Here is a 144179-nt window from a genome sequence, read left to right as displayed (position 1 = left end):
ACCTTTAGAAAATTCCATTTTAATATCATTCTGTTAAGATATTTGATAAGTTTGAAGCTAATAAACATTGCATATAAGCAACTGCATTAGTGTAGAAGCTATGGCAAGCATTAGATGGATGAAGAAATCAAATCCTAAGTTAATTAAAGAGTTGTCAACCTAGCACTTTGTTCACTTGAAAACATATGGAAAAATATTTTATATAATTTCTAAATAATGAAACATCATAATTTCTTAAAGTAGTAAGCTAAAGTAACTTATGTGTTAACAATTTTCTTCCAAATCCCTGTTTTGTGAATATCCAACTTTCACAGCTTAACAAAGTAAAAATTGAAATATAATTATTTGAATTGCTGGGATATATATATATATATATATATATATATATATATATATATATATATATATATGTAGGGGTGCATGAGTGTGTAATGCCAGGAAGACATATGTAATTATTATATTACACACTCATGCACCCCTACATATATATATATGTACATATATATATATATATGAATTAGGAATGCTCAAATGAATTTTCTCAGAAAAGTGAAACTCATTTGTGGGGACAGAGTCCCAGACAGCAGTTTCCAGGCTTTCAGCCTCACATGGAAAGATGCTGGCTTGGGTAGTAGATGGTCATCAGCTGTAACCAGTTAGCCATTGGCCTCTGATATAACTGCCGTAGCTGGCAAGCACGGAGAGTACAGACTGCAGCTAGCAAGTGCAGTTAGCAAGGAGTTGGTTGGCAGAGAAGCAGATGGCAGACTGCAGATGGTGTGGCTCCTGCTTCCTGTATCTCTAGTCCAGCCGCCAGCGAGAATATAGCGGTATGAACCCCGTATCTGTTGCTCTGTTGGTGTTTCTTTTTGGCCTCACCTAATCCTGCAGTCCGGTATGGGGAGTGGGAGCTGAGACCCAGCAAGACATCATTACTGCCTTATAGGTTAATGAAATGCTATATTTTGACTACATATTTTCTTTCTTTTTTTAAAGGAACTTTTCGAAGTTCTTGTAATACTACCGTGTTTCCCTGAAAATAAGACCGGATCTTATATTAAGTTTTGCTCCAAAAGACGCATTAGGGCGAAAAATCATGCCAGGGTTTATTTTCCGGTTAGGTCTTATTTTGGGGGAGTAGTGGACGTAGAAGCAGCAAGAATAGCAATATTAAATAAGGAATCTCTGTTTAAGAATAAAGTGAGCAGAAGTAAGCTAAAAAAAAAGAAAAAAAAAAAGAAAAAATGGTTGGCAGAGATAATGTGGAGAGATTTCATCAGTGAATGAGCAAACAATATTAACCATCTGTGGGAACCTACCTGATAACACTTGAAGTTTGGCCAGGTGTTAGTATTGGAAAAAGTTGGTAGTTGTCTGGTCAGAAAGGAAGCTAGTAAAATGGGGAAAGAGTTTGTACTTTCTATAGGATAAAGACCAATCGATCTCTACTGCACAAAATTTAATTATAGAACTATTGACAATGATAATTTGCATTACTATTGTATTATTAAACCTTAAACTCTGACCATAGAGAATTATCAAATATTCTCGCCAACTGAAAGTCAAAGAGCAGAATTCTATAAAACCAGCAATATTAGAAAGCTTAATATACAGTGCCAGCACTCCATCAAAAGCAGCAAAACAAATTTATTTTGCCTATTTCCAAGTCTAGCAATAAAAAGGGTTAAAAAGAATTAGTTTATATTCTCAAAAAGTTGTTTCCTCCCCCTTACACTCATTTGAGCATTCCTAATTCATTTTTTTTCTTTGAATGAGAAATAATATATAACAAAAGCAGTTACAAAGGAAACATTCATTTTCCCCCTAGAGAGTTATCAAGCTCTGGTTAAAGCTACATCTAGTCATTACAGTGCATAGCAACAAAAGCAGTAGTAGCAGGTGTCAGTATGAATTTAAATTAGATGAAATGTTCCCTAGGACTACAGGAGGTCTTCTCTACCAGTTTCTTGTGTGTGCATATGAGATACTCACAAGACCAAGTGCTGCAGCTCAGTCTAGCCATTTATGTCTTTCTATTTTACTAGAGTGTTCATGTCCTCTCAATATACTAGTCTTTTTACTCGACTGGTTTATGATAAAACCAACTACAGAAATCTAGGATGTGTGTTCTGAAAGATGATAAATAGAACAAAACAAACAACCTGTTCCTTAAACCAGTTCTAGAAAGTTTGGTGATCACATAAGCATGGTTTGTTTTTCATTTGTTGTGCATTATTTCTTTGAGAGAAATTTAGTAACATGGGATAATATTAATAATCATACAACAGTTTTAAGTTAAAAACTTGAAAACTATGTTATCACTCCCAATCACATGTTCCCCTTTCCCAGGAAGAATATTTGCACATTACTCTCTTTGGCATATGATTTGCAACACCATACTACAGAGAAAATATTACTCTCCACCTCATTGTCAGGTTGACCATGTGATTTGTTTTGTTAGTAAAAAGTGAGTGGAAGCAATGTACACCAGTGACCAGCAAAGAGCTGTTACATGTTTTCACTTCTCTCTTATAATTCATCAGGCTAATATACCTTATGTGTATGTGTGTGTACACAGATATATGTGCATATAAATCAAGTTAATTAATTAAGTTATCTATAATAAAGCATTGTTATACTTTAATAGCTTTTTAAATTATTATTTTTTCAATTACAGTTGACATTCAGTATATTATATTAGTTTCAGGTGAACAGCGTAGTGGTTAGACATTTATATAACTTACAAAGTGATCGCCCAAAATGTCTTGCACCCATGACACAATATATATCACTTACATTATCACTGACTATATTCTTTAAACTGTACTCTACATTCCCGTGACTATTTTGTAACTGACAATTTCTAATTCTTAATCCCTTTACCTTTTTACCCAGGCCCACTCCATACCTCTCCCATCTAGCAATTATTAGTTCTCTATGATTATGAGTTTGTTCCTGTTATGTTTGCTTATTTTGTTTTTTACATTCCACATATAAGTGAGATCATATGGTATTTGTCTTTTTATGTCTGACTTATTTCACTTAGCATAACACTCTTTAGGTGCATCCATGTTGTAGTAAAGAGTAAGCTGTCCTTCTTTTTTATGGCTGAGTAATATTCCATGGTTTATACATACCACTTCTTTACCCATTCATCTTCTGATTGAATTATTTAAGTCATTTACATTTAAAGTAATTATTGATAAGTATGTAGTTATTACCATTTTATTAATTGTTTTTTCATTGTTTTTGTAGTTTTTCTCCGTTTTTTCTTCTTGCTCTCTTCTCCTGTATGTTGATGACTTTCTGTAGTGTTGATTTTGGATTCCTTTCTTTTTATTCCTTGTACCTCTCTTGTAGAGTTTTTATTTGTGGTAACCATGTACTTCATATATACCAAGCTATATTTATAGCAGTCCATTTTAAGTTGATGGTCATCTAAGTTCCAACATATTCTAAAATAAATACCATTTTTACTTCCCCCAACATGTTTATGTTTTTGTCATTATATTTTATTTATTTTATGTGTGTTTGTATGTATCTCTTAATTTACTGGATTACACATGATTTTCCTACTTTTGGCTTTTAACCTTTGTACTAGATTTAATGTTGGTTGATCCAATGCGTTTATTATGTATTTTTCTTTGTCAGTGAGAATCTATTATTTGGTATATTTTCTTATTCATATATATATATATATATATATATATATATATATATATATGTATATTTTTTTCTTATTCATATATATGTTATATATGTGTATATATATATATATATATATATATATATATATACATATATGTATACACATATATATACTTTTTCTTTTTCTTTCTCTTCTTCTTCAAAAAAGGTCATTTTAACCTTTTTTTTGTAATATTGGTTTGGTGGTGAGGCACTACAGCTTTTCTTTGTCTGGGAAGCTCTTTATCTCTCCATCAATTCTAAATGATAGCCTTCTTGGGTAAAGTAATCTTGGTTGTAGGTCCTTGCTTTTCATCACTTTGAATATTTCTTGCCAATACATCCTGGCCTGCAAAGATTTTGTTGAGAAATCAGCTGACAATCTTATGGGAGCTCCCTTGTAGGTAACTAACTGCTTTTCTCTTGCTGCTTTTAGCACTCTCTCTTTGTCTTTAACCTTTGGTATTTTAATTATGGTGTAGGCCTGTTTGAGTTTATCTTTTGGGGGACTCTCTTAGCTTCCTGGACTTATATGTCTATTTCCTTCACCAGGTTAAAGAAGTATTAAGTTATTATTTCTTCAAATAAATTTTCAATTTCTTGCTCTCCCTCTTCTCCTTCTGGTACACCCATCATGTGAGTATTGGTACACCTGATGTTGTCCCAGAGGCCCCTTAAACACTCCTTATTTATTTATTTATTTATTTATTTATTTATTTATTTGGCTGGGGATTCTTTTTACTGGTTTGATTGGGTGTTTTCTGCTACCTTATCCTCCAAATCTCTAATTGGATCCTCTTCTTCATCTAATCTGTTTAGTCCTTCTAGTTTTTCATCATTTCAGTTATATTATTCTTTATTTCTGAATGGTTCCTCTTTTTGTTTTGTATCACCATTTTCATGTTTCGTATCTCTTTGTTGAAGTTCTCATATCATTGAGCATCCTTATAAGCAGTGTTTCAACTGTGCATTGATAGATTGTTTGCTTCCATCTTGTTTAGTTCTTTTTCTGGAGTTTTGATTGCTCTTTCATTTGGGACATGTTTCTTTATCTCCTCATTTTGGTTACCTCCTTATGTTTGTTTCTATGTATTAGGTAAATGTGCTATGTCTCCCAGTGTGGGCAGAGTGACCTTATGTAGTAGGTTTCCTGGGGAGCACAGCCTCCCTGTTCACCTGAGCTGGGTTCTCGAGTGGTATCCTTTTTTGTGGGTTGTGTGAGCTCTCCTGTGGTAATTGAGCTCTTCTATTGTAGTTCATAGCTGTTGACATGTCACTGTGTGAGGTTGACTGGCTGTGATGACTTGCTGTGACTGCAGTGGACAAGCTGTTTTGTGGGGGCTGACCCCACAGAAAGCAATTCTCTTTAGAGGGTCTCTGGTGCCTGCTGAGTTCAGTCTTTGTATGTGTCATGTCTGGTGCTAATTGGAGGTGTTCTGGTTTGGTCTTAAACCAGTCATCAAGTTTGTTGTTTCTGGGGCCTCTTGGAAGGGGCTCCAGAGCAGGCCAAGCTCACATGCTGTCTATGTCTGCCCAGAGATTTGCCTGGTAGAAATTACAAAGTTATCTGTGGTTATTGGACGCCTGTGCTGGACTTGGAGATGCTTGGGAGAAGCTGCCACTGGTGCCAGGCTTGGAGCCACTGAGCAAGAGGTCGAAGGCACACCAACGCCAGCCTCTGCTTGTTAGAGTTGGTGTACCTTTGAGAAATTTTCAGAAAGTCCACAGAATGAGCCCACATTGTTGCATGTGTGGATTAGCCTTTGAAAGAGGTTTGGGCTGGGAGCTTGAATTGGGTAGGGTGGGGTATCAGTGTATCATCACATCAGGGTGGGATGACTGCATGTTAGCTAGGTTAATGGAGACTTAGATTTGGCACCCACCTGTGCCTGCAAGCTGTGTGGGGGTAGGACTTAACAAAGGACCAGTGGTGCCTGCCAGCCATTTAGTTCCAAAGAGAGCTTCCCCTTCAGCCCTTATCCTAAAGCCAGACAATTCAGTTCTTTCCCATATGACCATGGCACTTTTCTAGTCACTGACCCTTCAATGGAGCCTAGGGCAGTGTGAGTGAGTGAATCTTTGCTCGGGCCTTTTAAGAGTATGTCTGGTTCTACAGAAGCCCTCCATCTATCTGGACTGTGTCCCTGCTGATTTTCCCAGCCAGTTGTTGTGGGGATTCCTCTTCCTGGCACTGAATCCCAAGACTGGGGAGCCTGGTGTGGAGCTGGGACCATTCACTCCTCAGTGGGACCTCCATAGCTGAGACATGTCTCCTGATTCTTAATTGCCACATGTAGGTGTGGGTCAGCTCATTTCATATCTCCCCAAATCAGTCCTGACATGGCTTCCTCTTTGTATTCTGAGTTATGGGAGCTCTGTTCAGCTAGTCTTCAGGGTGATTCTAGTGATGCTCAGGGTGGTTGTTCTATAATTTAGTTGTAATTTTGGTGTGGTGGTGAAATGAGGTGAGCATAGAGTTTACTTACTCTATCACCTTGAATGGAAGTATAATTTAATAGTCTTTTACTTTGATGTGATTGTATTAAAAACATATTGCATTATGTCAGACTTTTAGAAAACCAGTAAGTTCAAAGTGCAAAGTGCAGTACTAATGAAAACAACAACCAAAAATAAAGTTGTGAGACAGTGAGTTTCTGAATAACTAGAAAATATCTACACAAAACAACCAATAGGATTCAGAAAGGCACAAAAGAGAACCAGTTTTATTTAAAAGTTATTTGTTCGTTCTGTGTTTTACTAAGTTAGGAAGACTTAGTAAAATCTTTATTGTGGTACCGCATGAATTTTTAATACACGGAATCTTAGTAGTTAAAGTGTACATAGAGTTGAAGTGTACAATCATCTGTGGGTAATCACCTTTCTAACAGTCTGGCCATGTGGTCATTCAAATGTTATCTGGAAAAAAAAAAAGCATTAATAATATTAATATATATGTTGTTATATTTGTCCTTAGAAAAGATTAAGAAACTTAAACTCATGTACCTTTGTTATCTCTGGGTGTTGGGAGTATATGCATTTCATGTTTTTTCTATGTTTTAAATAGTTTTCTAATTTCCTTAAATAAGTTTTATTTTTCTTTCTTTTTTTTCAAAAATGAATTAAGAAAGAATGAAAATAAATTAGGCAAAGAGAAAGAAAAGTGAAATGAGAAAGAAAGAAAGAGAAAGAAAGAGGAAGGAAGGAAGGAGGGAAGGAAGGAAGGAAGGAAGGAAGGAAGGAAGGAAGGAAGGAAGGAAGGAAACAAGGACAAAACAGAGAAGGAGAAGAAAAGGAGGGAGGAGGGAGGAAGACCATTCTTGTACTGAATTGAAAATTTCCTCTTTTAAAATTATGTTTACCAGTCATCTTGAACAACACAGAAAAGTGAAGTCTATAATGACCATAAAGATTCTATGAATACTTAGCTATGGCAGTCATTATGACTCCTCTTAGATTTATCTTTTCCAAGTTAATAATAACTTTGTCTTTTTTTAAAAATCTATCCTTGCATTTATTTCTAAAATGTTCCATGTAGTGATGGTAAAAACTCCAGGATTATCAAATGGGCTATTTTTCTACTATGCAATTTCTTAAAAAGAGAAAATAAACTCATGTATATGTTTAAAAGACGTGTGGATTAGTTTACACACACCCAAATCAATTATCTAAACCTTGTAGGAATTTATTTTTTATTTATTTATTTATTTAGTTATTTAGTTATTTTTTAGAAACCTGGTCTTCCTGTGACATTTAATTCTGTCAAATATTATTTTATTTTCAGGACAATATTTTTATGAAAAGGCAGGTGATAGAAATAATTATTTATGTAATACAATTTTATAAACTATGTATGAAAAGCAAGTAATTATACGTGAATAATAAGCAAAACCATCTGAAAGCTCTCTGTTTAATTGACATTTATGAAGAAAAAATAAAAACAACTATTAAGTCATTTCAAGATTTATGGATTTACTTTTAAAAAATTATGTGGAAAATTTGAGTTAATCTGTGTTCTGATTAAGAGTGGAACTGATAAAATTTACACATACATGTGAAACTCAATCATGACTTCACTATTAGCAAGTATCCTAAGGCTGTGATGATGTAAGAAAACTTGGTTTAATTAAACATATTGTTAATGCTGTTGATGGTGGATAAGAAAGAATGATGCTATTCAATTAATGTGCGGGTGATCCTCTATAGATCCTGACAAATCCACTGATTGTTCTTATCAAAATAATGCAATGGGTATTAATGACATTACCTACTACTCTATAAATCTAACTTATATAGAACATCGTATCAGTGACAACTAAATTTTAGATAATGCATTTCTTTAATGTGGGTCATTTTCATGAGTGTATGTACTCTTTGTACTTATTTGTTTTTACACTTAGTTCATATGACAGAGTTGATTTTCAGTATTTCTTTTGCACTAATTTAAGTCTTCCATCTGAGAAAGAATCAGCTAGAATAGCTACAGCCAATGCTGTTGACAATAAAATTATCTTTCCTGAAATAACAGGAATTAGATATAGGAGTTGATTATATAATTTATTGGATATTATACCCTCTTTTAAGGGTTTTATCTTAAATCATACAAAGTACATTTTGACACAAATTTTAAGTTTCTAATTATATTTAAAAGAACTTTCTTTTAAAATTTGTGTTCCTTAAAGTGTTTCTTTCTTGTCACTTTTCCCCATCTTTTTTTTGTATTTGCTGATATTTTAATTTTATCCGGACAAGACATATAGCAACATTAAGTTCAATTTTGTGAAAATCACTAGTTTAAGGAAAATGTGATCATCTATAAGTGAGGGATGTCAACCGAAATATCCCATGGATTATCAAATCCCTTAACATTAATGATTCATTTGCATACACAAACAAGACAAAATCATTACCTAATAGTAATGATAATAGTAGTAGTAGTAATAATAATAATAATAACAATAATAATTTGTATTTATTAAGCTCTTACTATGTAGGATGTACTATTCTAAGTCCTTTACATGTGTGAATTTATTAAAACAATTATCTGGCAACAGATTGGATCTAAGAAAGTCTGAACCATTTTTGTCCATATTTGTTCTATTATTTGAGGCCAACAGGTCAAGCAGATGAAGTTACTCATCTGTCATGGATTTTTATATTTGGGCAACACTAACACCTTAAAGATTGTCTGGATCAGTTGTATGATACAATTCAACAATCCATTTCAAGTTAAGGTGCAGCATATTGGCTTTTCCAATTCCAACATTTGTTTGTCTATTAATACTTGAGTCAGTGTTCTTTTTTGAGTTGACCACAAAATATATAAATACCGCAATCATCACTGATTTTAGATAAAGAGTAGAAAAGTTAACTCTCTTTTTCTATTTCTGGATTTTATTCAGTCCTCACATATACACAAGTATACACATTCACAAACATGTTTAGGATGCAGAGATTTGTTCTGAACCCTCTGGAACAGGTTTGCTTACCCAGCAAGCACTCACGCACCTCTTTCACTTCCAGCAATTGAGATGTTGTTAATTCCTTAAGCTAATTCAAATATTGATAATTTCAGCACTGTCAGGAGACAATTGAAGATATGACAGATCACATCAGCAAATCATATGTAGCTAAAAGAAATACTTGTATCTCAGACAACTATTTGTATCTCAAAAAAATAAAAGCTCTGAGCTCCAAAGAGATCAATTCTTTTTTTTATTCTAGCAAAAAAATATAAAAGTGTGTCATTTATAACAAAGATTGTGATATCAGTCTAATCAAAACTTCCATTGCCATGGTACATATATGTACTACAATTTAAATGCATGTTTTGGTTATTTTTTAAATTATTTAGATTTACAGTAATCCCTCCTGATCCAGTTTCATTTCCTGTGGTTTTAGTTACCTGTGGTCAACTGCAGTTTGAAAATATTAAATGGAAACTTCCAGAAATAAACAATTCATAACTTTTCAATTGCACACCATTCTGAGTAGTGTGATGAGATCTTGTTTCATCCATCTCCATGGCACCTGGGACATGAATCATCTCTTTGTCCAGCATCTCCACACTTTGTATGCTACCCACCTTCTAGTCATTTAGTAGCCCTCTCAGCTATCAGATCAACTGTGGCTGTATTGCTGTGTTCGTGTTCAAGAAACCCTTATTTTACTGAATAACAGCCCTGGAGCACAAGAGCAGTGATGTTGGCAATTGAGCTATGCCAAAGAGTAGCTGTAAAGTGCTTTCTTTAAGTGAAAAGGGTGAAAGTTCTCAATAAGGAAATAAAAGATCTTACATGCTGAGCTTGCTAAGATCTATAGTAAGAATGAATGTTCTAGCCATAAAATTGTGTAGAAGGAAAAAGAAATCCATACTTGTTTTGGTGTCGTACCTTAAATGCAAAGGTTACGGCCACAGTGCATAAGTGTTTAGTTAAGATGGAAAATGTATTAAACGTGTGGATGGAAAGCATGAACAGAAAATGTGGTCCAATTGATGGCAATATATTGCAGCAGAAAATACTGAGCCTATGAAAGACTTCAGTAAGGGAACCCCTGAAATGTGTGACACTTAGGAGACCATTACTTCAAGCACATGATGGCTACACAGATTCAGGAATTGGTTTCGACTGAAAAATATAAAAATTACTGGAGGAAAACAGAGACCACATTCACAGAACTTGTATTAAAGTATATTGTCAGAATTGTTTACTTTTACTATTAGTTATTGTTGTTAGAACCTCATTGTGCCTAATACATAAATTAAACTTTATCATGGGTATATATGTATAGAAAAAAATATGGTTTATATAGGGTACAGTACTCTGTGTGGTCTCAGGCATCCACTCGGGTCTTGAAGTGTACCCACCGCAGATAACGGAGGGAGGGGGGGGGCTGCTGTATTTCCATGAATTTCAGTAGTATGATATTCTCTTTTCAACAAATCTGAGAGTACAATTTTCTTTTACAGTTAATTGTTATTCTTCCCGAGAAGAGAAATAATTTGGAAAATAATACAGAATAGGATTATTTTGCTAATTTTAATGCAGACGGTGCTTTATGATCCTGGGGATCAATGCTGAACTTCATTGCTCCATCAGTAGTGCAAAGCGTCACTTTAAACCAGTAGTTTTATCTAATTCTTTACCCATGTTATGAAACAATATTTTTTGTGCTTGAAATTTTCATAGAATGTCAAGTCTGCATTTCATAGATTGTCAAGTCTGAAAACTTCTTAAGATTACACTTTAAAAAAAAATCTATCATAATGTATTCATTCATCATTTGGGGATACATACATACATATATACATGCATACAGTTACCATAGGTAGTTCTATTAAGGCAGATGTTACCTTGAAGATAATGAACTTCTTTGATATTTAAAGAGACTGCTGCTTTTATTGGTAATTGAAATGGGACTTTAGCTTATATGATTAGGGTAAGCTATTCAAAGACTAGAGTGAAATTTATCATGTTAATCTTAAACTCAACAAATCATATTGTCAATTTTTATTTTTTGTATAAAACAGTCATTAGAGCATCTCTATGTTATGTACAGTACATGTTTATAAATAAAATTAGACGTAAGAGTTTAAAAATTATATATATACATATATATACATATATGTATATATATGTTCTTAATGATGCCAAACCCATTTAATTCTAATTTTAAATGCATTTATCAGCTGTATAGTAAATGTGAATATTTTTTTCTCTACTTTCTCTTGCCTTAGGATCCTCTGCTTTCAGATTCTCCTTATATCCAAAGATCTCAGTATCATTTGAATAAACTTCTATGAAAGGAAGACAAAAAAATGAAATAATTTAAATTAGGACTAATAAAAATGAATTTGATTGCAGAGGTATTTGTATTTTAAAAAGATATTCCTTATGGAAATGTTTATCTTAAAGAGGACCCATAATGAAGGTATGTCATAATTTTTTAATTAAAAAAAGGTTAAATTATAATATATAATTGACATATAATCTTGTATTAGTTTCAGGTGTACAACACAGTGATTTTTTTTTAATTAAAATTTATTGGGGTGACAATTGTTAGTAAAGTTACATAGATTTCAGGTTTACAATTCTGTATTACATCATCTATAAATCCCATGTGTGTTCACCACCCAGAGTCAGTTCTCCTTCCATCGCCATAATTTGACAACAAAGTGATTTGATATAACAAAATAATCACTACAATATAGCCAGTTAACATTCACGACCACACAGTTACAATTTTTTTCTTGTAATGACTTTAAGATCTATTCTCTTAGTAACTTGCAATCATATAGTACATTATTATTAACTGTAGTCATCATGCTATACATTACATCACCATGACTTATTTATTTAATAACTGGAAGTATACCTTTTGACCATCTTCACCCATTTTGTCTGCCCACCTCTGGTAACTACTAATCTCTTTCAAAAATCTATGAGTTCATTTTTTTTATTTTTTTTTTTAAGATTCCACATATAAGTGAGATCATATGGTATTTGTCTTTCTCGGTCTCATTTATTTCACTTAGCATGATGCCCTCAAGGTGTATCCATGTTGTCACAAGTGTGTGGCGTCTTTCGATTAGAGCTATTTTATAGGACAGCCTGAACTTCAATTGTAATAAGAAATTGCCACTCTCAACAAAGCCAATGCTAGCATCGTGTGAGGCTGTGTTTATGTAAAGGCAAATCATTCCTGAAATAAATACTTTGATATGTGTGGGAAGTTATATCTTAATAAGAAAGGACGTGGCATTTAACCACTTAAGTCATTCTGGCCCCAACAGATTTTTCCAGTTTTCTTCTTTTAGATGCATCATGGAATAAGAAAAAAGTTGGTTTGTATGTCAGTTTTTATGCCAGTACCATATCGTTATGATTACTATAGTTTTGTAGTATAATTTGAAAACAGGAAGTGTAATGGCTTCAGCTCCATTCTTCTTTCTCAAGATTGTTTTGACTATTTGCAGTCTTTTGTGATTCCATGTAAGTTTTAGGATTGTTTTTATTGTTTTAAAAATTTCTTTGAAAATGGCTATTATCAAAAAGATAAGAAATAAGTGATGGAAAAGACATAGAGAAAAAAAGAAAACCTCATGTAGTGTTGGTAGAAATGTACATTGTTACAGCCACTATGGAAAACAGTCCTCAAGAAAATAAAAATATAACTAACATAAGATCCAGCAACTCCACTTCTGGGTATATATCTCAAAGAAATGAAATCACTATCTAGAAGAGAGATCTGCTCTTCTATGTTCATTACAGAATTATTCACAATAGCTAAGACAATCTGTGTACTGACAGATGAATGGATAAATAAAATGTGGAATTCAATATATATATTTGTATATTATTCAGCCATAAAAAAAGGAGGAGAAAGAAAGAAAATCTAGTTGTTTGCAACAATATGGATCGATCTTGAGAGTATTGTGATGAGTGAAATAAATCAGACAGAGAAAGACAAATACGGTATGATCTCACTTAAATGTTGAATATAAGAAAAGCCACACTCATAGAAACAGAGAGTAGAATATTGGTTACCAGAGGCTGGAAGTGGGAGAAAATGAGCAATGTTGGTCAAAGGGTACAAATTTCCAGTTATAAGATGAAGAAATTCTGGGGATCTAATATTCAATATGGTATTATAACTAACAATACTGTATTACATATATATAATACTAAAAATTTACTAAGAGAGTAGCTCTTAATTGTACTCATTTCACACAGAATATATGAGGTAATGAATGTGTTAACTAACTTGTTGTGGTGATCACTTTGCAACATATACATGTGTGAAATCATTATGTCATACACCTTAAATTTATACCAAGTTATATGTTAATTATATCTTAATATATCTGGAAAAAAGTAAGCCATGACAAAATGCTGATCAGAAGACATATGTGAGTATGTGCATGGGGAAGGACATGAAGAGGTAGGTTGTCAACTCTCGAGATTCAGTTTGGGGTAAAAGGGTAGAGATTCAGCAATTTCAGAGAGTACCCTCCAGTATAAGAACCTGTAGGTCATCTGTCCTGAACAGAGGAGTGGCATAATGAATCTTGTATTTTACACAGATATATCTGACTGCTGTAGGAAATAATGGGAAAGTCAGTGGAGCAGAGGGACATTTTGAGTGGCTCTGGGCATGCTAGACCAAGCTAAGTCTCAGACCTCATGCTGACCCCCGAAGAGCTCCCTAGACATTTACATCCAACGTTGGGGTTGACTCAAGGACTCACTAGGGCAGAGGCCAGGAGCAAGAAATCACCAACTATATCTGCTGAAAAGTGGTAAATGCCATGAGAAAAGTATCTGGGAAAATCTATTAAATATCACAGAATCCAATCTATTCAGGTAATTGATGATAAACTTGAGACCAAGGTAGCAGGCATAAGGTAAGCAGGGCTAGCCTTATACCTATTTGGAAAGGGTATTTACTCTCTGTGACTTTAGGGATGCTGCAAAAAACAAATTCTCCAAAAACCTTGCTCCAGAATTCCTAAAATTTCAGTTAGATACTTATATCTCTGTAGTAAACAGTGTCTTTTCTACAGTCCACTGTTCCAATTGAAATGTATCTAAAAGGTATCATGTGAAGCTTACAATCTCTTTATGGTGAATAAATGTATGAACACATAGGAAATTCAATCAGAATTTAAAAAAATAAAAAATGAAAGAAATTGAGCCCTAAAACATGTAAGGATCTTCACCATATATGGTGAAGTAGGACAAAAATATTAAAGTATTGGAGAGTCAATGAACTAACTTTGATCGTTGCTTCCCTCACAAATGTATAAGGGCTGGCCAAAACACAGAATAAAATCTTGAACTGTACATAGTAAACAAAAAAACAAAAAAACAACCAAACAAAAAAAAAAAACTTTACAAATATGAGCAGAAGCAACAAATTGTTTGCCAATTGATTGAAAAATCTCCATAGTGAAAATATTTAACAAAGTATCCTTTTTTCATTTTAAGGAAAAATATAATGACTGGTATTGATTAAGCAGATCAGTTATATGCTAGTTACTGTTCTAAAGTTATATATATGCTTATGTGGATATATATATATATGCCAAAAAATGTATACATGTGGACATTGGTCAATGTTGCTCAAGCAGTAGTTTGCTGTAATCAGAAGTGTCTGGATGCTGATGGTAACCACTTTGAGCACCTCTTGTAATTGCAGAAGTCAAACGTGACTTGTATTCATCTTTTGTTATTGGTATATACTGAGTATTACAATTTTAATAGTGTTTTTTTTCCTTTCTTAAAATACGTATACATTTTTTGGCTATATATATATATATGGTTGTTATTAGGATATATAGAATTAGGTTGAGTAGTGCCATGGTGGGGTTGTAGACTATGACACCTGTTATTCAGCCCATGTGGGCAATTGAAGAGTATGCTAGCATCTTTCGTAACTGGGTTTGGTTGAGTCCTCCTCAGCCTCCAATTAGAATGGATAAGATAGATATGGTGAGTAGGACGTCTAAGTTGTTGATTGAATGTGAAATTTGGCTATATGTATACACATATATACATATAGATATGTATATATGTGTGTGTGTGTGTATATATATATATATATATATATAATAAATCTTTATCACAAAACAGTGAGTTATATATTACCATAGTAATTTAATAGATGTAGAATCTGAAACACAAAAAGATTAAATTATTTACCCAAGAGTACACAGCATTATCTGATTTATGAGGATTTGAGCCCAAGCGATTTCATTCCAGAGTCTATTAATTTAAAACTACAAAGGACATCTTAAAAGAACAACATAGTATTTTCTTGACTGCAAGTATAGAAACTTGTTATTTCTTGTTAAAATAATTACTAAATTTTATATAAGGATGATCTTAGAGTGTAATTATAAATAATATGGTCACAGTAAAATCTCACGCACACACACAAAAAAAACCTTCCATTTCTATCTCCCATGGAAATACGTGTAAAATTATTAAAAAATGATCATTTCACTGGGGGAAGGGGGCAGGTGCAGTAAAAGAGCTTCACAACTACGTCTGTCTGTAGTCTACACAGCAGATTGCAGTGGGATGATGAGTAAGTTATTATATATTTTTTATTAGTTTCAGGTGAGTTATTATACTTTTCAATGGCTCATTTTCACCTGTGAAATGTGTAATAATACCCATCTTCAATATTTTGTGAAAGAGGAATAATATTTGTATAACAGCTGGCATTTAGTAGACAAACAATGATGAATGCTTACATCAATGAAAAGCAACCAACAAAATTGGTTTTTGTCCTCCTTTTAAAGTGGAAATAAGGCTACATTGGAAATGGGGATTTCAGTTTCCAGCATTAGTTTTTTGACGACAGAGTAGAATATCTACTGTGGACTCTCCCTAGAGGAAAGCCTATAAAATACTTACAAAGTTAAAGGCTCTAATAATGGAGAAAGGGAACAAAGAGCCTCAAATAGAAAATATGCCTTCATGTTCTCGGCACATTTTGAATTATAGTAGACCCCAAGGAAAACAACACTGATCTATTGAAAGCACTATGTTAAGGCTTTATGACCAGTCTGGGTAAAGCTCTATTGGCCCTGCATACAATGTAAATTTAATACCACCATTTGTTTTGTGTATTTTAGTTGGTAGAAAACAATAAGGATCTCTGACTATAAGAGAGATGAGTTTCTTGGCGGTAAGAATCCTTATTATCAACTCAAAATAAAATAGCAATTTCCCATGAAGCAATCACACATTAGGGAGAAAACCACTGTTTCAAATTATGTCACAGGAGTAAAATAGTGGTTCTAGGAAGCTTCTAAAGTCATCATTCAGAATGAAAGCTTTACAATTACTTGAATTGTCTATAGCTTGTATAGACTTGTAGAATAGCAAAATATTTTCAAAGTGCTGATCACACCCAAAAGTTGCATATATATACTCAGACGTATTAGAGTTGGGATATAGGAGAACAAAATTGTGTGCTGCTTGCATTTAAATCTTCTATATTTGTTGTAGAAAAGAAACAACCATATGGATCTTATATCAAAACACTAGTCCTTGAAGACTACCATTTGCATTTGCAAATCCTTTTTAATTTAAAATAAACAGAGACGATGGTCTGTGTTTATGTTAAGTATCCATGTCTGTCTGAATTAATTTTCTCTGATTCTGATTTAAAAAACGAGCAGTACACATTTTGTTGTTTTAAAAAAGAAGAAAGACAAAAGGTGTAGAGAAAGAAAGTGCATAGAACTCTAAAGGTGTGACTTTTAGAAAAGCATATTGATTTAGGGAATGGCAATATGGACTAGAATGAAAAATGGTTCAATCCCTAGTACACGAATTTGATATCTAACAAAATTTCATGTTGCTTTTTTTTTGTTTGTTTGTTTGATCTGGCAATCCCATCTCTTGGAAACTATCACCAAAATGCACAAGGACAAATGTACAAGGCTATTCATTGAAATAATGATGGTCACAGCAAAAGACTGAAAATAACATAATTTTGATAAATATGAAACTGGTTGTTAAATTATAGCAAATACACACAAAGGAGTAAGTACTGTACAGCTGAAAAATGGAGTAAGAATTTCCTATATACTACTTAAGGGTGACCACCTGTATATATTGACAAGGTAATAAAAAGAAAAGTAGAGAAATAATCTTATTTATAATTCATAATTTACCATCTTTAACAATGTATTTATAAAATCCGATAATATTTCTTAAAAATGTTAATATTTTGGCTGTGTCACTATTATGATGCTGAGAATAGTATTTCATAAAGATTTTCTAAATTTTGTTGCACAATGAGAATTTAAACTTGAGGAAAAAAAACTTACAAGATTCATTTTACATGTCTTCCTACGTTTTATTGGATAGATGTGATTTTCATCTTAAAATTGCATTAAAACTTATAAAATTCAAATTCTAATGTTTATGTACACTTTACACTTATATTTTACTTTCCACTATTATTCCCTTAAACTCTATGCTTTATCTCTGCCCCACAAGATAAATTCCGGTTTTGTAAGGAAATGCCATATATACTGGCAAATTTCATTATATAAACAGCCCTTATGAGAAATGCATTTCACCAATCTTTTATAATTTTTCAATTGTAACTGTCAACAAGATCACAATGTACCATCTCTCAGTTTGTCCAACCATGTAAATGCTTGTTACTGTTTATTGATTATATGAAGCAGTTTTGGTTTTTTTATTGTTTTGGCAAACAACATAGTCTATAAACTGTAATGGACCATGAATTTGTTTCTAAATTAAGCTCCATTAGCAATTGGAGACTATATATATATATATATATAATAGACTACTATACATATATTTTTGAAAATAATATATATATTTCAATAAGTTTTATTTTCTTTCATATAATATATGTACTGAAATAAACATGTAGCTAACAAATATTCCAAATTCAAGCTTCTTTGAAATTGTTCTTGGTATCCATTTGTTTCAGGGGGAACATACACACTTCAGTGTGTAGAGAAATTATGAAAAATGAAAATGACATTTTCTAATCACTAACCAAGCAATCTTTACTGCCTTCCTTCTGAAGCTGTCCACTAGCTAGAACTGTAATAAGGGGAATGACGTTGATCACATAAACTTGACCAGAGTGGACAGAAAAAGGACATCCTGAAGGCATATAAAACCTTTATTCTGAATTGCTAACTATTCCTTACATATTGTCAAAATCAACAATTAATACTTAATCATTCATTTTTTTTTTTTCAAATGAATGGTTACATTCTCCTAGGTTAGCAAATCATCTCAGATGTTTTTATAATTTCCACTCTACTGCTGTATTTAATATTACCTTGGCCATGACTGAATTTTTGATGGCTGGGAGGAAATTTAATTAAGCAACCATGGTCACAGTTACACCAATTCCAAAATATTATTTTAAAAATGTGTATTGTTTTCAAAATAAACGTGTTCCAGCTTTATATAAACAAACCATTCAAACATAAAGTTCAGCTTTGGATGACTGACATAATTAGCTCATAGGGAAAGGAAACTAGCATGAGACAAAATATTGTGTTTCTAATTAGGCATTAGTTGTAACCCTTTTGAGTGCGCAGTTCCTCTCCCACACAGGCATTTGGATGTGCTATTTAATTTGGTTTTGCTGATGCAATGAGAGATTTTATTAATTCTGAACTAAGTCCGCTGGTAGCCAGAAATACACATGTGAGAATATCTGGCTGGCTATTATAGAGGTTCAGCTCGTACTAAATCCAAGGTGAGACCATAAAATCTTTTGTTCTAATGAGTGGTGGTATCCACTAGCACGCCCCACAATGTGGTCCACTTGTTAAGCAATGAACATTGTGATCCCTTAACACACTGCTTCTTCCTGACATATCCCATCAATTCAATAGTGTTCAGTATAAGAGATCACTTCTGTCAGGATGTGAAAAACAGCACCATCAATCCTTTCGTAACTGAAACATTAATTTTTCCATCCACAGAATTTACTCTGAAAATGAGGTCAACAAACACAGTGTGCCTCTTTTTCATTTTTAGAGATCAGTGAGGGGAGCTGGTCTTCCCAAGAGTTTGACCTGTGCAACAGTAAAAAAGGTCAAATACACGGTGATGGAAGGAGAACTGACTCTGGGTGGTGAACACACAATGTGATATATAGATGATGTATTATAGAATTGTACACTTGAAACCTATGCAATTTTGCTAACTATTGTCACCCCAGTAAAGTAATTAAAAAAAAGAAAAAAAGCAGACCATAATTTCAAAGATTCTGCAACACTAAATGTGGCCCATCAGAAATTCTGTGATCTAGTAAGAATTTTAAGAGGCTTGCATTTCTAGTACATGATGAGTGACTTTTGATATTGTGGGGGAAAGGAGAAAAGAGGTAAACATAATATTATCTTAAGGCTAAGGAAATCTGAGAATTCAATGTGATATTTAATAAAAGAAACAATGTTTCTTAACATGAAATTAAACTACTGCCGCAATGCTAACTCATAATAACACCTTTTTCTTTGAAATTTGCATATGTGTGTGCATCTGGACAGGCGCATCAGGTTCAGAAAAATACCATAGGAAGAATAGAAAGGCTGGCCAGCCTTAGTTACTGGCTTTATGGTTGACTGAATAGTCCTTACCTCTAAAATTCACTTATGTGAGCTTTTATATCTTTGGATTGTCTTGGGAGCAGGAAGGAATGAATCCTAAAGTGAGAATAATTCTTGTGGTAGTGAATTAATTTTCAAAAATAAGTTAGAAATATGCCTTGGAGTGATTGAAGAATGAGAAGTTCAGAAATTAGGGGGAAAAGAACAAATCATAAATCTCGGTTGTAAGGAGTAGCACCCTGCTGGTAAGGGTTTAGGTTTAGTGTGTGTGTAGATTTGGACTACTGAATCAGTAGGTCTATCATTGGTTTTCAAATTATCTCTCTCTATTTCAAAATCCCCTTTAGTTATTTTTGACAGTTCAGTATATGCATTTGCAATATGTGTTTTAATAGAATTGTGTCTAATTAACCAAGAGTGTTGTAAAAGGAAGTTTTGATGTCCTTGCATCACTTGGCGCCTAAAACAAGTGTCCATGAGATGAACATCATGTCAGGTGGATATAAGTCCCATAGTTACAGAGAGAAATCTGATTTTAAAAAAAACACACAAAAAAAACCCACAAAAACAAACAAACAAACAAACAAAAATGTCCAAGGCAGAGCTGAGAGCAGAGAGAAGGGACATGACAGAAGTAGTCATAATACAGGCAACTCTAGAGTGTACTTGAAGCAAACTAGTCCATTAAAAGGGAATACTTGCATAAGAAAAAAATTTTGAGGGCAAGGCAGCTATTTCTTTTTTGTCTAGTGATTACATTTGAGGGGGAGTAGAGTTTGCTTCCCCAAACTATGCCTCTTTTGGATATTGATTATTTTAAGCTGGTTATTTTCAAGAAACAAAAGACTCAGGAAAAACAAACAAACAAACAAACAAAAAAACACTCTGATGTTTCTCCTAACTGTCTAAAAGGAATTTAGATAGAGGACCTGCTCCAAGAAGGAACATATCATCATAGATAACTATAGTTTAATATGAACTAGGGTGTGATAGGTAGAGAGGAACCTAGCTACTCTCCTTTGATCAAAGTCCTCTCTGTGTCCCATTGTTGAAGGTGTGGCAGCAAGAATTTACTTACAAACACTTGCGTTTTTTATCTCCATGTGAATTGCCTTCCTGTCCTTTGAAGTTCCAAACCACAATCCCAACCTCTCCTTCTTCTTAGCATGGCATTGGAGCCTCAGCTGACCAATGAGTCCTTGGATTTCATATCCCACGGCACCCCCACATGTACCTATGTATTGAATTTGGTTAACTTTCTCCTGTTAATTTGTGTTAATTTGATTAATATTTCAGCCAGAAGAGTTTAGAAAGGTCGGATGAAAATTATTATTATTATTTTATTATTATTATTATTATTATTATTATTATTATTATTTTTATTTTGTCTCCTACACATGTTTGGTGTTGAAGCAACTGTTGTTTTATTATTTCCTCATAGGAAAACTCAGTTCAGGATTTCACCACTATAGATACTGTCTCAGTAGAGGAATGAGAAAGAATGCTTGTTGAGAGCTATAAACAATGATAATTTTCTCCATAGCCTCTCCACTTCCATTATGGTGCTTTCTGTGAGGCTTCTACCAAAGATCAATGTCTCCACTCACGCACAGTGAAGAGACACAGAGCTGTTTTATATGTGAAATTAAATTGCCTTCTTTTTTTAAACTCATTTGCTTATTTTTGTTGTTATCAGATAATGTGTTAGCAAAATGCTACAATATTGAAATGTCAATATTCGTTTATAGAGTTTGTGGCGATGCTTTAAATGGACCCAAGCAGCACAGAATTATTTGTATACAAAATGCTCATTACTTAATCAGACTCACAAATTTGAGAGAACATTTAATCAATTAGGTTTATTTGAGTCACTAGCAGTTTATAAGATTCTTTGATAATACAAAATGCAGAATAAATAATAATGCATATATTAGACATTTTTCAAATCAAACTTTGAAATCACTTTTTCTTTCACAGTGAACATGCAACTAATGACAAACAAAGTAGTGGGCCATATTCTCTTTCTAAAGACAATTTAAAAAGTGATGCATCATAAGTTGTACAAAAGGATTCTTCTTTCTAAAAATCTTGTATCATTTTAATTTTGCTGAGTAGATAGATGCAAAGTATCATATATATGAAGTTTCTTAAATAATGCTCTCTAAATACATTAAACTGAAATACCATAATTGTGACTATGTTGTGAAATATTCATGTGATGATTTTACCCACTTCATGTGCACCAATTAAATAAAATGTAATATTCCTGATGCTGAAGGGAAATGAGAAATCAATACTCTCAAAATTCCCTTTAGAAATGAATAATGATAAACAATTTTATTTCATAGACATTAACAACAGGATACCATAACAGGAATCATTATTTCATCATTTAAAGTACTCCAATACTGGGATATATTTTAGAAACAGGCTATATAGATATTGTTAAATAAACTCACTATTGCTTTCAAGCAGAGATTCTCAAAAAGAGCATTTTCAATGCTCTAGCCCCTCATCCAACTTTTCCTTCAGAGTTCTGAGACTTAGACAAGATGTGATTACAGGAAGGGGAGGTGAAAATAGATGGGAGATATTTCAGAATGAGAGGCAAAATCAGATAGTGAATACCCTTTGAATAATGTTATTTTAATATTAAATACTTCAGAAAGCTAAATTATATCCAATACAACTTTGCTATAGGGAATTTAAGAATAATGAAAAGTATTTCAGAGGTACTTTCAAGATGTAAAAAAATGTAATGAATAAGAATGAAGTGGGGAAAAAACATAGGCTCGTAGGAAAATATAAAAGAATAAGTTGATGTAAGAATAAAAATACCATTATTATATCATCGTCAGCAGCAGCAGCATCATTATGACAATATCTTCATAATAATGTCAATGGTCAATTTTTGGAATAAAAACAGGAAAAAAATACTGGAAGATAACAATATATCAGCACAAGGATGACTAGAATAAATGTTTTATAAGGTCCTTTATTATATTAAGGAGGGACAATTAATATTGATTAAATACAGAGTTTGCTAGGTTAAGTATGGATGATAAACAGTTTTATAACAATTGTTCCTGTAACTTTCTGTTTAAGAACTTCCAAGCTCAACCACCTTCTAGACTAGTTATTTACTCTTTCTTTTTCCTGGAATGCTCTTTTAGGCTCCCTTCCTCCCTTCATTGAGGTATTTGTTGAAAGGTCCCTTTCTCAACGGGCCTTCCTAAATACATTATGGAGAATACTGAGTTACATCATTCTATTTTCCATTCTATTTCTTTTACATTTTTGCTATAGTATGATCTTTTCTACTTATTTTGATATATTTTATTTGTATGCATGTCTTCATGCATTTAATTTTTAAAATTCTGTTATGTATGTTTATATATGTGCATGCATTTTTAATTTAAGTTCTACGAATGTCCTTTACTAGTTCATTAGTATTACGTTTTATCAGTGTGTTCATCTCTAATACCTAGAAGAGTGTGCATTCATTTTAAGCACTCAATGTATTTTTGTGAGTGAATGAATAAATGAATCAATAAACTACTTCAGAAGTAAGACATTTCTCTGAATCAACATTAATTTCTGCATTTGCTTTTCTGATATATATATATATATATATATATATATATATATATATCAAGCTATAAAATTATGTATATATTTATAAAATACATAATTATTGTATATATTTTTCCCTTAGGACAAACTGCAATAACAAAATACCATAACCTCAGTGGCTTAAATGACATACATTAATTTCTTACAGTTTTGGAAACTGATATTTCCAAGAAGAAGGGTGTTAGCAGGTTCATTGTCCGCTGAGGAATCTCTTCACTGTTTACAGATGGCCACCTTTCTGCTGTATCTTCTTCTGCAGCGAGAGAGAGCTAGCACGCTAGCTAGCTCTCTACTCTGTTCTTATAAAGGTACTGATCCCCTCATGAGAACTACCCAAACCTGACCTCATCTAAACCTAGTTACCTCCCAAAGGCCCCACTTCCAAATACCATTACATTGAAGATTAGGATATATATATATATGTATATATATGAAATATATTAGGATATATATATATATATATATATATATATATATAAGAAGATATATATCTATAGATATATCTATATAGATATAGATATATAGATATATAGATATATATATAGATATATATCCATCCCCATCTCCTCTCTCATGATTTCTACTTATTGTAGAATTCATAAATTCCATTGCCTTATAGATCCTACTTGATGCCTTCTCTCTGTGTGCCTCTCAGTTTTTGTATCCCTCAGCATCTCTGTTTCCTGTCCTCTCCATTTGGTCCAGAGCTGAGACTAAAAGAGTCATAAGTCAGACTGTAACCTATGTGATGAGCTGATGTTCTGAGAACTCTTCTTATACAATCCTGTCCTGGAACTAGATTTCTAAGAGTGAATGTGAAGGGGGAAAAAGGACAAAAGTTAAAAATAACAAGAAGATTTAAAATTTATGAATCATAATGCATTAAACAATTGTCATTCAGAATTGTTATTTGTAATCAGGCCTTCATTGCTGGCAATCACACAAAATTTTACAGTCCATTTCTTCTAGATGACAATCTTATATCTCTTACTCTATGTACAAACCTCCAAAGTTACCACCTGCTTAATCTCAGGGGACTCTATGTTCTGATTATCTATCGCTGCATAATAAATTACCACACAATATAAGGCTTAAAATAAAATATGCCCTCTGATCACAAGTTAATTATAGTACCCTTCCATGAAAAATGAATGAAAAATTGTCCAATCCCAAGGCATGAAAAACCTTGTTCCATGAAGACTTGGCTTGAGGTCCAAGATTTCCTCATCTAACCTATTTCAAGTGAGAATGATGCCCCTTGAGGATGGTTCTTCAGACGAACACACATGTACATCATCCTTCCAAATCTGTCTCACAATCTGAAGACCAGTGACCTACAGGGAAATGTTATCTATCAAAACACACCCCAACATACAACAACATGACAGACATAAGGTAACCACAGAAGAAACTCCTGTTCACATGGGGGGAAAAGGATGGGAGACACTGAGAATTCACAGTGTCATAGCAATTTTGAAGTCAAACCAAAGACATGATGCCAGTTCCTTGATTAGTATCTAGATATGCTCCTTACAAATGATTCTCTAGAGTTCGTGTATGTCTCTTTCTCTGAATTATTCTTGCATTTGTATGAGAAAACATCCATGTTGGCAACTTGAAAGCTGTCTCTCTTTCTGCCGATGGTAATTTGGCAGCCCGCAGTCTTTTTCTTATTTTGCACCATTTCTACATTCTTAATCCAAACATGCAGTACTAAAAAACTCCCTGGGTAGCCTGTGTACCAATATATAATTAAATCTGTAGACTAAAATCACAACCACATTGTTTCCCAGGCCTTCTCTACTTGGGTTATTGATAAGGGTGATGTGCGGAATGTCCTTAAGATTCTTAGAGACTATTCTTAGATGGTACATGAGGTATCATCTTTCATATTTCTGAAGTCTGAATAAAAGGCTGACAGACATTCCTTTGATATCTCTTTTTATGAGGCCATGTTCTACTGAGAGTGACCTGGATTTGTGTCATAAACCCATCTCTTAATCTGATCATCTGTTGCTGTACGTATTGGGGATAGGAACTAACCTTATATTTGAAACCAGCTAGTCCTTATTCTTTTAACTTTTCTCTAAATTATTCTTAAAAATATATCAGTCCCTTCCTTAGTTCACATCTCTTTCTTTGTATTTTGTTATATGTGGTTAAGAGAAATAATTTGAGATTAGTTTCTGTAGAAATCTCCAAGTCATATCCAATAATTTGATAGGTAAAATTTATATACACCACAGCACAGGCAACAGTTTTGCTACATGCCATTGCGTATCATTAGTGATCTTTTTTCTAGCCTTCAATAACACTTTTCTAACTTTTTAAAAAGTTATTTCCATAGTTGTCTACTGACTGTTCCAAAGGCAATACCACAAGTTTAGTGTTTGGTTATTGCATCACATCATTTCTTATACTAAAATCCGTTCCAGTTATATATCTTTATATGAAAATGACACCACCAAACATAGTGGGCTTCAAAACCAACAGTTATTTATTTTGTTTATAAATATGTGTCTTGGGGCTATCTAGTTGGAAACAGGCTGGCTTTGTTCCATAGGGCAATAGTGAACCAACTTGTACTGGACGATATACTTTCAAGTTACCTCACAAAATATCAAGTTAGTCAACAGACTTTAACAGTAATTAAGGATCCCAATGAGACATCCTCCATATGGGAAAACAACAACAACAACAACAACAATGCAACACCAGCAATTAATTATACATTTGGACCAATTCCAAAATGTTTCATCCTTGTTTTACATTCCCAGGACATTGTTTTCAAAATGGGATCTGCATCTCTCTCTCAGCTCAGCTGCTTTATGAGATAAGAAGTGAACAAAAATGAGGAGAGGGCTCATTCAAGGCGCCTGACACACTTAAGTACTTCAATGCAGAATTCCCCCCATTCAAAACATGTGAGTAAGGATTTTCTAAATGAGATGTTTTTAAGCTGAATTCATGGAATGATAGATTCTGTTAAATATCTGAAATTATATGGAATGATACACATAATCAGTTTTCTTGGATGTAAATCCATAGAAAATGTCTTTCTCCTAAGTAAATTCAGTGAGTTAATACGTAACTAATGGCCTGCTTCCACTACACCCACATATTTTTTTCTAGACTCTTCCCTGCTTTTTAATGTTAATATTCTCTTCCCTAGATATGTACCCACTTTTCAACCTAACACACTCATTGAATTGGCTTTCCTTCTTTCTATCCACCTAAATAAATTCCACTTACATTTAAATCCCAGTAATGTTGTTCTCAGTTACCGTACCATAATTCTTCTATTGTCCTTGGGGTTTGATGCCATATTTTACTGCCTCCATTATTTTTGTTATTTAACTAGTATGTGCATATATAACTGGTACAATAAAAACATTGGGTAAATGTCTGTTGAATGAATGAATTGATGGATATATTTTCTTCCTGACTAAATTATAAGCACATGGTTAGAGAACATTAAATGTTGTTAGATTAAATAAAAGTAAATTAATGGATTGTGTGTAACTGTGTGTGTGTGTGTGTGTGTGTGTGTGTGTGTATGAGAAAGAGAGAGAGAGAGAGAGAGAGAGAGAGAGAGAGAGAATAAACAGACAGAAAGAAGAGTCTCTTTGTGAACTGGTAGATGTAATTTAAATTTCTAAATGACCAGCTTTATCTTAGAAAGAACATCATTGTGTTTTTTCTTTTCTAACAATTTTAGATAAGAAAATGTTCATATGCAAAACCTGTTATCCTTTGATTATTACAATTTTAAATGTTAATCGTAATTTTCTGGTAACCTTTATGTCTAATTTATTAGAAATTCTTTATTTCCCTGTCTCTTTTCCTGATTTGTATTTCAGAATATGATCATTTCTTATTCCTAAAGTTGATCATGTTAATATTATGCCTGAACATTAACCTTTAAGTAGCTAAGCGTTTTTCAGTATTTATTTTAGTTCCTAAATGCAAATGATTATCTTAGCTCAGGTTGCTATACCAAAATTTCATACACTGGTGACTTGAACAATAGACATTTATCTCTCACAGCTCTAGAGGCTGGGAATTACGAGATCAAGGTGTCAATTTATTCATTTTCCAGTGAGAGCCCTCTTCCTGGCTTAAAGATGGCCATCTTCTCCCTGTATCTTCACATGACAAAGAGAGCTGAGAACTCTGGTCTCTTCTTATATAAAAGGACACTAATCAGATCATGGGGACTGTACTTTCATAACCTCAACTAAATTGAATCATCCAAACATCTTATCTCCTAATGCCATCATCAATTTGGGGAGTAGGGCTTCAACATATGAATTTTGTGAAGGCACAATCATTCAGTGCATAACAATTATTTACGTTTATTTATAGTGTAGGGAGTTATTCATTGAAGAATAAGTCGCATGAAGGAAAGTTGACTGTTTAGAGCAGGGGTGTCAAAACTGCGGCCCGCGGGCCAACTGCGGTCCGCAATCCGTTGTTAATTAGCCCGCAGCAAATTTCAAAAATATATTTAGTTTACTTAAATAAACCAGGTGAGGCAATATGTACTTCACCTCAAGTGAGTGGCCCAGCTGTTTGTGTATTTTACCGCATATGGCCCTTGGTGAAAAACATTTTAAAAAGTTTGGACACCCCTGGTTTAGAGGGTAAAACATGGGTCTGATAGTTAACATCATTGTTAGCTCAGCCATAAATGAGCTTTGGGAGCTATATCATCTGTGCAGATTTGAAGAGGTGAGTCAGGTGCCTCAACTCTCTGAAGTAGTGGCAGTGATGACTGTTTCATTGCTCTTGGAAGTTGGCTGCGCTCAAGCTCTCCTTAAAACTCTTCTTGCTGTACTGATTCCACCTGTCAACAGGTGGCTCCCATCACTGGTCAAAGGCTCTCTATGTCAATATTGGTGGCCCTTTAAAGGAAACTGGAACCTTTCCTTCCTCACTTTTTCCTTTGTTTCACAACTGAACTTGAGAGTGTTAGAGCCCAATCTTCTGTATCTGCTGCTTGTGGACCTGATCTTAATCAGGGAACACCTAAAGCCAGAAATGTTGATAATATCACGTGATAAAAGTGATATGTAGACAGCTGAGATTCTGAGAATGTGACCAAGAAGTAAGAGTATTTCTACACCAGTTAGGACAATGTAAAGATAAGATTACTTCTTTGAAAGTTATTTGTAGGGTCTGGTGGTGTCTATGAGCACTGTACCTCTCCATACTGGGTACAGAGCAAGCCTTCACTATTTTGTTGGTAGGGTTGTAGCTGTTGTTTCTGAATGGATGAATAAAAGCAATTGCACAAGATACTTTTTTGAGTAATAATAAAATGTATGCATGTATAGTATATGCATAGTGTTTGATAGGATAAGGGGATAATTCATCAGTTACAATGATTTTACATCTAACTCTGTTGAGCTATGACTGACAGTATGTAATTGCTCTAAAAAAATAACAAAAAAAAGTAACAAAGATTGCTCTACTAAAAATAACTTAAAAAAATACAGAGTGTCTTCTTGTTGCCCTAAAGGTCGTACTACTTTCCTGTGGGTTAGTCAAATATCTTAATCCTTTTAAACACACTATATGTCTTATATTTAATAATATCAAAACTTTTGACTGTAGGGTTTACATTTGATTTTGCCAAACGACTGACAATTGTTAAGGTAATTTGTAATTCCAATCCATTAGTCTAATGGATTGCAGTTGCTGTAAACAGTGGGCCTGTAATGTATTGATAATGAAGTCTAATAACATATAAAATATAAAGATAAATAAACTGAAAAATGACTCTCTCTCTCTCTCTCTCTCTCTCTCTATATATATATATATATATATATATATATATATATATATATATATATGTCACATAAATTGGTTATCTTTTTTTATTAAAATCTAATATATATATATTTTTTTTTTCATTATAATCATATTAATCATGCATGGCCAACAGAACTTTTAGAACATTGACTCCTAATAAACATGAATAATTGCATTATAAAATATTAACAGAAGTCACTAGAGTGATGTTTTGTTTTAGAAGTCATGTTTAATCAATATTTTTTATTTCCTTCCTTTCAATTCTAACTTTTATGAATCTGATAATCACTCACCTTTGCTTATTTACTACTCCATTTGTCATGACAGATTTTGTTTCCCCAAAGCATGTCATGCTACCAAATTTTTGAAGCTTTCTTAGTAGAGCCAGTAAGAACAATTTATATGTTTTGTATGAACCAGATTTTTATGACCTGAACACCGGAGTCCCTTCCATTGGTAGAGGAATAAAGAGGAAATAAATGCAAAGTATAAAATCCACCAGTTCTAGCCCCCAATGGGGCTATTCCATTTATAAAAGAGCTCAAATAAACGGTAAATGTTAGATTTACTCATCAGAAACTGATCTCCTTAAAATAATATTTCCCTCTTCTTTTATAAAACTTAGTGCCACCCCAATTGTTAAAATGTATTGCATAATATCAGATAACTGAAAGTATCTTTGTCTTCTTCATGTTTATTGAATGTATATATTATCTCCATTGTGTATTCTAAGTTTGCATATTCTCAGTTTTCATGCTAAACAAATATTCATCAATGTCAATTAATAACATGATTTGTCTTGTTTATGAAGAAGAAATGTGCTACCCTGGATGTTTACAAATATACATGGAGGTAGAGATAGAGATGAGAGAGAGAGGAGAGGAGAAAGAGAAGTCAAGGGAGAAAAGAGAAAGGAAAAAGAAGGGAAAATGGGGCAAAGTAAACGAAGAAGGGAGATGGGAGGGAGAGAAAAGAAAGGATGAGGAATACAGACTTTGAGATATAGAAGGTATTTACGTATACATTCTTCCTAGAGATTTACATAGACACACACACACACACACACACACACACACACACACACACACCACAGTAGATTCCTGGAACAGAGAAGAATATGTGAGAAAATAGGTCTAACAAAGTCTAACACAGGAATAGAGCTTTAGCAGCATCTACCTTCCTTAAAGCAATATAACTGGGAAGGTGAGATAGGATAGTTGGAAAGATATGAGATGTCTGTATCTCTGGAAGTGCCAGGTGACAATATATAAGATTTTAGCAGGTGCACGTAACCCGCTCAGAAACATACATTTATGGTGACATGATGACTCCAAGGCAGACTGCTTAAGAGAGGCCTTAGAAGTCTGAGCACTAGGAGAATTAAAGCCAATTAGAGAAATATATCCTAAGCACCACCTGAGGTGCAGGTTACTGAGGAAGGCATGTAAACCAGGGCATAGGGCTTCTGTGACCCTATGGCTTGGAGACGTTGCTTGGCACCACTGGACCAGCTTCCCTCCTCAGGCAGCGACAGAGGGGCTGCACATTTGTTGAGACTTAGCACTCATCCTGGAGAAGGAAGACCTGTAGCTTTGGGGACAGCAGAGCTATGTGGTAGCCAGGAGCAGGGGTGGCTGAAATGGCAAGAGCAACAAGGAAAGGAGCTCAGGTGAGTCAACTTGGCAATTTGTTTGGCTAGAGTACTGGTGATCCCAGTAGAGGTCTTTACTTGTAGCAGCCCTTGGGTGTTAATGAGACTGACCCCTTTCACCCCTCATCTTCCATAGAAACCAGAAATGAGCTTGTCATTGGCGTACAGTTTCCAGGGAAGGGACACAATGAGGGTGAGGTGGGTCCTTATTCACCTTCCTACCTGGGTCTCCCCTGGTTCTAGAGACCAGAAGAGAAAGAGCCCATTGAGCAGAGCAGAAGTAATCCACAGTGTGCCTCTAACTTTTTTCAAGGGCAAATATTTGGAAGACATGGGTAAACACTAGGGATACTCAAGAAGAAAGGATTTAAGGCTGGAGTTTGGCTGAATCCATGCCTAACTTTCTTCACTCTGAAGTTTACGTGCACTCACTCACTACAGCAGGTACAAGGTCACCAGAGAAGAAAGTTCTGATGATTTGCTTCATTTCTTTTTAAAATTTAGTTTAATATATTTTTATCGACATAATTGGCATATGATGTCTTATTAGTTTCAGGTGTACATCAAAGTGATTCAATATGTATATACATTATGAAATGATTCTCATAATAAGTCTAGTTAGTGTCTGTTAGCATACAATATTATTGACTGTATTTCCTATCCTGTACATTACATCCTCATGATTTATTTATTTTATAACTGGAGATTTGTACCTGTTAATCCCCTTCACCTATTTCACCATCCCCTGAAACATCACATGTGTACTAGTTCTCTCTTAAAGCAGGTTGGTGATTAATATAATCCCTGACTTATTTTACAAAGATAGCACTACACATGTGCCACCCCTATCCTCAAGATGACCCCAAAACCAATAATTTTCTGTCTATGGAAATGAAGTAATAAAAGTGTGGCTACCAGAGCCCTTTACAAAGTGAGAGTTCCTTCAGTAAGGAAGATCCGGTGCTTAGACCAAATATGAACAAACAGAGAACTGACCGATCAACCCTGACAGATTAGAATTCCTTTGTGCTTTCTCTTGTCCCTTGTCCCTATATCATAACTGGCCAAGTTCCCAAACCCTCCAATCAAAACTTGCTCCACCAGCACTACCACATGCCACCTAGTTCTCCCCAACCCTTAAAACTTGTGCAGACCCCATGTGGGAGAACATATCTGAGCAATGCCTCCTGGCTCTTGTGGGTCGGCTCAGCAATAAAAGGATCTTCCTTTTTGTTTGGGTTATCTCTTCATGAGGTGTGTAAATGTCTAATGACTATGTCGTTTCATATACCTGAAATTAATAATAAACTAAAATAAAATGATAAAAAATGCAATCCACAAAAAAGCTGATATGATAGTTTTGGTTGCTATGCAGATAGGCTACAAGCTCTTGCTCAGTAAGACCCTCAACACCTCCTCCCTCTGGTAATTACCAATTTGTTTCCTCTCTGTATGAGTCTGTTTCTGTTTTGCTTTGTCTGTTCATTTGTTTTGTTTATTAAGATTCCACTTCATAACTGAAACCACATGTGATTTGTCTTTATCTGTTACCTTATTTCTTTTTATTGCTGAATAATCCATTGTATAGGTATACCACATTTTGTCTATATATCCATTTCTCTTATGTCTATTCCCAGGAACAGAATTGCTGGCTCGTATAGTAATTTTATATTTGTTATTTTTGGGAAACTCCCAAACTGTTTTCCAAAGTGGGTGCATAACTTTACAATCCTAGCGACTATGAATGGGGTTCTAATTTCTCCACATTCTCAACACTTGTTATTGTTCAAAAAAATAAGTTATCTTTGTATATATAAACCTTTATCTCATTATAATTTTAATTTACATTTCCCTAAAGATTAATGATGTTGAACACTTTTTTCATGGAATTATTGGTCTTTTTATTGTCCTCCTGGAGTAAGGTCTTTTTAAATCCTTTACATGTTTTTGTTTTTACTTATTGTCTTATAGATCTTAAAGTATGAGTTCTCTATATTTTGGATATTATACCCTTCTGAAAAAAGGGTGCTGAATTTTGTCTAGTGCTTTTTCTATGCCTGTTAAGATTACTATTTAATTTTGTTTTTTACTGTTAATATGGTAAATGCTTTGTTTTACATCGAATAGACCATGTTACATGGTAGTCAATTTCTTATATACAGTTTATCTTAAAATGAAAGAGAATGAATCTGGGGTAAAAATACCCTCTAGTTTGGCAGAAGAAGAAAAAATCTGTTCATCTAGTTATTTTTCTATGGCATTACACCAGGATAAATTATATCACTTTTATTCAAACAAATAATATTGTTTTTCTATTACATGCTTGGACATAAGGAAATCTGAGGTCATAGCATTTATTTCAATGCTCTCACAATGACTAAGGAAGAAAAATGACAATTGGAGTACAGTTCTTATTTAAATGACTCAAACATTGTAGATATAAATATGCTTCCTGAGACTTCTAGCAAAAAAATTGCATAACAAATGTCTTTTTTCCCCTTAGTTTGTTGAAACATTATAGCTTATAGTCACTTAGATTATTGAGGAGAGTTCAAGGAAATAGAACTAATGTGATAATATATATCTTCTTCCACAGTAAACTTTCACCCAAGTAACTCACATATAAACCAAAGAAAAGTAGCTAAACTGTTTTCCCCATATTAACATTGAAGTCCTTTGGGTTCTCTGCAGATGCCAAGATGCATTAGAACTGCAAGAAGGAGAAACACACTTATGAATGATAAAGAGGAGAGGAAGCAGGAGCAGTTAGGGAAAGCCTTAAGACCCGAGATCAAGTTTTAAGGAGGAAGACACATGAAAGAAGGGAAATAAAAAGATTAAGTGGAAAATGATTCAGACTGAAATACCACTCTAAAATGTGTCAGCCAAGCATAGGGGAAACCCCAGAAAAAAAAGATAGCCTGTTAAAAGGGTCCTCTGTTGAGTAGCAATGACCCAGATTTAATAATCCTTTCATGCTCAGCCATACATGGGTTGTTATACACACCAACATTTCATTTCACTGTCCGCTGAAAGTGCCTAAAATAAATAATACCCCACTAATACTGAGTACAACTAGTGCCCAGAACATGGTTTTTGATACCATTATCCAATCAAAGAAACGAATGCTCTTCGGAGAAATGGCTTATGCTAGGCCTAGGGCAGAAAATTTACAAGATGTGCCTGAAACTTCTTGTAGTGCCTGAAAAGAAAGAAGCATTTCAATAAAACCTCACAGTGATATGTGGGGGAGTGAGTGTACCAGAGCCAACAGAAAGAGACCCCCATGATCAGAGGTGAGCAGTAAAATAAATGAGGTGATATTGGATTATAACCCAAAGTATAAAATAAACATCCATTTATACATAATTAAATAAATAAGTGAATAAGGTAAAAAAAAAATCTTCCATGCAGCAGAATTCTAAATAATATGTGTAGATCCTCTACAATCAAGAAGGAGAAGTATGACTTCCTATTTTTATGTTGTGCATTGTGGCTTTCATCCAAAGAGGACAGTATGGAAAAGAAAGGAAGGAGGGAGTAGTTTTATGGCAGAGGAACCTGACAACCACCACTTCAGTTTGGGGATAAAGATCAACATTAACAGTCATGCTGATAGTGATAAAAATGGCACTTCACTTCTATGACTTTCCTTCCCTATAACGTCAGTCTAATCATGAGAAGAACATTAGACAATTCCAATGGAGGAGAATCCTATAATATACCTAGCCTGTTTTGCTCAAAATTCTCAAGATCAGAAACAAAGAAAAGGATGAAAAATGGTCACCGTGTAGAGGAGACTAAGAAAATATAACAAGTAAATGTAACCCAGAAAAAAAAAAAAAAGAAAAAAAAAGAAAAACTAGGTAAATCCGAATAAACTATGGACTTTATTGAATAGCAGGGTATTATTGTTTCATTAATTTTAACAACTATACCATACTAAAGTAAGATATGATGGGGAAACTGTATGGGGAGGGTGAGGAGAGCATATGAAAACTTTATATTGTCTTCTCAATTTTTCTGTAAATATAAATTGTTTTCAAAAGTAAAGTCCCTCTTTAAAAACAAAGTCTGTAACTATGTATATATTATTTAAATTCTTGGCCACTATTCTGTGTAATTTAGAAAGAATGTATTTGAATGTGTGTCTAAAGGCTAAATATAGGAAAAATCTTTGACATAAATTGGGGGTGGAAACCTTCCATTTAATGATAAATAAGGAATAATTTTATTTTGCCTATTTCTTATATGATGGAAAGAGCTGGAGGCATTTCAAATAAATTATATCCTTGGGGCTTGAATAAATCCGAAGCCTTCACTTCCTTACGAAGAACGTGGCATGTGATGCAGAATGAGAAGATGTCATAAGTGAGGTCAAGGTGACTCATTCTGTGCAGACTTGGGAGGATATGGCTTTAGACATTTCAAAATAATTACACAGACATACCCACCTACGTATATATCAAGTTCCATCACCTTCAGTAGATATGCCAAAATGATATCTAATCTTAGCACTTACATCATTTCATTGAACCTCCCAACAATTTTATAAAATGGAAAAGACAAGTATTTGTGTATCCACTTTATACACGGGGGAAAAATGATTCTTGAATGATTAAGTGATTTTTCTCAGCACACATTAGTAATAAACGAACCTCATAGTAAATTCCAAGATCTGACAATCTCATAGGTGAAGCAATATTGCATTAGCAACTGTAGAAGATGAGTTGTTGCAATAGCAGAATTTGTGAAAACATATCTTAGATGTGAACTGTGAATATAATGTAAATGTTGCTGATTCTCTCTGTTTCAGTATACCGTCAATCCCTGTTTCCATCCCATAGAAACAATGCAGTAGAGAGCAACCAGTCTACAATGACTATTTTTTGGCGTATTTTCTCCAATCATTATCACATAGATAAGGGATTTATTTTGACCATGATAGTAGGTGATTTATTATTGTAAGGCTAGAGAAAAAGACAGACAAAAAGGGGGTTTGAAATCGAAATTGTGTCATTTATTGTGGGAGCAATGATCTTATGCAGAGCCAGGTGGTGACTGTTTACCATTTAGACAGATGGAAATCCTGCAGGGGAGTCAGTTTTGTTGTGTGTTATTTTTTTCCTATTAGAAAAATTAGCTTAAATAATTCAAGCCTCTTTTTATTCCCTGCCAGATTTGTGCTTTGTATAAAATTAACTATTAAATTATTATTTTTTCTACTGGGTAAAATGCAGTCCTGTGTGTATCGATTTCCTTTCAAGTTACTGCAATTGTTTTAGCCATTTCGAGTTTTTATAACACCGTAATGACAATTTTAACATGACCAAATGATAATAAGGATCCCGTGCAACTCTAATTATAAAGATTTACAACAATAATAGAATAAACATTTGTTTCAGGAGAACTTCCTAAAATTGACTTTCTATATATCTTTCAGACAGCAGAGATGCTACAACAATGATATTAATTTCCCTTAGACATTCAGCCTATCTGTCTAGAACTTTATTGCAAGCGCTATTGCTAAATATTTTATTGTAGAAGAGGTCTCTGCATGTTATTCCCCAAATTTACTGGTTGACATGCTGCATATATTTTTTACATGTATTCTCGCACTCATAGTCTGCAAAAAGTTGATGAATAAAAGTGATATAGTTGTGTTTCATATATTTTATTTGAATTGTGAGTTCAGTACTAGACGGAAACTCTAATCCGCCTAATCTAACCAATGTGTCCAAATGAAACTGAGGATGGTTTCATAGGTTATTTCTTCACTAATTCCATCAAAGTTGAGGTTCTAAAATCTGACAACCTACATATATTCCTGACTCTTATCAGGCAAGGATGAGTAAAAGCCATGGTCATAAATGGCCTGTTAAGAGATTGCAATGTAAACAGAAACAGCCTGTGAATAATAGCATCATCACAGCTCATCTGACGAAAAGGATGCCTGTTAAAAATCGGTCAAAGAATTATTTTAAGGATGCATTATATTCTTAGAATTAATGGAACCTTCCACTTGAATCCAAATGGAAATTTAGGATTCCAGATGTATTAGAAAACCTGATTTTCTATATGCCTTCCAGCATGAACTCTCATTTGCCCTTCTGGTTTCTAGCTTCCAATTATGGTGTTTTAAGATAGCTAAACTTTTTCTTCCATTTCTGCCTTCGTGGAATGATAAAACTTTTTTTTCCCCCCATGAGTGGTCATTATTTAGTTCTAGTTCACTTAAATGTAAAATGTATTATTTAATTGATCTTTCTATTTGTACTATCTCCCCCTTCAGTTTTTTATCTCTCTCTTTTTAAAAAAAAATCAAGTTTATTGGGGTGACAATTGTTAGTAAAGTTACATAGAGTTCAGGTGTACAATTCTGTATTACATCATCTATAAATCACATTGTGTGTTCACCACCCAGAGTCAGTGCTCCTTCCATCACTATATATTTGATCCCCTTTACCGTCTTCTACCACTCCTCTCCCCCTTACCCTCTGGTAACCATTAAACTATTGTCCATGTTTATGAGATTTGTTTCTCATTTGTTTGTCTCGTTCTTTTGTTGTTTTTGGTTTATATACCACACATCATATGGTTCTCTACTTTTTCTGTCTGACTTATTTCGTTTAGCATTATAACCTCAAGATCCATGCATGTTGTCACAAATGGTCCTATTTCATCTTTTCTTACCGCCGAATAGTATTCCATTGTGTATATATACCACAACTTCTTTATCCATTCATCTATCGTAGGACATTTTGGTTGTTTCCCGGTCTTGGCCACTGTAAATAAAGCTGCAATGCCTCAAAAAATTACAAATAGAGTTACCATATGACCCAGCAATCCTTCTCCTGGGTATCTACCCAAATAATCTGAAAATATCCATAAAGACAAGTGAGCTCCAATGTTTCTTATCCCTTTAACTTTTAATTGTACTAATTGTAAGACTACAATCAGATTTATACTGATGAAACATCTTCTTACTGCCCTTATTGTTTCCACAGTTTTCTCACATTTTTGTGTGTGACTTTTTATACATCTGAATTTATTTCAAAATGAAAACATAAAAAATAATCATTGATGACAAAAAAAGATGGTCTTGAAAATAACATACTTAGATTCTTTTCTGATTTACCTTTCAGGTAGAAAGTGATTTGATAATTCTAATAACCACATAATTTGACAATATTATCAGAATACTGTGCTGAAAAACTATCATATCATCCTAATAGCGCTGTGAGATTGTAGGATTTGAAGAGCTGTATGTGAAAAAGCCAAGGCAGACATGTCATGGAAAGTTTGTTATGGCTGTCAAAGTGTAATTTTATTTTTTAATTTTAATAATTGTATTCCCATCCTTCCATCCCTCTCCCTTTTGTCAGCCATCAGTTTGTTCTTTATATCTATGCCTGTTTCTGTTATTTTATTTTTATTTTTTAGTTTCAGGTGCACAAGACAAAGTAGTACTTAGATGTTTATCATTTATATCCCTCACACTGTGTGAACCCCCTCCTCCCATCCACTATCCCTCTGACATCGCACAGCCATTACATTTCCACGTCCCTATTCCTAGTGCTGTACTACGCTTCTTGTAAGTATATACATATATATATGTATATATGTATATACTTACAGAAACAGCCTATGAATAATAGCATCATAAATATATATACGTATGCATGTATATATATGTATGTATATGCATATATATAAATAAAAAATATATATATATATATATATATATATATATATATATATATATATATATATATAAAATTATAGTTGTCATTCAGTATTGTTCAGCTTCAGGTATACAGTGCAGAGATCAGACATCTACATCATCCCTGAGGTGGTCTCCCAAATAGGACACATGTCCATCGGATACCCTACAAAATCTTTGCATTATTGATTACATTCCCCAAATTAATTTTCAAAACACCGTGGCCATCTCATGGTTAGCGAATGTTTTCTAATCCCCTCACCTTCCCCCTTATCCCCCGCCCATCTAGCAACCCTCAGTTTTTCCTCTATGTCTCCAAAACTGTTTCTGATTATTTTATTCACTTATTATTTTCTTTAGATTCCACATATAAGTGGGATCATATGGTATTTGTCTTTCTCTGTCTGACCTATTTCACTTAACATAATGTTCTCTAGGTCCATCCATGTTGTTGCAAATGGTAAGATTTCTTTCTTCTTTATGGCTGCGTAATACTCCATTGTATAAATGTACCACAGTTTCTTAATCCAGTCATCTACCGATGGGCATTTCGGTTGTTTCCATGTCTTGGCTATAGTGTATAGTGCTACAATAAACATAGGAGTGCATAAAGATTTTTAAATTGGAGTTTTGGATTTCTCCGGATAGATACCTAGGAGTGGAATTGCTGGATCATAAGGTAGTTCCATTTTCAGATTTTTGAGATACCTCCATACTGTTTTCCATAGTGGCTGCACCAATCTGCAATCCCACCAACAGTGCACAAGCTTTCCCTTTTCTCCACATCCGCATCAGTACTTGTTGTTTTTTGATGTATTGATGGTAGCCATTTTGACTGGGTTGCTGTGGTATCTCATTGTGGTTTTTGTTTGCATTTCTCTGATGGTTAGTAAGGTTGAGCATTTCTTTATATGTCTTTTGCCATCTGTATGTCCTTTTTAGAAAAATGTCTCTTCATGTCCGCTGCCCATTTTTTAATTGGGTTGTTTATTGTTTTGGAGTTGAATTGAGTGAGCTTTTTTATAAATTTGTGATATTAACCCCTTAACAGATATATCATTGGTAAATATCTTTTCCCATTCAGTAGGATCCCTTTTTGTTTTATTGATGGTTTCCTTTGCTGTGAAAAGACTTTTTAGTTTGATGTAATCCCAAATGTTTATTTTTTCTCTTACTTCCCTCGCGCGAAGGGATATATCAGTAAAAATCTTACTCCGGGTAATGTCTGTGAAGTTTCTTCCTATATTTTCTTCTAGGAATTTTATGGTTTCAGATCTTACATTTAAGTCTTTAAGCCATTTTGAATTATTTTTTTGTATATGGTGTAAGAAGGTGGTCCAGCTTCAGTCCAGTAATCAGTCTATTCAGGTTTTCTGTTTCTTCTTGAGTTAGCCTTGGAAGGTTGTACGCCTCTAGAAAATTGTCCATTTCTTCCAGATTGACAAATTTGTTGGCATATAGTTGTTCATAGTAATTTCTTAATTTTTTTTGTATTTCTGCAGTGTCTGTTGTCACTTTTCCTCTTTCATTTCTGATTTTATTAATTTGGGTCCTCTCTTTTTTTTTTAATGAGTCTGGCTAAAGGTTTGTCAATTTTGTTTATCTTCTCTAAGAACCAACTCTTGGATTCATTGATCTTTTGTATCATTTTTCTGGTTTCTATTTCATTTATTTCCACTCTGATCTTTATTATCTCCTTCCTTATACTTCCTTTGGGCTTATTTTGCTGTTCTTTTTCCAGATCCCTTAAGTGTGAAGATAACTGTTGATTAGTGATGTTTCTTGTTTCTTTAGGTAGGCCTGCAATGCTATGAATTTCCCTCTTAGGACTGATTTTGTGGCATCAAGACTTGCTTTGTGGCCTAACATATGGTCTATCTTGGAAAATGTTCCATGTGCACTTGAGAAGAATGTGTATTCTGCAGCTTTGGGGGGAAATGCTCTGAAAATATCGATTACATCCAAGTGGTCCAATGTATCATTTAAGGCTGTTGTTTCCATATTGATTTTCTGTCTGGAAGACCTGTCCCTTGTTGTCAGAGGTGTGTTGAAGTCCCCTACTATGATAGTGTTACTGTTGATCTCTGTCTTTACGTCAGTCAATATCTGCTTTATATATTTAGGTGCTCCTATGTTGGGTGCAAAGATGTTTACTAGAGTTGTGTCCTCTTGTCGGATTGATCCCTTTATTATTATATAGTGCCCATCTTTGTCTTTTATGTTCTTCATTTTAAAGTCTATTTTGTCAGATATAAGTATTGCAACTCCAGCTTTTTTCTCATTTCCATTTGCATGAAATATCTTACTCCAACCCTTCACTTTCAGCCTGTGTGTGTCTTTTGATCTGAGGTGAGTCTCTTGTATACAGCATATACAAGGGTCTTGCTTTCTTATCCACTCAGCCACCCTATGTCTCTTGATTGGAGCATTTAATCCATTTACATTTAAAGTGATTATTGATAGGTACATAGTTATTGCCATTTTAAAATTTGTAGTTAGATTGTTTTCATCTTTCTTCTATTTACAGAAGTCCTTTTAGTATTTCTTGCAATGCTGGCTTGGTGGTAATAAATTCCTTTAGCTTATTCTTTTCTGGGAAGCTCTTTATCTCTCCATCAACTTTAAATGATAGCCTTGCTGGATAAAGCAATCTAGGTTGTAGGCCTTTGTTTTCCATCACTTTGAGTATCTCCTGCCACTCCCTCCTGGCCTTCAATGTTTCTGTAGAAAAGTCATTTGATAGTCTTATGGGAGTTCCCTTGTATGTAACCCTCTGTCTTTCTCTTGCTGCTTTTAGGATTCTCACTTTGTCTTTAACCTTTGCCATTTTAACTATAATGTATATTGGTGTGGTCCTGTTTGGGTTTATCTTGGTTGGAACTCTCCGCACTTACTGGGCTTGTATGTTGGTTTCCTTCATCAGATTAGGGAAGTTTTCAGGCATTATTACTTCAAATATGTTCTCAATCCCTTGCTTCCTCTCTTCACCTTCTGGTATTCCTATGATGCCATGTTGTTGTGCTTGATGTTATCCCTGAGGTCTCTTAAAGCAGCTTCATTGTTTTTTATTCTTTTTTCTCTCTGTTGTTCTGTTTGGTTGATCTCTGCTAACTTGTCTTCTAAGTCACTGATTCGATCCTCTGCTTCATCTAACCAGCTGTTAATTTCTTCAAGTGAGTTCTTTATTTCGGTAATTGTGTTCTTTAGTTCTAACTGGTTGTTCGTTATGATTTCTACATCCCTCGTTATGTCATCTCTAAGCTCCTTAAACATTCTTATCATCAGTGTTCTGAAATCTGTCTCTGATAGTTTGGTTAACTCTGTTTCATTTGGTTCCATTTCTGGAGGTTTCTTCTGTTCTTTTATTTGGGACATGTTTCTTTGTTTCCCCATTCTGGCTGACTCTCTGTGTTTGCTTTGGTGTGTTAGGTAGATCCCCTAGAGTTCTTAGTTCTTGCTGGGTTATCTTATGTAGTATTTGTCCTTTATATTTGACTTGCACTACTTCGTTCTTCTCCTCTGCGTGTGCTCCAAAAGTGCCTCTTGTGTTCTGTATATTGTCCTGCAAGTAATCCTTGCACGAGTCTCTTAGCTGTTCTGCGTGATGAGCAGAGAGTCCTTTGATGGATTATAAATGTCCCATTTGTTATGACATCAGGAGGAGAACTCAAAAAGTGTGCCTTGCTGCCACCATTCCTGTGACGTCACCTCAGTTTTCTCACATTTAATGTTTGTATCTTCAAATGAAAAGTTCACTATTATCTTCTCAGCAACATTTACACTGTGGAGTATAAAATTAAAATAACATAAAATCCAAGTCAGATGCATTTTTTAGAGGTTTTGGGTTAAGTGATGATACAGAATTGTACACCTGAAATCTATGTAATTTTACTAACAATTGTCACCCCAATAAATTAAAAAAAATAAATTAAAAATATATGTAAAAAAAAAAAAAAAGAAAATTTACTTTTCCAAAAATTTCTTTATATGCGATGAGATAGTTCTGTGAGATATGAATATACAATTTTAGAAATAATATTGAAAATTACTAAGTGGTTTACAAATTAATTAAAGAATGCTTAGTACATAAAACATAATTTTTCAAATAGAAAATTCCACAAAGCTTCAATATGAGAAAATATGACTGAAATGTAAGTACAGAAATGAGAATTTAAATGAACTACTGTGGTATTAAAGTGAATTACTGTGGTTATCTCCCACGGATAATAATACTATAAAAAAAACTATATACCTAATTGATTCAAAACATTAACTTAGCAACACAATCAAATTAATATGTTTTTGGATAGTTCTGTTTAGATTTTGATGAGAAATTTTGTGTGTATCCGTCACTGAGTCCAATATAACTATGCATGTAGTTGCTTATTTTTTCTTATGTATTAATATGCTGATGAGAATTAATGTTAGACTCTTTTAGGACAGCTTTTTTCAATACAAAACATGGCATATACCAAGAAGTGACAAAAGAATATATTAATTAAATCTTAGAAGAAATTATTAAGCAATTTTAATCCAATTCCGATAGAAGGTAACATTAATTGTATGATCCAGTGAGAAAAAGTCAATAGTGTACCTACAATATGCAGTGCATGATTCCATTATTGTAAAACATGTCTCTCTAATTATGTGTATAATTACATGTTCATATATACAGATTTTTTAAAAGTCCAGAAAGCTACACATTGCACACCAAACATGAATATGTATTTTTAATCGACGTTTTATCATTTTCTCTTTTTCTTATCTAGATGTTTCATGGTTTCTTCTAGAAACTTGGGTAACTTATAAATTACAGAAATATGAAAACAATATCTACGTGCTAACGAACACAGTATGTTGCTCAGCAACAATGTGTCACCATTAACTGCCTTCTGGTAGTGATTTTATAACTCATCCTCTCATCAAGTAGGAAAGAGCTCTCAGTTTAACCACAGCACTGTACGTTTATGGGTATTTGGAAGCTTGTCACACATTGTAATGAAGTGTGTGCCTCTGTGCTTCATTTCTTCTCAGTCATGTTTTCTTCACCTACCAGTCTGAAGCGGAAAAGCCTACAGAAGCAAAGCATATTTGCAAGACAGTGTGGTTTTAGTCTTATAATTATGTTCAGAAATGCTATTATTTTAAGATTTCATTACATCTATGGTTTGATGAATCTATTGTAGAATATTATATGAATGAATTGGGCAGGCGTGGAAAGGAGAGGAAACATGATCATACCAAAGGTAACAAATTCATTATTCATGTATATTTGAGTTTTGTTCTATAAATGTTTGTTATTTCTCTTAGAATGTATAATTTCCCCCTTTGATTTAGCTAATATCGACAGTGAAGCAATCACCAATTTTTGCCCAGAAACGGTGACATAGTAATGCATGTTATAATGACAAAATGTCAACCAGATTGGTACATAGATACATTAGTAATTCTAAGAGCATACACCATTTCTATAACATGACTTCAAATTTACTGTTAAACAAGAGTTTTATTGAATTCATTTTTGGAAAATGAATTGGATGAGATTTTATTGAAATTGCTAGACTATGACATAAATCACTCTTGAAGTACAGATCTTTAACTTTAACTCTATATTAATTTCCTATTACAACAAAATTAACATGCCTGTGTTATCTTACCATTCTCTAGAAAAGAAGAAAATAAAAGTGTAAGCAGGCTGTATTCCTTCCTGCAGGCTCTAAGGGAGAATTTGATTCTTTGTTCCTTTGGGCTGTTAGAATTTGCTCCTTGTGGGTGGAGGCCCCATTTCCTTGTTGGTTCACAGAGGCCACCCGCATTCTTTGGTTTATGGCCCACTTACTCTACCTCCAGGACCAACAGTGGAGTTCATATCTCTCTCACACTTCAAATGTCTCCTGTCTCTTCTTCTGTTATATCTCTCTGATGTTTCTTCCTTTCTTCCTTTCTCTTCCACTTTAAAATTTCATGTGAATACATTGGGCCCACCTAGATAATCCAGTATGAGCTCCCCATATCAAGGTCCATAACCTTAGTCACATCTGCAAACATCTTTTTGCCATGTAATGTAACATACTCACAGGTTCTAGAAATTAGAGTGTGGATTTCTTTGGGGGAATTTTATTCTGCCTATCACAAATAGGTGTGTGTGTGTGTGTGTGTGTGTGTGTGTAATGTGTAAATACAAATTTCATATGCACGCACAGTTCTATATATATTAAATACATATTATTTCTAGGAAAAGTGATTTCAGAAAACCATTTCTATCTTTGTCATGGAGTACAAGATGGAGAATAAAATTTCATATAATAAAGTCAATACCAGAACCTCTCTTTATTTTATCTATTAACATCAAACTTGACTTTTAAGTAACATAAAAAATTATATATAGCTAATGGTGGAGATTATGTTACTCTTAATGGCAATCAATTTAGTCATCATAAATAATTTTATTAATAAAATAATAAGGAGATCTTACTAACCTGAATTTCAGGGAAGTTATTTCTTACAAGTAAACTAGAAGAAGACAGAGATAATAACGCACAGAAGCAAACTGGAAATGGGAATGGGTTATTATATAATCTAAGGATTTAGAAGTTAATATTGATGAATACAATTATGCTATTTGAAATTAAAGAAATAAATAAGACAGCCAAAAATGTGTAGGTATTTAGAGAAGATATAAAGACTAGTTGGACTTATAGGGAAAGACAGGAAAGAGATAGAGATTCTCAAGAGATACATGTATAATGTATGTTTAATCAGGATTATTAATGAATTAAAAATGTTTCCAAATAGAATCATATACCAAACTATTGAACTACTTACCATTCATTGAGTATACATACATACATTTATATACATATACAGAAATGCACAGATGTGTATGTTTGCATAAATAATATATTTTCAATATATAGCAAACACATATGAAAAGTAAACATGAATATACGTGAGATACTGACACTGTGCTAATTGCTAGTAATGTGTGTTCACATTGGTAAAAGTAGTTTCAAATTTTATATAAGTGATGGTTTTCCAAGGCTGTTAGAAAGGTAATAAACCATACATTGTATATAAAAACATAATTTAATGTTTTGAAGGTACAGAAGTGTATATATAGGTATATGTGTGTATACATATATATGTATATTTATCTTTCATAGTATCAAGGACATTAACAATACTATATGTTAAAATGGTTATAAGAGTCAGTGACTTTAGCAATAATTAAAGTTATATTTTCCAAAGAAACATAAAAAGAGCTGCCTCCTATCCATTCAAATCATCTTTCATGGTAAATTCTCTATAGGAGATTTATACATCAGAAGTAATGATAAATAGAAAGAAAGTGACATTTTACTACTATGCATTTTTTATCCTAAAACCCAATTAGAGACTGCTGGGACATTGAGCTAAACCAGCATAATTTTCTTAAATTTCGTAATTTCTAAAATAATTGATACCAAATGACATCTGACCCATGGCCCACATTGTAATCTCATGTTTTATGCCATGATAGGAAAAAAATCCAGTCTGGTTTACCCACAATGTCCAAGGTAAGGCATTTAGAAAAAGAAACTTCATGAGGGAAGCATAACTAACTTAGCATTGACTTAAACAATAGGCAAATTGGGCTCATATTAACCTTATGTATTTGCTTATTTTGTGGGAAGATAATAGTACTATATGTACAATATCAATACAGATTTATTAATAGGATGTCAACCTCTTAATGATAAATGTGGTAAATAAATATAATAATTTAAGCTAATAATTAAGATAGAGATAACTGTTAAAAATCAATAAATACTGTTTTCCCCTTCTTTTTGTAAAAGTATAGAGCCTATTCCAATTGAACTTAAAAAATCCTGATCACTTCTATTGTGGACATAAGTCAAATAATGAAGGATATAAACAAAACATCAATTTGATGCATCATCTGATTTCAGACTTCACAACATCTTTAGTCTTTTCTAAATAAAATTTGACCCTAAAGTAATACTGATGATCACTTTCTACCTGCATATATTAAGATATAATGTTGGCACAGTTTTAATTGTGGAGATAGTACACGTCATATATATCTATATGGAGTAGAACAGAATTTAAACTACTACACTGCAGCGAGGGTCATTTTACTAATGACATTAAATATGTTATTTTTCTAAAGAGGCTTTTGCTTGGTCTAACTCAAGGCAAACACACTTTTTTCCCCCTAGAACCACAAATGGGCACTCTTTTACACAAACCTGCATTCTAAACTAGCATGTGATTTACTCATCTTTGTTTACAACTCCCTTGCAACCAATTTCTGTTGGAATCCTTCAGCAGGAGTGTGATCATAAATAATAAATAAATAAACACTGGAAGGCGATATTAAAAAGGGCCTTGATTCTGTATCATAAAATAAATAGCTACATGATACAATTGTATTACACATTACATGAGATAACATCATATTGCATCTTATCTTGGAAAAGGCTGCAAAAACTGAAAATTTCATATTGTTTAAAAAAATTGAGAGTACTTCTGGTTTAATGAATTATTCTATGAAGAGTTTAATACATATGATAACTTGTGAACTTTCAAATATCTCTCTCTCACTAGTCTGTGAGATACTTAATAATAGTGATCATGTTTGATTATCTTAATCTTTTTATTATTAAAATCTGCACAGTCCAATCCATAATAGGTTTTCAATGGAAGTTTATAACATAGTGAATATATAGCTTTTTTTTTCAATACTACTGCATTTTGTGTTTTGTTTTGTTTTTCTTTTTGATTTAAGTATAGTTGGTATACAATATTGTATTTATCACATTTGTTTCAGGTGTACAATACAGTGATTTGACATTTTTATACGTAAAAACGTGATCATCCACTAAGTCTAGTAATCATCTGTCACCATACAAAAGTATCACAATATTATTGACTACATTCTCCTTCAGGTTTTTGTGCTTTTCAGATTTAATTAAAAATTAATTTATTCATTTTTAAACAATAGGTTTTTATTGCACGCTTATAATGTGCAGACAGATTTTGCAGAGCACAATGATGAAGAATGGACAGAAAGTATACCTTTGAGGATAAAGTAGAAAAGCATGTCAAGTAAGGATAATATAATAAGAAAACAACCAGGGATGGGGAATCTTATGAAATATATGGTAAGACAAGTGTCGTAATTCAGGCAACACCAAAAGAAAGGAAAAATGTTCGCAAGAGAATAATATACCAAAAGTATTTTGAGAATTGGGCAATGAAAACCTTAAATGCTTATGAATTTGAATATTTTTGCTGTAGACCATGGAAGGAGACTCTGATAATATTCATTAAAAGAAGGAACCACCAGACTTGAGCTTTAGGAAGGTTCATCTAACAGTGAAGTATGAAAATTATGGTAGAAGCAGAGAGTAGAAGCAACCAAACAAATGTAACAGCTCTTCCTCTTTTTCTGCCTGAAGTATTGAGGCTACAGGGGCTAAAAAAGTTAATATTTTTCCTTCTACCTTCTAAGTTCTAGCTGATCTAATAACTAAATTAACAGAGACAGATTAACAGGAGGAAATCAAAAATCGAATGCATGTACATGGAAAATTCACATGAGCATGAAAATTCCAAAGACAGTGAGGAAACATTCAGTGTATATGATATTTGTGGACCAAGGAGAAAAGGGGGCACTGGGGTATTAGATTTCCGACTTGAGAGTGGGGGGTGAGGCTCAAAGTTTCGTCTTGAATCTTTTTTTCTTAATAAACAGCTTAAAATCAATATCCCAAAAGGCAGCATTAGGGTGACAAAATGTTGGTTCCCTTCAAAACCTTAACAGAAGAGTGAAAATGAAAATTAGAAGAAGAAATGAGAAATATGCAAATATGAATAGATTGAAAGAGGGTGTGTATGGAGCGAAGGGCAGTCACACATGAGGTTCATGTTCATCTAATCATACAGATACTAGACTTGATTTTGTAAATGTCTTTTATTGTCATAAATTTGGGGTTGCGAAGTACCACACAGTGTTTCTTCAATGTTACAGGACTTACAGTTAACCTATTAGGGGAAAAAAAAAAAAGACAAAATTGGACAGCTGCCTCAGTTTACACATATTTGTTCTACAGTTTTCCCTGGAATGAGCAGCAAATGAATAGTCCACAGGGTTCCAAATTCAAGCAGAAGAACTTTCTGGCTGACATGACAAAATAAGACAGCCCAGGCTCACCTGGGTTACACTTATATTTCTTGGCCACTGGAAGTTATTTCTGTGCATGTCACCAATTATCACTCTTCTTAAGAGCTTACATTCCATCTCTGAAAATTATGTTTTATGCATTTTGTGATAAAATACATTGGACTGCAGAGGAATTAGAGATCAGTAGTAGGAATAGTTTTATATCCTATAACTTAAACATATAATGTCCACTTATTAATTTACTTTAAAAAAATGAAGCAGAATCTCTGTGCTATGCTTGTACTTTGTGCTATGACGGTCTTACTATCTATCTTAAGCATTACTGATTCTAATTTTTCTTGTAAGAAAGTCCATTTTCTCTCTTGTCGTGTTATGTGCATTAAATGTGTTAACCAACTGAAATGTTTAAGAGGATTCAATTTGAGGAGATGTAACTATCTATCGAACATACATTTCTAGAAATCATTGCCATCAGCGGGAGGAGTATCACTGCTTCCCTTTACCACTCTGGATGCAGAATTCTTCCCTTTAAATCTTGTAGCAAACATAATAGGTAATGAGAGATTTTTACAAAACTGTACTGAAGCCTGGGATATTGACTGTTAAAACACATAAACACAAAGGACAACATAGTGTCCAGTTTAGAAGACAAATGGCTCAGCTCCAAAGCAGCTTCCATGTGGTGCATCCAACCCACCTCCTAAGACAATTGACTAAACACCTTTAAAATACTCTAGCATGGGGGAAAGGGGAAGAAAGAGAGGAGGACAGGGAAGAGGAAGCAGAGGAGAAAGTAGAGGAAAAGAACTTTCTCTTCAATTTCAACTTACTACAGGAAGCTTTGCCTGTCATCAACGATTAACTCAGATTTTGGCCACGCACATCAGGATAAAATACATAGGAATGAATATAGTAACCACGTGTGCATAAACACGATTAGTGTTAAACAAGATGAGTTAAGAAAATAGGTTGTACACTTTCAGTGATGCTGAAAATATTACAGCCTGAGGGCTTACCTCTCCAGAGGAAGTCTGAAGTATCTTTGGGCAACTGGAAGTGTTACAAAATTCCTTTTTACATTTGGTAAAAAATATGCTCTCTGGAGATCCCACTTTTTCATGCCAGTTTGAAACTGTGGGGCTGCAAGGAACAAATCAAATGCCTCTTGCACAGGAAAGCTCTGGGTCTGTTTAAGAGGAGTCCTTAAATCCCCCTTGAACCTCCTCTTCTGCAGGTTCTATATCTGCAGTTCCTTTAAGGAGGCTTTACTGGTCATGCTGTCATTCCCTTCACAATTCTAGTCTCCTCAGTCTGAATGTCTTCCACTTTGTGAATATCTGTCTTAAAGTCTGGCCCTTCGGACTGAACAAACTTAGGTTTAAGCAAATGACAGAGCACATGCTATTCCTTGTTCTGTGTTCCCATCACATTCTTATTCTTCATTCTCGTAGGTGTAACCAAGATCAAAATGACTTTACTTGGCAGTGACTTTTGATGACTCACATTATTGACATGACTGATGGTTGCCTGGTATTGAATTTACTGTCAATAAACTGCCAATAATTTTTTTAACCAGTACACCTTCTCTTCCTATTTACTTGTGTAGTTATTCTATTAAAAGCTTGCATATTTTGTTTTCTTTTGATATGAGAACCTTGCATTAAATCCAGCTAAATTTCATCATGTAAACTTAGGTTCATCTCTCTGTCGCGTCCAAATAATTTTGTGTCCTGACTCTATGATTTATTATCTTTCAAATATTTTATAAATATATTACATTTGCATTATGAGATTCTATAATGCATGATTTTTGGTTTTCAGGTTTCAACCACTTAGCCAAAAATTTAATCACAATTGTATCCTATCTAAGGATTATTTTCCAATATTAGTTATTTTGCATTTGTCTTCTCCATTCTATTAAAGAACAGGCGTTAAAAATTGCCCATTGGACTAAAAGTTTCATGATGTTGCATGTTTGGGTTTCAGTTGTGAATGCAGAATTTGGCAAAGTTAGCATGTGCTGAATATATATGTAATTAATTAATTAATGATATTATTTACACACTGGGCTGCCCAAGATACACTGATATAGAAAAGCTGCTCATAAATAGTTTCTGGTATGCTCTTAGTGGAGTGACCTTATAAAAACATTTGAATTAGTTGACAAAACAAGCAAAAACATTCACAGGGTAATTTATCTTCAATTTTAATGAGAAAGTTATTTAGACCAATTTGCTATTTAAATTTAAAAAAATACTTGATAAATAATTTAGATAGAGATAGATTTTTAGGAAGCAGTTTTCTACCATCCTTAAAAATATTTCTGATTTTCTCTCAATTTTGCGGTTACCTTTCATCAAAACAGGAAAATAAAAGAGCAACTGTACGTCAGTTAAATTGGCATCATAAACAACTGTTCCAGGAAAAGTAGTTGGCATTAAAAATAGTTACTGAGGTACATAAAATCCGCCCCCCCCTTTCATCTTCCTAACAAATTTAACATATAAGTTTTAGTATCTTCATATGTGGCAAACCTGTGACATAAAATGTATTGAAAGTGATTTCTGTATGCTGTCCAAAACTCTATAAGCCACAAATTCATGGCAAATGGCATTTATTTTGTTCTGTTGTCACCATTCTCTCAGTTCATTTGAAAACCAGAAATAACGAGGAATAAAATTATATGATTAAGAAGAGTTGTGCTGAATACAGCTTTAAAAAAAATTAATGGTTTACATGAAGGCTCATCTTTAATTTTACTCCATCACTATCAGTGCATATACGTGAAGAGATAGCTCAGGAAATTTTTTTAAACTGTTCAGATTCATTATCCGCTGCTAATCAGATATATTAAAAAGGATAATTAAGGATAGATAAGCTTGCATACTGACGGTGTTTTGAATTCTAATCATAGCTGTCACAGTCCCAGGAACTGGCAAATGACATTGTCTGACAATTATGAAATGAGAGGGGCAAAATGTCCCTTTCGAATGTCACTTAAAATTACAAGGACTACATCTTTGTCTTAACTAACGTTATCGCAAGCCAATAGTTTGGGTTAAATTCTCCCTTATATGTTGAAGAGACTACTCAAATTTACTTTCTGGAACATAAACTGAAAGAAAGGATCCTTCTTGTCCTAATGAATCGTTTTTGACAGTGGTGGTCACGTCAAAGTACTGGTTGAACCAGTTTCAGGTACAAGTTCAGGTCTATAAGATTATTCATCAGCCTTTGACTGCAATGGCATGTCTGTCCCTGTGACATCCTGAGGGCTCTTTGGAGGTTTTCAGTGGCAGCTACATCAAGACTTTATTCTTTGTTCGTGGACTGTAGGGAAATACATGCACCAGACTTATGATTAATGTAAATACTCGTCAAAATATACGTAACTCATACATGTTTGCACCTCAGTATGTTGACTCCCTCTACAAGGTATGGAAGATTGAATTGTATGCAGATTTGAATTAAAGGGGAAAATAACATGTATTACATTATGAATGATTTCCTCCAGTGTATTTTGTTTACCTGCTCAGAGCCTCTGCACCGTCACTCCCCTGGCCAGTTATCAATTTACTATCTCTCGGGTCCAAATGTATTCTTCTTTGCCTGCTCTGGGAATGGACCTGGGCTCACGAAATATTTGTTCTTAACCAGGTGGCACAATGTTAAGCTTTGTCAGTAGAGGGTAGTGAAGAGATTTTGCAGAAAGAAAAGAGCTTTCCTTCCTGGTCTGAAGTATCCTTAGCAAGCTTCTGCAGTACACAGGGTATTCCCAGGGTCCAGTTCCAACTATGGGGATGAGATCACTTCTCCAGTGCCAGGGATCAAAGCACTGGCAACTTCTCCAGCACACAGTTCATGCAGTGCACAGAGGTCTGCAGCCCGGGGCCAACAAATTAGCCTGGCAGCCCCCACAGATGTTTTTTGTTTGTTTGTTTTCCCCCTGACACACAGGTGTACAAAACAATGTAATAGGTAGTTACACCACTCACAAAGTGATAACCCCCAACCTACCTCCCCTCTGACATAGTATATAGCTATTACAATTCCATTGATTCTATTCCCTATGCTGTACTCCACATCCTGTGACTATACATATATTAAATTATACTTAACATTCAGTATTATTTAGCTTCAGGTGTACACTGCAGTAGTCAGGCATCTACACAGTCCATGAAGTGGTCTCCCTAATAAGACAAGTGGCCATCTGATACCGTACAAAATCTTTACATTATTGATTATATTCCCCAAATTGTCTTTTATATCCCTGTGGCAATCTTGTGGTTACCAATTATGCTTTCTAATCCGCTTAACTTTTCCCTCATCCCCACCCCCATCCCATCTAACAAACCTCAGTTTTATCTCTATATTTCTGGGACTGTTTCTGATTAGTTTGCTCATTTATTCTATTCTTTAGATTCCACATATAAGTGAGATCATGATATCTGTCTTTCTCCTTCTGACTTATTTCACTTAGCATAATGTTCTCTAGGTCCATCTATATCATTGTGAATGGTAATATTTCATTCTTCTTTATGGCTGAGTAACACTCCATTGTGTAAATATACCACAGATTTTTAATCCAGTCATCTACCAATGGGCATTTCAGTTGTTTCCATGTCTTGGCTATTGTGAATAGTGCTGCAACAAATATTGGGGTGCATATATTTTTTTGAATTAGTATTTTGTGTTTCTCTGGATAGATACCTAAGAGTGGAATTGCTGGGTCATAAGGTAGTTCCATTTCCAGTTTTTTTGAGATAACTCCATACTGATTTCCACAGTGGCTGCACCAATCTGCAATCCCTCCAACAGTGCATGAGCGTTCCCTTTTCTGCACATCCTTGCCAGCACTTGTTGTATGTTGATTTATTGACGATGGCCCTTCTGACAGGAGTGAGGTGGTATCTCATTGTGGTTTTCATTTGCATTTATCTAATGATTAGTAAGGTTGAGCATTTTCTTCATGTCTATTGGCCGTCTATATGACCTCTAGAAAAATGTCTCTTCATGTCCTCGTTCCATTTTTTAATTGGATTGTTTGTTTTCTTGGTGTTGAGTTGAATGAGATTTTTATAAATTTTGGATATTAACCCCTTATCAGATATATCATTGACAAATATCTTCTCCCATTCAGTAGGGTGCCTTTTAGTTTTATTGATGGTTTCCTTTGCTGTGAAACAACTTTTTAGTTTGATGTAATCCCATATGTTTATTTTTTCTCTTACTTCCCTTACCCAAGAGGATATATCAACAAACAATATTACTAAGGGTAATGGCTGCAAATTTACTTCCTGTATTTTCTTCTAGGAGTTTCATAGTTTCAGATCTTACATTTAAGTCTTTAATCCATTTTGAATTTATTTTTGTATATGGTGTAAGGAGGTGGTCCAGCTTCCTCTTTTTTTTTTTTTTTTTTCCATGTGTCTGTATGGATTTACCAGCACCATTTATTGAATAAACTGTCTTTACCCCAATGTAAATTCTGGCTTCCATTGTCATAGATTAAATGACCATATAGGTATGGATTTTTTTCTGGACTCTCTATTCTGTTCCATTAATCTATATGTTTGTTTTTATGCCAGTACCATGCTGTTTTGATTACTATAGACTTGTAGTATGAATTGATGCCAGGTATCATGATACCTCCCACTTTGTTCTTATTTCTCAAGATTGCTGTGGCTATTCGGGGTCTTTTATGGTCTCATATAAATGTTACGATCATATGTTCTATTTCTGTGAAAAATGTCATTGGTAGTTTGATAGCAATTGTGTTGAATCTATATATTGCCTTAGGTAATATGGACATTTTAACTATATTAATGTGTCGTATCCATGAACATACTGTCTGTGTCCATCTATTTGTACCTTCTTTAATTCCTGTCTTCAGTGTCTTATAATTTTCTGAGTACAGGTCTTCTACTTCTTTGGTTAAATTTATTCCTAAGTATTTTATAGTTTTTGAAACAATTGTAAATGGGACTATTTTCTTAATTTCTCCTTCTGGTAGTTTATCAGTGGTGTATACAAATGCAACTGATTTCTGAATATTAATATTGTATCTTGCTACTGTACTAAATTTATCAGTTCTAATAGTTTTTTGGTGGAGTCTGTGGGGTTCTTTATGTATAGTATCACGTCATCTGCATATAATGACAATTTTACTCCCTCCTTTCCAATTTGGATGCCTTTTTTTTGTTTGTTTGTTGTTGTTTTTTTGGCCTGATTGTTGGTTGTGGCTTTGTGGCTAGAACTTCTAGCACTATGTTGAATAGAAGTGGAGAAAGTCAGCAACTTTGCCTTGTTCCTGATCTTAAGGGGAATGGTTTTAGTTTTTCCCCATTGAATATGATATTAGCTATGGATTTATCATATATGACCCTTATTATGTTGACCTATGATCCCTCTATTCCCCCTTTGCTAAGAGTTTTTGTCATAAATGGCTGCTGGATTTTGTCAAATGCTTTTTCTGTATTTATTGATATGACCATATGATTTTTATTTTTCACTTTTTTAATGTGCTGTATCACATTAATTGATTTATGGATATTGAACCAACCTTGCATACCATGAATGGATCCCACTTGATCATAGTGTATAATCTTTTTAATGTATTGCTGAATTCTGTTTGCTAATATTTTGTTGAGGATTTTTGCATGTATGTTCATTAGGGATATTGGCCTGTAGTTTTTAGTTAGTTTGTTTGTTTTTTGTAATGTCTTTGTATGATTTTGAGATCAGGGTTATAGTGGCCTCATAAAAAGTTTGGGACTCTTCCCTCATTCATGATTTCTTGGAATAGTTTGAGGAGAATAGATGATAATTATTTTTTGAATGGTTGGTAAAATTCACCTGTAAAGCCATCTTGTCCAAGGCTTTTGTTTGTGGGGAGCTTATTGATTACTGATTCAATTTCACTGGTAGTAATCATTCTATTCAGATTTTCCATTTCTTCTTGAGTTAGCCTTAGAAAGTTGTATGCGTCTAGAAAATTACCCATTTCTTCCACATTGTCTAATTTTTGGTGTGTACATGCTCGTAGTATTTTCCTATTTTTTTTTTTTTTTCCTGTGGTCTGTTGTCACTTCTCTTTCATTTCTGATTTTATTAATCTGGGTTCTCTCGGTTTTTTTCCTCAATGAGTTTGGCTAATTGTTTGTCAATTTTGTTTATCTTTTCAACTTTTCAAAAAAAACAGTTCTTGGTTTCATTGATTTTTTTTTGGCCTCTATTTCATTTATTTCTACTCTGATCTTTATTATTTCCTTCCTTGTACTCCTTTTGGGCTTACTTTGCTGTTCTTTTTCCAGTTACCTTAGGTTTAAGGATAGACTGTTGATTTGAGGTTTTTCTTTTTCATTAGGTAGGCCTTCGTTGCTATGAATTTCCCTCTTAGGACTGCTTTTGCTGCATCCCATAGATTTTGGGTCCTTGTGTTTTCATTTTCATTTGTCTCGAGGTATATTTTAATTTCATCCTTGATCTCATTGTTGACCCAATTATTTTTTAGTAACATGTTATTCAACCTCTATGTATTTGTGTGTTTTCCACTTTTTTTTTTTTTTTTCTTGTAGTTGATTTCTAATTCCATAGCACTGTGGTCAGAGAAGATGCTTAATATGGTTTCAATTTTCTTAAATTTATTGAGACTTGTTTTGTGGCCTAACATGTGGTCTGTCTTGGAAAATGTTCCATGTGTCCTCGAGAAGAATGTATATTCTGCAGCTTTGGGGTCAAATGCTCTATGAATACCAATTAAATCCAACTGGTCTAATGTGTCATTTAAGGCCACTGTTTCCATATTGATTTTCTGTCTGGAGGTCTTGTCCTTTGGTGTCAGTGGTGTGTTGAAGTCCCCTACTATGATAGTGTTACTGTTGACTTCTGTCTTTATGCTGGTCAGTATCTGTTTTATATATTAGGGGCTCCTATGTTGGGTGTATAGATGTTTACTAGGGTTATGTCCTCTTGTTGGATAATTCCCTTTATTCCACAGATGGTTTTTGGAGAAGAGTGCCTCCAGTGAGACCCCTTCCATGAACAGCTTCCCTTGGCACTCAAGAGGGTAGATTTCTGGCAATTTCTACCAGTGTGGAACTCAGCTTTTTCTCTGTCATCCTGCTAGAGTTGTGCGCTCTCTGACAAACTTTGGCTCTCTGTGCTGATAGAGAGATGAGAATGTCTCTTGAGTACTCTATCCTAAGGGTATATGATATCATATCACTATGTTTTTAGAGTTATATTGACTTCTTCTTACCCAGACACTCATTATTCCAATCCTCTGTAATAGTTAACAGTTCTTAATATTTTTCCTATTCAGATTGCCAGGTAGTCTCTGTTTCCTCATTGGACCCTGATTGATACTTTAATTAACTCATACTTATCTCTCTGAATTCAATTCAAATGCCTTGTCTTCAAGAAAACCTTCTGAAGAATTCCTAGAATTCATATTTTCCTGTTGATCACAATGTATCATATACTTTTCTTTTGTAGAATTTACCACAGCTATAATTTTATATGTTTCTGTAACTCTTTGAGTAATGTATACCTCTGCTACTAGTCTCAAAATTCTATGAAGAAGGAGCAGTATATTTAGGTTTTTTCACCCATATAACCTTAGATCCAACCACATCTGGCACCCAGAAGGACTCTGTCAATATCGGAAGAAGGAATCAACCCCTTCGATGTGACATAGGCTGGATGACAACATTTAGAAGACCTTTAGAGGCACAGTGTCATTTCTGTGCACCCAAAGGAAAATTGCTGAAAGTTTAATAACTAGGAATTTCAAACAAAATGAAGCTAAATACCACTTTTGGTAGTTGAAAATAAAACTGCCTCCACAAAGTGACCTAGAAGGCATCATTCTGTGTCTTATGACCTGTTATTGCAACTTTCACATCATCTGTGGATTCCAAAATCTTTATCTGTTATTTCCTAATTTACACATCGTTTGCACTTTTTCTTCATTGCCAACTACTAAAATAATGTTGAAGCTCATCAGTAATCAAAACACACTTTTGCATGCAAGCACATTTAATGATTTTTAAAATTTGATTAGTAAGAAGATAATGAATAATCATGCAATATGTTTGTGATTTTGTAAACCTAGCAGTGACTCAATTTTTATTTCCTGTCCAGATTTTGACTTATTTTCATTGTTCTCCTTTTAATACTGGATCTTTTACTCCATGTATTCACATGATTCCTATTTTGTTTACCAACCATTCTCCTTTACTCTCCTTAGATTTATTTGTAACACTTTCATAAGGCTTTTTCCTTCATAGTTGTTCGACAATCTTTCAAGAAACCCTTATTTATTGCCTACTGACTTTGTGGTCAGTGCTTTTATATTGATGAATTCCCAACATTTTTTAACTTTGTGATTCAACTTATATATTTTCTTATTTACTTTAAAATTAACACATGTACTTAACAATTTTTACATCATGAAAGCCACATTTTACTGGAATCATGGAGAGTCTGATTGCCTCTGACTGGGAAATGAGGAAGTGGAAACAGTGAGCATGGGCTTTTCAACTTGAGGACTCAGCTGTATCAGTAGGGGAGCTACTATTAGCCAAAAGGACCTGCCACATCTAGGAAAGGATTTTTTTTTTTTTAATTTGTACATTACTTTTTAAATTTAATTTGTTAGAAGACAAAGATGTATGCATATATAAAACTCAATGAGAGTAAAACACTTGTACAAAGTAACGGGTTAAATACACACGGAGGAAATAATTTATTTTTTCTCTTAAACTGTTGGAAATAAGGAATAAACAGTGCAGACAGAAAAAATGAACGTTCTGCAGCTCAAAGGGAAAATTATTGTTTCTAATAAGAAATAAGGAAGAAATATCAAGTGAGGGTTCATATAAATTTGTAACTTTGGGAACAAGAGACTGAGGAAAATGTCTTCTCATGATTTCTATATTATTATTATTATTATTATTTTTTCCTTCTAAGAAGTAGATGAACTCATCTGGTAAGAATAAGGTGGGAGAAAAAAGGATTTGAAACTTAAAGAGAATTCAGAAAGTTGGAAATAGCTATATGGTGATTTGGAGAGAGAACCAGTTACAGAAATAAGTCCTAAAAAGCATGAGGTGAGAGATTATAAAAAAATGTACTATAGATCTATTTAAAATTCTATGGTAAGTTTTTTCTGCCTTTTAAATGATAAAGTTAACTGTACTGAGAATGTATGATTCCAAAAGAAACAGCGCATAAGAGTTTCTCATGATAACTTTATGGAAAAGATTATGTAGTTCTATTAGAATGGCCATGGTTATTAAAGAATATAGGATAGAGCTTAAAGGCATTTCCTCAGGATCAATCTTAAAAAGTGACAATATACGTAACTGTCCATATCAAATGCAAGAAGTTAGAAACTATTTGAAAATACACATCGTATATCTAGGATTATGATTTTATGGGTTGATTCTTTTATCCAATTGTACCTGTCATGGCAAGTGGTTTTCATGGCACACTTTAAAGGAAGGAAAATGAATATCCAAACCAAATTTGCAGTAGTCAAGTTGTAGCAAGTTGGATGAATTCTGCTCAAAATTGACCCAGAAATTTTATGTTTGCAACAAGCTTACAGTTTTACATCATAGTTAGCAGAAACAGAGTTATTATCTCTCCATTCTGATTGCTAAAGCTTTCCTTTACCAGATGTTCAAGATGAGTGAAGGAATGAGAGGCCAGTCCTTCAAAGAAAGGCGTTAGTGCAAGGTTTTGGGGAAACCACCACCAACAACAACAAAAAAGAGCCACTCTTTCAGTGGCCCCTTTTCTTTGAGATGTCAAATCTAAAATGTAGATCCTCACTCTTTCTCAAGAAAACCTTAAGCATTTCTAACTGTTGTAAATTGAACTCAGCAAACATTTACAGATGAGCTTGGTGCTCTGGAGACCCTAAATTGACAAACCACAAAGAAGCTAAGTATCAAGTTCTAGAGACAGCAGAGTATATATAACACACAGTGACTGCTATAATTTGTCCTCCTAACATAGTAAATATAAAAATGAACTCTAAAGTTAGATATATCGAATCCCCTTCACCCTCTTTAAACTGCGTGGCTTGGGGTGCATTATTTGTATTTTATAAGTCTCAGGTATTATTTTCTATAAAATGAGCAGGATAACACTAACTACATCACATGGAGTATCAATAAATGAAGTAAGTATCAAGATGTTTATTATGGTGCTCATCACACATCACATATTAATCTTTAACAAATAGAAACTGAAACAGCACCTAAGAGTGTTGAAGGCATTGATCCAGACTAAAGTCAGTGGGGAACATAAAGAAAGCGTGTCTCCTTCTCTAACTCCAGCTCCCAGTTAAGACTAAACACAAAATCTGAGTCATCTTCAACAAAACACTTCCGGGGTGGGGGGGGGAATGCAGTGTCAGCATCATCATTGAAAAAGAAATTGCCTGATGCAGCTCATCCTTCTGAGAGAGGCTTTCCATTTTGGAAGCTACGTATATTAGATTTGGCTATTATAAAATCTCCCACTCCAAACATCTAAATTACATCAGCTATAATCTGATTTCTCTGAACTTAGCGGTAACAAAAATTATGTTTCCATCTTCAGTGCTTATATCACTACTATGACAAATATCAATAGAAAAATAATAATAGTCTCTTGGATTTAGACTCAAACTTATACCATCTCTTTGGGTTCATGACCTAATGTGAAACCCATGAATATAAATTTACCCACAAATACATCCATCACCTCAATAAAGCATCCCTTCCAAACGAAACTTCCCAGGTTAAAAACACAAAATAAAAAGAAATAATTAGCCTCAATGTTTCCCTTCTAACCTCCCTGAAATATGTATCTTGAACAATGTGTATAGACTTGTAATAACAATTATGTAAAAACTAAGCAACAATTTACAATAAGCCAAGAAAGGCTCATTAATATGAATCTATTTTGTCAGTTAGTTTTAAGTACACATGTAAACATTCTGGGTGAGATGGGTCAACCTAAGAAACATGGGTAACTAGCATTTATTAAGAATTTATGAGTAAATGGTTCTAAAACTATTGTCAAAACCACTTGATTCAGGTAAGCATTATTATCACCATTTCCCTGTTGAGAAAATTCATCCAAGGTCACACAGTCATGAAAAAAAGGGTCTAGGTCCTAGTTTGACTCAAAACCTCAGGTTTTCACTTCTCCATGATACCTCTTTAAGATGAATGGAATTAGGAAACCTCTGCCTCAATATCTCTCCACTGAGCTTTCAGAAATATACTTCAGGTGTATAGAGACAGCAAGAATCCTCCGAGAGATGGAGAACTCACTCGATTTTCAGCTGACTCGATTTACGCCCTTATGTAGTACTGTGTAATATAACAGAAACAAAGGCCTGTGATTAGAGACAGTGTGATGTTGCAACTAATAATACAAAAATAGCTATATTTATATGGAGGCAGGAGTGTGTGTTGTTTAATAAAATTAAGATGAATAAGAATATGTGGCAATAATATCATTTTTACAAAATATCATACATATGTACTTGTAAAAACAGGAACGTTTGGAAAGCAAACACCAAACATTAATTATAACTACTACAAGGAATAAAATACAACATTTTTCTCTTTTAACATATATTTCAAATATTTTAACTTATTTTTGCAATGGAATATACACTTTATAATAACGTGATAAAAACCTTTCTGTTCTGTATAGTCTGTTAACTTTAATTTCAGGGGAGGTCTATGGAGTTTATATTATTATCATCTCTATTTTGCAATTGCAAAAATTAGGACTCAGAAAGATTAAGTAAGTTTTCCAAATTCACAGAACTATTAAGTGGTAGAGCTAGAATTTTAACTCAAGTCAAAAGCTTAGCTATATTTTATTATCTTCACTTGACCCAAAAGAATGACATGCATTCCTTTACTAGACTTCCTTATTGTATCAAATTCATGGCTAGGTTGTTTTTTTTGTTTGTTTGTTTGTTTGTTTTTTGTATAGGTAAGTATACTTATGATTTGCAGAAACAGAAATGTTTGGCTTACCTCAACTAAACCCTGTCTTACCATATAGCTAACTTATAAAATTGTGTTAATTCGGTGATTAGGCATGTATTCAATAAAAATAGTTAAAAAAAAATATCTTCAATCCAAATTTTCTGAGAGAAAGTCATGCTATTGGATTCAAAGTAAAATTTATATTTCTATATTGGTCTTTTTGAACATGGGTTTTGGTAATTACAAGGAGAAATATTGTAGACATGTACTGATGCTTTAAAAGATAAAATCAGAGAGAACCATAAGAGCCATTGAAAAACAATAGTAGCCTACTCAAATCAAATATGTGAGAAAAGATGAATCATTAATTCAATGGTATTAGAACAATTGGAAAATCATTTGAAAAAAGTATTGTGTTTCCATTTGGTACCATAATAATTTCAGATTGACAAATGACGTAAACTATGGAAAAACATCTTTAAAATACAAGAAGAAAGCATGGGGAAATTATTATTATTATATCAAAGTGAAGATCACTTCCCAAATGTAAAGCAAAATAAAAAGATGCAAAATAAAAGACTACATTTGAAAAATAATAATAATCCTGACAGAAAATATCACAAAGGTAAAAGGCCAACAAAAACTGGTACAAATCTTTGCAACTAATATCACAAAAGGAAATGCAATTTATTTAACACATAATGAGCACATCTGCATCGACAATAACAAAAATCTTAATGGAATAGAGACAAAGTATATGAATGGACAGTTCTTAGTAAAGCAAATACAGATGGCTTTGAAACATATGTAAAGTTTCTCAAGTATGCCTCAAATGGAATCTATGCTGACATACTACTATTTCACCTCTTACATGGCAAACATCAGATACAGTTTGATTATGCATTGTGTTGTTGAGGGTAGGAGATGCATAAGGAAGTGAAATAGAGAAGTAGAAATTTCCATACATTACTAACAGTAATATAAGTTGGTCAACCACTGTGAGGAACAGCTTGGCAATATTTGCTTAAGAATTTAATGTTATACCTTTACCTGTATTTTCAAAATACCCTTTTAGCATTAATTTAATAATAACTTTCATAGTTATTACTAGCTGTGGTGCGATATCATACTATAGACTTTACCTACATTTTTTATCTCATTTTCTTCACCTACCCAGAGAACATTGGAAAACTGCCGTGTTTGGAGTCAGAAAACTTCATTTTTGTTTTAATCCCAAATATAAAGTACATATTAGTTTTAAGAAAATGTGGAGCATTTACAAAATTTGACTCTATTTGGGGGCATACAGGAAATCTCTATAAATTACATCATACAAAGTAAATCCTCCACCACAATATAATTTAGATTTAATGACAAACAGAAAGCTAATCAGGAAGCTATGATATTTATATGTGTGGAAATGAAAATATATATATATATAATATAAAAAATAATATATATACACATATTTCAAAGTAACCCATATAGCAAAGAAAATTACACTTATCATTAGAAAGTGGTTTGAACTGAATGATAATACATATTTAAATTGTGGGAAATAACTCAAAGCATGTTTAGAAGAAAATATATAGCTAAAATACAATATGTAAAAAGGGAGAAAAGTTGAACATTATGAACCAAAATTGATCTCAAGAAGGAAGAAAGAAGAAAAACAAAGTATCAAATTAAGTTAAGAAGTTATACAAAAGAGAAAAGTAAGAATAGGGTACAAATTAATAAAATAGAAAATAAACACACAAAAAAAGGAATAAAGCCAAACTTTGAGGCTTTTAAAAGATTAATACAAATGAGAGATCATTCTGAAACTCATCAACCTAAAAAGAAAGGACAAATAACTATTCTCCATAATAGAAATGATAAACTTGTGACAGATACCTCAGTCTTAATAAATATAAAATGTAAAATAATATTAAATAAAATATAAAATAATACAAACTAAAGTATTAAAATAATAAAATATTATATAACAATGTAACTTCATGACAAATTATGAAAAAATAGACATATGGACAAATTATTACAAAAATAAAATTTGCCAAAATGAAAATAGCAAAAAAATCTTAATATTTAATACATATTTAATAAGTTCAATATGCAATACAATACTTCTCACCAAAATAATATTAGGCACCGTTAGCTTTATAGGTGATTTCTACTGAAGAAAAACAAACACAATTTTAAAAAGCTAATTTTGTAAAAATTTTTCCAAGAGTATAAAAGCAGGACTACTCCATAACTAGTATTATGATACCAGCATCTTACTGGAACTAAAACATGATATGGACTTGACAAGAATATAAAATCAGACGCTACTTTTATCAGAAACCCTAAGCAAAATATTAACAAACTAATCCAGTGACATGTATAAAAAAATAGATCATAACCAGGATAGATTTATTATGGGAATACAAGACATATTTAAAACTTGAGAATTAATTTAATTCACAAACTTAAAACAAAGGGCAACTTTTGTATTCATCTCAATGGATGAAGAAAAACAAATAATTGAACATCTATCAAACGTGATGATGATAAATACTTAATAAACCTAGAAATTTAAGGACACACCCTTGATTTAATAAGTGGTACTTTTATTTTACTGTATAAACTCTCTTAATGGCAAAAGAATGAAACAGGTTTTATTTTTGTTTGTTTGTTTGTTTGTTTTAAAACAAATAAAACAAGGATGCCCTATTGTGATCACTTCAAAACAGACCTAGAAAAGAAGTAATAAAATTGTTCTAGGAAAATATAAAAGTATTAAAATAATTGTTGAACATATTATTAGAACTCTTAGCTATGCAAAATAAATTGGCTGGAAAAGTGATTCATGTGAGAAACAAATTTGCATAAACTGAAAAAAAATATGGTGATGGAAAGAGAATTGACTCCAGGTGATGAACACACAATGCAATATATAGATGATGTATTATAGGAATGAGCATTGAAACCTATATAATTTTATTAACCAATATCACCCCAATAAATTTAATAAATAAATAAAAAATGAATTAAAGTAGAATCAGTCCACTCAAAATGCTAATAACATACCAGTTGAGACACTTATAGACTGGCACTCTCAACTGAAAAATAAAACAGCTAATACCTAGAATTGTTCAGTAATTTGTTCAAGGTTACCTGTTAACTCAATTGCACACACCAAGACCAGAATCTAGACTCTTGCTTTGCACAATACTGATCTTTCTGTAAATAAAAAAAGTAATCAGGCACATTAAAAACAGCAAGAAAAAACTTTATTCAACATAATTGCAATGGAAGTCTCACGGTAGGGTCAAGAGATTGAGTACATTTAGTTGATGGACTAGGCTAATGGGAAAAGAAGTACTGGAAATTTTAGAAGGGAGGTTGGTCAAAGTGATGAGTCCGTTTGTGTTTGCTAATTGTGGCATATTGAAGTTAGGCGCCTTCCCTCCCACAGAGACTGGGAGATAGGGACTTTCCTTTCTTGATTACATATCAAAGGGATAGCTCTCAGGTCCTTGAAAAAGTCATTCCTGAGTTATAGAAGATTTATGTCTCAAAATAGCAGAGAAAGATATCACAACTGCAAATTTTCTAAAGTAAATGCTCTAAGCAAAGGGAGGTCAGTCCTCCATAGGAGCCGGTCAAAATTTAGTCACCTAAGGGGAACATGTCAGGACCACCATTCAAAAAACTGCCTTATTTTTCTTCCTTCCTTCCTTCCTTCCTTCCTTCCTTCCTTCCTTCCTTCCTTTTTTCCTTCCTTCTTTTTTCTTTCCTTTTACCTTCCTCCCCCACTTTCTCCCTCCTTTCCTTATTTCCTTCCCGCATTTCCTCTTTTTCAATTTTTCCTTTTCTTCCTTTCTGTCTTTTTTCCTTATTTCCTTCCTTCCTATCGTGACTTTCAAATTCACACACACACACACACACACACACACACACACACACACTCATACATACACACTTTTCTTCATTAGATAATAAATGCCATTCATTTACTTAAAAAAAGGTGTCATTTAGTATCAATAGACAAGTCTATTGGTTTGTACAAGACCCAACTGCAATTTCAGTAAATGAAATGTGGTTGTTCTAAAATCAAGATTAGTCTTCTATTTCACCTCTTCCAGCCTTCTTCTCTCCCTTACAGTTTCTCTCTCACCAACCACCCTGCCAAATTTAGTTGCTTATTGCCCAAAATACATGACACAACATCTGTGGTGACTTCCACTGAGATTCATTCATTTAGCCAGATTTTCATTAAAATAGCTACTGAATTGACTCAATAAAATGTTGCTTATCTTAGTAAAACTCTTTAGAGCTTTGCAAATTTGCATTTAATACTCTTTAGTGTCATTACAGCATTAATAATCTATGCCTAAAGAGCAATACATTTTTTAAAAAAAACTCTATACTTTCTATTTAATAGAGGTAGCTTCATAAACTTCTATTTTCATGTAACTTAGGCTTTTAAAGTACCAGACAGAAGTTAAAGGGGGGATATTCATATACAAAACATGGTCAAATCTCAGTGTAATTGCTTACTTAAGTTGAATGAATCTAAGACTTCAAAACTATTGGCCTCTCCATATTTTTCTGACCAGGAAAAAAATCCACACCTATTGCCTCAACCCTGTAACACGTGACTTAAACATCTCCTTAGGAAGAAATTGCTTTTAGTTTCTTTGAAATCTTCTCACTGCTAATGAGAGTGAACAAAGAGAGGTGGGGATGGACATGTAAGTAAATGAGATGATACACTGGCTGCTGCTTTTTATATAAATATTTCAGGCCCATGTACTTAAGTGCATAATTAAAGTGCATAATAAAAAGTGCATAATAAATAATGTGCATAATAAAAATGTTATGGATAACAACCAGTGCATTTCACCTCTTTACATCTAATTTCTTCTGACAGATTCTACTTGAATTTGTAGAATAAGAGACAAGAAACAAGACATTGAGAAATATTTCAAATCCAGATTTCAAATAACCACACTGGGTTCCCCATTTCCAAAAGATACATGCTGAAGAAATTGTTTTGTACTCAGCAGATGTACTAATGTACTCATCAGAACAACATGGGACCAGGAAGGCTCACGCAGAAGGACTCAGATGTGAACAGTCTCTTAAAGATGTTTTAGAACGTAGCCAAGAAACAATTCCAGGATGTGTCTGTGACTTTCCTACCTGCAGAGCACAATGTAGTGGGGGAGTCATTTACATTTTCTGCAGTTTAGAATCCATTTAGATGAAAATAAAGGTGTGCATATAGAGGGGAACGAGCGAGGATAGCATAGAGATCTCCGCACATGACAAGACATTCAGACCTCTGTACTTTTCAAGGATGTGTATGCAACGGTAGTGGTGCCTGTAGGTCTTCCCAGGGTTGCTTTAAACAGTCAATGTCTGTCTCACTTTTCCTATGAGATCAAGGCTGATTTTCCCAAGTCAGATATGTCTAATTTAAACAGAGACACGCTTTTCTTCACACCTGCAGAATACCATTTCCAGAAAATCAGCCAGAATCATCTGTCAGTAACACATAACAGAGACATTAAAAAAAAAAAAAAAAAAAAAAGCACAAAAAATCAGAAAACTAAACTCAGAAAATGAATACATCAAAATTGGAGCAGGACAATAAAAGACAGTAGTTTTAGATGCAAAGAAGGAGGCCAGCAGAGACGTGCTCTGAAATGGCGTGAGATGAATAATAAAAATCTTCAAGTTCAGCAAGAATGTGAGTGAACAGCACATCTATGGATTGATTACAAAATATCAAAGATAAAAACAGGTTCGAGTTCCCACTCAGAGGATAGTTCCTGTCAGAGGGAGGGCAGCCTCCGGGGATCCACAGAGCAGGGAAGAAACCAAATGAGCCCTTTAGGCAAAGAGAAGCAGGAGCAGGATTGGAAACCAAAGTACTAAGTAAGATTTTTAAAAATAGCCTTGCTAAAGTAACTTCTCTGAAAAGACGGAAAGGCCCAGAAGAGAACTTAACATCTTCTGGGGGAGTTCGTTAATGTAATTTGTCAATTAATTTAGACACAAATCCAGTGAAATTATGTTGCTTTGACTTATGTTGTAACATTTATTTTGTGTTACGATCTTTGTTCTAGTAAAATGTTTTATATATTTTGTAATGTTTACTTGGCATTATTAATATTTCTAGTGATGTGTTGAAGAGGGGGACACTCAAAATGTCTGCCTAGGGGGATTTTAGGATTGTTCTGGGCCAATGAATGCTGTGTAAATCCCACTTTCCTCAATTTTGATGGGAGTGTTTACTATGGTTACCATGAGTCTCTTCTACCAGTGTATACTGGGTGTGTGGGAGTGGGAGGTGGTGAGGGGGATACAACTATGGAACAAATAATTTGACAATTTTATCTGTTGGTTTTATAGAACATACGGACTTGTTGCGGAGGCTATCATAAACGCTGAGATTATGAGCCTAGTGTGCTGGCTGAATGGGGTTTCTCTTGGGAAATGAGGGAAATGAGTAGGAGGAACTGTTTTTCAAATGTGAAAGAGAACAAAAGGGTAGACTTGTTGTAGACTGTTGTAGGTTGCATTTTTGTTTGTATATATTGACTTTCCATCTCTGGGAGAATAATTGCCCTTCCCTTCTCGTTGGCCAAAGTCCTGGCCATATGTCACGTTTGACTGATTAAATAGGAGAGAAAATGATTAGTAACATCTGTCAGATGGTGAAGAGTCAATGGATAGCTTGCCATGCCTTTCTTTGACTTTTTCTAGGATTTGCAAGCCTGCATCAAAGTTAACTCTCCATCAACAATGGTTCCTGAGTCACAGCATAAGCTCACTGAACCTGGACAGATGTGTTTCACATGCAACTTTGTTTTGTTATCCAGTGAGATTTTGGGATCGTTTATAATGTAGCAAAATCTCTTATGTCCTCCCGAACTCAGAAAGATAATACAGACATATTTACTATCAACTGGGAGTGTTTTATTGGTTGGAGAAAAGATAAGCAGAGTAAAAATAAAATAAAAACATAATCTCCATAGTACTTCTCCTGGATTCTTTTGTTCAATACCCCAAGTTTTTTTTTTTTTTTTTTTATAATCTTGACACATGGATCTCTTCAACAAAGCACACCATCCTAAAGTGACAGTTTATCAAAGTAATGTTGTCCTACTACAGTAGAACATGTAATGTTGTCCTACAGTTGTGCAAAGTAATGTTGTCAGAGGGTAATAGTCCTGGGGACTAAAATAATAATGGACGCTACCAGATCAGACAAGTCTAACCAGTATATTTTTATGGAAAGGCTATGGATCAGATAACTGTGGAAAATTCAACCAAAGTCATAAAAGTTTGAGTTGAGAGATAATCTGGAAAAGAATGCCAGAGTTCAAAATGAAGCAAATTAATGTGAGTAGGAATACACAGTGCTGATTTGTCAGGTAGTTAGAATGGTCAGGGTCCACAGGTTTATAAATGTTTGTGGTCCAAATATTTTCTGAGCACCAAGTTCTTGTTGAAGGTTTTACAAAAGATTGGCAGGCCTCTATCATGGGTCTTTTAATGTGAGAAAATCCCATAATATTAGAAGTCAACATCTGAAGTGTCCAATACGCTGAGCTAAAGAAGTCTTGCTTCTCTAGAACTAGAAAGTTCCACTCTCTCTGTCTAAGAGGTGATGATAGTCTGTCCTGGAGCTGAATTTCTAAGCCAAGAGAATTAAAGCAGGAAAGTAACATGAACAAGTCTAACTTTTTAGGCAACGTGGCATAGTAAATAATATAGATTTCATTTCCAGAACACCCTGGGTTTGAATTCAAGCTCCAAAATGGTCAATAAACAACCTGAGCTTCATAGAAAAAATAGCTATTTAAAATACTTTTCTTGGAAATTTGGAAATGCTACATGCCTCTTTTGTAACTACATACATTGTGCTTGTATATTTGTCTTATACTTTTGTCAACTTACATAAAAAAAGAAAAATATTTTAGTGTAAGGAGTATATGTCCTTGATGGAGCAATAGATATGGAGATACATTTAATTCTAGAGAAGTTCTGGGGGAATCCCAGGAATTGAATTGTCAGTATACTAGTTCTAGAGCATTTTGTTTTATTTTCCCAATTTCTTAAAACTAACTACATAGTTGTCTTTTAGTAAATTCCTTCAGGTTTGATATACAATTATCCATTAATTAAAGAAAACTCTTTGCTTTGTTAGAGAATGAAGCAATATACAGTCATTGAGAGAAATAGTTTCATCTAAGGTATTTAATTTGCTCATACACAGTGAAGTCTGTGAATATGCCTTGTTATAGGAAAAATGTTTTTTCTGTTGAAATAAAGTCTTCCCTTCTCTGGTGAATATAGATTTCTACAGAACCTGGCAACTGTAGTCCCCTAATTAGTCACAGAATGAAAATGAAAGCAAAAGAAAGGCTGGATTTCTGGCTTTTTATTTCAGTCTCTGCCCTCATTATATCTACAGAACTGCCAAACATATTTGTTCCTCTACCTATGATTTCTGTTTTGCTTATCCTCTACATAATCCATCAGGACTGTGACTGCAGTAAAAATTAATAATAGATGCTTCTTGAATATAAAAATACATGAGAGTTAATGGCATGGCTTACAAGAATGGTCATGCCCGTCAATAAGACTTATGGACATTGATTTATCGATGACCTCTGTAACATAGAAGACATACCCCACCCGACCACCTTGAATCTGCATTTCCTAATATTCACTTGACTTCTAATGGCATAAAGCAACAAGACCCTTGGTCTTATTTAAAATTTTGAAACTGTTCTTTCAGTTTAATATGCGTGGCTAGAATCTTTTTTGATCTGATTTATCCTTGCTTACTTTGGCTTCTCTCGAAGCACACTCTTTCACAATTGTCTGTCCATTAGTCAGATGCTCAGCTGGATATGCTCCAAGGCCCTGGTAACAAGCTCTTTGGATACTCAAGATTGGGCTGAGTCTTGTTTCCTCTGCCAAGGATTTGCTGAGTTGTTGTGGAATTGCAAGTCTAGTAAATCCCAATGCAGTTTTATTACTCTGCCAATGCAGCTGAACACTGACAATTCTCCATGCTTAGACTTCCTTCACTGATCCTGGAGTTCTTCCCCTTCTTGGCTGTTCCTTCACACTCTGCATAGTACTGGAAGCTGTCTCCACTGGGACGCAGACATGGTCTTTTCAATTATTAGTCACTGGCTGTATGATCATCCTCGGGCTGCCCTAACAAAGCACCACAGACTGAATTGTTTAAACCAAGAACCATATTATCTCACTGAACTGGAGGCTAGAAATCCAAAATCATGATGGCGGCAGGGTTGATTTCTTCTGAGAACTGTGAGGCCTGGTTCCTTGGCTTGTTAATGGCTATTTTCTCTCTGTCTCTTCACATTGCCTTTCCTTTATGTCTGTCACTGTGCCCAAATGTCCCTTTTTTATAAGGACACCATCGTATTGGATTAAGGCCGACACTAATGGCCTCCTTTAGTTTCATTACCTGTGTATAGACTGTCTCCAAAAAAGGTCACATTTGCAGGTCACGGGGTTTAGGACTTCAACATATGAATTTCAAGGGGGTACAATTCAACCCCAAACACTGTTTACACTCCTAAATTGATGGTACATTGATATAATCCAATGATTCAAACATGAAACAAATGTCACTGCACTCCACCCTTCTTCTACGTTGCCATCTTGACATGCAAAACTGCTCTCCTGTTTGGTTTTAGTTTGTTTTGATGACTCTGATGCTAAGCTTATATGGTTAAGAAAGTGAAAATAGAGCAATAAGGTATATGAGTAGAATGTCTAGAATATTTTCTCACATTGATTGTAATAAACTTTTAAATTTAGAGTTGTTTAGATTTGAAAAAAAAAAAAAAAAGCAATGATACAGGTAATTCCCTTATATCTCTCCCAGATCCTCGTTTTACATGTGTAGCATAGAACATCTGTTATGACTAAAACTTCAACTTTAGTAAAACACTGTTAAGTAAAGCCTACACTTAATTTGAATTTCACCATTTCACATTTCACAGGTTCTGCCCTAATGACTTTTCTACTCTAGAATCCTCTCCAGGACACCACACCACACTTAGTTGTCATGTTTCCTTATTCTCCTCTGTTTTGATACTTTCCTTGATTGTTAAGACTTTATTAGTTTTGAGGAGTCCTGGTTAAGTATTTTGTACAGTATAACTCGACTTGAATTCTTTTGATGTTTCTCTCATGGTCTGATTGGTGTTAAGGCTTTGGAAACAAATACCACAGAGATGCAGTGCCCTTTTGTCACATCATATCACCGTATTTATTATCGTAACTTAATACTGATGATATTAACTTGGATCATTTGGCTAAGGTAGGTACTATAGGCCAGATTTCTTCACTGTAAAGTTACTATTTCCCCCCTTTTTTTATGCTACTCTGTAGCATTAAAAAGTGTACCTCACCCTCAAGGAAGGGAGTGCTGAAGCTGATTTTTAACAGATGCTTCTTTTTTTCCTCCAAGACCTTGATTAATGGTACTTTCATGATTTGATGGTACTTTCTCTTCAACACTAAAGCAAATTAAAAGTCTATTCTTTTAGTGTTTCATTCAATTAAAACTGTTCAGAAATATACAAAAACAAGCAAATCACCTGATGATTTTAGCAAAAGAACATTCCGGTAGAATACAGAATAAATATGCAGAAATGTATTAATATTAAGTTCTTCTGCTTTAGTTATGTCCTTTCTCTTGACTATGAAACATGTTATAGCACTTGCTAAGAAACCAGCAGCTTTTAAGTCCTTGATTGAAATCATCACACAGGTTGAGCTAGCTGAATTCAACATTCTAAGCCAGTAATATGCTTCCAAAGGAGTTCATTTGCCTCAAACAATTAGAGCAGGTAAGAAAGCACTGACAGACCATAATGTTGCTTCAAATAGCAGAAAGGAAGGCTTTCCCTCTGCCTTGACTACACTTTTATCTTAGGTTTTATCAACATACCTAAATATGTTGATGCATATTTGCAATTAAGTAGAGGCCTGGCTTTTTGACAAAACCAAGAAGATATACCCCTACTTGCATCAGTAATAAAATTTTGCTATCAGAAAGAAGAGTGGCTTTCCGATGCAAATCTTCTCATTTTCTAATTAGTTTAATTGGAAAAAAACAACATTATTAGGTTGGGCAAATTTTGTGGGATTGATTTCCAAATAAAATAGTCAATAGTAAATAACCCATATCACTTCAAGTGAAAATTTGATTAAAAAGCTGGAAATACAATATCCCACTAATTGATTCTGTCAAAGCTCTCTGTTCATTCTAGTGAATAAGTTGGCCAAGACAAACATGGTACCTCCCAAGATTATAGCAGCTGTTCCTATCCTTCCTCTCCATGTAAAGACAATGACTTTGACATATTCTGTTATAATACCCATCCTATCTAGCTGGTGTTCGAAATATGGAGGGCACCTCACCTAAGGATGTTCAATCTATAAAGTTCCCAGTGTTCTAAAGCCCTAAATACTCAACTCATCAGAAACCACCATGACTAATGTATATGAATTAGATTATTTCTGAGAGAATGGGTGTGAAATAGAAAGAATCAAGATTTTCATGTTTAGAAGATGAGATTGAAAGAGAAGTCAAGACATAAAAGAGTTACTTTGTTTTTATGAGGAAGCAGCAGAATAAAGATAAATGAACTCCGCCCACTGGGAAAATAGCATGATTTTCTTGTCCCTCACATTGTACTATATCTTTCCAGTTCTCTTATAATATCCTAAAGTCCATGTTAGTTCAATATGATGTTATTCCTGGGTTGTTGTTTTCGACATCACTGCGCATAACCTTTCAATAGTTGAATGATGATAACTGACCTTTCAAACCAAAACAACAATATATTACATGAATGTTTTACACAGCAGCTTTGGGTTTTTCTGTGATCAATGCAATAAAAAATATTGACCAGAATAACAACATTTTAAAATGTCCAGCCAAAATCTTCTCCTTCTTGTTCTCTAGCAAAGGACTCTGTTGTTTCAAACAAGCACTTGTGAAGGTTCAAGAGAAATGCAAAATGGCTGCATGAAGAAATGGTAAGAATTTCCCACACATTCATTTATAAAGATGGGATGTCCTACCATTGGCATGACAATACAGGTAAATTATCTCAGGAAACACTATTAATCTTAATCCTTCATGTTTGAAACCAAAAGAATATTTATTAATCTCAACCAAGATACTATGTCCTCACATAAATTCAACTTAATATGACTGATTCCAAAGGCTTGCTAACATCTAGCTGGGGAACATTTTACATTAGAAAATAGTCAAATGCTAATTTTCCCATTGTTAAGGTATTTCAAAACCAACTTTTATTTAAATTAAACTATGATGTCTTTGGTTGTTAGTTAGCAGCTACTTTATTGTGATATTTTGTATTATGTCTGTTCTGATAATCAAGGTTGTATTTAGAGGAATAGCCATGTGATCATGTGAATAACTCTTCAGCATTAACTATTGAATATTACGTTGTTGCTGTGGATAAAGTTTTGCATATTATTATCTACCAGAATTTACTGGTTATATAAGTTGCTTTTATTTTGAAGTAATGTCATATTTCCTCTCAATAGCTGCATTTAGTATATGAGTTCACACCATTTGTAGACTTTCATTTCCGGGAGGTAGCATTTTATAAGGGGTTTCGGGTCATAGACTTTAAATCTGATTTACTTGACTACAGTTCCGAATTCTGTCATTTACTAGCTATGTGACCTTGGGGACATCCCTTAATTTATCTGCCTATCAAATTTTCCGTCTGCAAAGTGAGGATAACATGGTTCTTATATCAGAGGAGTCCTGTGAGGTAATATGTAGAAGATAATTAGAATAGTGTCTGACACTATCACTGAGACAGAATTTTAAAGTTTCTACTTGAGGTTAGTATACTTATTTTCAACAACCTCATTTTTTTTGGCAAAAAGGTAGAATAAAAATATCAACATTGTATATAGGAAGGAAATGAAAAAAAATGAAGAATGACAAAAATAAGATAGTAGGTAGGAAGGATTGAAAAAATGGCAGGCAAAAACCCTGCAGAATGATGTGAGGTGAGTTGAAGAGATTTCCTCAATAAGCCATGATGAACGCTGCAGACCTGCTAAAGGTACAGCATTTACTGCATTTTTGATGTTTCTGGATTGTGGAAATAAATTCAGATTAGTCATACTTCTTTTTCTTAACTGTGCTTTTATTAGCCTTTTTTTCCTCTACATTTTGGTAGAAGTAGAAGGTTGGAAATAAAGTACAGTGTGAAAGCACATGAAGATAGTATTTTCTCAGAGGAAAAAAAAAAAGAAATCTGATAAAAATAACCTGAACACTTATGAGAAATAAAGTAATAAATGCAGCTGCCATCTCAAAATAGTGCACATTGAATTTCTGAGCTTTTGAAAATTTATCTTTTAAAATATGTCCATTAGCTGTTAAGTAACTTGGAATAAAGACTGACAAAATGTGGCATTTGAAACAGCAGAAGTTCAAAGTGCAAATGATGGCAATCTACTGTAAATAGTAGAGATGGGAATCCATATTTTAGGTGGCAAAGAGGTGCTACTTCCATGTGCCCTAAAGTACCAGTCTGCTTCATTTTGCTACAGCATAATTCTCTTTCTCAGTGGGAATAATGGCATGCCCACTACAAATATAAGAAGCACATTTGGTTCAAAAGATGAAGCAAAATTAGAGTGATCTAGAGATGAGTATCAAAAGAAGGTAAAATTGTTACATTAAATTTAGTTAATCTAATAGGTGATGCATTTTCATTTAGATTAGTACAGATGCAGCATTCATGAATATTTGTGAAATATCATTGAACAGAACAATCGTGGAAGGAATTAAGTGGTACACAATAAAAAAGATGTAAAGTGTAAGAGCTGGTTTCTATTGGAACGTTTAAGCCTAAAAAAATTGTGTCAAAATCAGCATATAAAATTTTATGTCTAATTCTATTAGTAAAGTTTTTTGATTATCATAAAGCCAAGAGGTGGAAATCCCAGTATTGTTACATTATAACCACTTCTAACACTCCTTCCAGTTTGAAAAAAAAGAATTTTTAAACCCTTCAACCAGAAACTGTGAGTATAAGCAAATTTTCACATATCACATAATTACTGCATTACTAGATAGAATCTTTATCAGCCTATAGTGTCAAGTACTATTTTCAAAACTTTTAGTCAGAATTATACACACACACACACACACACACACACACACATATACATATATATACATATGTATATATATATACACATATATATATATATATATATATATATATATATATATATATATATCAGTGCATATTGGGTCCTAATATCAATTCATGATTCAATTACCTGTAATTGATATGAAATCTACCGCATAATTCTGTGTTAAAATAGTTAATAGTTCCATAACATTACCAAAAATGGGGGGAAGGGATATAGATTCTCATTTCTGCCTTCATTTAATATTTTCAGTAGAAATTTCCAATATCGGTAATGTCTTATGTGTGAAAATAGACTGGAGAACATTCTACCTTCTTTCCTGTAAATATAAAAACTGTAAGAATGCACCATTCATATCACCTGCTACAAGAAACAGATTGGCACTCAGTCTTGCAGCTGCTTCTCTTGACCTTCCACCCCATTCATGAGGAGGTCATACTTTCTGTCAGCTGCTCCTAGTGGATGACTGCCCAGTGGCACTACTAATGCAGCCTAGTTCCTCTTCAAATGGGAGATCTGGGCTTGAGGATTCCTTGCTGGCCTAATCAAACCTTTCTTGGAACTGTGCTAGAGTCCAAGAGATTTGTACTCAATCCTCCTTCATTTTCCTGTCTTGCATAGTTGTCAGAACTACAGCTCTGATTGCTCTGCTCACCTTCCCTGGCTCCATGTTGAACAGGCATTCCTGCCATTATATCTCAAGCACCTATAATTCCATTTTAGATTTTGCTTCTAGAAGGAACCCAACTAACACATAATTTTTGGTATGTCAGTCTTGATCACTAATGCCAGCTGGATAAGTACCTTAATATCGTTCTTTGTGATTGCAAGAAAATCAAGTGTTGTACTTAATACATTCAATCATTCATATATTTAATAATTATTACGGTCTTGGTATATGTTAGATGTGGACACAACTTTCTCTCTCAAAAAGTTGAGTGATAACTCATGGGGTCTCATAGTTGGAATTACAGTTGACCCTTGAACAACGCCAGTATTAAGGGTGCTGACCCACATACAGTGGAAAATCCGGGTATAAATTTTGACTCCCAAACTCTTTAGTCATCCCTCAGTATCTGCAGGGAATTTGTTCTAGGACCCGTTGATGAGGCCAAAACTGATGCTCAAGTCCCTTGTGTAAAATGGAGGTTGGTTGAACGTGTGGATGCAAAACCTGGTAACAGTGGAAGGCTGACTGTATATTTATAGAAGAAAATCTGTGGATAAGTGGACCCACACAGTTCAAACCTGTGTTGTCCTATGGTCATCTTTACTACCCTGATTTTTATGCCAATCAAAGGTATTTGTAACCAGAGAAAAAATCCCAGGATCATTTTTTATTTACTATATGTTTTTAATTTGTATTTTTGTATGTGGCTCATTTACATATAGCAATGAGATGCTTAAATAGGAGTGTCTTATTATTCTTGCCTTTACTTGGACTACCTAACATGATGACTGGACTCTTGCTTAGTGATGTCTCTTCTGTTCCAATCAATAGTTTTCTACAAAAGTACAATAAGTGTTCCTTAGTAGCAGGATTCCTCAACCTTGATGTTATTGATTTTGGGACTATATAATTATTTGTGGATGACTATTTTATACATTATTTTATACATTATTGTTTAGCAGCATCCTAGGCCTCTATTCATGGGGTGAGAATAACAACTTCCCAGATATGAGATTCAAAAATGTCTCAAGACATCACCAAATATTTCCTGGGGAGCAAAGTTGCTTGTTTGAGAATAATAGTCTTGTTTTGTTTTGTTTTTGTGTGTATCACTTATGGTTTAGGGAAATGTATGCCCTTTCTCTGAGACCCATTCACTTCTTATTTTATACTTGATTTTGTATTATGCTCTTGATTCTGTGTTATTCTGGTTTGCATTTTTTAGCTGAAAATTTATTTGCTATTGGTCTGATACCTTACTTGTGTCAGGAAGAAAAATCCATCAATGGATAATTTTAGCTTTCTGTCTACATTCTCCCTAAGTTTCATAATTTCAACTACAATATTTTTATCAACTACATTTATTTCCATTTTCTTTCTTTATTTTATTAATAGATATTTATTGAGAGTCTCTATGTATCATCCCTGTACAATGTACTGGGGACACATGAGTGAACAAAAACAAACAAACAAAATATCTTGCCCTTGTAGAGTTTGTATTCTAGTATACTTGGGAAAGTTTATGAAGATGATCACTTTCCTCAGGGTATATCAGCTCAAACAACATCTGTATCCTAAGCAATGCCTTCTACTTTGCACTAATGGGTGAAAGAAGTGGTAGTGAGGGCTCGGGTTCGAGCAGGAAGCTGTTATAGAAGAGATGTTTATGATTATACTGATAGAAACTCAAAAAGAATAACTTCCACATTAAGTACTATTTCAGAAATTCATTCATTGCTTGAAAAGTTGATACTAATTTCCTCTGCTGCCTTGGATAACTTCATCCCTGGGTTCCATAGCCTGTGGCTTTGTGTTAAACCATTTTTTGCACTATTATGCATTTGATCAGTACAGAAAGATAGAAACCTCCACGAACCTGCAGAAAGAAGGGAAAGAACAGATATAGGTTGAAGCACTCATGGACTGCACACCAGCAGCTTTAGAATAACTGCCCCCACAGTAATGTTATCATGAAAATACATAAGACAATAATAATTATAATACAAAATACTACATAATAAAATGCTTTGTCCCATTTAATTTATGTTCACATTTACAAACAAACAACATATGCATTTCTCCAAGTGGCATAGCATACATGCATTTCACAATTTCTCATTTGTTTTATTAAATGATAAATACTTCAATATCAGATTTGTGGGATAAAAATCTCAGTCTCAAGTAACAATACCTGAGAAACATTATTTCATTTCATTCATAAGAAAAAAATATTTTTCTTTCTTTCAAACACACACACATCAAAGCTTAGATAAAAACAAAACAAGTGACATCATTAAGATGGCAACCTAAGTCATTCCTGACTTGACTGCCACTCACAAGAAAACCAGTTAGCAACTATCCATAGACAAAACACCATTGTGAAAACCCGAGAACCCAAGAGTGAGCCTGAAGCACGCACTCCCTTCTCCCGGAACACAGAGAGCACTAAGGACTACACTGGAATAGTCAGAAGAACAGTTGTGCTTTGACAGTATAGCCCCTCCCTGAGGCTGGCACAGTGCAGCACTCAGAGGGCCTCTTGGAGCTAGAGTTTCTCCAGTGGGAGAAGTGAGCCCAAACTGGACATCTGGCTTCCAAAGCATTGTGGGACACTTCACAGGCCAATACAAAGTTAGCAAACCTTTATCTAGACTCACCAAGAGAAAAAGAGACAGGAATTGGATAAATAAAATTATAAATGTAAAAGGAGACATTACAACTGTTGTCACAAAAATACAAAGGATTCACATAGGAGAATACTATGAAAAATTGTACATAATGAATAACCTGAAAGAAATGGAAAAATTCCTAGAAACATAAGACCTACCAAGACTAAACTATGAAGAAAGAGAAAATCTGAACAAATCAATAGCAAATAAACAGATTGAATCAGTAATCAACCCCCCCCCAACAAAAACAAACAAAAAGCAAACTACACTGGTGAATTCTACCAAATACTTAAAGCAGAATTAATACCAATCATTCTCAAATGCTTCCAAAAAATTGAAGATAATTCTCATTTCCAACTCATTTTATAATGAGGTCAGCATTACCTTCACACCAGAGTCAGATAAACACACTATAAAGAAAAAAACTACAAGCCAATATCCCTGATGAGTCTAGATGTAAAAATTCTCGGCAAAATATTAGCCAACCTAATTAATCAGAAAATTAAAAAGATTATACACACAGGGATTCATTTCTAGGATGTAAAGATGGTTCAACATATGCAAATCAATAAATATAATACACTATATTAATAGAATGAAATATATAAATCATATGATTATCTCAAAAGATGTAGAAAAAGCTTTTGACAAAATTTTTCTTTCATGATAAAAATTCTCAACAAATTGGGTACAGAAAGAATGTATGTCAACATAATAAAACTTATATATGATAAACCCATAGCTAACATCATACTCAAGAGTGAAAGACTGGAAACCTTTTCTTTAATATTAGGAACAACAGTGCCCACTCTCAACACCTTTGTTCAACATAGTACTGGAAGTCCTACCAGAGATATCAGGCAAGAAAATAAATAAAATGCATCCAATTTCAAAAGGAAGAAGGAAAACTGTCACTATTTGCATATTACATAATATTATGTCAGAAAACCCTATGGGTGGCCGGTTAGCTCAGTGGTTAGAGCAAGGTTCTCATAACACCAAGGACTCTGGTTTGAGTCCCACATGGACTAGTGAGCTGCACTCTCCACAGCTAGAGTGAAAAAAAAAAAAAAAACAATGACTTGACTTAGAGCTGATGGGTCCTGGAAAAAACCCCAATATTCCCAAAAAAATTGAAAAATAAAAAAATAAAAAACAAACAAACAAACAAAAAAAAACTATAAAAACCCAAACAAACAAAAAAAGAAAACCCTAAAAATTCCACTATAAATCTCTTTGAACTAATAAATTAATTCTGTAAATTTTCAGAATAAAAATCAGTTGCCTTTTATACAATAAAAACAAATTATCTGAAAACGAAATAAATAAAACAATCTTATTTACATTAGCATCCAAAATAATAAAATATTTAGGAATCAATTTAACCTACTGAAAACTATAAGACTAATGAAATAGTTGAAAAATCAACAACAACAACAAAAAACCCGTAAATAATCGAAGGATATCCTGTGTTCCCAGATCGAAAGAATTTAACATTTTAACAATATTAATGACTTTTTTTTAAAGAAATAGAGACAATCTTAAATTGGAAACACAAAAGACTGAATAACCAAAACAATCTTTATATTGTTCTTAAAAATAAAACTGAAGAATCACACTTCCTGATTTCGAACTTTATCATAAATTATATTACAAAGTTATAGGAATCAAAACATCATGAAAACAGACAATGGAACAAAATCTAGAGGTGCAGAAATAAACTTATGCATATACAATCAACTAATATTTGACACAAGAGCCAAGACTACGCAATAAAGGTAAAGATAGCATCTCTAATAAATGGCATTGCAAAAACTGGATATTCACATGCAAAATAATGAAACCGGACGCCATCTTATACCATTTACAGAAAGTAATTCAAAATGGATTAAATACTTAAATGTAAGATAATAAAACTTCTAGAAGAAGACATCAGGAGAAGTCCTTCAATGTTGGTCTTGACAATAATGTTTTGGATTTGATACCAAAAGCACAAACAGCAAAGGCAAAAATCAAGTGGGAGTATACACAATTTATAGGCTTCTATACAACATATAGAAGCATATATATATATATATATATATATATATATATATATATATATATTATATACAGAGAGAGAGAGAGAGAGAGGAAAGAAAGGAAAGGCAATGTATGGTGGAATGGAGAAAATATTTGCAAACCACATATCTGATAATTAGTTCATATTCAAAATATAGAAGAACTTATGCAACTCAATAGCAAAACCAAATAATTTGTTTAAAAATGAACAAAGGATTTTAACAGACTTTTTTTTCAAAGAAGATATATAAATGGACAACAGATTCATGAAAATGTGCTCAACATCACTAATCACCAGGAAAATTAAAATAAAAACCACAATGAGATATCACCTCACACCTTATATAAAGTATAAGAGATAAGTAACAAAAATATAAGAGATAAGTAGCAGTGATGATATGGAGAAAAGGAAACCCTGTGCACTGTTGGTGGGGATGTAAATTAGTGCAGCCATAATAAAAAATAGTATGGGAATTCCTTTAAAAACTAAAAACAGAACTACCACATGATCTATAAATCTTACTCTGGGTATATATCCAAACGAAGTGAAATCACTCTTTACGGGATATACCTGCATCACCATGTTTGTTGCACCATTAATTAAAATAGTCAAGGCCTGCTAACAACCTAATTATCTATTGATGTGTGAATGGATAAAGAATATATCAATCACATTTTCTTTTATATACACAGAGACATACACATGCAATGGAATATAATTCTGCCCTAAAATAGTAGGAAATTCTGTTGTTTGCAAAAACATGGATGAATCTTGAAGACATTCTGCCAAGACAAATTAGAGTAAGACAAATACTATATGATTGCACTTATATGCGGAATATAAAAAAGAACTCAGAAACGGAGAGTAGATTGGTGGTTGCCAAGGATGAGAGAGATGAGTGAAAGTGGTCAAAGGGTATAAACTTCTAGTTACAAGATGAAAAAGTTCTGGGTATCAAATAGTCAACATGGTGACTACATTTAACAATACTATATTGTATACTTGAAAATTGCAAAGAGAGTAGATTTTAATTGTTCTAACCACTCACACACGGAAAGTAACTATGTGTGCTGATGGATGTGTTAACTAAGCTTATTTGGTAATTATTTAGCAATATGTATGCATATCAATCATCACACTGTACATCTTAAATTTACAAAATGTTATATGTCAATATCTCAGTAAAGCTGAAAAAATGCTCCCTCCATATGCCAGGAGTCAGTACATATGCAACATCCATCTGTCAAAACCACGTATATATCAGCGTCTCTATCGAAAACTGATATGAGACCATACAATACCATTACCTTAGTAAAGCGCCTAAAAATAAGTAAATTTTTTTTTTTGGTAAAATATACATGCTCATTAGAGATTTGGACTAAAGTCCTCTACCATCCTTTCAATTTGATTTACAATAAAGCAGAAAGTTAATCAGAAAATTTGACTAATACCCTAATTTCTAAACATTTCCACCTCACACCATTCTATTGTATAATTGACATACAAAAATATTTACACATAAGTATTACTATTAAAATATTGTAATGTTTTTTTAAAAAAAATGAAAAAGAGAAAACTAAGTATTTGTTCAGAAGAGACACATCTCAGAATTAAGAGTCCATAATTATAAGAACGACTCCAATCAAGTCACCAATTGGTATATTATTAAAACTGAGGGCCCTTGATCTTTAAGTTCTCAAGGTCAAGTCACATTTCTTGAAGTTCAGCTAAAAATTATTTTGAAAAAAAAAAAAGTGTTTAAAAGGCCCTGGTGAGGTGCCATAGTCCACGAGTTTTTATCATTTCTACACAATCATGAATATATTTGTTATCTGATTTCCAGGTTCTCCTAAAAAAAACATTTTCAAAACACAGTGTGAGACCTCGAAGGAACTATTTAGTGAAAGCTATATTATAAACTACAGCACCATGGATATATGATTTTTACACTGTTACCAAGTGGCCCTTTGCCACTAAAAAGAAAAATTTACTGGAGCAATAATCAGTGTGGTTCTGCACATTATTTTCAATCAGCAATTTTTCTTGACTAACTCTCAGTGGACAGGCCACGATGCACAGCCACTTTGATAGGTTCTGTTATAAACACAGAGAACTGCTATTCCTCCAGGCAGAACATGCTCTAGCAGAATGTGTAAGTAGGAAATCCAGAGGGGGCAAAATTTACACTGACTCAGGATTGGTAGAAATGGTCAGGTCATATGACGAAAATATGATAGAATGTGAATGCAAATAATTGAGCATGATTTTATGGTCTACTAAAATACAATATGTAACTAAAATAAGTATGCTTTCAACTTGAAATGAGTGTAATTAAATAAATAAGATTAATTTCTCACAAGATGCCTTTAAAACCTGTTTTGTCAAAGACATGACATAGTTACATTTTTCACTGCAGAAAGCAAATAAAACAACGCTTGTTTACCAAAAACTTGCTACAGGTTATGTATCATTCAGGACGTAACTTTCCAAAGAAATTAATCTGCCTTGCTTTTTAAGCCTAATAATTTAGTATTTTTAAAAAAGCACATTCAGGTTGATGAGAAAGAACAGCATCTCCAAAAAGAATGACTGAAGCTTTTTGAAACCAGAAGCTTTTGTTAAATTTAAATAGTATTTCACCCATAGCATGTAGCCTAGGGCAAGGCCTAGAAAGTGAATTGTTCTTAGTAATACTTGCTAGATCATTCTTTACTTGACATTGTTAAAGAATATCAGCACGTAGTATTTATTTTAAACTTCCGATCTACAAAACTGTTTATTTCCTCTATCAATTCCATCCATTACTCATTATTTCTATCACAAAATCAGCTGCCACATAGAATACAATATCCCCCAAAAATATATGTAAAATAACAAAATGTGACAATAAAGAAAATAAGAAAATCATTGACTTTGGACAATTTCATGATTTACATGATTTTTTTTATTTTTAAGTAGAACATTTTTAAAACTGACCATATATTGATTGAAGAAATACAAAAAAGAAAATAAAAATAAAAATAAAAATACAGCATTAGCATATAACCCATTTATATAGCAGGGACAAATTACTATCTTCAAATTATCAAAAAATGTATTTCTGTTGTTAGATCTTTGACTTACAATTTTGCAGCTATAAAAACAATAAAAAAAAAAAAAAAACAAGTATAAGTGGGTGGTCATATGCACCTTCTACCTTCCTGGGTGGAAGTTGAAATTGGTCTCTGGATAGATCCCTCCTCATATAAGAAAGAACACTCAGGTGACTTATTCAAGCAGGCAGTATAATTCTCAGGGAAGCTTTAATTGCTGCCTGAGAAATATAAATCATGTATCGTGATCGCCTAACCTAGCCTTTGGCCACATAAAGATGCATGAGTCAGGGTCGTGATTTCCCCAAAGGAAGTGGTGTTTCAAGGATCAATCCCTCAGGGGCAAATCAAGGTAGCAGACTTTAACCTGAGGATAGGGAGGACTTATTTCTCCCTGATTCCGAGGGATGGAGCTTGCAGTCCAGAGAGTGACAAAACAGTTGAACTGGACTCCTGAAAAGTAAAAGCTGATCCATGAGAAATGGTGGGCAGCTGAAGGGAGTAGAGAGAACAATGGAGCCAAGAATGTCAGGAAAACTGGTGGAGGAGGGACAGTGAAACCTAGTAACCAGTGTGTGTGTGTGTGTGTGTGTGTGTGTGTGTGTGTATGTGTGTGTGTATGTGCAGTTCCACATTTTCTCATCCCAAAAGGGAGAATGCTCCCTATTAAACTTGAAGGGTCTCACACGACTCAGTGATGTGGGCTTGGGTCACCCCACCAGACAAGCCAACTAGATAAGCAGAGGTGCTAGTTCAGGGCAAGGAAAAACTCGAAGTTAAGGGACAGATGATGAGTATCAGAAATGGCCTCAAAATCAATTGTGGTAGCATGCATTTTAGTGCTTTCCACTAAACAGAAAATGAAACTGGGAAAACCTAGATGAAGCAAAGTTGTTAAAATACATTTAGCTCTGAATGGTGTCATACAAGGGGTGGACTGTAGCAGGCACTCGGGTTCTCTGACCAGATATCCCTTTTAAAGGCCAATGTATCCATTCCCTAGCTGTCAAGAAGATCAGCTGCCAAACACTCTCAGTTGTATATATCATTGAAATTACTCTCAGCCATACGCAACTGACTTGATCAAAGTTATAGCTCCTCTGAAGGTGGCTCTCAGTCATTGTCTGGCTGATGTGGTGCTATAAGGGCCTGACTGTTTTGCTTCAGCTTGGAACAAATCTGAAGGACCGTGATGGCTCCAGAGCTCCCTGTAAGATAGACTGAGTCTTCATTTGCAGTTATATGCCAGTAACCTGCTCCTGCTGCCCAAATTTGCTTGTGTTCCTCACTTATAAGTGTGTCTCCTAAAAGCACTTGGCAATAAAGTGTAAAGGAACTTATTTTAAGACACAAAGATACAGCCTTATTTTTTTTTACACATAAGTATGATTTTCTGTATTCTAAATATAAGTATATACAGAGCGTGCCAAAAAATGTATAGACATTTTAAGAAAGGAAAAAACTATTAAAATTGTAACACTCAACATATATCGATAACAAAATATGAATACAAGTCACGTTTGACTTCTATAATTACAAGAGTTGCTTAAAGTAGTTATCATCAGTGTCCAGACACTTCTGATTATGGAGAACTACTGCTTGAGCGAGGCTGACCAAAGTGTCCACTTGTATACATTTTTTGGCAACCCCGGTACATGTATATATATGATAAATACAAATATATATGTATTAAACACAAAATATGCATGTAGCAAGTACAGGTATGTATATATGCAGGTACGTATATTCATACATATTCTCAATATTTAAAGCATGTATACTAAATACAAGCACACACACAGAACTTTAGGACTCGTTTCCCATGGTTTCAAATAAACTACATTGCTTCTAGTTTTGTTGTTATAATCCATATTGCTTCATTTTATAGTGTGATGAGTACAGTTTATCAATTTTTACAGCAAAGATTTCAAAGTAGATTGCAGTTAATTTAAATTCTAATTTAAAATTCACTCCAAAAAATGCCTGTTGATAAAAATATTTTTGTTTAATTGGTATTTATAAATGTATTTATAAGTAAACTATAGTATATCACCTGACATCACCATAAAATACAGTTTTAATGAAGTCTTTGAAAACCCTATAATATCAAACTTACCATTTCTATACAATTTTTAATGTGATTATTTTTCTGTGATTTTTGTTTTTTTAGTTATTACATTTTTAAAGAAATATTAACAAAATGGCCCTTGCATACTGAATTGTGTCAAAAAATTTATTTATCTGCTGAAATTCAAATGTAGAGAAGAAAAATCAAATTTTAAAAGTGTCTTAAATGCTTGAAAGTGTCTTTGAATGCTTATTTTAAAATAATTGTAATTGGAATTGTCAAATAAATACATTATGTGTATTAATTTCAGCATTATCTTTTTAATATTATTTATTTGACAAAAGTAACAAGAGAAAGAAAATGAGTTTCTTTTACACAGATATGAAAACTGCAAAGGTGTATTGATCTTTTCACATCAAATCAAAATGACATTGATTGCGAACCAGACAAACATTGGCAATCAACAGCAAGTCCAGTGTAATTTTAGATGTGAGTTGTTCTAAGTCAGCAAATGGAGAGAGTCAGATTTTCTGAAGAGGGCTCTCAGATGATACCTCTTTTAAAATGGCAATTCCAGAAGACATTGCATCTATAAATGTAGCTTCGCCTAAGGTGCATACTTTAGAGTGTTAGTGTTGGAGATTAAACCCCTGTCAGACGTGTATTTTGGGTAAGAGAAATGGGCAGTACCTTCACAGAGTTTATCCTTTGAAGTTTCTTCCATGAACTCCAGAAATGTCCTGTTTATCAGATATGCCTGACATAATCTCACTTTCAGTAAGATAATTATGAGTATAACACTCTTGACAGCTCTTGGTACTAATTTTGTAAGTGCCAAATACTTTTTGCTCTGTAAGATATACATTTTCAGATCTGAAGTTTCATATGTCTTTGTGACATTAAGAAATTGTAGCACATAAAAGACTCATTATCTAAAAAAAAAAATTAAAACAGTAAAATATCTATAATTATCATATAAAATATGGTGAAATTACTTTGATAATACCAACATAGCATGTCAAGAGACAAACTATCACTACTATTATTACATTATATACTATATAGTGAATGCTATGTGTACCATATATCATTGTATATGCACACTAGTATAATGTATACAGATATGTGTGTATATATGTACACATATATGCATATGTGTACTTTCTGCTTTAAACATCCATTTATTCATGTCTATTCATTTATTAAATATTTATCAAACTACTAACATGTGCCATGCATGTTCCAATGGAGGGTATCCCATTGGAAAGAAAGCCATGGGCCCTGCCCTCATAAAACTTAGTTTTGTCAGGATGGTTAAGAGTTAACATTAATTGAAAGATGATAACTGGCATATACTACACATTGGGCTAACTATTTATTTGTATTATCGGATGTAATTTTTATAAAAGCATATTGGTAAATATTACACTTGAAGCTTAGAAAAAAAAAGAGAACAGCTAGAGTCATTCAGTTGAAAAATAGCAGGAAGCCAGGTCTATATTAACAGGGAGTCTAGGTATTTATTCAATAAGTGATGTGTGTGGCTAAGCAGACATTGAGGATATTTATTATGCATCTTCACTGTGCCAGTGTAACAGAACTTGAAAATATAATTAATAAAACAGAGTACCTGCTTTTTACATTTTAGTAGGAAAGATAGAACACTAAACAAGTAAACTCATACATAATGTTCAAGAACGTATAAGTTCTATAAAGAGAAGAGTCAGGTAAGTGTTAGAGAAGGGGCTAGAAGAAGATTATTTCACATAAGGTTGACAAGAACCTCTTCTGTGAAGAAGTAACTTTTGAGGTGAGTCTTGAATGATCTGAAGATAAAGAAAGTGTTGATGGGAGATCAAATAGATAGAGACTGAACTGGGAACAAATTTCCTGTGTTTGAGGATCGTCATGAAAGCCACCAATGAAGGAAACTGAGTGAGCAAGAGAATGATAGGAGATGAAGAGACAGGCTCAAAAATGGATCAAAATATGCGGGGTCTCGCTGACTATGGTGAAGAAAGAGGTTTAGATTCGACTGAGTTCAGAGCCATTATTTATCAATAGAATCATTATTTCATTCAGCAAAATGCTTATTAAATAAGAGCAGAATGAAATCATCTAGGTAAAACAGTTGTTGATCATAAAACTGAAGGAAGAACTGCAAAGAAGAAAGAGATATGATCAAAATTGTACCATCTGGATTTGTTGTAAACAGTTTAAATGATTAATAATAATTATTATTAATAGAAGAGCAGAGTGTAGATGGGAAGCATAAAGTCAATTATTTTTAAAAATGTCAAATTATGCTCCATTGGTCTTATCACACATACATGTAAGAAGGAAATAGTCTATGGTGTCAAAAAAAATGTTACAATCAGAGAAGTAGAAGACAAAATGTTAAAAAAAAAAATAAAACAAAATAAAATGTTGAAGCAACGACTGAGGACTAGGCATGGGGCAGTGGAAGTAAGAGAAAATCCTGAGAGTCTTTATACATTTGAACTATTAGCTATCAGAAGTTGGGATGGAGCAGGAAATCTGAGACTGCACATAATTTAAGTCAACTGCCTTCTTAAACTTTGGTCCAGGTCAATAAAGCAGAGAGAAAGAGATTCCAAAACGCAGAAAGTTGGAAATAGGGTTTGAGAGCCAAGAAAATTCACCAACCACTCACAAAGTCGACAGTTTTGTTGTAAATCAGACTCAGCTACATTATGCTTTTCTGTCTCGTAACGTGCTTCCTTTCCTCCTTTTTCATTATAGATCTTCAAAAACCATTACTCAGCATTTTTTGACAAATAACAGGTGGCAAAAAAAAAAAAAAAGAAATACCACCTTGGTTAAAACTCTCTGTCATTCTAATTGTTCAATGTTAAAACAGCAGAGGGAAAGATAAGGCTAAAGTGGATACCATGTGCTGATGCTATTGTATGAATATGTCTCTCCTGATTCAAGTGATACTCTAATATGACTGGGAGCATCCCTTCCTTTCATTGACTTACACAAAAAGTCCAAGTGTTTCTAAGATGCAGCTCAATGATAACTGAGTCCTGGATCTCCATAGCTACTCTCCTTGATGTTCTTATATACAGGAAGAAAGGCGACTTATAGAATACAAGCATATTAAGTACTTGGAATTTGGCTTTATTGAAGATTTCTGGCAAGTGTCTGCTCAGAAAAGCTAAGATGAATCTTACCAATAAAAAGAAAAGTCAATATTCTATGACACAATAGAAGGTAATGGAAAAGCCCTTTTGCATTCAATGATCAGGTGGCTTTTCTCATGATGTTTTTAAACACACTTTTTGTATATTAATGTATTAACGATTCTGGAATTTATGTTTGTATCCTCTACAAAACAGATATACATAGTTTTTATTTGAGTGAACACCCAATATATATATATACTCAATGGCACACATTTTGCCCTGATAGAGATAAAACTTTTATTATTAAAGATTTTATACTGAATACAAGCATTTTATCTGTGTACAGATGACTGATCTAAAATGCTATTTTGCTCCATTGATTAATTTGCACTAATACCACACGTGTTCATTGCTTTACACCAGTTTAACACTTGTTTAAGTACTGAGGTTCTATAATATATTTTCCTATCTGCTCAAGCATGTTCCCATTATTTTTTTTTTCAAAGTAGTTTTGATTTTTCTTGACAGTTTTCTCCTCCTATGAACATAGCATCTTAACAAGATTTATCAGATTCACATTGGAATTTTGGGTGTGACTTAATTGAACATACAGTTTGAGGTGAAGACGATGTGCTGACACACCAATTTAAAGTATTTCTAATGTTTAATCAATTGCTAGTCATTGGCATGTCATTTCTCTTGTATTAGGATTCTCCAAAGAAACAAAACCAAGAGAATACATATAGATCAATAAGTAAAGCTTTGTTATAGAAACGAGCTACATGGTATGGAGATGACCCACAATATGCCATCTGCAAGCTGGAGAACCAGGGAAGTGGGTGGAATAATTCAACCTGAGGCCAAAGGTCTGAGAACCATGTGCTGCGTGTATAGTCTGAGTCAGAGGCCTGGGAAGCAAGAACTCTGATGTCTGATGTCTGAGGGCAGGAAAAGATGAAAGCCCCAGCTCAAAAACAAAGAGGGGGAATTTATCTTTCCTTTGCTTTTTTCTTTTTCTTTTTTTTGGTTCCATTTGAGCCTTTGATAGATTGGCTACTGCCTACCACATTGATGAGGGCAGATCTTCATTATTCAATCACAGAATCAAATGTCGGTTTCTTCAAGAAATGAGCACAGAGGCACATCCTGAAATAGTGTTTTACCAGCTATCATGGCACCTTTTAGCCCAGTCACATTAACCCATAAAATTAACTACTACACTTCCCCCTCCCAAAAGTTAGCTCGCTTCTGTCTTTCAGTAATTTTTTTTTTCTGATCTCTGCATATACAACTTGTACATTTTATGTTAAATTTATTTCTAGAAATTTTATAGTTTTCTATAAATAGGATCTCCTTTCTAAGAAAATGTATAATTATGATTTCATCTTGAAATGGTATTATGTTTTCTATATATTGATTTTGCATGTGACTGCTTAGCTAAACTAATTTATAATTTTAATGTCTTTGTAGATATTATATGAAAATAGCAAATATGTAACAAAATAGTCTGAAAGAACAAACAGAAATTTCAATAGGAAGCAAAATAGAATGACAATAAGTCATTTGGGGGAAAACTTTGATTAGCCAGTTGAACTTTGATAAGTCTCTAATTATCAAAGCCTTTTGTCCCAAAGTCACAATTTACAAAGTGATTATATAGTGGGGAAAGAATATTTACTAGATGTTACTTAAAGGCATAAAGTCATACAAGCACACATAGCCCATTTACTCTTCTCTACATCATTTACCTAACATTACCTCAGACAGTGCTTTTGTTTCATTTAAATGCTAATACATGCAAAATATTGCAAGGAATTTAAATTTGCCTACCACGTGTGAGTACACACATGTCCACATGTTCATGTACTTTATCTTGCTAGTTTTTATTTTTATTTTGATTAAATAACAAAGAATAAAATAACAATTCAAGGAAAAGCAGAGACACAGAGTCACCTTGTAATGCAGGGTCTCAGCTCCCACTCCTCGCACAAGAATGCAGGATATGGTGAGGCCAAAAAGGAACAACAACGGAGCCATACATAGGGGGTATGATTCTTGATGGCGGCTGGTCGAGACACAATAATTAGGATCAATATGATTCGCAATCTGCCCTCTGCTTCTCTGCGAACCCCTTGTAGTCGCAATCTGCCGTCTGCACTTCTGCCAACCAACCAACCAACCCCCTAGCGTATCCATGGCAGTTATATTAGTGTCTAATGGCTAACCAGTAGCAGTTGATGGCCACCCAGCCACAGCGGATGGCTATCTGGTCACAGCTAATGGCCGTCTACTACCAGAGACAGCACCTTTCCACGTGAGGTCGAGAGCCTAGAAACTGCTCTCATGGCTCTGTCCCCACACACCTGCAAAGTCCTTTCTGTTGTTTACACTCCAGTTATCATTATCACTAATACTCCTAGCATCATTATCACTCCTAAGCGGTCAATGGTCAATGTGTTCTTGTTGTGTGAAAAATCAAAGAGTGGTAAGGCAAGTGAATGAAGCATTTGTGGTGTCCCTGAAGGTTAAAAATGTGGCAACTTCATGTTTTATAGCTCAATAAAAAAATTTTAAAAAAGAAAAAAAAATGAGATTTTATTTTTCTAAGTGTGCCTTAGATTGAATTTTGTGGAGAAAGCATGCTGACTTATTAGACTTTCCCATATTTGTTACTGATGATTATTTCCATTTCCAAACTCATTTAAAGGACTAATTGCAATCATTTACAGGCTTGCAGTGTTTGTTGTTATTATAAGCTCACTTAATTACCAGTTACTTATAAATTGCAAGCATTTATGAGAAGCGGATAGCCATCTTTCTAAGCTGCCTTTCCATAGCCAACAGAATAGACTAAATAATACCAAAGGGTTCAATCTCCAAAAAATGATTAATCTACTTGGTCTGAAAACAACCCTTCCCCTCAATGACTTTTCCTTTGACCTGAAAACTATAAAATTATACCAAAAATAAGGTTCATTACATATTAACCTTTACATACTGTCAAATAAGTGCTTTTTCAGAAAAAAAAAAAAAAAGCAAAGGAAAGCTATTTAGAAAAACTTAAAAATTATGTTTATTATTTCAGACCATAACAGTAAGGAATGATATTGGTTGGAGGTCTTCATTATTTAGCTTTTTTTTCCATCATGAACATCACCTGGGAGCTGAAGAGAAATTATGAATCCTAGACATACTAAAACAGAAACTCTGGACATGGCACCAACAATGTGTGTACCAACTGTCCTCTCACAAGGAAATCTGAGAACACTAAAGTTTGAGAACCATTGGACTAAGTAATTATCTACGTCTACTTCTTGAAGGAGCTTACATACCACAGGGGAAGATGCAAGCAAATGAACACCTAGCCAAAAATGGAAGTCCACACATTCCTTCTGAAAGAAGATAGTGTGGAAGAAAACAAAATCTTCTTCTTCTATTGTAGCTAGAATGTGTTGACTCATTAATTCTAGTGAATAAAATAATAACATTCATTTATTCGGATCTTTTCCAATGACCTGCATGCACTTAGGGACTACTATTACTAATTCCTAAAGTAGTTTTTAGTTTACAGATATGAAGGCACAGTCACTGTATCATTACCCTAGTTTTATATATTGTTTTAAACCCATAGCCCTACCTCCACACCTCTCCCAAACTTGTATTCTTTCTGCCAGATTTCACAAAATACCCAACATGGTGGTTCTGTTGCAGACACCTACATAATCAATTCAGCCCATCAATCAATCAGCCAGACATTTAATCAAAACACATCATGAAAAAAAAAAAAATCTATCAAAACAAGCATCTGAAAGCAATTGAACTTTGATTATTTGAACACCAAAGGTATATGAAGTTTAAGTACCAAGTCGGCTCTTTTTCAAATAAAATATAGAGCTACCTTGTTTATTTTTATTTTTTTCTGTAAACAGGATTACCCCAAGTTATTCAGAATTGAATTTATATCAACCACTCTATGTTACAAAAATCAATTACTTATTCCTTAAAGTTTACAATTAATGGTGTATAGAGAGAATACAATATATTTGCTCTTCATTTTCTTTATGCAGAAACATGTTATAAATACAAAACATTAGTTGAAATTATGAGATGCCAATTATACAGCAAATCAGAAACAAAATAAAATAAAACTGTACAGGCAAAATTGATTTCTGGCATGTTCACTTAGCTCAAATTCAGGAAACAAAATGTATGCTTCCATATCTGAGTTTCTAACAGTCCCACAAGCTTTTTTCAAGCTACACAGCTGCAGAAACAGCAATATTTTTGCCACTTCTTTAAGCTTACTAAATAGTAATAAAGGTTTTCTATTTTCCAGTTAAGAAGTGCTTTGTCATTAATTTGTAAATAAGGCCCACAAATATTTTTAAACAACTGACTGAATATCACTCAATATCTTAACTTCATGATGAATTAGTGTGGGGACAGAGTCCCAGATAGCAGTTTCCAGGCTTTCAGCCTCATGTGGAAAGGTGCTGCCTTGGGTAGTAGATGTCCATCAGCTGTAACTGATTGGCCATCAACTGTTACCAGTTAGGCATTAGCCACTGATATAACTGCCGTGGCTGAGCTAACAAGGGTGGACTGCAGTTAGCAAGTGAGGTTGGTTGGCAGAGAAGTGGACATCAGGTTGTGGATTGTGTGGCTTCTGCTCCCTGTGTCTCCAACCCAGCCACCAGCGAGAATATAATGGTATGACTCCCCTATCTTTGGCTCTGTGGGTGTTTCTTTTTGGCTTCACCATATCCTGTGTTCTTATGCAGGGAGTGGGACCAGAGACCCCTCATGACAATTACTTAGAACAATTTGCATGATCTAAAACCAATTGTTCTCCATTTGCAGGGTGGCTAAAAATTGGAGTTGGGTTTGGATTTGAATTGTAAAATGTAATGTGGAAAATAAACGGGCTTCCATTGCAAAACAATTTTGTCTCATCTTTTGAAAAATATATAAATGGCATTATTTTCTAGCCTAATTTTATGATATTCTAATGGTGTGCACTATTACCTTGCAAATGATTGTCTTGCAAATCCTGCCACAATAATTAAAGAAGGAAATATGAATGAATTTCAGTTACACATTTCTGGAGGAATATGAGGGTCAAGTACATTTCTGAATTTGGGTCACTATTTTAGGCCTCGTTCACCCCCATCACATTTTTAGGAGTCCAATCACAGCACCTCATTAAAAAGTTACTATCACACTGTCCTTGCGTTAGAGTTTTAGGGAAAGCACCACTGTTATCCAGGCTGAATTCAAGTGAACGAAACTTCTTTACTCATACAAATAGTTTATGCCTTCAAACAGAAAGTCTTTCCTCAGTCTAAAGTCATTCCTATTGGGTTTTGGACTGCTTCTGATGTTCTGGGCATTAGGCACTTTATTATCATGTTTGTCCCCAAAATCACAATCCCCATATACTTTCGAGGGTGTCTGAAAACAGGAGTGTTATCATACCATTGATGGTTAGCTTCCTTCACTGCTAGATGGTCCATCAAAAACAGTGGCTCTGTGAGTACCTGATCCAGTGCATCCGGAAAAAACTAGTTAAAGGCCTCATTTTGAGCCTTAACCTTTCTCCGCTTATTTTGGTAGACACTTCCTTCTACAGATTCTCCAGCAGAGAACACTCCTCTTACTTATCCCAGACCATAGGAATAGCTTGAACAGTTGATATGCTATTTTCTATTAACCTTGCCAGACTATCGTTTCTATAGTCGTGCTCTGAAGGCACACCAGGGAGGGGTAGTACTGGAGAGAACAGTTTGATGTAAAGAAGCCACCCAAGGTTAGTGCTACAAAAGCAGCCAAGCCAAAACCCATCCATAGAGGCCATGTTGCAGTCTCTGCCTTGGATCTTACCCAAATGCCCAGCATCCATATTTTGGCTCTGCATCTATTGATTTTAGATGTGAGGGGATTTAGACTTAGATGGCACATTCTCTGTGTTTATTCTGAAAACATCTTTGACTGCCAAAGTTTAGACTTTGTATCCTGACCTACGAGAAAATGGCCATCTGTTTCTCCACGTTGGCCTGTTGCTAGGCATTGCCTCTTGGTTACTCCTCTGACAACTAGCTCCCCAGATGGCAACTCGAATTTCTCAGGCTTTTTGATAATAAAACAGGCTCCTCTGAGCTAGCACAGCCTTGGATATTATAATTACTTACTTAGCAGAAAATCTCCCCTCTTCCGAAGAGTTGAGATCACCTCTTGGTTGTCTTTGCATTTCTGAAATAGAGCAAGAGGTATGGAAAATGAATAAGCATAGTTAATTCCTCATTCTTCCCATGAGCTCCTGGGGAAGGTTAAGGTTATAGTTTTTAATTTACATGTGTCTTTTATAGAGATAATAAAGATACACGTTTAAGAAAACAGTATTTTCCCCGAGTCTCTAAATCACCAGGGGAGCTAGGCAGACACACTCTGGAGGTGAAGTTTTCATCATCAGATTTTCTTGGAGAAGTACTTTTATGAATGAATTGTTTGCATTCCCCAGAGATCTAGGAACCACCTGACTATGCAGTGAGCGCAGGCAGCTATTTAAATGTTCAGTGAAAGCCTCCTCAGACCGAGGTATGAGAGAATAAGCACTGGGAGCCTGGACTGTACCCAAGGCTCATACTCATATTTTAGTATTAGCCCCCCCCACCCCACCCGTTTTAAGAATGAAAAAATAGACTAAATACAATGATAAAAATTCTGATAAAATAAACAGTATGATCAAGGACTAAGCCAGTTTCCTTATCTAAAACCAAAAGTGACTAAAAAGCCCCTGCCTAGAGCCCCGAGCTCCCGAGGAAAGAGGTTGGCTTTAGCTTTAGAGTGGAATTTGCTGGAGAACTGGTGAGCGGCTTCTTGAGAGAAAGCCTGAGGTAAATGGCCTTTCTATGCCACATCCAATGCCTCAGAGGGAAGAGGCGCCTACAAATAAGCAAGACTGCACTCAATCCCTGTCAGCCTGGTGCAGTCACCCCACCCACAGCCTCCCAATTACATCCGGTCATCCTGTGCTTTCACAGGGGCATCTAATGGAGTTATAGAGGATTTTTCAGGACTTGCCCTGTCAGGAGTCAGCACTTCTCTCATTGGTTCCTCACTCTACCACTTATGAGCTGCCTGGCTTTGGGCTAGTCGCCAGCTCTCTCTGTGCCTAGCATCCCCAATGGTAAAATAGAAATTACAATAGAACTAACCTCACAGATGATTTAATACATGTAAAATATTTCTAACAAGACCACAGTAAGAATGATATCAATAAATATTAGATATTGTTGGTTTAGTGCTTTACCCTTTTCAAACCTTGCGCGTACAAGTGATCAGATTATCACACTTGAAAATCTAGTGCCTCATGTATTGACCCCCATGGACGTACTTAAGAAATTCATGTTCAGAGAATTTAAGCCTCTGTGATTTGTCCAAGTGAAAATTGCTACCAAATGATATAAGGCTGGGATTTAAGTATCTTCATGTTTTGTTCAATTCTCTTTCTAGGGTACCATACTAACCCAGTTCATTAAAAATGTTTTCCATGCTTGCATAGCAAGGACAATCTGTGAGATTCCCTTTTCACATTTTTGATTCTTGGGTTTCAGGCCTCCAGGAAGTGAGAAGGTATAAGTTTGCTAGTACCTGATTGTGAATTAGTAGAAGAACTATTAATAGTGATTGTAGTAATAGTGATCATTATCTTTTACTGATATTAAACCCATGCATTATGTGTTTTACATTTAGTTCCATGGTTGATACTCAAAACAACCTTGTCAGGTGCACGCTATTATTATTTATCAAGTAAGGAAGTGAGGTTTAGGAAGATTAAGTAACTTGCCTAAAATCAGATCTGGGAAATGGAGGTATCTGAACCCTGATAAGGTTTCTTGTTTCCCAAAGGCATGTTTTGCAGATGTGGACTTTAAATCTCTTGGAGATTAAAAGTAATGCCCAAATTCGGTGATTGATTTGACTACATATTGTGAGGTTCTGCTTTAAAATCTTATGATTTTGATATGGAAGAATGCAAAGAATCATATGACTCTGAACTTTTTATTTGATAAGATAGAAAGTAGAGGTCCCAAAGGGTAGAGTGACTTGTCCAGGGTCCCCCATCTAGTTAGTAAGAGAAGAAAAATTTAAACACAAGTACTGCCATGTTTCCCTGAAAATAAGACCTAGCCAGGCAATCAACTCTAATACGTCTTTTGGAGCAAAAATTAATATAAGACCCAGTATTATGTGATGTGATGTGATGTGATGTGATGTGATGTGATGTGATGTGATGTGATGTGATGTTATATAAGACCCGATCTTATATTAAAGTAAAATAAGACCAGTTCTTACATGAATTTTTGCTCCAAAGGATGCAGTAGAGCTGATTGTCTGGCTAGGTCTTATTTTCAGGGAAACACGGTATCTCCTTATCTAAGTCTTTCTTTTACATCTTTATCTTTTTCCTTCTCTTACTCTCTCAAAAATGTATTTTCCTATTTCTGCAGTAAGTAGACTATTTCTTTTCTAGATGCCAAGAGAGCATTTCTCAAAGAAGAGTTAAAGTCACTCCAAACCCTAAATAAATTGCACACTTCTGGAATGACTCTGGATGTTTCTCTCTGTCCCTAGAGCCTTCCCCTCCTCACTAACGTCCATATACAATGTATAATCCCCTTCGAGATAATTTTCTAATATTTTTTATGTCAAATATTAAACATGAAGCCTCAAGCTATATCCAGAAGCTCTCTAAGGTTTCTTAAAAACTACAATGTGGGTAGGCAAACTAAATTTTAAAATAATTGACAGTTTTAGAAAATGGGCTACCTGGATTTAGAATTCATCCTATAATATTTTATAGTTAAATACTAAAAACAGAAAGGTAATATAGATTCTTAACACCTTCACATGTTATAATATATAAAAATAAAAAAGTCACTATATGTAAACTCCAGAAATTACCAGATAGAAAGCAGCCAAAGAAATGTCGTGAAATGAAAATGTTATTTACTATATTTCTTTTAGGATGGTCGATATTTCATGTAGAATGTAAGGTCTTTCCTACATTAGGAATATGAACAGAACCATTCTGTACAAGAAGAAGAAACAAAGAATGTGTTCTTCCAGAGAGAAAGGAAGAGAAGAGAAGAGGGAAGATGTGGAGATAACACCAGTTTGATTGCAGAAAGATTCATGCTATGCTATTGGACCATTCCCTATGTACACCATCTTCTCCAGTGAATTCTGTCAACTCATAAAATTCTTTGGGGTAATTGTTTCTGGAAACCAAACATATACATTCCTCACCAAACTTAACATGTAGTAAAACAGTGGAATATGCAAATGTGAAGACAGAAAAGAACTACCAGTAATTTACAGAAGTCATGGGTCCTGCTCTGAAGTGCTAAAAACCAGGATGTTGAGATATGATCAGTTCTCTAAGAGACAGATACTGCTTCTCAGAGCAACCAAAACGTCCCTTCAGGAGCTTCCCCCTAAATGCTAGAATCCTCATTCAGTTGCAAGCTCATTTATTTCACCAGAATTGGTTAAGAACATGAGCTCCAGACACAGGCTCTCTGGGTTTGAATCTTTACTCTGCCACTGACTACTTGTGAAACCTTGGATAACGCTGTTAGCCCCTCTGTGCCTTTGTAAAATGAAAATACTGGTCTCTTCTTTTTAAGGTTCTTTGGAGTATTAAAGAATTCCATGCAATGCATCTGTAAGAGTGCCTGTCACAGAGGATGCTAATCACTTTAGCTATTATCAATAATGAGTTTTCCAGCAGCCATTCTATAGCTTGTCCACACTACTACCGGCTATTTGACTCACAGGTTTTCAGTGCTCATCACATCATACCAATATTCTAGTAGAACTCAAGCCATTTGATGAGAGGTAATCCTTGGATTATATACTTCAGCCTACTCAGCAGTGTGACCTGGTTACCATGTCATATCCATCCTCCAACCTTCTGTCTCCTTTAGCTATCCCAGACATACTAAGTATAATTCCCTCCCCCATCCTATCTTCCCACCTTCAAAGCACTATGTGTCTCCACTCTACCCGTAAACAATATATTCTATAGTTTTCCATGACAGTTACTAGTATTATCTCGGTCACCATACCCTCTAGGATCACCCCACAAAACTGAATATAATCTAACATCTATCCTCCATTTTTCTTATATATTCCTTGGTCTTCTTTCAATTGACACTTTCTTTCATGTATAAATTCTCACTAATAATCTTCAAAGCTGCCATTTTCTTTCAGTAATGCTCAGATCACAAAAATTCTCAGATCACAAAAATATTCTTAGGATGCGTAGACATGAGAATAACTTGCTTCCTGTCTAGCTAATACTTTGTCATCACATTTTTCAAAAGTATAGGTTATTCACCTTTCATCACCTTCAGATTAGTCAACACCTTGGAATATGACTTGTGTTTTAATAAAATCTGTTGTATTTTAAAACTCATAAGGAAAAGCTCTGTGTGTATGTGCGCCCTCACATATGCATTTGCCTAACTTTCCTTGTCTCTTATCTTTCTATATGTGTGACATGTGACATAGTGAGTTCAGATGTCCTGTTTGAAACTTTCCTTTTAAACTTTGTGACACTACTTTTCTCCCTCATCCTGCATCCCTTATTTATTCAGACTCCGAAGTGAATAGTTTATCTTAAATGTAGTCATTTTCTTGCTTATATGATTCATTCTTATTTTGATACCTTCATTGTCTTTTTTAGGTTAATACTTATTACTGGTTTGATTCATCCATATGTATTAATCCCAATCATTAAAAAAATTTTATGTGTCTATTCACTGTTAAATAAATTTGGTTGCCACATTTATTACTCTCTTCAGTCTCCTCATGAAATTAAAGCTCTGGATTACCTAAATGTGGTAAATGAAGCACCTTGTTTTTCAGGATGTGGTCTGAAAGCCCAATGGGAAACAGGACCCAGAATTCTGACAGTTCCCATCCTGGATGCTGACTCTGGAATTCTAGTTCTAGATACAAATGAACATTTCCTACATGCATTTTAGCAAATGTTTAGATAACAGGAAGGCCTGATGCAGCTGCTAAAACAGCCAGGTCCAATAGAATCTGTGAATGCTGCGTGGTATGTAAAGTTTTAAAGATTGAAAGTAAGAATTTGAATGTGCTTTCCATTTACTGTTTTTAAAAACTTATGGGAAAATTAAATGCATACTGTGCATTGTCAAAGACAGGATTCTCACAGAAGCACAAAACCTTTTCATAATCTGAATAACAGAATAAGAAGTTTAATCCCATCATTTCCCACAAAGGAGATAGAATTTCCCAAGGTCCTACTGTTCTTTCAAATTCTTGCTGACTCAGTTCAGTGTTGCTATGATTACACAAGAGTGACTTTTCTGACATTGAATATTAGGAGAATTCCTAACAATAATTTTATTATGTTTCTAGTCTAATAAAGTTCTTCCATATAAAGAGATTGTTGATATTTTATTAGGTCAAAGGGACTGCAGTTAATATGATTGTTTACTCTTCATGCCACTTTTAATTTAATTTATAAAGATACAACAAACAGAAAGGGAGACTTGTGGGAGAAAACACCTATACTGCAAATAAAATTTGTCATCCTATAATGAAAACCCAGATAAATAAGACTCATACTCTCAGTAGAGGTCAAGTCAAAAGCACAAAATAAAAGTAGTTGAAGAGACGTGGGCAGTGATACCAGAATTACTTAGCTAAGGATGGCAGTGAGATGGATTATAAAATTTATCTGACTGTCCATGTCATCACACTATGGATAAAACCAAGTCAGTGGAATAGTATACATTATCTGTCAATAATCAGTCAGTGGAAGAAGTTTTATATATATATGATGACATTCAACCCTGAGTGGAATTAGTCACCAGGAACATTGATCAAAGTAACCAATAATATCGTCAATGGGAAAACTTGGTCTGAAAAACCCTGCAAGTTTTCCTGAATTTTACACACACAAATAATCAGGCATATGACTTTTTCATAAATTGTCCTTCAGTGAAATACTGAGGCATAATGTTGGAGTCCAGACATAAGATCATGAAAGGAATGCACACTTGTTTGGTACAGCTGTAAAATGACAAAAATGAAGCATCATTCTGAAACCATTATTTTTAAATTGAATGTTGCTTCAGTTGGTGATCTGAGAGAAGTGATCTGGACTGAGGTTGCCAGGTACTTGGGTAGAAACTGCCCATGATGGAGGTCCGTAGGAAAGCCTGAAGGGAAATGCTTTTCTTACAAAGCAGTTGTCAAACTCACACACTTGCCGAATCTCTTGAGAGTAAAAAGAAAAGGCTGAAGTTTAGCGCAGTAAGAATTTCTCATCATTTTGAAGAATAAGGAATATGTCTCAACTAGTGAATGGAAGAGAAGCGGATGTTTGGTTCGTTATAAAAGCCTGGGCACTTAATGGTCAAATCCAAGTCTGGAGCTCTTGGACATTTGTGTCATTAGCAGTGGTTCTGTTAGAACCCGACTGACACTCATTTTTTATTAGTTCCTGAGGACTCTGAGTAAGTTGGGCTTCATTAGTCACTGTACTTCCTTAATTTTGTGGAAATAGGTCAGCCCACTTTGAGAAAAGCTGTTTATCTGTTAGAAAGTTTGTGTTGGAGAATGATTTCAATAGCTTACAGTGAAAGACAATTTTCATTGAAAATACCTGCTGAACCTGAATTCTGGTAGATTGATCTTAGAAAGATAAAAGAAAGAACCTCTTGTTAAAAAAAACAAAACAAAAAACTAAATCTGAAAAGTTTGTAAATTACCGTTTGAACTACAGTGACTGCTAGTTAGCAGGAAATAGGTTAGATTTCTTTTTCTTTGATGAAGTGATTCAATGTTTTTATATATGCTCTGAATACAAATCTCAGACAGTAGTGTAAATAATTCAGAAAGCAGATTTTTTTTTTTCTAGGAAGGAGGCACTACAGTGAATGCAGTATTGGCAATAATGTTCTGCTTTTACAGATTGCTGTGTAGGAATATGTTCAATCAAATGATACTTTTATGACCTCCTCCTGAGTATTCACCAGTTTAAAGTAAGTCCTGATTAGATTAGATACTTACTGCAGTACATTTTTTACTTATTCTAATTTCTGCAGTCTTTGACTGACATTCTGTTACTTTTTTTAAATTAGTGTTTGTTTTTTTATTTATCTAGAATAAGAAGTATACCCTTGACATATTATATCATTAAATTTGTAATATGGGAGAATAAAAAAATAATAACAAAAATCCTTAAGATCAGACATCCATCCTCAGTAGCAATTTGGCATAATAAAAATAAGAATAATAAAGCATCATTGACATAGAGAGAGTTGTTCACTCATGTTGTTATCGCCTTTGTTTTGAAAGAAGTTATGTCAGCACAAAGAATATAAGTCATTATTCAGACTATTGAAATACATTTTTTTAAATTAAACATGCATAATAATTAATGGTTAGCAAATTAAGGTGATCACTAAAATAATTATTAAAATGTATTACATTTTGAATAACAAAAAATGCTCATTAATGTTAACTGAAAAAATAAATAAAGCAGAAAATAACATTTTAACAATAGCTAACTCTAGGAATAGACACAATTGTTTGTTTTTTCTTTCTTTTTTCTGTATTTTCCAATTTTAGTATGATAAGTATATGGCATATTGTGTTAAAATGATTACCTCATGTTTGTTATATTGAAAATTCAACCATAAATGTAACTTTTTAAAATGTATCAGACATTTAGAAATACAGGCTTAATTCCAGCTTGTTCTCTCATATATTCACATATACTCTTTTAGGAATTGAATTGTCCCTTCATGGTTTTTAAATTAGAAACTGTGATTTATATGGGAGAGACATTTTTTGATAATTTGTACAAAGGCACAGTGTGGTCTAGCAGTGGCCTTGTGAACAAATGAGTTCTCTATATCAATATGCTTTCTTAAAGCAACTTATATAAAACTGTTTCTACAATTTAGAGACCCATTTCTATACATGAATATTTAATTTGTGTTGGGAGGTTGAAATCTACTCGTTGGAAAGTTAATGGAAAGAGGGGGGATAGAACAGGACAGACAGGAGGCTGAGGGGCATTTAGTCGAATGGGAGAGTAAAGACGTCTCGTAAAATGACAGATAAAAATCTTTATAAAGTAGTTTTAATTAGTAAGTGTTGTGTTTAGACACAGAAAACATTTATACTTGAGAATAGATGGAAGAAGGGACTGTTGTATATTTAAAGAGCCCACACTGTTGTGTTTAACAGTGATTGTTAGTTTTGATTCATTTAATTATAAGTAAATAATGTATTGATATGACATTTGTCAAATGTTTATGTTTTCCATCTCATAACTGCAAATACTACAAAAAACACACACACACACAAAAACGATCCTTTCAGTGTGAATGTAAGGTGTGGGAGAGACCATTTGAAAATAAGTCAAGTTGAATCTGTGCCCACCCCTTCAGCTGAACTTTGAAAAGCTTTATCTTCCCAGTAAAAGGAACGGATAGATTTCTGAACTCTGTTGATCTACTATTTAAATGCATTTTCTGGGAGGCATATTTTTAAAGGTAAGCATCAATGTTTTATACAGAGTGTAAAAAAAAAAAAAGTATTAGCTCCATCCCCATTTACAGGGACAGAGTTGATGAGAATTATGTTTATAATGAGGGTTATGTTCAAACATATCACTTATGTATGCTATTACCATTATAATATTTCCATACTTATTACAAACATACTTTCTTAATACTTTTAAATCAATCTAGTTGGAGTGCCGAGGATACTAAGCATTTGCCCATATGCTTCCAATTTGTCTCGTTCATCCTTCTTTTGAGAATTTTCAGTTATTACAGGCATCACACAAAATGTAGGGTAGTATCCATAGTATATTGTACTCTTTGCTTGCTAATGCACAATCTCTACAGAAGTTATAAATAAATATTGATTAGAAGTGTTTTACCTGCCATAGGGAAGTCCAATATCAGGCTTCGATGAATAGCCTTCAACACTTACAGACTGTAGTACCTTGGTTTTTTATGATAATATTCTAAGGGCAAATCCAGTTCACAGTATCTTTTCTTTTTTCTTTTCTTTTACTACATTAACCTATTGCAATTTTGATTTCAATTATCTTGTAATGCATATAAAAATAAACTACAGACAGAAAATATTACAGAGAGCTTTAACAAGTTAATGGTAAATTAAATGCACTCTCTTCTTCATTATGCAAATTAGCAAAGCTGTGGAACATTTAGCACTCTCTCCTGGATAGCACTCAACGCTTTATATGCAGATAAGTCAACAGCTCTAGGGAACTTTTGTCTTACTTGTGCATTAATACAAGAAATAAATGCTGAAGTTTTTCCAAGTGCTTTACCAACCTATGCAAATAGATAAGGTAAACACCAGGTCACTGCTTTACATAGAACACCCATTTTAAGTCATGTCACTCAGGGTGTTCCTTCCGAAAAATTGTCTTGTGCTCAGTGGTAAGCAAAGAAGTGCTAATTCTGATTTAAAAAATTTAAATGCATTTAATTATTTTCCCATTAAGTTGACTGTAAGATCATTGAATACAGCATTCTTGACATAATTATTGGATATTTTCTTATCTTGCAGTAATTCCCACTTATCTTTCAATTCTGGCTCTGTGAAACACAATGAATCAGTTTCCATTTATTAAAGTTGAATTGGGGAGATATGAGTCAAAGGATAAAAACTTGCAGGTAGAAGATAAAAAAGTTCTGGAGAGCTAATGGATGGAATTGTGCTTATTATCCACCATACTGTATTACATACATGAAAATAGCTAAAAGTCTTTGTCTTAAATGTTCTTATGACACAAAACAAGAAACGATAATTATGTGACACAATGGAGGTGTTCACTAATACTGGTGATAATCATATTATAATATATGAGTATATCAAATGAACACATTCTATACCTTAAAGTTATACAATGTTATATGTCAATTGTATCTCAATTTAAAATAAATCAATAAATAAATGAAGTTGAAATTATTCAAGCAACAGTTATTTTTTTCAAAATAATCAATTTTCAATCTAAACCTTATTTTAAATTTATTTTTCCTTAAATTGGTTTATACGTTTTGATGCCGAATAATCTCATACATCCACTATCAATATGAAAACTTTTGGTTCTAAATTGCCTTAGAATAGTTACCCTTAAAATTTCCTGTGTGCCTTCAATAATTTGTTAAATTTTAAACTCGAACTTCTTCTAAGAAAATTTAAAATGACTTGTAAATATAATAATAAAAAATAATTTATTCAGAGGCAAAAGTAAAACAGCAAGCACATTATTTCATGAATCAGTTAAAAGAAAAAAAGGAGAGAGAGAAAGAGAGAGAGAGAGAGAGAGAGAGAGAGGAAAGAAGGAAGGAAAGGAGGGAAGAAGGGTCGGAGAAAAGAAGGGAGTGAAAAGAATGGAGGGGAAAGGAGGGAGATAAAGAAAAACAGAAAAAAAGGAGAGAAAGAAGAAAGGATGTAGGGAGGAAGAAAGGAAAGCTTTTTAAATATTAACTTGAGTTTTTACATATAGATACACATAAATAGATATATGTGCATAGATAGATAAATGTAGATAAATATAATTGTAGACATACATATAGATGCAATGGTTCAGTTACTCTACTTTTAGAAAAGAAAAAAAAAATTGTTCTATTGCACAGTTGAACTCCCACTATCTTACCTATATAGCTTTGCTTTCATCTCGCGTAGTCAGCTTACCCTGTGTCATCAGTCAATATAGCTCCATTTTTAAGAAATATGTATCGCCATTCCTGCTCTTCTTTAGCGCTATACTGCATGAATAAAAGTTATACTTTGTACATTAGCTTGGAGTCTGCCCTTCTTAACATCAGTGAGTAGGCCTACTACTTTTTATTATTATTATTATTGCTATTATTATTATTAAATGTATTGGGGGTAACAATAGTTAGTAAAATTACATAGGTTTTAAGTATACATTTCCGTAATATATCATCTATTTATCACATTGTGTGTTTACCACCCAGAGTCAGTTTTCTTTCCATCACCATATATTTGATCCCCTTTACCCTCATCTACCATCTCGCTTCCCTCTTAACCTCTGGTAACCACTAAACTGTTGTCTGAGTCTTTGAGTTTTTGCTTTTTTTTGTTTCTTTGTTTGTTTGTATTGTTCCTTTGTTGCTTTCAGTCAGATAGAAAAAGTCAAGAACCATATGACTTTGTACATATGTGCGATATAAGTCTACTCTTTATCAGAGTAGTAGATGGTAATTCATCCTTCAAGTTTGGTCACTCCAAATACAACCTGTGAAATGGCCCAGGTAAAGAATGGCCAATGCTTTATTTCTTGGCATACTCAGCATTTCATTCCTAAAATGAACATTAAAAACTTATAAACTCTATGACAAGATGTATACTATACAACATTAAAAAATATATAGACTCAAGTGCAAAATGTAAAGTATGTAGATTTCCTAACATAAAAGAAAATCTTGTTTGATGTTTCTTCTGATGTTCAGACAAAAAACTATTAATAGTTAAAGACCAAGGGGAAAAATAAGAGAAAATGATAGACTGAGAAGGATCACATTCTCTAGAATTAAGCAACCATTAATGAAAACCTCGATGGATTGTGGGAATCCATCTGGAAGGAGTATGCATACTATCCAAGATTTTCACCAAATATTCCAAACAATCATTCAGTTGTAAGCAGCCCAACTAGCAATGAAATATCTGTGACAAGTTATTAAAACTCAGTAATAAGATTTCTAGGTCTGCTGGCATCTAGAAGTAAAATCTAAAGGACAGGAAGTGGGTTTCATTCCCTAAAATAGACACTAGAAATAAGGCATTTACCTATTATTTTAACAAGACCTGGTAAAATATATAAATGACTCCACTGGCAGTTAGGAACTGTGGTCCATGGGCTTTCTACATTTAAGAATAATGGGAAATGAGATCTACTAATAAAGTAGGAAAAATGTGTGGTGAGAGACTGAGTTTCCATTTCAGAATGAACACAGCAACTCCAAGTCCTGATTCAGGCTCAAGCAATGATGACTCAGCACACAAAACTGGAGCCCTGTGGTGACAGCTTACATCTAACCAAGGAGGTGAATTAAGCTTCCTGCCTCATTGAGAAAGTGAAACTTTAGTCCCACAAGGTTTCTTACCTCCAGCCTAGAATGGTCTGACTACTGGGATAAGACTAAATATACCAATGTTAATGTAAATACTTTTTAAAATTCTATGATTTTAAAACAGAAAGAAGCAAAAATGAATTAATATTCATAGGTTTCATAATGTAAATGTTTGATTAAAGTTTGTATCATCTGTAAGTCAAGGTATGTTATTTAACTTTTACTTTTCATTCTTTAAGAATTAGCTCTCTAAGAATTTAATTCTCTAAGAATTAATACTTTTCATTCATTCTTTTTGAAGGCCTAAAAAGAAGGACTATTGAGTGCCCTACTTAGGAAGAACAGAATAAATCAAAGATGTATTATAAAAGAGTTACTTTGTTTATAAATGTTCATTTTTGTCTACCCCTCCATTATTCCTAGGTCGTAGTAAAAATGTTTAATCTGTTATATATTGGGGAAAGAGAACTCTACTTCCTAAGTGTGTGGGGACAGAATTTCAGAGAACAGTTTCCAAGATCTTGACCTCATGTGGAAAGGTACTGGCTCGGGTAGTAGATGGCCATCAGCTGTGACTAGTTGGCCATCAGCTGTAACCAGTTAGCCATTGGCGACTGATATAACTGCCGTGGCTGAGCTAGTAAGCGCCGATTGTAGTTAGCAAGTGAGATTGGTTTGCAGACAAGTGGACGTCAGCTTGTGGATCATGTGGCTCCTACTTCCTTGTCTCCAACCCACCCGCCACCGAAAATATAGTGGTATGAACCCCCCATCCATGGCTCCGTTGTTGTTCCTTTTCGGCCTCACCATATCCTGAGTTCTTGTGTGGGGAGCGGAACCAGCAACCCCTCTTGACACCCTGCATGACACAAGGCACAGCGAGCAGGGTACAGCGCTGGACAGAATGCCCAGAGGGGTAATGGAGCAGTTTATATGTGTGAATGCTCAGCTTTGGGAGGCCCGTGAGGAGCAGTGCCAGGAATGGGAGGCGCGGTCCGCCTGGGAGACTTGAGCCTCCGGATGGCATGCTGTCCTATTGGCCTTAGCAGGCATCGCCTACTTTTTGGTAGGCTGCTGCTGCTGTAGGCTCTTAGAGTTGTGGACATCTTGAGCCGGGACTACTACCCACTCGGATACCTGGTGCAGTGAGCAGGATTCTGGCCAGGTAAGAATGATGTCTGACTCTGGGCAGGGCATGTGGCCCCCACATAGTGTGCAGTGCCTGGTGGCCACTGTTTTAGGGAGCTGGACCACCATGGAGGGGTGGGAGGAGATGGATGGTTCTCCGACCAGCATGGAAAAAGCCATGCAGCTGCCAGAGAGCTGGAGGCAAATGGAGGGGTGGGAAGGCATGGACAGTTCTTCAATCGCCATAGGCCAGAGAAAGCGAAAGTCCTTGCGGCTGTGTGTGCTGGGAGGTGCTTGCTGAGGCAGCCCAGGTGCAGGACTTGTAGTCCCAGGAAGGAATGCTTGCTGAATCCTCTGTGGAGGATGCGGGTGAGGTCAAGGTGGTCCCTCACCCTCAGGTTGGGGAGGACTTAGAGCCCTTGCCCTGCGTAGAGGGCACACATTGTGAGGTCAATGAACAGCCCTGGTGAATGACTGTGTACTATAGGGAATTGCCTTCCATCCCTGATTTGACGGACTGTTTGACTGTTTGCTTGGGAAGGTACCACCATGTAGTAGAACTGGCGGATATTTGCTCCTGTGTCTTGCCCGGCCGCCAGTGAGACTAGTGCAGGAAGAACCCCTTGTTGGGGTGCAGGCAGATGTTTGCTTCCTGTATCATAACGGGCCGCCATGGAGAAGATGTGAGAACTCTGGCTGGGCCCAGGAATTTTGGTTGTGCTGAGAAAGACTGGCAGTACCCTGAGAAACCCTGGCTATGACCAGAAAGGAGGTGGACATTGAGGAACAGCCCCTGGGACATTACTTGAACTGGACTAAAACTTTTTCTTATGAGCTGGGTTCCTGACACAGTGCCCCTCGTGGAAGATGCTTGTTGCGTAGATTGTGAGGCGAGACCCTGTAGGGGTAGAGTGTGGGGACGGAGTCCCAGAGAGCAGTTTCTAGGCTCTCAACCTCATGTGGAAAGGTGCTGGCTCGGGTAGAGGATGGCCATCAGCTGTAACTAGTTGGCCATCAGCTGTAACCAATTAGCTATTGGCCACTGATATAACTGCCATGGCTGAGCTAGCGAGCGCAGATTGCAGTTAGCAAGTGAGGTTGGTTGGCAGAGAAGTGAACGTCAAGTTTTGGATGGTGTGGCTCCTGCTTCCTGTGTCTCCAACCCAGCCGCCAGCGAGAATATACTAGTATGACTCCCCTACTTATGGCTCCGTGGGTGTTCCATTTTGGCCTTACCATGTCCTGCGTTCTTATGTGGGGAGCGGGAGCAGAGACCCCGCCGGACGCCCTGCACGACAACATAAAGGTCTGTGATTATTTGAACTATTATAAATATCATCAATATAAATATAGTAATATTTTAAAATAGCACAATGTAAAGCGAAACTCTTCTGTCACTGTAAGTGGAGTTGGGCTCTTTTAGTTGCAAATGACAGAAAACATAATTGAAACTAGCTGGAGTAAAACTGAACTCTATTGACTCATGTAACTGATGAGCTCAGGGTCTCAGATTTGCTTTCAGGTATGTCTAGATATAAAAACAGAAACGATGTAGTCAGCACCCATTTCTTTGCCATCTCCTGGTTCCCCTCATCTCTTCTTCTCATTGTCAGACAGATCCTTCTTTTGTGGCTACAAGATGTGATGCTTACCAATCTCCAACCAAGAATATTATCAGGATCCTGTTTTCTGTTCAATTGTGCAAGTCATGTGATCCATGTTTAGGTCATGTGCTCAGCCCTGAATTAAGTGGCTCAGGCCTGGATCTTTATTCTGGCAATATTCTGGACACAGGGACAGAGCCCTACCAGGCGTAGAGAGACAGGGGTCTGACCCCTGAATTGAATTTCTGAGTTGTTACTCTAAGTATGGTAAATAACTTTTGGGTAGTCAAATTATAATCACCTGATTTTCTTCTAATTTTTAAATGGTGTTTTGAGGACAAAGCATGAGGGGAAAAATAATCAGTTCTCACCAGAACCACCAGCATTTTAAACAAATATATTCTAATATTTTCTTAATTTAAAAAAGGAGACTTTAATTTGAATACATACTATTTAATCATACTTTATTATTTGTACATTGCATGATAAATTTATATGCTGTAGAATTACAGCTAATTTTGAGGCTTCCTTCTTCAAAATTTCTATGACAATATCCATTGATGTCACTGTCCTGTTTTTAAATATGGTGAGTGGAAATAGAAAGAATGAAAACCGTCTTCCATAGATGTTTATCTGAGCATCTAAAGCTTAGCCTGGGATTGAGATTAGGCACTTACAAAGATACACCTGCATTTTTCCATCATGATTACCTGAGTGGCTTGTGTGGGCTGGAAATTGGCAGAACAGAATGCTTAGGCACATCTACGATTAAATGCAGCGAACCCTTTAATTCCCTGGCATATTGGACACTAAGAGCTACGACTCCAGTGCAAGCCATGTTTTATTTCAGATATTCATATGTGTTCACAGAATACTTTTCAAACAGGAACCTGACCAATCCTATGTCCTTTCTTCATTGACCTAACTTTTTCCCCATTTACACACCTGAAGTAAAGAACAGGAAGAAAGCAACCTCTGTGTGTGTGTACCTTTGAAAATAAATGACTGTTTCATCTCGAGTGTTATATTCTTACAGAATGCCAACAATAATTTAACCTTTCTCCAACAGCACAAACCTAACTTGCCCCAAGGGCATGAAACAGTGAAGTGTAAGATGAAATTGGGTCATTGTAGGAGCACTCATGACTTGATATGCTTGAAAGTCTCTACATTTACTTCACTGTTTTATATTTTGCTGTTATGAGCTTCGAAGGAGAAAAACTGAGCTGGTTGGAAAATACAAGAAACTGAATATCATTAACTTATTCACTTTGAAAAATAAATGTTGTGTGTATGCGTGTGTGTGTGTGTGTGTGTGTGTGTGTGTGTTGTGTTTCCCTAAAATAGATAGCAATAAGCCATAATGTGGGAGGGGAGTAATTAAGAATAAACCCAAACTGACATGACTATGTGATATGTGTACAGCCATATATGAGTTTCCAGGGTACAAAGATAAATGGCCTACATGTTCCTGTGGTCCATCATCCTGTCTCTCTGCCTCCCTCTCTTTCCATTCCACTCCATTCCCCTCCCCTCTCCTCCCTTCCTCTCTCCCTGTCTCTCCCCCTGTCTTTCTCTTTCTTAAATGAAGATAAACTATAAGCTGAGGGTAGTATGTCCAGCATATGCATATGTAGCTGTAATATCTGAATAAGAGAACCCGTAGTTACAGAAACTACTATAATAGTCAAATCACATGTGCTAGCTCTCTTAATTCTCAAATTGTGTTTTATTTGCCGTTATTCCAGTTTTCAATGGATGAGGAAAGCCAAGCTCAGAGAGTTTGTATAACTTACCAAAGTCACATAGCTTTTGTGTTAAAGCCATGATATAAGGGAAGGTCATTCAAACTCCATATAACTCATAGACCAGTGTCATGCGGTGCTGAAATTGCTTTGGGAAGAAAAAAAAAATGTTTCTATTTAACAAGAGGATTTGAATTCACCACCTTTATTTCCTTACCATTCTTCCAGGAGCCACTAAGCTTTCTACTGAACTTCCTTTTGATATAAATTTCACTTATCCTTAAATAATTCACTGTTTATAGTACAGCTGCACAATATTTTTAATTGGTGTTTCATAATAATTGATTCTGTTATTTTAAACCTTTCCTACTGTTTACCTTCAATTTTCTTCAAATTTGAAATTAAATGGAAATAATTTTTTACAAAAAAAATGAAGAAAGAATGGCTTTTGGGATGTTCTCTAACAGTTTCACTTTTTCCTGATTAGAAGAAACAATTACTCTTAATTTGGGCAATTATGCACAATATAGCAAACATATAAGGGACACACACACACACACACACACACAACATAGAAGAAAAATGATGACTTTTAAAATAACAGAATCAATTATTATTAATTATTAAAAAACAAAAATATAAATAATTGTATTGATTTATAGCATCTTTGGGTTATTAACCAATTTCTTATTGCATTTAGATATAACATTTCTACACAGAAGACAATGTTAAAATTAATTAGGGAAATATAATTTCTTCTGATTAAAAGGCATAATTTAATCTGAAATATTTATACCCATGTTATAATCTAGAGAAATATGCTACATATCTAAAATATGTCATTGACTATGCATATGTAATTTAACCGTAAAAATGTTGGATTAGGTGGTTCTGTCTGATAGGGCAAATGGAATATTTACAAAGTAATATTTGGGGAAAGGAGAATATTTGGAACTCAGCACAGTGGAAGGGTACATAATATTTTCCTGGAGCAAAAACTGCATCAAGAGGAAGAAAAGGCAATCAGCAAGTACTCCTTCAAAGCGGCCGGCTCATTATGACGCATGGCGGTAATGACCCCAACCATTCAGTGCAGCACACTCGGCTTTTGGCAGTGTCTCCCTGCCAGGAGTTTCCTGAACAGAACTCTGATGTGGTGAGGCTCCCATACTATTATCTTTAAATGAAATATTGTATTTCATTGTAACTAGCTATCACCACGATGAATGAGAGCTGGGTACTCCAATATCTGATAAGACTATAATAAGAGTACATCTCATAATTTATGTCTTTATATTTTCAATTCTCTGAATAAGTTGCAAAGCATCCTGTTTCACCTAAAACATAAGTCTCCAGAAACACCCTTGGATTTATATTTTTGAAATTACAGTTCACTTTTACCTCTGAAATCAAGTATTGAGTTTCTTTCTTAAGTTTACCCTGCATTTAGCATTCATTATATTCTCACTGAGCTACAACCATAATGTTTTATGTCGATTCAAAGTAATTGCAGCCAAAGCCTCAGACATACTATTTTTAACCAATATTAAAGATACAGTCAGGGACTTAGTGTGATTTCTGACATTCTCATCTGGAAATCATGAAACTTTTCTCTTTTCCTCAATTTTTCAGCAGTATGTGCTAGATGGCAGCTTTTATGAGAAGCATAAGTTTAAATGTTCATCCATAAGAATTCTGGTAGTGGGAGATCGTATGTGACATAGTCTCAAGTTTTGGGATGTTTCTTTTTACTGGCAGAAAATATGGCTGAATTAAAGCCCCCAAACTGGTTGTGCTTCTTCTCTCTAAGTGATGGTACAACACCTAATTGGATTCCTATTTGTAATAAATGATAAATACACATTTGATAAAGTGAATTGAAGCTCAAGGAAGCTATGGCAGTGATACCCACAAATAAAAATTAGTAATTAGAACAGCCAACCCTGGGGGTGAATCTTAATGTCTTCTGTGGACATTTTTTTCTAGGAGTCCAATTTAAATCCTCCTTTGTAACACTTACTCTGAAGCAACGGACACCATGTTTGTTGTTAGTGATTGATTATCAGTTATAAACTGGCCCTATGCTCAGTTCTGTGTTGCTGGGGCTAGGATTCTGCAAAACATATTTTTTTGTTAGCTGGTCTCTGTGGATCTCTTCCAAGAGGTAACACAGGGGGAAACGTGAAGTTTTCTGTTGCCTATTGCTTCTGACAGCATTAGCCCAGCAACAGTTCCTTACAGGGCAGGAGCAGTTGACCCCCAAAGCAAAAATTTGATATTTCCCGTACTCCAGAAGCAGTCTCATTTTACTCCCTGAGAAACAAAGCACCAGCTGGCCGGATTCTCCTTCCGAAAAGACTGGGTTACAGTCCCATGGTGGGTTGTCTATCTAAAGTCCCTAAAACACCTGTACTAGTCAGGCAGTGCCCCATCCTTACATAGCTGTAGTCCATGGTGGAATTTCTTCTTCTTTCCAGAAGCTTCAGTTCTGCTCTTAAAGCCCTTCAATTGATTGACTTAGGCTCACTCATATATTAGGATAATCTTCCTTACTTAATGTCAAATTGCTATGAATTTAACTAAAAAACACGTTTATGCAATACCTAGATTAGTGCAAGCTGACAGATAAAACTGACCATCACAGATTTTGTGATGGGAAATGTGGATACTTGGGCATACACAGAAGAAAATGAGTATTTGAATCCTGGAATTACCCTAAACCTCTTTGACGAGTAAATCATTTACCTTCTCACATCTCAAGACAACCTCCTCTGAGCAATTGTGCTGCAAATTGAGAATTAAGCACATATTGATCTGGAAACACATCTGAACCACTCCTTATTACCTCTAAACCTCTCACTAGGGTAAAATGTTGGTTTGACCCTAGAGAAAATAGTTTATACTACGAAAGAATTGCAAGGTTTTTGTTCACTTATATTGTCATCAGCCTAGGAATATGTGCGGGAGTGGATTCCCAAAGTGTTAGATTATGGGGCGAGGGGGGGATTGATCCCTCACTGGATGATATGAATGTATCGGTATGAATATATACCAAGGATTCTAAATATGATGTATTAGTTCATGCAACTTGAAGTGCATCTGTCAGTTTACTTGATTGTTTGTCTGAAATTTGAATCACTGGTACCTATATTCAATAGGTTTCAGATGCTAGAAGTTTCTTATCATAATAAAATAAAGTCTGTAAAATAGAAATAGAGTAAGTTTATCACATGTAGTTACCATAACACTAACCCTGCTGCCTTCCACCCTTGCCAATTACATCCACTGAGAGGACCCAGAGGATGTATATATTTAAACCTGTGAAAAATGTTCTTAGGCCATACTCTGCACAAAAAAGGAGGCTTGCTTAGCGTAGTTAAATCATGATTGTTTTAAGTAATCAGAAAATTTAATATGATACTAATATTTGTTCTTTACAAAAGCACAATTAACTGAGCAAAATATGCACAAGTTGACTGCATTAGTTAAACTTCATTACTCAAATAGTTGTTTATTGTGTTCTAGGATTTTGCTTTATTCTTATTAAAATCCGTAAAATCCTGTTATAGTGCTCAGTGCATGGAAAGTTCTCAAGTACTGGGTGAGTCAATCAATCAATCAGTGATGAAACAGTCCACTCAGTTCTCTCTTTGAACAGTGCATAAGTTTAGTTTTTCTTATTGCAAAGACACCACCACTTCACAAATCATTACCACTTTCTAGTAAAAACAAACAAAAATCTATAGATCTCCAAATCTCATATATTTAAAGTTCCACATTGTTAAAAATATAAAAGCAAATACGTTTCATATGGATGAAGCTTAACCTCAAAATTATTTCTTGGGAAAAAGAGTATGCTTCAGTCACGTACCGTGTTTTCCTGAAAATAAGACCTAGCCAGCCAATCAGCTCTAATGCATCTTTTGGAGCAAAAATTAATATAAGACCCGGTATTATATTATATTATTATATTATTATATTATATTATATTATATTATATTTATTATATTATATTATATTATATTATATTATATTATATTATATTAGTATTCCTGGTCTTATATTAGAGTAAAATAAGACCTGGTCTTATATTAATTTTTGCTCCAAAAGACGCATTAGAGCTGATTGTCCAGCTACGTCTTACATTTGGGGAAACACAGTATGAACAAAAAAAGTTTGACTATATTGACTTCACAGGTTTTATCCTCTTAGCTGTCTTTGGTTAAAATAAATATCACTAGTTTATTAAAAGAAATAAATCTCAGGTCATGACCTGAGATTATACTTTGAAAAATTTGTCCCATGGGAATGTATCTATAAATATAAAAATAATAATGTAAGGAAATGTCTTTTGAAGCAATACACAATCATATAGTTTTCTGTCATTTAGAAGAAAAATATGAGTGATTTACATCATCCTACTGAAATCACATAAATTGTAAAATGTTATTAGAATTCCAAGTTTATATACTGCAAAATTAACTTATACTCTAAGGGTTTCCTTTCAAGAAATTTTAAAAATATTATTTTCATAATATACCCCCATCCATTCAAAAAGCATCTAGCTCAACTGCCTGGTAAATTAATTCACTGCCTCTATAATTTTATATATACTTCAAGAACAAAATCATTCGTATAATTTCTGGAAAAATAGGAAAGAATTTGCCCCACTGAAGTTTGAATTATTAAACCAGCTGCTCTTCATACAATATTTGACCTCTTTATGAAAACCAAATCTCTCAGCCATAGGCACAGGATGTTCACCATTGACACACAATTTAAGCCACAGAGCTTTGTATAATAAGGAAAGGCCCTCAAGATGAAACTTGCACAATGCTTCAAGTTATTTCAGAAGTTCATGTGTCACCAAAGGGAGAAAAGAAAGAACAGAAGATTATTCTTTACCAGTCGTCTAAGTCAATTACTGCAGTGCAAAATAAAACTTCCTTAGGGGCCTGATTCTGATGCCCACAGGGATTTCCAAGAAAGGAGAAGGAGAATTATTTTGAGAAAAATTTTTTCCTTTAGAAATTTTTCAATTCTTTGACAAACTCCATGAGCAAAGGAGGGAAAGTAACAGTTAGAACATCTTTATTGTGTCATTATTTATACCATGACCTTTAGCCCTGTATATCTGTTCTTTCATTTGGTTTGTTTTTGTTTGTTTGTTTTTTTGTAATCCTTTTCACTCTCCACAGTTTAGTAAGCCCAATTACTCTTAAAAACAGGAGTGGGGTTCCTTCCAGCTCAACAGAAAAAAGATCTGTGAATTCTGGGGGGAAAAAAAAGAACAAATGACTGAAGTTAAGGAACTTGCATTCTATGATAAACAAAAAAATATTATAGTGCATGTTAAAGGTATGATGAAAGTAATAAGAACTAGTAAAAGGCATATGAAGTTTGTCATAGGAGAGGTTGGAATTTAAAGCGCAATAGGCCTTATAGAGAAGGGATATTTGGGCAAGAAATTGAGGTTTAGGAACATTCCAATAAATGGAATCTACCAGTGGAAAGGTTCTGAGAAAGAATCATTTATGTTCCAGGCACAGAGGGAAGTCAGGGTGGCCAGAACTCAGAAGGGAAAGCGTGTTAGGATGTGAGGTCAGTATTACAAAATAGTCCAGATCTCACTGACTTTTCATAAACTGACAATAGTCTTCCCACTAAAAACAACAAAAGTTGGAGTAATATATTTAAAGTGCTGCAGGAACCTAGCCAAAAAATATTATTCTACAGCTATCTAAGGTTAAGAGAAAATTCTCTATGGTTCTTTCCGTATTCTGTACATCTTGAGAGCAGAATTACTAGCTACCCTTTTAAGATAAGGTTGTTTGTCTTTACAGAAAACAACCTTGGGAGAAATTATATGTGTGCGCGCGCATATACATATAAATATATATATGATGTTTTTACTTAAATGCATTTATATGTGTATATATAAACATATCTAATACACACACTTATAAACATATAAACATAATACACTCAATTATATATAATGTGTGTATTAGATATGTTTATATATACACATATAAATGTATTTAAGTAAAAATAATATCAATATATATTATCAATATGTGTATGCTACAACTTAATGCAAGTATTAGAAGAAATGAGTGGAAGTTAGACTTAAAAAGTCAAATAAAAAATAGAGAAAGAACAACAGAGTAAACCTAAATAAGGTCAAAGACAGAAATAATTAAGTCAGAGATAGAAACTGTGATGTTAATTTTCTGCCAACTACACTGAGCTAAGTGATCCCAGATAACTGGTAAAATATGATTTCTGGGTGTGTCTGTGAGGGTGTTTCTAAAAGAGATTTAAAATCAGTAGAAGACCACCCTCACAAATGTGGGTGGATTTCATCCAATTTGTTAGGAGCCTGAGAAGAACAAAAAGGTAGGGGAAGGGTGAATCCTTGCTCTTCCTGAGCGGGGACCTCCATCTATCCTGCCCAAAACAAAAGAGCTCCTGGTTGTAGGACCTTTGCACTCCCAGACTTACACCATTTACCCCCTGGTTCTCAGGTCTTTAGACTTGAACTGAGCTATACCACTAGCTTTTCTGGTTCTCTGCTTGAAGGTAGCAGATCATAGTACTTCTCAGCCTCCATAACCATGTGAGTGAAGTCTTATAATAAATATCTCTCTCCTTCTCTCTCTCTCTCTCTCTCTCTCTCTCTCTCTCTCTCTCTCTCTCTCTCCCTCTCCCTCCCACCCTCCCTCTCTCCCTCCCTCCCTTCATCTCTCTCCATATATGTGTTATAAGTTCTATTTCTCTGAAGAACATTGATTAATACAGAAACTAATAATTGTAAAATAAAAGAACAGTAGATAACTCAAAAGTTGGATCTTGGGAAAAAATGAGTTAAGATAAACTGACAAACCAATGTAGTCATCAGGATAAACTTAATCATAAAAGGTATTAAAAAAAGAAAACGATGAAAATGAAAAGCAAACGCCTGCTACTTTCTATATGGTGGAAGGGAATTTATGTGCTTTGTTTTCTCCTATCTCTAGCCATCTAAAACAGTATCTAGCACTTAGTAGGCACATAACAAATATTTATTGAATGGATGACTTGGGCGAGAAGAGTTTTTAAAGAGCTAAAATTGTAGAAACTCTATTTGCTTTTACATTTACCCACTGATTTGAATTTTAACATTTTTACAATATGATGATAAATTACATTGCTCAAAAGAAAATAAAAACAAGAAGTAGGGCATCTTAAAGCTGCTAATCTTTTGATTTTGTTTTTCAGCTCATTTTTAGTGCACTTTACTTTTTTTTCTTTTTCTATTTTCTGTGGTCACTACAGGGAAGACTTTATTTCTATTCAGATTTTCCTCCTCTTTTCTCCCATCAGTTTGAGATACATTGTTGGGATTTTGTATGTGCCTAAGAAACTGAAATAAATCTATTTCTTATGTATCTTTCCCAATACTTGATTATTTCTTACTATAAAACTGAGCTTGCCTCTCTCTCATAATAAGTTTATTTTTTATTTATTTTTACAATGTATTTATTCATTCAATAGAATTGGAGTTCCCAAAGTATGTCTCCCTGACAAACATAATCAGCATCCCTGGGAACTTGTTAAAACTGCAAATCCTCAGGCTCCATTCCAGTCTTACTGAATAAGAAACTGCAAGGTGGGGTTGAGTAACAACAATCCGTTTTACAACCCTCCAGGTGATTCTGACACATCCTTAAATTTGAGAACCACTGCAATGGTTTTCAATGGTGGAAACAACAGGAGCATAAGAAAAGCACAAACTCTGGAATCAGACAGGCATGAGTTTGAATCCCACATCTACAGGTAATGCATTTTCTTTGTAACTTTGGAGAGATGACTTAACTTCATCAAGCCTCAGCTCCTTCATCTGAAAAATACAAAACATCCAGAACTGTGAGGATTCAATGCAATATAAGTAAAATTATATCTCAACAACATTGTGGTTATTCATCCAATAAGTAATTATTCAACATCAGCTACACACCAAATGGTGGTTGGTGATAGAGGTTATGAAGGCAGAATTCCAATTGCTGAGTTACCTAGATTTTATGCTATCAGTACAGAGTGATGGACTCTGCCACTGGGTGTGTGTAAACTTAACCTGCCTCAGTGCAGAAGAGCAGGACATGAACAGAGAGTTGGGAACTGGGCTCTAGGTGACATCGCCCAGATCTAGGACATGTGTATCTTTTCTTGTTGCTGCATATGACGGTAGCAGAGAGAAGTCAGAGAAAAAAAGATGTAAAATGTTGATGCAGCTACCAATCCAGATCCCAACAAGGAAGAAGTACAAGATCAGTAAGATCCTGAACCCAAGAAAACTTGGGAAGCATTGGCCACAAGATCAGCAGAAAGGATTTTCTTCATGGAGGTCTCCAGTCCTGTCTTTCCCTCTGTGCACACACTTCAAAGGGAAAGAGGCACAGCAGGCCATGTAGTTGCTTTATATTTAGGAAGAAAAATACTGTCTGACTTTTTTTCTTTTCTGAGATAGAATACAGTACCTAAGTTAGCAAAAGTGCCAGTGACCTGTTATTTAGGTTATGGAACATCTACATAGCTCCCCCATGTTTCTTTAATGACTCAGCCAATCTACTCAACCTGACATGGATGTTTATGCTCGTTGGTATACTGACTTAATTCCTGGCCTCAGGGAAGTTTGCAGGGCAGTGGTTTCTGATTTTTCTCTCTACTGGTGAAAGCAAATCTAGTATCACAATCTCCAGATTTTATTCCAATGACTGGGTTTTTCACAGTACTTATGTCTCTTATACCAGTTTGCTGTCCTTGTTCCCAGGTATCCTAACTTTTAAGCAGATCTTCTGTATTCTCTCCTCAAATACAATTTTTTCTACCTTATGCACTAGTCCAGAAGTGTTCAACTGGAGGGGAAGTTGCAGATTTTGACCCCCGGAAGACATTAGGCAATGTCTGGGTGTAGTATTGGTTGTCACAACATGTGGATGCTACTGGTATCTATTGGGCAAAAACCAGAGATGCTGCTACACATCTTACAATGCAGAGGACAGTCCCTTACAACAAAAAATGATCTGACCTAAAATGTCAGTGGCACCAAATTTGAGAATTCCTGCCCTAATCCTATAACATGTTCCCTTCCCCTCTCTTGTGCCTTTGACAGTTGTTCCAGGCTTCCAGGATGGTAACTACAGATCTACTGTAATGCTGATATGTTTTTCTGACACTTTGAACCCCATTGGATGAGGTTTTTTAACTTAATTGGGAATGTTATGAAAGCTATCTTCTGTTAGACTTTTCTCTCTACCTCCAAAGCCCCCATTGTCTGATATTCTGGCTTAGGATCAAATCTCTGGACTCATATCCCTACACATAGACACTTAACCCAACTTATCTAGACTCAGATTTTATTCAAATCTGTGAATCCATTGGTTTTCTATACTGACCTTAAACTAAAATGCATATTAAGCATCAAGTTGTGGTATATGATGCACTGATCCTCTGAAAACTGTTGGACTTTGAGGTGAAGATTATATCTAATGATTCTGAAACAGAACACTACATTCTCCAGCTTTTGTTAGTGTGTATAGTCTTTTCCAACAAAACATGTTACTTCAACTTGCTTTGCAACTTCCTAAAACCTTCTATACAATATTGTACACAATTATATTACTAACTACATCCTAAAACCAATTAACTTGAATAAATTAGTAGGTGTACCACGAATATCCTGACATTATTGATCAAAATTTGAATCAGGCATGATACTTATACAGAGTTAATAATACTCAAATCCTCATGATTTAGGACAAAAGAAGTCTCATTGTTCCTTACAAAAGTGTCATTCTGCTTTACATCACCCTCATTTAGATTCCTGGGCTAAAGGAGCCTAAAACATATGCATTCATAATTGTCAGAACAGAAAGAGACATACTAAATCGTGAACATGCATTTAAAGCTCCCAACCTGGAAGTACACAGTGTCAGGGTACCCAAGACCACCACCAATATTCAGTGATTTCCTGGGAGGGTTGACAGGACTCAGCATGTATTAGTACTTATGGCTATGATTTATTACAGCAAAAGGATACAAAGCAGAATCAGCCAAAGGAAAAGGTACATGTGCCAAAACGCAGAGGAAACTAGCTACAAGCTTTCACGCATCCCCTACCAGTAGCATCACACATGATGCACTAATTCCTCCATCAGTAAGTTTGTGACTCAGAATAATTATTCTCTACAAGGAAAATGCTTCACTTCAAGAGGATAAGATAGAGAAAAACAACTCTGCCTGTGTCCAGGTGCAGAGCCAGAAATAGTTGGAAAACATTGATAATCATGATGAGATTAGTAAATATTTCACTATGGAATAAAAAAATAAATGGGCATGATTAAATTTGGTCATTATCAAGAATCTGTTCATGAAGGGGAAAGTAGTTCCCCTTTTCCACAATTTCACTTTCTGTGGTTTCAGTTTCCCATGATCAATGGCAGTCTGAAAATATTGAATGGAAAATTTCAAAAATAAAGGATTCATAAGTTTGAAATTGAGTGTAGTTCTGAGTAACATGAAATCTTGAGCCATCCCACTCTGTCCCACCAAGGATGTGTTTGTCCAGCATCTCCACACTATATACTCTCTCCCTTCTCTTCCATTAGTCACTTACAATAGCTGTCTTAGTTGGTTATCAGATAATTTGTTGGAGTATCACAATGCTTGTGTTCAAGAAACCCTTATTTTACTTAATAATGGCCCCAAGGCATAAGACTGATTGATATTGGCAATTTGGATATGCCAAAGAGAAGCCATAAAGTGCCTCCTTTAAGTGAAAAGGTGAATGTTCGTTCGTGACTTAAGAAAAAAATATTGTATACTGAGATTGCCAAGGTCTGTATATGGTAAGAACACATCTATCTGTGAAATTGTGAAGAAGGAAAAAATAAACTCATGCTAGTTTTGCTGTTGCATGTCAAACTGCAAAAGTTATGGACACAGTGCACGATAAGTGTTTAACATGGAAAAGGCATGAAATTTGTGAGTGGAAGACATGAAGAGGAAACATGTTGGACCAGAAAGCACTAAACATATAGCAAAACTGCAGCAAAGGGTCCCCTGAAATTAGTGACGCCAAGCCATTTACTGCAAGTGAGGGATGGTTAAGAGATGCAGAAATAGGTTTGAACTGAAAAATATAAAAATTACTGGAGAAAGAAAGAAGGAGACCACATTCATACAACTTTTATTACAGTATATTATAGTTTTTCTATTTTAAGCTCTTAATTCCTTAATGTACTTAATTATAAATTAAAGCTTATCATAACTACATATGTAGAGGGAAAAAAATATATATATATATATGGTTTGGTACAATCTGCAGCTCTAGGCATCCACTGTGGGTCTTAGAATGTATCCTCTGAGGAAAAGGAGGGGACTACTGTAAATATGTAAAATAGTGTTTTCATGACTTAGGCAAAAGGATTCTATAATCTCCAAGATTTTCATGTTATTTCCTAACCTATATTTTGCTTTTTCGCTTTGATTTTTCTGCAATGTCTGCCTCCAATGATAATTTCATAGGGAATTATCTCTTGGAGTGATAATCTTTTTCTACCCATCATTATTCCTTTTCCTTGAGAAGTCAGAGATAAATGCCATCTGGACATAGCATTTTATCATCAGATGTTTTAATTTCTTGATCATCTGTTCTGGCAAGATACAGTTTTTCTTCAGTGTTTATTTTTCCTGCCCTGAGAAATGTTTGATTGTTTCTGGCATCTGTTCCTCTGCCTTCATCTGTTAACACAGAACAAGCAAAACTTTGGGGGGTTTGGCAATGCCTCCATCTGCTACAAATCCATCATTCTTGCCATGTTCCATAGCCAGGACCCCTGCAAAACAATATGGCAGAGGGCAATGCATGGCATGGAGGTGAGTGTCCAGAAAGTAAGATTAATATTTTCTCATCAAACCAGAGTGCACTGATCCGTGTCAGGGAAAGCGGTTCATTGCTTGACCTCTGCAGCAGGCTTTAACGGGCTTCTCCTTCCAGAGTAAAGTTCCAGAATTGCAAAATTTGTTGATAGTATATGCACTTTATCCTAAGTACATTACATTTTCTTAGACTTCCTCTTTCAGTCTCAGTCTTGGTTTCCATTTTCACATATGTAGTTGTTATCATGTATTGGACATTTATCTCATCCAGTCCAGCATTTTTCTACTACTATATAAAAACATGGTAAAATAACTTTTGTGATTTCTTTAGTATCATTTATTTTATTGTACATTTTCCTTTTTCTCTTTTTCGTTCTGTTCATACTATTTGATTTTCATTTCTTCCCAGAGGAAAATGTTAACCTTTTATTTTTTTCAGCTCTTTCTAAAAGATTAATTTTAAGTGATTTGCTAGAAATTTGAGAATAATAATTCACAATATAGTACATTAGTCCTGATCTACAAAATAATATATTGCTTGTGTCTCATTGTGTATGTTTGTGTGTGTATACACACATGTGTGTGTGCACATGTGAATGTGCATGTCTTATTTATAGTATATACTTATGTATATATGTGTGTATATAGTATAGATAGTATATACAGAGGGTACCAAAAAATGTATACACATTTTAAGAAAGAAATAAACTGTATTAAAATTATGCTGATGGTAAAACCACTTTGAGCACCTCTTGTAATTGCAGAAGTCAAATGTGACTTTTATTCATCTTTTGTTATTGGTATATATTGAGTATTAAAAATTTAATATTTTTTCCTTTCTTAAAATGTGTATACATTTTTTTGGCACCGTGTGTCTGTGTGTGTGTGTGTGTGTGTGTGTGTGTGTGTGTATCACACTATGGATTTCTACATTAACTTTTCTCCTTCATTGCAAACAACACTATGGAAAGTCCTTGCCATGGCTCATTCTATTCCAACCTTTGTGACTTTGTTTTAAACACTGCATGTTGAAGGAAATGCTAGTCCCCAACTCCACTGCCTGCCAGCTTTATCTTCCTGATTGTTCCCAAGTGTTCATGAAAATGTTCTATGATTAAGCCTTGGTGAGTTGATTTGTGAAGAGCTTACTTCCTCCCTACATAATTCTGAGTTTAAATCTAAAGATTACATACAATATTTTTCTTATTTCTCCCTGAAAAAATACTACTTAACCATGCAGTATAGTAATCAGCGCTTACATTGGACAGATACTTAATATAAATACATTATTATTTATGTCTGCTATAGTGATAACTGCTTAATTATATATTAACATGCTGTTCAAGTTGTTTCATGTGTGCATTTTGTTTTTAAATGAGGTTTGGAAGATTCAAAAAAAAACTGGCAAGGCAGTTTTTATCTGAATTTGGCAGGGGTGTTGGTAAGGGAATGAGAAGTTGGCTAAGAGGAAATTTCAAACTGGAAAGCAATTTTAAATCAAATACTCTAAGTATCAAAAAGCAGCTTCTTGAGCAGGAAACATTGAGCAAAGATATGAAGATAACATAAAGCAGAAAAACCTTTTATAACTGAAAGAAACGTAGTGGGAGCTTATATCACCAAGTAGTGAGGTCTATTTTAATCTTTCCTTATTAAGAGAGAGAAAAATAAATACATTTTAGAACTAGAAAATTGAGAGAGAACTACTAAACCTTTTTCCTATCCACTTAATCAGCTCTTCCTAACACCTGGAAGAAGAAAATTTGGGTAAAGAAAAGCCTTTTGTGAATTAAAAAAAAAAGCAAGGGAGGGACTTTGACTCTTAGCACATTTAGCAAAATCTAAACATTATGAAGATAATTGGACCTAATATTTTGAACCTAATTATGGGGACTCTAAAACTCAATGGCTAAAATAGTTCTTGCTATCTCTCAGTATTTCTTTGAATGCTTAATTTTAAAGACTTATCTGTTTGATTGAATGTAAAATTTACGTCTTTAAAATGAGGTTTTTAAATATATATGTATGTATAATGAAGAAGTGGTTATAGTTTATTAACCAAGCAGAAAAGGAGCAACTTGAAGACAGTGAATGCAGAAAAATATTTGGCTTTTAATATTGTGTGGCCCTATCAAACAATACAAAGGAAAGAAAGAAGATGGGATGTCAGGAGCTGAATCTGCAAGATTTAAATCCTGCAGTGATAATTTTGTCACTTAAACAAAAGGCATGGGTGAATGAAATTAAAAGCTGAAGGGAGTGTAGTTTCTTTTTTCCCCCTTAATTTAGCCAACTGTATAGTCAATATAAGTAGCCTAGCATTTTAATTAATAATGAACTACTATGTTATTGTTGGATACTGTGTAAAGGATGTTTTATAGTCCGTGCATCCGTAAGTCGCTATAACAACTTTATGGAACATTGATTTTTATGTATTTTTATTTATATTTCCATCTTACAGATGAAGTAATGGAGACTTGGAGAGTTTAACTAATTTGTTAAAAATCACACAGCTAGTAACATGGGAATGACTTTTCAAAACCAAGTAGCTTGAATCTAGAGTTCACATAATTAGGCGTCATACTATTCTACATTTTATAGGAGCAAGAATGAAAACAATGTTAACCCACCGATCATAAATTTTTAACCCACCAATCAAAAATATATTTTGGGAGGAAAGAGAATATACAAAATATGGCATTTATTTAAATTTTAAAAAAAAAGAGAAAACTTCATACTTCACTAAGAAAATTGAAGCGAAATTACATGGACTCCAGCTATAAACTTACCTACCTACCAGCATCTTTACCCACACATTCTGTGGATAAAACTATCTTGTATTAGACACCAGATCCTATTTTTTCTATATCTCAAGGAAATTGCCCCAGAACTTTCCAAAATATCTTTTGCATCATATTTTTTCTCTTAGAGCATCCCCATCATCATCAATTATACTATTATTTTCTATCACAGTTGAAAAAAAGAAAGCTGTCTTTACCCCGTTGTCCAGATAGTCCTTCAGTACTCTTTCTCCTTTGCAGCAACATCCCTACAAAGAGTCGGCTATCGTAACTCAATCTTATCCTTCTGTTTCCATTAGTTCTTATATATCCCCCAAACAAGCTTTTTCTTCCTCCATTGTCACCAAAATTGCTCTCAAAATGCCAATGACTTCTTAAAAAATAAAACTATGATTTGCAATCACAACACATAAAATCTTGCCACATTATAGCGTGCAGTACAAACTACCTCTGCTCAGATAGTTTTCCTATCAAATCACTCCCTATCATCTTGCTCCCTCAAGAGGGAAGAATTTTGTTTGTTCTGTTCCATGCTCAGTGATGTAGACACAGCACTTAACAGGGCCTAGCACTTAGTAAGTGCTCAAAAAGGATTTACTGAATAAATGAATGAATGAATGAATGAATGAAAGTATGAATAAATAAATGTGTGACTTAAAGTAACCCAATGGATACACCTTTCTTAAATTCATTAAGGAATGTATGTCAAGTCACAAAATGACTTACTATGTCATCATTCACTTAACCTCTGGTTATATTCTATAGAAAATCAATGTTGAAGGAAAGACCATTAATGAGATCAATAAACTGTGTTTCCTTAGGGTAGGTGTCCAGTCATAATTTTTCTATTTTACCTGCCTTTCACAGTGCTTCATAAACCTGAATAGTTGTTTGCCGAAGATGAAATGAATAAATGTAATTTCAATATTGCACTGAAAATAAACATGCAAGTACATATAACTTTGGAGGTATTTACTCTGTAACATATTCATTTTCCTGGCGAGGCCATTATATTTCACAACTGCAGGTATACAGGGAATCAACTGTAGAAATCTAAAAGAGATGTAATACTACCCTGGGGAAATAAATTACATCTTATTTTTATATGTAATTGAGGAAGAAAAGCACAATTTCCCTCTTAGAGGAAAATGAAGTCTCTAGAGAAAAATCTTAAATAGACTCAGTTTAGGAAGCAACTTAAATCATACTACACGCCAATTACATTTAAAACGTTTTGTTGGTGGGATTCAAGGCCGCATACCTTCCAAACAGCTGTGTGCTTCATGAGAAGGGCAAGTGTGGTATCAATAAGCCTACGGGGAGGTTTAGTGGTCTCACTGTCTGTCCATGGAATCCACTGATACATAGTGTGCTGGGCCTCACAAATAAGATAAGGATTAAGAGTGGAACTGAAAAGCGAATTGTACTTGTAGACTGTGCATTGAGAGTTCAGCTGTACGGAGGACTGTGTGTTGAAACGATTGTGAATAGGGGAAGGGCACAGATGGTGTGGAGCAGGATGTGTACAAGACTCTAGAACTCCAGGTTCAGGGATCAATAGGGAACGCATCACCAAAGAAAGGAGGAACAAACTAATCACTTCTAAAATGCACTGTGTTTCTGCTTTAATGTTGATAAATGTGGAAATTGAGAATGCAAGTAAATTTCTTGACGTGTTGATCTCCTGAAAACATTTCTTTATATTTTAGAGGCCCTTATTGTCTAAATGACATTGTGTGATAACTCTTAAGGTTCGAAGATTGCATTAAGGCATAATTGTGGTATTTTGACCTGAGTTTCCTATTATTTGATTGAATTCTATCATTATTTAATGTCTTTAAATTTTTTCTTTTTAGTTTTTAAATGTGGATAATCTTTTTGGTACTGAAACAATGTAATTTTACAATTCAGATATCACGGCCCAGACTCTAAAATGGTTATTAAAAGTGAACCATACATTTAAAATTTTAATGTAAAACTAAAGACAGTGTAGTTTCCTTTAAGATTTGGTTTACCATAAATATTTTGTTATACCTATAATAGTCTAAACTGAATGAAGTGTTTTCTCCACTTAGGACTTTTTTTTATCACAGAAGGTTAATGCAGTATAATAAAAGTATAGCTTCAATTTTTAGTTTTGTCTACCATGAGTAATAGGACCAGCTGGATTAAGTTCCATCTTTGCTCCAGGCAAACTGTGAATTTAAAATATTTGCAGTTTCTTATTCTTCTTTTAGAGTAAGGAATAGGATTGAGGTGTCATAAGAATTTCAAGTCCAAAAGAAATGCACCTGCAGCACCATTAAGCACTATGAAGAATTTATCTGGAAAAATTTTACAAATAACTTTTGTTCATCTTATATTTAAAATCCAGCTGAGATCCTAAATATGTATATCTTTACTACCATTGCTATCTATTATAGATGACAATATAAACAAGTCATCATTTGAAGAGAGCAATAATATATCCATCTTTTGTATATTAATCCTAGAAAATTTTGTTGTATAAGTTTTAGGAAATCATTATTCTTAGAATTATAACCAAGATGTCCTCAGAAGAAATATTTAATGTTTAAATGTTATCACTAAATTATTATTTTATTATATAAAGTGTCTCCAGAAATTGAGATCCTAAAAATCTTAGAGATTTCTAAAATTATAAGACATAAATGGGTAAAACATTGCATATACATATATATGCAATAAATGCAGATTTAATCAAGAAAACTGATTGAATAATACCAATATCACCTATAATTTAAAATATAAAAATTAAAGTAACAACACATGATTATTTTCTTGCCCACTTATTTGTCAACTTTTGGTTAAGAAGACTTAGAAAAATATTTCATGCTTACTAAGAATGTGATGAAGATTACACACTGCTAGGAAACAAATATGTCAACTTGTGTTTTAGAAATATATTTAACATAATATCAAATGAATAAAGCAGATATATTGCAATGCATCTAAAACAATATTTTACTAAAATAGAATATGCACACACTCACACATACACACACATAAAGGAAAACTGGAAATTCTATTAAAAGTATAAAAGTTAGGTGGTTAGGTGGTTACAGTAGTTACAAAATTGAAGAATTATGGGTATTTTTTGTTTGTTTGTCTTGTAGTTTACCTTAGCTTTAATAAGGATACTTTTTTCATAATTAAAAATCACAATTATAACATAAGTTAAAATATGGAATTTTTTGTTATATGATCTTGACTAAAATAAGTTTTGTATAATTTTGTTTTTTTAAAAATATAGACAATTAATTAAAAGTATTGTTAAATACTATAAAGTTATGAGAGTAAGAGTGATTTAATTCACTTTAATCTTGTTGGAAGTCATCTATTAAATAAGAAATTACCATGGATGAACACATAATTCTCAGACTTTAAGATGTTATGTTATGAATAAAAATTCAGTAACACTAACTAACGCATGTTTTCTTTTCACGTAGTCATTGCCATCCTGTTGTTTGTGTGAGAGTTATTTGACAAAATGGATACTGCTTACTTGTTTTATATAGAATTCATTATGTCACATGCCTGATTTGTCAAACATAACAAGAAATTGTTCTTGCTACAATTTCTCCTATTTGATGGCATATTTTTTAGAAAATGCAAATACTTTACCTGCAATACAGAATCTACCACTTCCAATAATACTGATTTACTAATATTTGAGATAGATTCCAGCCTAAACTGCATATTATCTTTTTTTTACATAACTTTGAATTGATTTACCGTTATTTCAAATACTAAATATTTCAGTGTTGTGAATGCAATAGCAAATATTCATTGTGTGTTTACTATGTGCTAGTAAAGGACTTTAAAGTCATTCTTTTATTTAATCCTAACAGCCCTGTGAGGTAAATCTGTTGTTTACTCAGGTTTCTCATAATTGATCTGTAGATCTTATAGAGGTTCAGTGTCTTTCCCAGGAGAGGACAGGAGATTCATGGAGGACCTGGGTCTCCAATCCAAGTCTGATTCTAAGGTACTATGCCTTCCTTCCTCTTTTATCCTTTCTACTGTGTCATAATACTTGATACAAACATAAAGTGTTTTGGTATGCTATGATTAAAGGTTGTCCTGGGGAAGCTTGAAGAAGACTAATTAGGAGCAGATTATCTTGTGTGATTGAGTTAAGAAATATATTTGGCTTTCTCTGGTTGTTCTTGAGTTGGAAATGGGAACAAAAGAGGGAAGGAAGTTGGCAGTCATTGGCCATGTTTTGACCATCTGAGCAGGTTGTTTGAGCTTGTGGTTTAGCTTCCTGGATTGGTTTCTGCAGAGGTTATGGTTTGGTTTCCTAGGCTTTGAATGTGGGTCAGAGTTCAATTGTATATGTGATCTGGCCCTTGTCTCTTTCTTTATTCAGTAAAATATACAAGTAGACAGATATAGTCAATGGCCATTTTCTCTCTCTCCTCATCTTGCTTTTCTACTCTTAATCAACTTTAATTTCTCATGTTGTAGGGATCTAGCTCTGAGGAAAAGAGGACAGCCGAAAGGGAAGCACAGACTTTATGACACTAGCACATTCTTATAACCAGAACATCCAATTGTCTTTGTGTCGTAATTGGTAGATTACAGAATTTTACTGCTTTGAGATCATCTTTAATGAATTAACTAAACAGGAAGTAATAAAAGTTCTAAACAAATCACTTTGCAATGATACAGATCATCAAAATTTTAAAAGGAAACTTACAAAACCATAACATTTAATCAACAAAGGGAAAGAATTAATAATACTGTAAGCATAGTGCTTTACATCTTATAAGTTGTCTTGTCTTCACATGAAGTATTATATTTGATGCTAAAACAACCTTTCAATGTAGATATTATTTTAAGCTTATTGAATAGATAAGAGGAAAAATCAGTGTTCGCACATTCCATTACCAATACCTGGAAGTCTTCTCTCTAGTATCCTTCTTACAGATCTCTACTAATTTTAAAGCCCAACTTAACTGAATCTTTTCTGTGAGCTCTACTCTAATTTTCACAAAGATAATTTCACCCATCACTCTGCCTGTACATACTTCTGTCACATTTATGTCACCATTAAATTTATTTTACATCATTTTTTACTGGGTGTTGAACATCTGCAATTCATGGACTAGATATTATTATTTTTATAGCCTCAATATCTAACAAAATTCCTGGAACAGATTAAGTGCTGGATATTTTTTTTCTAAACAATTAAAATATTGAATAAACTGTGTAATATCATATAGCTCAAATAAGTAGTAAATGAAAGTGAACAAAGCTTTTCTGTCATAAAATTTTGCTTTCTGATGATCCATTTCACTAATATGGTAATAAATAAATAAATAGATAAACAAATAAATAAATAAGGAAAGCTATTACAGATATAATTTGTTTTTAAGTTTTTGAAAATCAAGATGACAATTTTGCTAAACTTGCATGACACATTTTTTGTTTGTTTTTTTTCCCTTTGTTGATAAATTGTTTAAACAATCAAAACAACACTCAAAATGTCTTCAGGCTTTTGTGCCTTCCATTAACACATTCACAACCTTCACAAACCCACAAGCACACACTATTTAAGCCAACACTTCTGATGTGGCTAATTGACTTTACATGATGAAAGAGTCAATATAACATTTGATTTTCCTGAAGTTAATAGTGTCTTTCTTATGATCATCTTTATTTCACTTTTGGTCATTTAAAATTTTAAACACAGTCATATGTACCAGGATTTGCAGAACATGTATTTATTTGTTGGTAGTGTGCAATTGTAATTACTTTATTTATTATAGCAAAGTTAGCCTCTGCACAGCGTTTACAATTAAAAATCAAAGAATTCATTTTCCTGCTCTCACATTGTATTAATTATTTTCTTTATTTTTTTAATTTATTAAGGAGACAATGGTTAGTAAAATTACATAAGTTTCATGTGTACAATTCTGTAATACATCATCTATATATGACATTGTGGGCTCACCACCCAGGGTCAGTTCCCCTTCTATTATTTTCATTGGCTATTTAGAATTGTTCCATGATCAAATAGCAATTGATAAAACTACATTACAATGGCCTGTCACCCATCTAAATTAGCCTCCTGTTGACCATTTATCAAAACTGCCAAATACCTTACAAAACTTTTCAAAATCACAGTAGCAGGTATTCAACCTTCAAATGTACAAGGATTTCCGCAGGAGACTTCAGCCAGGCCTGCGAGGGAACCATGTTTTGCAATAAGTATGACATGATGTCACTGTTTGGAGCCCTCAGGGCAGGATTCATCAAATTGAATATGCAATGAAAGCTGTCAAACAAGGTTCAGCCACAGCTGGTTTGAAATAAAAAACCCATGCAGTGTTGGTTGCATTGAAGAGAGCACAATCAGAACTTGCAGCTCATCAGAAAAGAATTCTCCATGTTGACAACCATATCGGTATTTCAGTGGCAGACTTACTGCTGATGCTAGACTGTCAGGTAATTTCATGTGGCAGGAGTGTTTGGATTCCAGATTTGTGTTTGACAGACCTCTTCCTGTGTCTCATCTTGTATGTCTAATTGTAAGCAAGACCCAGATACCAACACAAAGATATGGCTGGAGACCATATGGTGTTGGGCTGCTTATTGCTGGTTATGATGATATGGGCCCTCATGTTTTCCAAACATGTCCATCTGCTAACTATTTTGACTGCAGAGCTGTGTCCATTGGAGCCCGTTCTCAATCAATTTGTGCTTACTTGGAGAGACATACGTCTGAGTTTATGAAGTGTAACTTGAATGAACTGGTTAAGCATGGTCTGTGTGCCTTATGAGAGACACTTCCTACAGAATAGGTCTTAACTACAAAGAATATTTACATTGGAATCATTGGTAAAGACTTGGAGTTTACAATATATGATGATGATGATGTGCCTCCATTCCTGGAAGGTCTTGAAGAAAGGCCACAGAGAAAAGCACGCCCTGTTCAACCTGCTGATAAACTTGCAGAAAAGGCTGATGAACCAATGGAGCATTAAGTGATAAACCAATCTATAAGTGTATTATTAAATATGTAAGAATGCAAGAACATGTACTGATGACAATAATCTATACTTTGAACCAAAACATCCATAGTGGTGACATTTTAGGAAATCAGTCCAGGTGTGAGTTTTTTCCAAACGACTTCACTGTGAACCGTATACTGTGATTCAGTTGTTTTTCAAAGGGTCTATACAATCATTTTCTAGAAAGTATAGTCATCTGTACTAATGTTTTTATATAAAGAATATAGTGTCTTTGTGGTTTTAGAGACAACTGTGAAATAAAATTGTTTCACCTGCTGGGGGAAAAAATGTACAAGGAGTTTGCAGTTATCTCTGTCATAAACAACTAACACTGCAAATCCTTATTGTGAAGTGATATTTGTAGCAAGAAGGATTGATTATTAAATATTTGAATTCTAAAAATGCATGTGTTTTGAGCAAAACAATTAAGGAGAATATTTACATTAAATTTATGTAGAGTGGAGTCCTAAAATTATTTCTTCTTAAGGCTATCATTTTCTTCTTCTTCTTCTTCTTCTTCTTCTTCTTCTTCTTCTTCTTCTTCTTCTTCTTCTTCTTCTTCTTCTTCTTCTTCTTCTTCTCCTCCTCCTCCTCCTCCTCCTCCTCCTCCTCCTCCTCCTCCTCCTCCTCCTCCTCCTCCTCCTCCTCCTTCTCCTTCTCCTCTTCTCCTCCTTCTTCTTCTCATTATTATTATTATCATTATCATTATCATTATTACTATCATTAACAGTTGCCATCAAGGAAGTTTCTGAGGACTTACATAAATTCAATTAAATTTTATATCTCCTATAGGGAATGACTGATAAAAATCTATTAAATAAAATACAAGTAACTTCCATTTTATGGAATGATGCTGAAAAGGTCACCCAATGTTCTATAATTCCATATTTTAGTTCATCACTTAGGAACCATTTAATATCATACTGTATTTAAATTCAGATAACCTGATACTTGTTTGATAATAAATGAACTGATTGTTGAAGGAATACATATGGTGACAACTTAAGAGGGTAATAAGTCTGCATGTTATCGCCCTGCTCCTTTTCAAGCAACGTTGTTTAGGATTTCAAGCTTTTCTCTATATTTCAGATTTATATTTCAGAATTGCACCTTTATTAGGAGTCCTATACTAGTTTCTTAAGTTTTCAAATGCTATTTTCCACCTCTTTCTCTTCCTATGATTTAAAGGAGGATTCCCTAGAGTTGTATCATAGTGGAAAAATTACAGTAAAAGAAAGAGACAAAATGTAAAAAAAAAAAAGTAATAGTAATGTTGAATGTGAGTAAAGGATATATGGAAGTTTTTTGTGGTGTTTTTACATATTTTTGCAGCTATCTGTTTGAAAAACTATAACAAGATAAAACATTATAAAGAGCAGAAAAACCCATTCAACTGGCACGTGGATTATAGAAAATACTGAAATGACAAATGATCCTTCAAATCAATACTATGTAATACCATTGAAGTCATATCACAAAAACAGATTAGTAAGAAATGCTTTTGTACCACCAAAAGAAAAAAAATGCTAAGGATTTGACTTAAGATCCTAGCAACATACCTATATGAAATAAATAGTGAAAGTATGTTGAAGTGAACAACTACTAAGAATAAAAGTAAATTTAATAAAAAGGAAAATAGAAAGATAAGTATACAAAATATTGTTTTAAAAATGATAAATATATGGTAAACCATTTAAGGATGAAAGAAGAAAACTAAAATATGTATTAGGAATAAAAATGACTTAAAACAACAGGTAGATAAGATAAATTATTAGAGTATCACATGCAACTTTGGTACAAATTTGAAAATCTAGATAAATTAATTTTAGTGAAATATAAATGACAAATTCATACTGAAAAGTGGTAGGTCAATTTTTAATAAATTGGAATTTTAAGTTCGGTATAGGTGGATTTAAAAAAAAAAAAAGTAACAAAGCACTTAAACTTTTACCTGTGGGAGAAATTAGGGAACACTTAAAAACACTGAAGCCATACAACAGAGCATATAAAAATAGGGCTGGATATTCATGAAATCAGAAGGAATGTTTCTGAACGTTTAAATTTAAAGAGAGGCTATGTAGCATGTAGGAAGTTATTTTTGGGACCCTAGAAATACTTTTTAAAATGGTAAACAGTCATTTTTTTTCTTTTTTTCTTTTAGAGCAGCTAAACGTGAAGCACAAAATCATGTCTGGATTCTGTAAAATAAAACAAAAAATAACAAATACAGAAAAAAAAAATAGTTGGAAGTATCATACCCAACTTAAAACTCAAAAGAAATCAACACTCTGAATTAAAAATTCTGGTTTGCCTTCAGGAAAATAAAATAGAAACATAAAATACCAGGGGTGCCAAAAAAAATGTACACAAGTGGACACTTTGTTCACCATTGCTCATATAGTAGTTTGCTGTAATCAGAAGTGTCTGGATGCTGATGATAACCACTTTGAGTAACTCTTGTAATTGCAGAAGTCAAACGTGACTTGTATTCCTCTTCTGTTATCAGTATATAGTGAGTATTACAATTTTAATACAATTTTCCTTTCTTAAAATCTGTATACATTTTTTGGCTCTCTGTATAATTTTAAATTTCAGCTAAAAAAAAAATAACATGCATGAAAATTGCTAAGGTAATCTATATGCTTAAAAAAAAAAATGACAAAGTAGAATAAAGTGAAACTTACCCCACCTTATAGTGTGTATTATAATAAAAACAATATTTTGTTGCCACTCTGGAGAGAAACAGACCCAGGTATATTTGGAAACTTACTGTATGTATCCAGTAGCAAGATAAGTCCTCAGATAATGAAAAAAACAGTAGGTCATTGAAGTAATAGAGCTATGATAACTGTATATACACATGAGAACTTACAGAAAACCATCAATATACCCAGAATTTACATGAAACTTATTTTTGGATCGGTTATACATAAAAAAATAAAAGTATAGAATGATAAAAGAAAATATGTGTCTCACCCCACCAGTCATTCCCTATAATATTCTGTTTTATATAGCATGTGTTATTATCTGAAATTCCCTTGATGATACATCTGTGTCTGTTTATAAACCTCCCCTTCCTTTCCTCATTAGAATATGAGCTTCAGAGGAGCAGGAACTCTCTGAGTCTTGTTCCCTGTTTCATTCTTCAAGCCCAGATCTTTATCTGGCATAAAACAGATACTAAAAAATTGTTTTAAAATAAATGATTGGGTAAACAAATAAACAAACACACACATGATTGAATGAAGAATCTTCTAATAATCACCATGGTGGATGAGATTGTATTCCTGAAGGAGGCCTACCTAACCACGTATCACATTGTTCATAGTTTTCATAACGTTGTGGACTCACTCGAAGCATGAAAGTGAAAAACGTGTACCAAGAACTCATATGTAAGCCTACAATAGAGCACAGGAATAATTAGGCTGGTCACACTCTCTAAATACAGTTTAACAATACAAAATAAAGAAAAAATGTTGATGGATTCTGACATTATTATTGAATTTCTGAAATCCAGAGTTGGAAGAAATATCAAAGAATTATTTTGTTCCTATGAAGCTGAGATGCAACAGTGGGGCTAAATTCCCATGTATGTGTAACAACCATTGGTGGCACAGGTATCTCTGCTGGTTTCCTGTCTTCATTCCCTTCAGATCCCCGTTAGTAATGAGATTTCTGCTCATAATGAGTCCACAAGCTTGCAAACCATGTTCTTGGGATTCCATCAGGTAAGTGGAACAGTTAATATCTACACTTGTCCACTGACTAACTAGAACTGTGAAGATATAAAGAAGAAAAGGGAGAATCAATGCTTTAAGTACTTCAGAACTGCTGCCTTAAACAAGAAAACACCATCTCATTGTGTCCTTTGTAGTAAGGCACAATTGTCTAACATCACGCCTTCTCCCTTCCACGCATACCCAGGAATCTATCATTAGATAAGTGTTCAAATTCAAATAAATAGTTTGCTTTATGGGCACTATGATATTTCAAAAATAGCAACCAATATGTTTTGTTGTAGTGATTTTTTTTTTTAATTCCTTTTATCCTGTCTGTTCCTTCCAGTAAGAAAAAGACTAGGCTGACTTTCATCTCAGAAAAAACGATGCCATATTGGAAGGGAGAAATAAAAACAAGTTTTTTCCTTGCTTGTAAATATCAAAAGTTCAACCACAAGAAGAAACAAACAGGACTCCAGTGCATGAACAATACAGAGAAATAAGATGATATGTGAGCATTTAGGAAAAAATTTTGGACTCCAAAGATTTAATAAATGTTTTTCAGGCTATCAAAGAAGGAAGTTAGAAGAGAGACAAAAAGTGAGTAGATACTGTGGACTTCCCCAAAAGGGGCTCGATTCCCAGTAGGAGACTAAGCAAAGACATTAGAAATGCCATATATTTTTAGAGTATTTTCAAGTAGAGAATATCTTTCTCTCTTTCCTGAGTAGAAAAGCAGATGGGCCTGAGATGTCCTCACTGATTCTTCATTCTCCAGCATGGCCTTGAAACACAAAATGTGTCTCCAACTCCTGAGAGTAGCACGGTAATGGTAGAAGTTTTAAATGATGTCTAAGAATGTTCTTTATGCCTGTGTGGTTGGACGGAAGCAGAAGGATGTCTGTGTGCCCACAGAAAGTACTGGAACTTCTTAGTAGTGGAAAAGAAGAGCAATACAGCAGTGACCTGCATGGATCAAAGGTCATCACCTAGCCGGGGTCATGGATGTCCTAGGAGTCCAGCAAGTCCAGGCTACAGAGAACTAGGTGGGCAGCCTTGCAACACCCCCCGACCCCCTGCCTATCACCACTGGACACTAGACACAATTCTGAGAAATGAGTGATGTTAATTCACTAGGAATATGTTTCTATTATTAGGCAAAATTGGAGCTAGAAATACTATGTCCAGTTATAGAAAAATATTGGTTACATTATTGTTACAATAAATTTATGGACTGAGAGTTGTATACACTGCAGTTTCAACAGCCTGTTCATTCTCTTCTACTTATATCCAGCAGGATCCTGGAAAACAGTTTGAAAGGGAGACTAGACCAAGATTTAAGTGATACCTGAGTATATCTTGTCCATAATTTAAATGTATTCTTAAGGATGCCACATCTCCTTCCTTTCGAGCATCTAGAAAAAAAGAGAAATGATATGATTTAAGACATCTCTACTGTTTCATTTTCTGTTGTTTGCTTTATTATTATCCCTTAACTTTACACAAAAACTCAACCACATGATAAAGCAAGAAGTACTGAGTCCTTTAAACAGAAGGAACTTAGAAAAATTTAACTAAACTTATTCCAAGTATTATTTAATTACATATTTTAGATAATCATGAGAAATTTGTCAACTATCAGCACATGGTCAAGAGGAAATTTCTAGCATGCAGTCAGCTTATTCTGTGACAACACCTTTGCCATGAGTTTGCCATAAAAAGAAATAGGATAGATTCTTCCATATCCCATTCACAGTGTGAGAAGGGAGTATTAGATCTCATCGTTCTCATGCTTAACACTGGTTCTATATTTTAATGCAAAGTACTTTCTTTCATGCCCATTATTTAACCACATGCCACCTGTTTCCCGTGAGATGCCTTTCTGAGCCACTGTCCAGACACTGCAATTAACCACTTGCTGCAGTGTCTGGACAGTGGCTCAGAAAGGCATCTCATGGGAAACAAAGGATCGAAGAGGCATCAACCCTGTGACAAGCACACCAGACTAAGTGGGAATTAACATTCCTAGGAGAAACCTTTAATCAGTGGCACGAGTGACTGGATAAATATCCCATTTTTCTTATCTGTATGAGGGATGTATGTGCTTTTTGTCCCACTGTACCCTGAAGATCCCCACCAGGATTGATCACTGAATTCCTTCACTTCCTGACTTACTTCCTCACTACACTGCCAGAGCTTTCTAAGATCACATTCCATATAAATACTTGTGTTCAAATCCTTGCTACTCTGTCTGCTGCTGGCAGTCAGAAGCCTAGATTACCCACAATTTCCACTGAGGCAAATATAGAAAATTGTGACTCCTTTCACAGTTGCAGAGAATTCAGGGTCTCATTGCCTTTGTGTAAAGAACAGGACCAGCTTCATGGACTGTGACCACTGCACTAACACAGGGTCCCACGCTCAGAAAGGGTCCTTGTGTTTAAGTTTTAATGTTCCCCATGTGTTGTCTTGATATTCTTAATAACATTATTTTTGTACTTGTGTTTTATACATGGAATTTGATGGGCCAATGGAGCATTTATAGGAGGGTTAGGGCCTTACTTCAAATGCAGTTGGGTCTCCTGCTACTTCCTCCCCTCTCCAAGGATGGCTTCTTGGCTGCCCACCACCCCACTGCTACTCAGCCCAATAATTGCTGTTATCCTCTATCTCTATTAGAGGCCTGGATGTGGTAGCAGGAACGGTCAAAAAGGTACACACACTGTTTATGCTCATTTGTGGGGTGGGGACCAGGCACCTATCAGGGTCTGCTTTCACCCTGTGTATATCTAAGACAGCATGGTGTGAAAAGAGAATAGCCATAATGATATGTCTCATACATTTATTAAAAATGAATTTCCTTATTTTTCCAAATGATCTTTACCTAACTCATGCAATCAAAATATTGTTTTCAAAAGGAACTCTGGAATTAAATCTGATTTGGTGTTTATGGAAAATAGCACACAAATGCCATGAGTTGCACAGCCTTGAAAACTATTAACTAAGTGTTCAATTTTCTCACTGACCAGTGAACAGTGACAAGTATTGACATTTGTATGAAATTATGGGATTTTCCAATGAAGAGTATGGGTCACATAAAAATACCACTATGTTAAACCTTAACCATCAGAAAGATACTGGCTCAAATGACTTCTTGTGCAGATAGTAACAGATACATGTATATATGTGTGTGTGTGTGTGTGTGTGTGTGTGTGTGTGTGTGTGTATATATATGTATATTGTTGTTATCAAATATATTCTTTTTCTGTAATCTCTGCTCATGAGATTTAGCCAAAAGCTATTTATTTAAGTTTAACCCCAATATCTTTTAATAGTATGTCTCTTTATTCATTTAGGTACTCTTCTATTTCATGAACAACTTATAGTCTTCAACATACATTGTTCACATATTTGTTAGATTTATATACAAATATATAATTTTAGGGAAATATAATGATGGCAAATATAGATAGTTTTATTTCTTTCATAAAAATGTATAAGGCCTTTGTCTCATTTATTTGTCTTGTACTTGCTAGGACTTCTAATACAATATTGAACAAGAGTGGTGGAAGCATACAATTCTGTCTAGTTTCTGATCAAAGCAGATGGGGATTAAATTGTGACCATTGCCCCAAAACATGTTGAAATCCTAACCCAGGGTCCTGTGAATGTGACGTTATTTGGAAATAGGGTCTGTGCAGACAAAATATAGTTAAAATTAAAGAAAAGGTATTTTAGAATTAACCCTAAATCTCATTACACATAGAAATTGAATTACCAATTAAAAAAAAAACAGAAAAAATTACAAATAACAGAGGAACATGTTAAACCACAATATAGTGATCCAGTCAGCAAAATCCAGACTGTAGGAAGCTATGGAGAAAAATACCCAGTTTCTTAGACAAATAGGTTGCAATTCTAAAAAAGTTGAAAAATATCAAGGGGGAACACATGCATTAAAAAAAAAAAAAAAAAAAAAAAGAGGTGAAATTAACTATAGAATGATAAAGTTACCAAAAAAAAAGTAAAATAAAGTTTATCATAAAAGCCAGGAATGTTTGAGAGGGGCTAATTGAGAACATCTGAGGAATTTCTATTTTCTGACCTAATAGTTTTACAAAGTCAGCTTTCTTTTTAACAATTTGTAAATTTCTAAACTTGTAAACAGTTTAAATTAATTACAAAAATCTTCAAAAATAACATTTAAAAAGCAGTTTGGAAAATACTAGGTTAAACACTGTTGAACAGATTTTTTCCCCCCGGAGGAATTCTCAGTGTCTTAACATTGCTAATGTTGTCTGTGAACCGTCAAGAGAGCAATTTAGCTTGCAACATTTCACAATCTAATTTGTCCAACAGCCCCTTTTTTTCTTAAAACACTTATTTGCACTCAAGATCTCCATGTTGTCTAAAGCACGGCTCAGAAAGTGCTTGTCTATTCAGTATAAACACCTAATCTCCTGGTATCCTAGGACACACTAGTACAATGCATATATAACATTACAAATATCAATGATGACATACTGTATTTAATTTACTAAGGAATCTTAAGTGGACAATTTTGTACACTTCAACCAATGATTGCCAATGAGGATTTTTTTTTTTTAAGTGGCAACTATTTCAGTTCTCATAAGGTATTATTGAATTCATTCTGAAATATTTCATTCTGAAATAGTTTTAGTTCTTGATTTTTCTGGCATTTCCCATTGTTTCCTTGATCATTAAAACTGAATATGTCATTTTTAATAAGAAAAACAAACCTAAGATTTAATAGGGCAATAAAAAATTAGGAGATATGAAATTACAATCTTACAAATGTAGCAATTTTATAAGTTAGCTCAGTAGTAGGCCATTGATAGAATAACTATAAAAAACTCAATTTGTACTTCTTGTTCACATTACTTATACAGTATCCAGGCTATCCTTCCAATATTGGATCAAATACTAGGGCTATATACTGACCAGGTATGATCTTTTTCTCTAGAACCCTAGATAATAATTCGTATTGCATCGAGACAAGTAAGTTTAGGAGGCAATATAATACAAGCATAGGCAGAGAATAATTTATTTTCTGCATCATTGAGTCTAAAATTAACTCTTACATCTTTGTTCTATTACAGTCCTTGGGAAAACCTACATGTGAGGCTACCTTTCATGAAGTGATGATTCAATAAAAAAGTTATTTGTATACTTCAGTAACCAGATTCCTAATTTAATCTCCCACAGATTGGGAGGAGGCTCCCTGTACGCTCTTCATTAATGCTGACCACTTTGGCCTATGATAGATTCAGAAAATTCCTTTTGTTTATGTCAAAAATCAGTGTTCAATTGACTTGTAAAAAATAAAATATGGCTGAAAAAAAGAGATAAGTAAGGTCTTCATAAATCTATTTTTTAAAAGCATAAAAATAAGCATTATTAAATATTTACCTACTGTCTAAGTTTGCTAGGGCTTCCATAACAAAATACCACAGACTGGGTGGCTTAAACCATGGAAATTTTATTTTCTCCTAGTTCTGGAAGCTGCTATAACAGAATACCATAGGCTAGATACCTTGCAAAGAATAGAAATTTACTTCCTCACGATTCTGGAGGCTAGAAGTCCAAGTCTCTGAGGTCTCTTTTTCAAGGGCACTAAGCCCATTTATGAAGGTTCCACCCTCATAATCTAATCACCTCACTTTCTATACCATCACATTTGGGATTAGGATTTCAGCATGTGAATTTTGGGTAGACACAAACATTCAGTCCATAACATAATTTGTCAACCCTGAACTAGAACTTTGAAGAAAATATAGTAGAATTTAGTTAATGTATGTTAAACAACTAAGTGTATGTTCACAACTTAATTGAATAAAATTGGTGATCCATTCTGTTTTCTCCTTGAATGACTGATGGAAATTATGTTTACAATTGGCTTTTTCTTAATATTTAATTTAAAAAATGAATAATGATTGTTGAGTTATGTTCAATACTTTATCATCAATGAAATTGATGGAATCATTTTTCTTCCTTAATTTATCAATGTAATTAATTGAGTTGATTTTTTTTATATTGAAATGCTTTGCATTATTTGCATAAACTGCACTTGTCTGTTCTCTATTGTTCTTTTAGAATGTCAATGAATTTAACTTGTTAGATTTTAGTTTGGGACTTTATTATCTATATTTACATATGAGAGCATTGTATAGTTTTAATTGCTGTGCTATGTTTATTAGTTACTTTGTGTTTGTTGTATA

The 144179-nt window shown here is 34.2% G+C and overlaps 1 pseudogene; it reads left to right on the top strand.

The window, feature by feature from the left end:
• The first annotated feature begins 133424 nt into the window (after positions 1–133424).
• On the top strand, positions 133425–134194 carry LOC109446485 (proteasome subunit alpha type-1; annotated as a pseudogene).
• Positions 134195–144179: the final 9985 nt, after the last annotated feature.

Source organism: Rhinolophus sinicus, linkage group LG01 (genome assembly GCF_036562045.2).
Source record: "Rhinolophus sinicus isolate RSC01 linkage group LG01, ASM3656204v1, whole genome shotgun sequence".
NCBI classification, from domain to species: domain Eukaryota; kingdom Metazoa; phylum Chordata; class Mammalia; order Chiroptera; family Rhinolophidae; genus Rhinolophus; species Rhinolophus sinicus.
Note: the sequence above shows the minus strand (reverse complement) of the source record. Positions and strands in the feature narration are given on the sequence as shown.